At 42.1% G+C, this 144,179-nt stretch overlaps 6 protein-coding genes across 8 annotated transcripts in view; 4 read left to right on the top strand and 2 right to left on the bottom strand.

Moving 5' to 3' along the window:
• Nucleotides 1-35,334: 35,334 nt before the first annotated feature.
• On the top strand, nt 35,335-101,067 carry cgna (cingulin a). 2 transcript variants are annotated; one of them, XM_084052946.1, is made up of 23 exons: nt 35,335-35,494; nt 52,483-52,706; nt 54,645-54,845; nt 55,149-55,325; nt 56,058-56,139; nt 56,883-57,129; nt 57,538-57,623; nt 58,627-58,696; nt 60,506-60,633; nt 61,782-61,893; nt 64,992-65,204; nt 71,862-72,010; nt 74,156-74,276; nt 78,477-78,689; nt 79,373-79,594; nt 87,041-87,289; nt 90,034-90,204; nt 92,104-92,265; nt 92,831-93,004; nt 96,943-97,061; nt 97,972-98,080; nt 98,701-98,864; nt 100,416-101,067. In XM_084052946.1, exons 2-23 carry the CDS (start codon nt 52,484-52,486, stop codon nt 100,552-100,554), a joined length of 3,531 nt encoding a protein of 1,176 aa, XP_083909072.1. In that variant the 5' UTR covers nt 35,335-35,494; nt 52,483; the 3' UTR covers nt 100,555-101,067. The 2 variants fall into 2 exon arrangements, with proteins under 2 accessions (XP_083909072.1, XP_083909071.1); XM_084052945.1 differs by having other exon boundaries at nt 56,880-57,129; nt 100,416-101,066.
• Nucleotides 80,820-81,959, top strand: LOC311042300 (beta-1,3-galactosyltransferase 4-like; the record flags this gene model as incomplete). The annotated part of the gene is made up of 1 exon (XM_084052947.1): nt 80,820-81,959. The coding sequence occupies one exon, from the start codon at nt 80,820-80,822 to the stop codon at nt 81,957-81,959; it is 1,140 nt and encodes a 379-aa protein (XP_083909073.1).
• Nucleotides 101,068-108,715: 7,648 nt separating the features above from the next.
• Nucleotides 108,716-114,856, top strand: LOC311041942 (general transcription factor 3C polypeptide 1-like; the record flags this gene model as incomplete). The annotated part of the gene is made up of 1 exon (XM_084052423.1): nt 108,716-114,856. The coding sequence occupies one exon, from the start codon at nt 108,716-108,718 to the stop codon at nt 114,854-114,856; it is 6,141 nt and encodes a 2,046-aa protein (XP_083908549.1).
• A 4,210-nt stretch (nt 114,857-119,066) lies between these two features.
• LOC311041678 (uncharacterized protein) lies at nt 119,067-129,358 on the bottom strand. 2 transcript variants are annotated; one of them, XM_084052160.1, is made up of 2 exons: nt 129,237-129,358; nt 119,067-120,024 (listed from the first exon to the last, which is right to left on the bottom strand). In XM_084052160.1, exon 2 carries the CDS (start codon nt 119,964-119,966, stop codon nt 119,070-119,072), a length of 897 nt encoding a protein of 298 aa, XP_083908286.1. In that variant the 5' UTR covers nt 119,967-120,024; nt 129,237-129,358; the 3' UTR covers nt 119,067-119,069. The 2 variants fall into 2 exon arrangements, with proteins under 2 accessions (XP_083908286.1, XP_083908287.1); XM_084052161.1 differs by lacking the exon at nt 129,237-129,358 and adding an exon at nt 124,055-124,084.
• Nucleotides 127,528-129,375, bottom strand: LOC311041941 (zinc finger BED domain-containing protein 4-like; the record flags this gene model as incomplete). Its single annotated transcript, XM_084052422.1, has 2 exons — nt 127,528-128,188; nt 128,324-129,375. 2 exons carry the CDS (start codon nt 129,373-129,375, stop codon nt 127,528-127,530), a joined length of 1,713 nt encoding a protein of 570 aa, XP_083908548.1.
• A 6,412-nt stretch (nt 129,376-135,787) lies between these two features.
• hcst (hematopoietic cell signal transducer) overlaps nt 135,788-144,179 on the top strand; it is a 10,786-nt gene continuing 2,394 nt past the window's right edge. Inside the window, exons 1-3 of the mRNA XM_084053384.1 lie at nt 135,788-135,847; nt 139,270-139,287; nt 141,999-142,133. Of these exons, the coding sequence (XP_083909510.1) occupies nt 135,805-135,847; nt 139,270-139,287; nt 141,999-142,133 (196 nt within the window). The 5' untranslated portion in view covers nt 135,788-135,804. The remainder of the gene's footprint in view (nt 135,848-139,269; nt 139,288-141,998; nt 142,134-144,179) is intronic.

Here is a 144,179-nt window from a genome sequence, read left to right as displayed (position 1 = left end):
GTTGAGATGCAACAACAACATGCATCCTCAAGCCAAACATTGTTGTGCCCGTCTCAGGCTGATAACACTTGCCCATTTTAAAAAATGTAGCACTGACGATGATCCTATTCTGATAGAGTACAGTGACTACATGTCTAGACGAAGGGAAGGTCTCAGGGAACCAGTGGAAATCCCAGGAGTCGGTGTGTCTATGTCCAACCCACTACCCCCACTGCCACTCGTTACTAACCAAACCTTATACTACCTTTCTGGGTGGGCAGTATTTAAAGAGTTGCGAAAGAGCTCTTGTAAGGTGTGCAGTGAGTTCAGCCTATCAACTGTGGTTCCAACAGAACACAACTATGCCACAACACACAGTAATGACCCATCTTTGTTCACTATCATCAAGAGCAGAGGTGGCCTGAAGCATCCCAGCAAGCACATTCATGAGTACCATCTATTATTGGGGAGGCATGCGATAATCCGACAGACCTTTTCTCCGACTATGTGGCATCCGCGTGCGGTTAGGGTTAGGGTGCGGGTTTGGTTCGGGTTTAGTATTGAAACGTCGGAGCGCTGCGCTGTCGGAGGAATGCGCTGTCGGATTAACGTACTGCACCCCTATTATTGTATAACGTCATGCAGAACTGCATGCCAACATTGTTACAATCCGATGACCCCATTGGGCAAGTGATGACCAGTCTTGATAGACAGACTGAATGGCTCCCTGTCTGCCACAGAATCTCTAGGAGAGTGGTAAAAAGGTTGGCAATGTTGAGACTCCATTTGCTGGTCAAGCAGGCCTCCTCTGGTCCAGTGGAGGTACAGTACGACAGTAGATCTGCCAAAAGGGCAACATCTGTAAATTAATTTTAACCAATTATGGAAGGGAACTTTTTTTTTTTTTTTTTTGCTTGTACCCCTCAGGCCAGGAACTTTTATTTATTTTTTTCCCCATGCTATTTAAACATGTAAACACATGTTTTGTAATTATTGAAGAATATTTTTGTTTAGTTGTTCAGGAAACGTAGGTCCTCCTTTAGCAGGTGTTTTGGAAATTGCCTCAGACCTAATTGGGACAATTGTCCCAATGTTTTGTGTTTGTATATATTTCCATGTTCTTCTGAAATTTGTTTAGATGATACTTGTTCAATTTTCCTTTTGAGAAATGGCAAAGAGACATGGATAGGATACTGTTCAGTATGTTCAAGTGCTGTGAATGATATATTCTGAACTGGCCTCATTACTTTGGTTTACTTTACAGGCAGTAATGTTAAATTATTGATAATTCAGCACCTTGGTCAGTGAGTTGTTTAAATGTGCTTTATGAATATTATGTTCTAGTGCTGTGAATGATCTTAAACATTCTGAACTGTATTTTAGAACTGGCCTCATTACTTTGGTTTACTTTACAGGCAGTAATGTTAAATTGGTAATTCAGCACCATGGTAAAAAAAAATGTGCTTTTTGAATAAATAAAAAATGATCTTGATTCTATATAGCATTGTGTGCATTGTTTTTAATTCTCAAATATGTTTACTGAGTTAGCCTTACAAAAGACAGCTCTACAACAAGCATGTGGTGTTCACAATCAACAAATAAAAATATAGTCTTAATATGTGGGCTACAAATCCAATAAAGTAGCCTACACTAGTTGTCATACTCTGTATGTAGTTCCAAATGCAATTTCGGGGCACTAACATTTTCCTATTTAAAAGTATTTCTATTTATGTGTATGGTCATGGTTATTGTGTAATTAAAAACAATGCTGTTTATTACCACACTACAGCACATCTGAATCTCGAGCACTTCAATTTGCACAAAATACCTGACAGTAAAGCATCAGTAGATGAGAATTTTAATGATTTCTATAACTTTGGGCTAATATTCATTCAGTGATATGCCACACAATTGTGCCTATTATGGCACTAAATAGGCCTACTTGTTTTGGCCATATTAACATTTAATTTCAGCAAATAAAGATCTTCAGCAGGTCTCCGTGGCTACTGAAGTGACACAAAACAAACACTACCGTTTAAGGGTCACACGCTGCCATCTACTGAGCCTTTTTGTATGTTCAGGCAGGATTTTACTGCGCACGTGCAAAGCCCCCTATCATGCTGGGACACGCCCCCTGACGTAGGTAGTGATCTCTCCTTCTTTTTCCTCCTATAGCAGGGCGGAATTTTGATACCATAGTGCACTTGGTGATACAAGCGCGAAATTTGGCACAGATGACCTTCATATGACCCTAATTGATAATCAACCTCTGGCCACGCGGAATTCCTAAGATTTCAAGATGGCCACCACCAGTTTTCAAAATGGCTGCAACTGGGCCAATGTGTTGGACTATATCGCTTTGCTGGGGCTTATTTTAATATAAGAGAACATTTTCTGGAGGTATTCCTACCAAGTAAGATAAAAAATAACATTAGGTTCCAATATGGCGGCATATTTTCCAATATGGCTGCCGATAAATTGCAGAAATGTGCATCTGCTTATGGTTTATCCACATGAGCTTGTAGTACATGTATTTGTATTAATTATCATACACAGAATCCATTTATGGAACATTTGAAAGTGATTTATTAGCTTGGTAAAGCTTAGTGCTTACTTTTTGTTTTGTTATCAAGTCATTATAAACACATTTTCATTTACAATGGTGGCTGGGCAAGTGACAGGCCAGTGTACTAGCAACTGCAACCACAGAGGGGTGTGCAGATAAGTCCAAACTTAAAGCATTTGCAGTGTCCAGAACATGCTTTTTTACATCCACATCGTGTCAGCTTCTGGCATAATTTGGCAAACAGGACTGCACAAGAGTCACTGGCCCCATGTATGTCCTGCTTGCAATGCACTTCACTTGCATTCACTTCCTTGTAGGAACTACTTCTATGAAGTTCTATCGTACATGAGTACTATGAACTCCTCAATGACTTGCATATGTTTATCATTTATTGCAACAGGTGTTGAACCTAATTTAGAGAAGTTGTCTGCCATGCTGACCTTTTTCCCTTTCCATGGAAGGACGAAACTGTGTGGCATCCCCTGAATGCATGAAAGAAGCAAAGACCTGATGACTTTGATTCAATAGCTGATGCAATTTCATGAACGGGATCCATCTGAGATCCTTCCCTCCTTCCAAAGGCAATCCACAGCTAATTCAAGCCAAGTCTTTGAACAAGTGAAACTGTTATGTCAACAATGTCAGTATCTGAGGCAGAGCTGCAGAGGATAGCATCTGACACATCATGATTCGCAGCTCAGATACTGACGTTGTTGTCATAGCAGTTGCACTTGTTCAAATTAAATAAGTCTGACACTTATTGTCAGTATCAGCTGAGAACGCAGGGGTCTTATAGACCCCCTGGTATTGTTGAGGTGGAGCGCCACACTCACCGTACCTACTCATACACTGATCCTGATCGAACCCATGACCATGTGATCCGAAGGTGAAAGCTCTACCGACTGAGCAACCCAGACACAAAGACTTGGCTTGAAAAAGCTGTCGAAGGACCTCAGATGGATCCCCCTTCATGAAAATGCATCAGCTATTGGATCAAAGTCATCAGGTCTTTGCTTCTTTCATGCGTTCAGCAGATGCCATACAGTTTTGTCCTTCCACGGAAAGAGAAAAAGGTCAGCACCTGTTTGAGAAAATATCCATATATATATCTAGGTTTTTGTATTTAGTTGCCCTAGGTCATTAAAAAGCTACCAAATCACTTTAAAATGAGCTATAAATTGATTCTGTGTATGGTAAATAATACAAATACATGTGCTTCAAGCTCATGTGAATGTACATTTATGCAATTTATCGGCAGCCATATTGGAAAATATGCCGCCATATTGGAACCTAATATTATTTTTTTTATCTTACTTGGTAGAAATACCTTCAGAACATATTCTCCTATATTAAAATAAGAGGGAAATCAAAGATTTACAGCCCCAGCAAAGTGATATAGTCCAAAGTGTTGGCCCAGTTGCAGCCATTTTGAAAACTGGTGGTGGCCATCTTGAAATCTTAGGATTTTTGCGTGGCCAGAGGTTGATTATCAATTAGAGTCATATGAAGGACATCTGTGCCAAATTTCACGCTTGTATCACCAAGTGCACTATCGTGTATTGAAAACGGCAAAATTCCGCCCTGCTACTAGAGGGATTCCAGGAAATGTTTGGGAAACAATAGGTTAGGTAATGACTATACATTATTTCCTTCAATGTAGGATTTAACAACAGCTCCCAACCGCGTTCTGACCACTGTAAATCCACCTCTTACCTGAAGCTTATAGGAAACGAATGTGGGTGTCACTTCGAGAGGAGCTGGTGGACAATGTCGTTACAGTACCAGCACAGTAGAGTACAGCAGGGGTTCTCAACCTGTTAAGGCCGTGACCCCCCAAAATGATCATATTTGACACCCTGACAAGAACTTGGACTGTAAGAGTTGAGGCATTACATTTAGTTTGACTCGGTTCCACAGATACATATTGTGAAAATAACAAATCCACAAGCTCACAACGCCGCGTTGTGAGCTTGTAGATCGGCTATTTTCACAATTCACAATTCACAATTGTTTCCTCTTTCTTATATTATTTGACAATTTGGCCAATCTTTGACCAGTTTTTAAAGTATAGTTTGTTGATTACCTTTGATGCAGTATTGGTCTTATATATATATTTTAGGTATTAAAAAGGTCTTATTAAGTAATTAAATTGTCACTTCACTGTCATGTGCCCCCCCCCCCCATACAGTATACCTGCTCCAACATAGTTGATTTGTCGTTGCACCAGCCGTGACACACTGTGTCGTAACTGGGCTGCAAAAAAAATTCTGAGTGTTCATTTTATCAACCTGTAACTGTAAGAGCTGTAGACTCTCATTGTTAAATTAAGACAGAGGATTTAGCTGTACACACCAATTTAGCACCATGGTGGCTGGTGTGATCCCTTGGTCTAGTGTTTGATTATTTATTTAATTTGTATTCTCATTTTGGGTTCGGCCCTTGACTTTAGACACTTAGCTGTAGCCAAACTCCTGTCTTGTGAGCTTGCAGATCTGCTATCACAATTGTTCTGCGCATCTGAATATCACCCCTGACAACTAAAATCAGAATCAACTTTATTGTCACGTCACAGGTTTACAGGTGTAAAATAGCGTGGGTGAAATTAGTTTTTGTGCAAGCTCCATAGTTTTTGTTATTTCCATAAAAGAGAAAAGGGCAGAAGAAGAAGGGGCGGGGGGGCAAGGGGAAGAGAGAGAGAGAGAGAGAGAGAGATCAACAAAAAACAACAACAGTTTATCTACATATTTACACGTACTGTAGTATATCTATCCGGTGTGGTAAGAACCTGAGGTAAGACATAAGGCGCGTGGACATAGCAGCAGATATAGCCTATACTGTACATGAAATGCTATGGATGTTAGTTAAGGTGCGAGAATAATACAAATCAGTGCGTTGTACATGGGATTAAGGTGCAGAGTGTCAGCGTGTGTCGACCACATAGTCCACATAATAGGCTCTATTCACAGCAGCCATATTATGAAGAAATTCACAGGTGTTACCAATGATACTAATGAAGGCTCTGTTCCATGCTGGTCAAATAGAGTCAGGGTGTTGATGTTGTGCATGTTGGCTCACTGGAAACACTCTGCTACACCAGTGGGTCTAAAGTTGGGGTCCAGAGACCCTCATGGGCTTCCAAATGGCCCCTTACGGGTGTGTAACTCGGTGTGTGTGTGTGTGTGTGTGTGTGTGTGTGTGTGTGTGTGTGTGTGTGTGTGTGTGTGTGTGTGTGTGTGTGTGTGTGTGTGTGTGTGTGTGTACAAACTCGGGGTGTGTACAAATGGAACATTTGGTTCCATTTGTACACTCTCAGAGTTATGGGGTCGTGGAAACCACTGTGCTACACTAAATGGAACAGAGCCTTCATTAGTATCATTGGTAACACCTGTGAAGGAAGTGATAATATGGCTGCTGTGCATAGAGCCTATAACTGTCACTGGTATAATCCACAGGTCGGTCCACGAGGAAGAGTCCAAGTCCAACTAAAACTAATAAAAACTAAACTAAAACTAAAAACTAGAATAATAGAAACTAAACTTAACTAGAAAAAAAATAAATTATACTTATTCACATTGTTCTTTCCCGTTGGCCTTCAGCTTTAATGACAGACACCTTTCGGCCAACATCTGATTGTCTCTAACCAGTTACACATAATGTATGTTTTCCAATGATGCTGATCACCTACTGTTGTGTTCTCTGTACAAATAGGTCCTTATGTATTTCCTCACAGAAGTACCATGAGACCTTAAAGGGATAGTTCACCCAAAAAACTTTTTTTCTATTGATTAGTCACTCCATGAAGACTTCAATTCATGGATACTTTTTTTTTTTTTCGCGTTCCTAAGCCAATAATTTGATGACCGGCGGACCGGTATAGGCAGCGGTCCCGGTCAGAGACACAAAAGAGACTCTTTGCATCTCCTACTGGAACCGCTGCCGGTCATCAACTTATTGGCTTAGGAATGCCACAAACAAAAAAATATCCATGAATTCTAAGTCTCCTTGGGGTGACTAATCGATAGAAAAAAAGCCATTTTGGGTTAATCTTCCTCGGAGCGCTCCACTTAAATGTATAAGGTAAGTGATATATTTTGGTTAAAACAAAAAAAGTTTATTTTTAAAAAGTTACACCTCTTTATTCGATAGTAATCATTGCTGTAGTGTGTTTGCTCAGTAACAGGGGCCTCCATTTGCCAATTTAATCCAATCAGGAGACATTACCATTTTATCAGCTTGAATTTTACTGTTCCAATTTTGTCTGCTCATTTCTTTGTTTCATCACTTCATCACTACTTGTTTATCCTTGTTTGTAAAAGCCACCACTGATATAGCAACATAGTTTTTTTCAGAAAACTGTTCAGAAGACATTTTGTAGAATCCGCCTCAGGTCTTAATAGGCGCTATGCACAGCAGCCATAATGGAAAGACATTGGGCCGCTTCCTTTCTTCCTTCACAGGTGTTACCAATGATTCTAGTGAAGGCTCTGTTCCATTTAGTGTAGCACAGTGGTTCTCACACTTGTTGATTTCAAGGACCCCCATAACTCTGAGAGTGTACATATGAATCCAAATGGACCCGTAAGGGTCCATTTGGTTCCATTTGTACACGCTCAGAGTTACACACCTGTAAGGAGCCATTTGGAACCCCCTCGAGGAACCGTGAGGGCCCCTGGACCCGAATTTGAGACCCTCTGGTGTAGCAGAGTGTTTCCAGTGAGCCAACATGACACAATATCAGCACCCTGACTCTGTTTGACCAGACTGGAACAGAGCCTTCATTATAGTATCATTGGTAACACGGTACACCTGTGCAAGTAAAGAAAAGGCCCAATTTCTTTCCAATATGGCTGCCATGTGCATAGAGCCTGTTGGTCAATGGTGTGGCAACAGGTAGAACATTTTCTCCAGGTCGTCTATGTGAAGGTGGAGCCTCTCCAGAACCTCCCAGGCCTCGGGGCTCACATACTGTTGTTCCATGAACTGTTGGAGGCTCTGTCTCACTTGCTGGAACTTGGTGCTTATGGAGCTCATGGTCACATCCTCCGTTGGGTTAGGGTTAGGGTTGGCGCCCTTCTCCGCCTGGAGGTTGTTTATGATCATCTGATTCATCTGACTTGCCACCTGACCAGTGGGGGACAAAGTATAATATACGCAAGTAAATACTCAAGTATTCAAAAGCACAAATTACAAAGTGCATTTTATTTTTTCAATGCGTTACTGTTTTGAAATGTAAAACATTCACAATTATGTAAAAGAGTCTCCATGTCTCTCCAGCTCTTTATTAAACAGAAAATGCATTTTCAGTGCTCTCTCCTGATTGGCTTAAATGTTGTCACCTACTGTACCTGAAAATGTACATATATTGTGTTTACTAAAGAGCTGGAGAGACCCCTGTGACCGAACAAACGCTCTGTAGCAATGATTACTATCAGAATATAGTACTAATAAAATTACCAAAACATATTACTTACCCTACCTTTAAAATAAAAAATAAAAATACATCAAAAATGTACTCAAGTCTAGTAGTCAAGTACATTTACTTAGTTACTGCCCATCACTACCTCTCGAATTACAAACAGCTCCTCAGTCAGAGAGTCCTTCTGTTCCATCAGTTGCATGTTCTTCTTCTCCATGTCAATCAGGAGGTCCTCCATCTGCTCTATATCCTGGGGAGCTGCAACAGGGTCATTGGAGTTAAAGGGATATTTCACTTTCAAACATGTTTGGGGACATTTTATCGTCTACTCAGGCTTTTGTGTTTAACCTCAGACACTTTTTAAGTTGCTTGATTCAGTATTTAGTAGGGCCGGGATTTTATTGCGTTAATTTCGATCAATTAATTACAGAAAGATTATCGCGTTAAAAAAAATTAACGCATTTGCATTTGCATTCGCGCCTGTTTTTGCACTGCGGAACGTTTCTCGCTGGACGAGTTTCAGACAGACCGATATAGGCCCTATGCACAGCAGCCATATTGTAAGACATTCACAGGTGTTATCAATGATACTAATGAAGGCTCTGTTCCATTCTGGTCAGACGGAGTCAGGGTGCTGATATTGTGCATGTTGGCTCACTGGAAACACTCCCAAATGGCCCTTTACGGGTGTGTAACTCTCTGAGAGTGTACAAAAGTACAAATTTGTACACTCTCAGAGTTATGGGGGTCGTGGAAATCTGAAATTCAAAAATCTGAGAACTACTGTGCTACACTAAATGGAACAGAGCCTTCATTAGTATCACTGGTAACACCTGTGAAGGAAGTGATAAATTTGGCTGCTGTGCATAGAGCCTATAGACGGATTTCCGCGCGACGTCATCACAGAGCAGAATGCGCAATCTGTGCATGCCTGGGGGAAAGGCGCGTTCGAAAATACAGCCCTGAGCGGCAGTGAGCGCACTGGCCAATACAAACTAATAGGCGAGTGTGCTCCGGTGCGTAATTTCCAAACGCACCCATAGGCTTACCCCCTCCTCTGCGCGGTCATATCCTCTCAATGTTTACAAACATGAAACCCGTCTATTACCAGCGCACCAAACGACGTTGGTGCGCAACAACAAAGTTAACTGCAGCCAGCACAGTGCATGAAAACATGATGCCTACTTGATAATGTTGGCTGGGCAAATCAGAATCTGTAATGGATGCCCCCCCTACGCGCGCGTTTGTCCCGTTTAGGGGGGAGGGGCGGCGGTGCGCTGGGGGGGGGGGGGGGGGGGTTCCACGATGCGGTGCGGGTCACATGCGCGCAATTTTTATTAATAATTAATTAAACTACTATAAAACATCAGTAACAACAACACACTCTACCAGCCTCCAGTGGTGGAAAATAGCAGATATACAAGCTCACAATGCCTTGCGCTTGTAGATCTGCTATTTTCACATGGTTACTGTATGTTTTATAATAATAATCGAAATCTAAAAAAAAGTAACTAGTAACTAAAGTTTTCAAATAATTGTAGTGGAGTAAAAAGTACAATATTTGCCTCTGAGATATAGTGGAGTTACTGGAGTAGAAGTAAACGTATTAGAAATTGGAAATACTCGAGAGTCAAGTGCAAATACCTCAAAATTGTACTTAAGTACAGTTCTTGAGTACATGTACTTAAAGACGTATGCCAAAATCCATTTGAAAAAAAGGTCAAATATTGATATGCGATTAAAATGCGATTAATTGCGATTAATGAATTACAAAGCCTATAATTAATTAGATTAATTGTTTTAATCGAGTCCCAGCCCTAGTATTTAGATATTTGATTTTCATTTTATCAGACCCCAACCATACAAACCCATTGTAACTTCAAACACAATGTTAATCATGATGGATCCATTGAGAACACCCGTTCCTTGGTTCTGGTGACTCAAACTACCCTCCATACGTGAGGGGCGATTTATAATTATTCTTTTCATCTTTTTTTCCCCCAAAAAAATATTAAAAATACATTCAAAAAGTAATTGAAAAAACACGGCCCCCTCACTCATTAGAAGGACAATATCACCAGAACCAAGGTTTTCGATGAATCCATCATGGTTAACATGGAGTTTGAAGTTAAAATGGGTATAGGAATGTATAGGAAGGGGGCGTGTCTGATAAAATGAATATTACATATCTAAAATACCAAATAAAGCAATTGGCTATTTTCTGCGAAGATATTTAATGTAGAGTGAAAACAGAAAAGTCACTACTATAGAGCCCTGTGGGACAATGCTCAACAACGTATGGGGTTTAAGTGGCTAAACTTGAAAAAGACAGTTGCTGTAGAAACCGTGTGGATAAGATGATGATCAGTAGAACAAGTCTTTGTGCAGAATGTACCTTTAAAGTGTAAAGACATTTACAAAAGAAAAGTATGGGGTTGCTATGGTAAAATGGTGGCTGCTAGGGTAAAACCATGGCTGCTAGGGTGTAACATACAGTTATGAAGGTAAAACAGGTGGTTGATAAGATAAAACAGTGGTTGCTAGGGCAGCGAGCATGCTAGTAAAGTAATAAGCCACTAGGTCGTGGTTTTCCGTGGATTTTACAATGCTAAGATGTGCAGGAAGCACCATGTGCAGCAGAGTGCTTCCTACACTCTAAGCCATTTTAAAATCAACCAAGTGGTGCATGTGTTAGTGGTGCACTGTGCCTCCTGTTTGTGTTAAATTAGCGTAATTATTTGCAGCTTTGTGTGTCAATCAGTAGCAGCTGTTTATGCCGTGCTCATACATAAATACACAGACAGACCAGACACTCAAAGTCACTTGTAGAAGTGGTTGTTTTCAATGGAAAAAACAACAACAAACAGAAACTAATAAAAAATAAACTGAAAAAAACAACATTACCAACTAGGTAACACTTTACTTAAAGGTCATGTCTATAATGCATTATCACATTTATAACGCATTATAATGCACTTATAATGCATTAGAACACTTGTTGTAGATGTTTATAATTATGCATAACAATTTATAACAAGGGTTATGAAGTATTATAACTTATGATAATATAATGTATAATTGCTGGTCATAATGCATTATAAACTCAGTGGAACAGTACAGTATAACTACAAGATAACACTTTTCTTAAAAGTCTTGTCTATAATGCATCGCATCACATTTTTAATGCATTATAATTACTATATGCACTTATAAGGCTTCATAACACTCTTTATAAATGGTTATAATTATGCATATCAACTTCTAACAAAGACACTTTATAGTATCTAACCAAGTTAAGGTAGTTATAATGTGCTGTTCCACTGAGCTTATAATTTATGACCAGCACTTATTATACGTTATAAACGTTGTAATAAGTTGTCATACATTATTATAAACATTTATAGTGACTGTGTTATAATGTCTTATAAGTGCATTATAATGTCTTATAAGTGCATTATAATGCGTTATAAATGTGATTATAATGCATAATAGACGCGACCTTTAAGTAAAGTGTTAACAAAAAGGGTAATAACCTTGAACTGAGCTTCTCCTTCTCCCCGGAGTCATCCCCTGTTTGTACGGGTTGTCTTCTTCCACGGTGCTGTTCCTCCTGCTGTTCTGCACGGGCACGGTGCTGTTCCTTCTGCTGCTCTGCGTCTGCACGGCGCTGTTCCTCCTGCTGCCGTGCATCATCTGCGCTGCCTCCTGGTCAGCTGAGCTCAGCTCCTTGTCGGCCGCAGGCTGCTGATCTGGGGTCAGACCTTGTTTGTCTTCCTCCATAGTCAGGATATGCTGATTCAGCTGAGCTGCAGTCTGCCTCACTACTGCTAGCTCTTCTTTCAGGTCTTGTGTGTTCTCCTCTTTCACATTATTGTTCTCCAACACAAGGTGCCCGTTATCCATTTCACTGGCTTTAACGCTGTCCAGCTGTGAAAGGAACACAGGTTTGTGTTAGATTTGCATGTTCATAAAACAAAAGGTTCAGAAATGTGTGTTTGGTACAGTAGATTTGTTGCAACAATGCTTCTATAACTGTTATACAGTTTATTTCCCTTCTGCCAAGGACGACTTATGACGACTTTTTTTGGTGGGGTGGGGGAGTAGGGGGGGGGGGGGGGTTTGATTGATTGAAATTTTTATTAGGCTAAATAATGTAAAACAACACAGTTACATTTATAATGCTTTTGTCTAAAAGGTTTGGCCAAAAAAGTCCTTGCGGACTTGTTTCCGTTGGGGTCCTTGTATTAATTTCATAGACGGGGTGTGGGGCGCTGCTCTCCATCACCCGCATGACCATTTTCATTCTCTACTCCGGATCCGGAGATCACGTCATCCGAAGATTACCGCCTCCGTCAACTTCCTGCTTAGCGTTTTCCTGAAAACAGCTGTACCTTGAGTATATATTTTTTTTGCCCTGCATTTCGCAAGACATGCTATTTTCAACATGCTGTTACAAGGCATGGGGTGGTTGCGGTTGGATTGCTCTTTCTCTGGGCGACGCACACTGATACCGTTCGTGTTTACAAACGGTCGGACGATCGATAATAATGGATATACATTTTCTGTGACCAGTTGAAAGGGTAAGACAAGTGTACATTTTTGGCGAGAGATGGTATATTCAACATGCTGTTACAAGGCAAGGTGCGGTCGTGTTTGGATTGTTTTTTCTCTGGGCGACGCACACTGATACAGGTTGTGTTTGCAAACGGTCGGACGATCGATCATAATGGATATACATTTTATGTGACCAGTTGAAAAGGTAAAAAAAAACGCTGGCAGTGGGCAAACGCAGCCAGAAATAAGTCTGGCTGTGAATTAGTTAAATGGCACCCCCATTTGTAGGGAATATGCATTTGTACGAAGTGCAGTGCAGCTGAGTAGACCTATGTGGGTTGCGCCCACCTGACTTTGTTGTGAACAGTGGACATCCTGGAGGTATAAGGTGCACCTACTGTATGATGTGCCAAAGAAAAAATGTGTCCCGTCTTGGCAGACAATGGGTTTTCCCAAACACAGCCCCCTTTGAGCACAGCGGGAAAAAGTTAAAATTGTCCCATTTATATTAGGGGCCACTCTAGGGACAGCTGTGCTGTCCGCTTCGTTATTTAAATGCCCGGCCGGTGACCAAACGATAAGCTGCTTGGTGGTTGCTGGCTGTGCGTCTTGCCGGTGTTATTAATTTACTCTGGTGCCTGGGTGAGTAACGTGTTGTATGTGCTTTTAATAGTAATATTCCTTTTTGATTTCGCAACTAAACTCGTTGTGATCGTTGAGGTTGATTGACGTGGTGTTCAGTGATGTGACGAGAGTATGAGAACATACGGACAACTTAAGGTACGCAAACAACCTGTTGAGATGTGTCTAACCCTCTAGCCCACTAGCCTAGCCAGAAGGAGCGAGTGCATGTTCCGGCAGCGAGCCAGCGGCGGAGCGCCGGCGGATTGGCAGCTGCCGGGGAAGGTGCGGCGGGTTGCCGGTGGCGGAGCGGCGACGAAGCGGCGACGAAGCGGCGACGAAGCGGTGCCGAAGCAGCGACGAAGCGGCGGCGGATCGGCAGCTGCCGGCGGTGGAGCGGACAAACTCGTCTTGGTTAGGTTAGGGGTTCGGTTAAGGCATAGTTTTACTGAGGTAATTAAGGGTTAGGTTTAGGCATTGTTTCACTGAGCTTAGGGTTAGGTTTAGGGTTAGGTTTAGGCATAGTTTTACTGAGGTTAGGGTTAGGGTTAGTGTTTACATGTTTTTAATTTACCACACAAAAAATCTAAAACTAATTAAAACCTGACAAATTATATTACCTATTACTACTATAATATTATATTACAAGGATTAGAACATGGTGAGGGATAGACACCTCGTAGGACTTTTTCTTCACAAGGCCCTGGGGGGAGTAGTTTGACTGACGGATCGGTCCCTCATTTTAAATAGTCCTACTGAATCTGAATAATATACAGTATATCGTTTTTTTAAACAAGAAGTTATTAATGTTAAATGAATCAATATTGATCAACTGCAAATCAGACCAGTTTGCTCTCCGCCGGGCAGCTGCCGCTCCGCCGTCCCGCCTCTTCACAGCCGGCCCGTGCCGCTCCGTTTTTGCTCTCCGCCGGGCAGCTGCCGCTCCGCCGCCGCTGACGGCCTGCCGCTCCTTGTTTGCTGTCCACCGGCCAGCTGCCGCTCCGCCGGTGCCGGCCTGCCGCTCCGGGTTTACTCTCCGTCGGCCAGCTGCCGCTCCGCCGCTGCCGCCCCGCCTCTCCACCGCCGGCACCTGCCGCTCTGACGCTGGCGAGCCGGCGCTCCGCCGCCGCCTGTATCCCGGCGCTCCGCCGCCGGCAGCTCCGCGGAGGCTTCCGCTGCCTGGGATTGCCCTCGCTGTGCCTCCGCTGCCCTGTAACAGTGTTGTTGTTGCCCACTGGCCAGCTGACTCTGATTATACAGCACCTTTAATGTGGTCAGTGATTACCAGTTGGCTAGTCTGTATCTGGGGTTTTATGAAGAACTGAATGAATAACTTATTGTTATTATAACAGATTGCAGAACAATTTGTGATTTTAACTGGACTGCTAATAAATAGTGTTTACGCAGTGTATGTATAGTTTAACCTTTGTGTATTTAATCTGAATAAATGCATGTGCTTGGGGGAAACTCACGGAACCCAATTTTTATAAACATTACAAAATGCATCTATTAGTATTTTCCTATAACATCTTCAAGGTGGCGTTGTCGGACATTATTATATTCAAAGTAAATTCCTTGCCACACCAGGTTACATTCAGTTAATCCCACATAGTCACAATCCTGAAGTTCCTGTCTATCTCCATATTTCAACTTTTAATGTTTTTTCGTTAACTAATGCCCTCGCTCATCATACAAGAGTGTCGCACACAAGTAGTGAAAATAGCATGTCGCAATGTGCCATGTTGTGAGCTTGTAGATATGCTATTTTCACCATTATAAATGTTCTTTTAAATAATAAAAAAAGGAACGGTTTCGGACATGAGGTATACCAAAAACATGTTTCTCTACATGGTGAGTGGAGATACGAAATTATGAATTTGTTATGAAGAAGAAGAAGAAATACAAGTGGGACGCGCCACATAGTTGCTCTTGATCCTAATAATTTAACCAGCTGAACGACAACAAATATGATTGAATCAACCACAGTGGAATGTACAAGCCCCCCAAAAACAACAAATAAAATACATACAAAAACTGACTCACTTGATTAATGAGAGGGGAGAATGACCTTTCAGCCACTGGCAGCTTGTCACGTCGATCACTGTCGCTGCAACTGTCCACCTGACCGGCAGATTCTGAAGTCACTGATTCTGATGTCGCTTTCGCTTCTTCACCGTCGCTGCTTCATGCTCATATTGTAGGACACTGACTGGTCACTGCCGCCTCAATCTCCGCCGTTGTTTCTATAGCGACCACCTGAAAGTGGCACAGACCCAGCTTCAGTACGGGACACACTCCAGCTGTCGCCAAGCCAAGTCTCAATGCCCGGGGCGCCACACAAATCCCTACGGGTCACTCACACTGCGAGGCAGTGCTTTTTTTCACTCCGCTGCTGCCTCCGTGTGTCCAGTGGTGGAAAAAATACTCAGATATTTTACTTAGGTAAAAGTTACAATACTGCAATTTAGAAATACTCCGTTACAAGTACAAGTCCGGAATTCAGAATTTACTTGCGTAAAAGTACAAAAGTATTGGTATCAAAATGTACTTAAATTACCAAAAGTAAAAGTACAAAAATGTTTGAAAATAGCAGATCTACAAGCTCACAACGCTTGTGAGCTTGTAGATCGGCTATTTTCAAATAGCCTAGGTATAAAATAGGGCTGAAGTGGTTAATGTATGTTTTAATAAGTGATAATTACAAAATAACTAGTAACTCAAGTTTTCAAATAACTGTAGCGGAGTAAAAGTACATTATTTCCCTCTGAGATGGAGTGGACTAGAAGTAAAAGTACTGAAAACTGGAAATACCCCAGTAAAGTAAAAAATACCTCAACATTGTACTCAAGTACAGTGCTTGAGTAAATGTACTTACTTACTGTACACCACTGCATGTGTCACGTCTAACACTGGACGTCCTCTCCCCTGGCCTGTGGGTGTCCCCGTGGGTGTCCCTGTCCACCCTCCTACCACTGGATGTCCCTGTCCCTCGTCTCACCACCTTGCCCCTCTGTAGTGCCTTCCTGGGGTTCTGACCAAAAGCCTTCTTGGGAGTGAGACTGTGTCGCGGTGGTCTATGTCCCCTCCTCTATCTCTCTGGTCCCTCTCCTCCTGTGCTGTTGTCCCCCTTTTCCTTCCCGTTGCCCCTGTGTGTTTGCCTCGCTGTCCTTTATGATCGTGACACCCTCCTCTCTGTTTACACCATGTGACACCCTCCTCACCGGGGTCCGGTCACTGTCACTCAGGCAGTGACCGGACAGTTATCTCATCCAGGTGCAGATGATTAATAATTGATGTCAGAGTGTGCTACTGTAGCCGTCAACACACACAATGAGCTCACTACTGTAGCCGTCAACACACACAATGAGCTCACTACTGTAACCGTCAACACACACAATGAGCTCATTACTGTAGCCGTCAACACACACAATGAGCTCACTACTGTAGCAGTCGACACACACAATGATCTCACTACTGTAGCAGTCGACACACACAATGAGCTCACTACTGTAGCAGTCGACACACACAATGAGCTCACTACTGTAGCAGTCGACACACACAATGAGCTCACTACTGTAGCCGTCGACACACACAATGAGCTCACTACTGTAGCCGTCGACACACACAATGAGCTCACTACTGTAGCAGTCGACACACAATGGCCCACGTTTATCAAACTTGGCCAGACCCGAAAAACGGGCGTATGCAGCGTTTTGTCGGCGATCGTCACTTTGACTTGAGCGTACAGTGCGCTCAAATCTCACGCCAGGTCCTCAGCTTGCGTACGCAAATATTCTAGAGCTTAGACGTGTGGTGCAGCATAGTCGTACAATATGACAGGCACCTGAACACATGTATCCACTGCAAAAATCTATAGCTAACAAACTAATAAACATTCCCTGTGAAAATATAAAATGTTGTGTCCTATGCCTAAAACATATTTCCAAGTGACATAATTATAAGCAATTAAAGTCGAGCAATGAAAACGTATTTATGTATTATTTGTTGTACTCTAAGTAAGCCCCAATAAATGCACTTTCGCAGTTCTGCCTTGCTGTGCTGTTATATAGTGTGTCATGCTCCCACGTTATCTGTTTTGATAAATGCTAGATGATACTGTTTTTAATATGCTACTGAGTTTTAATTCACTGCACTTAAGGATTTTGTGCTAATCTTTTATTTATTGATAGCTATTTTATGGTACACTACTGGTCCTGAGTACGATTTTTGTTTCATGTGCAAACATGTAAATGACAAATAAAGTGAACCATGAACCTTGTTTGCGAAGTTATAATTTAGGTGCTTAATCATTCACCCATTTAAACAAATGCGTGAACAGTCATTGGGATCTAGACAACTGCAGATATGACCTATTCTAGCGCGTACATGTGAGAGGATTTTCGGGAGTTGGGGCCGCTGTAATCTTTTCATGGTCGCCAAACGTAGGTACAGTAGCTCCGTCCTCTGGAGTCCTATGCCATACCTGTGCCCAGTGCAGATCATGATCTCCACGTTGTGGGTTTTGGCCACGGGACCTCAGCAGACCTGGACCTCAGGAGATTGGAGATAGGTAACCATCCTACCAAACACCAGCCATCATCCATTTATGTTTACGCATTCATCCATCGCTCCATAAACGTTCAGGTTATGACAGCCTTGCCAGGCTATGCTTATCTCTCATAAACGCGGTGTCACCACCCGTGACTCATGGGAGACGCAGGACTGCTTTATTTAGCAAAACAGCAGTGTATGGATGTCTGCCCTCAAGCGTGCTGCTCGGTAATGGGTGAAAATAATATGCAAAGCGTATTATACCGTCACAGAATACATGGTAATCCTGTTGACAAATAGGACTGCACAGTTTCCAGTGTGCCAAAGTCTGCACACCATTGGGCCTGGTATGCAAATGTGTGTGTGTGTGTGTGTGTGTGTGTGTGTGTGTGTGTGTGTGTGTGTGTGTGTGTGTGTGTGTGTGTGTGTGTGTGTGTGTGTGTGTGTGTGTGTGTGTGTGTGTGTGTGTGTGTGTGTGTGTGTGTGAAAATAGCACATCTACAAGCTCACAACATGCCACATTGCAACGTGCTATTCTCATTACTTTTGTGCATTAGTTAACGGAAAAAAAAGAAAAGTTCCTCTTTCTTATTGGCTGTCCATACTTCTTTTATGGTCGTATTGCGGTTCATCATGTCGTAATAATCGGGGTGTTTCAAACATATTTAAGGGCGCGATATTTAAATGACGATCGGTTGGAGCCACCTGATTTATCAAAACACGTCCATTCTTACACTGTGATTGACAGGATACGAACGCTTGATAAATCACACGTGAACCCCGTCATGAGGGCCATTGAGTTCAATACTGCAGCAGTCAACAGACACAATGTCTTCAAAACAATAAAACCACATGCTACAACGCTAAAACACAAAACTATATAGCATATAGCTAGAACACTAAAACATAATTATACCAACCAGCGGTGGATTTTGTTGTATCTGTACCAGACTGGGTTTTGCATTTTTCCTACCCGGTCTAGACCGGATAACGACGCGTCATCAGGCGGGCAGAAACCATAAAGGAAAGCAAGAGAGCTGCTCCAAAACGATTGCACTTGCACTTGGTGTTACTAATAGGCTCTATGCACAGCAGCCATATTATCACTTCCTTCACAGGTGTTACCAGTGATACTAATGAAGGCTCTGTTCCATTTAGTGTAGCACAGTAGTTCTCAGATTTTTGAATTTCAGATTTCCACGACCCCCATAACTCTCAGAGTTACACACCCGTAAAGGGCCATTTTTTAGTGTTTCCAGTGAGCCAACATGCACAATATCAGCACCCTGACTCCGTCTGACCAGAATGGAACAGAGCCTTCATTAGTATCATTGATAACACCTGTGAATTGGCCTACTTGTTGTTAACTAGTTGTACAAACTCTTGTTTTATTTTTGTATTGTTTTTTTGGATCTTGTTTAGTCGATACACTTATTTGTTTTAGCTCGTGCTCATTTGATTTTGCCATTTTTGTCTCATCTGTTTAAGAAAGTAGGTAGCTGATATATTGCACTTTTACCTTAGCGCTAGGTATACTCTTGGTTGCTTGTTTTTGCAGGAAATGTACTTAAAACTTCTGGTGATTAGTAGTTTTCGTTCCCTACCTATGTTGAATACACTTATTGTAAGTCGCTTTGGATAAAAGCGTCTGCTAAATGACTGTAATGTAATGTAATGTAATGAATGTCTTACAATATGGCTGCTGTGCATAGGGCCTATTGTTTAGTTTGGTATAATCTTTTAGTTTTGTCGTGGTTGGTTAGTTTGGTGTATCCATCTTGTATTCAAACTCGTAGCTAACGCAGTACTAAAGGTCCTGATAGGAGATAAAACCAGCGGCACTAAAGGTCCTGGTAGGAGATAAAGCCAGCAGTGCCTTGGTAGGATGTAACACCAGCAGTACTAGAGGACCTGATAGGATATAAAGCCAGCAGTGTCTTGGTAGGATATAACACCAGCAGTACTAAAGGTCCTGATGGGATATAAAACCAGCAGTACTAAAGGTCCTGATAGGATATACCAGCAGCATTAGCTACTGTCTGGTGGTTTTTCATCAAGTGTGTCAAGCATGTATAATTAACTTCATTAACACTTGTTGTGAGGTAACCTATACTGTCAGGGAGAATGAAATAGTAATGTGACCCATGGGGTCACCACTGAGTCAAATGTAATTAATGAGAGACGGAAAACGTGTATTACCAATTAAGGGTGCTTGGGGTTCTCCCTCCTATAAAGACGTTTATTGATCCTGCCGGGGAAATTCAGGCGCCTTAGTTAATCATACAGTATCACACAAAACAAAACGATCTACAAGCTCACAGCATATTTTGTTGCGGCGCGTTGTCTGTGTTATAAATGTGTGGGTTTTTATACGTATTGAAACAATGAAAAAGCATTGACAAGAGCTTGTGACTAAAATACTACGGCGGATCCAGAGCCATTCAAGGAGAGTTACATCACCTCCGTCCACTTCTTCGGGCCAGGTCTTCTACATAGCCTTCTATAGTGTAAAAGCCCTAAACCGGAAGTTTACGGAATGCATTGGAGCCTATGGGAGTTTGTAACTATTTACAGTTTACATAATCTCTCAAGAACAGATTCTGCTCTGCGTTTGAATCTGTTGGGGGGGTTCGTCATATCGCGTACGCACTGGCCTACAAGTGGGCGTGCCTTCAGATCAGGAAGCAGGCCGCGCTTTACCCAATCAAATGTAGTGGCCGGGATTTACGTGTCTGCCAATCCTTCCCCTCTAGAAACAAACCGAAACTCATTTAACAATAGCGTCCTCGGAGCAGACAAAACCACGGAAAGATATTCACATTTTAACTTGCTCTTTCATCATAGAAACAAGTGGGCTTATAACCAAAACGATCCATGTTCTCTGGGAGAAGTGGTGTTTGTGTTCCGTGTAGAAATATTGTTAGTGGGAATGAAAACATAGTTGCGCCACCGGAAGTGAAAGGCTGAAGGCAGACCAAAACCCTGGTTTCCTTGGGCACGGGTGCTACGTCGACTTCCTCCCAGAGCCAACTGAGATAGTAAAAAACAGCAGAGGCTCTGTTTTTCCTTTTCATTTGGCGATGGGTTCCCAGATTGCAGTTTACGTGACTCACGTGACCGGAGCCGTTTCTGCCCCTTCAGTGGCGGAACTCCCTTAATATAAGGCTCTGGGTGGATCCATTGGAACACATGGGTCTTTATTTGATTTCCTGAAAAGTAAGAGTGTTGGATGTATATAAAGGTTTCCGCCTGGCAGTAATTAAAGGTACCAGAGGTGAAGTCCAATGAGAGCTGCTCTGCCAGCTGTTTGCAGGTCAGCAGTGGTGGAAAAAGTACTCAAATGTTTTACTTAAAAGTAAAAGTATCAATACTGCAATGTAGAAATATTCGAGTATGAGTAAAGGTCCGGAATTCAAAATGCACTTGAGTAAAAAGTACAAAAGTATTGGTATCAAAATGCATTTAAAGTACCAAAAGTACTCATTATACAGAATGTCCTATTTCAAAAAGTGTTCAAATATTGAAAATGCGTAAAAATCTTTCGAAAATAGCAGATCTACAAGCTCACAATGCATCGCGACGCATTGTGAGCTCGTAGATCGGCTTTTCCAAATGGCCAAAAAGAGCTGAAGTGGTTTTGTAATAATAATCAAAATCTACAAAGTAACTAGTAACTAAAGTTTTCAAATAATTGAAGTGGAGTAAAAGTACAACATTTGCCTCTGTCTGAGATGTAGTGGAGTAGAAGTAAAAGTACTGAAACATTGGAAATACTCCAGTAAAGTAAAAAATACCTCTAAATCTTACTTACGTAAATGTACTTTCCGCCACTCTCTTTTAATTTTTAAATGCTTTTGTCATACAGTCTGTGCAACGGAAGCGCTGAAAATGATCCGGGGTTAGAGCAGATGTCTAAGCGCCTCACCCCTCCTCCTCGGTAGTAGTCTTTGCAGTCACGTAAATCTGTCCTACTGTAAATCTAAGCATAACGCAGATCTGCTGCTTATGAAAAATGACAATATATGCATTTTAAAGACATTTTAAAATAGCGTTGCTGTCGGGTGGAAACCTTGTATGTCCAAAACCATTCCTTTTGTTGTTAATATTTTAAAAACATTTTAAAATTGTGAAAATAGCCAATCTACAAGCTTGTGAGCTTGTAGATCAGCTATTTTCGCTGCTTTTGTGTGACACTCTTGAATGAGGAAGAAGTGAGGCATTAATTTACAAACAAAACAAAAAAAAACATTAAAAAGAGAGAGAGAGATACAAGGTTTCTGTGTGTGTGTGTGTGTGTGTGTGTGTGTGTGTGTGTGTGTGTGTGTGTGTGTGTGTGTGTGTGTGTGTGTGTGTGTGTGTGTGTGTGTGTGTGTTTATTTATTTATTTATTTATTTATTTGTCTAGCTACACGACACTATACATAATTATTACATAATCACCTGATCACAACTGTCAAGATAATCACAATTATTTTGCCTAATCGTTTCCATATAAATTCATCTGTTGAAAATGCTCATGCAATTTCAAAAATAGTTCAAATATAGTGGCAATAACAGATCTAGAAGATCTACAAGTTCATAACACGTTGCATTGACACGTTGTAAGCTTGTAAATCTTCTATTTCCACTATTTTTCAACATTTTTGAAACGTTATAAAATGTATGGCCTGTTCTGGCCACAGTACATTATTTATCTTGATTATTGGTAGCGGTCATTATATCAGTCATATTCTTTATGTAAGTTATTTGTCATAACTGCCCTAGATCTGTTTGTTTTCAAAGCCTAAAAATCAAATAGAAATGTAATGTACTAGAGGGTCGGGCCGCTACGTGGCCCTCCCGTCTAGTAGCCTGGCCCGCACATGGGAGACAGAGACAGAAGAGCGTGTAGACGTTCCTTGCAACACCGGTGCTTGTTTCTCGCACATGATTTGGCAACTCGCAAAACGAAAGCGAAACCTAACTGCAGCATGCAAACCAAAAGCGAAACCTAACATGCAACTGACAAACATGACAAACATCCACTTTGCCAATTTTATTATAGATATTCTGATGTTCCAATGTCCCAGGGGCAAAAACCCAATTAAACCATTAATGGCAACTATTTTAAAGTCGTCAACCAAAGATATCATGATGCAGAATGCCCTTCCACCAGCCATTAACCCATTAAGACCGCAAAAGCATCCGTGCGGTTCTCAAAAATAGCAGATCTACAAGCTCAATAGCAGAATTCTGCAAAAATAGCAGATCTACAAGCTCAATAGCAGAAATCTGCAAAAAATAGCAGATCTACAAGCTCACATCTGCTATTTTTGAACATTTTTGAAAATTCTACAAAGTGTTTGAATTCTTTTTAATAATTGTTGATTTTTTTTTTTTTACATAAATCTCATGTCATAAAGCACAAAACATTTTCAGATGGGGGGGTCCGCGGCCAAATACATGTGATTTCGGGCGTCCTTGGCAACCGCTGATTTCGAAGGCATTTGTAGAATCGGCCACAGGTCTCCATGGGTTAAAGAGACTCCCTATGCACACTTAAAACTCTCCTAAAATCTTGGCTCAGATTACAAACTGGTCTTAGATTCCTACCCTCAGCCCTGTCCTACTTCCTGTAAACATATCTTTTTTCCTGCTACTGGAGCTGTTACCGTTATGTAATGTAATGTATGTAGGCCAGGGGTTCTCAAGCTCTTTTATACCGTGACCCCATTTTATGGGCGAAATTATGTGGCGACCCCACACTTTATGTACAGTATAGTGCAATTTCTAAGAGGAAATAAAGAATATAATAAAAGCATGCATTGTTGGCCTACAAAATGAAATTATAGCAGTGATTCCTGCTGGTTTTTAGGCCTATTTTATTAATTAAATGATTATTTTTTTTTACTTACTAATATACTAATTATTACAAATTACTTAATATTAGTATACTAATACTACAACTTTATTTAAAAAAAGAAGGTGCCCCAACGGCACCTTCCCGCGACCACCTTTGGGTGACGACCCATATTTTGAGAGGCTATTATATGTCTACTGATTAATTGAGTACAATGGATCTCAATGGAAACAATCACCCAGGGCACCCCTAGTCTATTCACTGTATAGAGTCCTGTAGCAAGTCCTTGAAAAAGGCCTTAGTGTTTGAGATACCCCTACCCGAGTTAGAACAAAACACAACCATGTTTTTTCTTAGCTTTAGGGTCTCCCATTAATGAAATGGATTGTTGTTAAAAAAATATTTGGGGGGCAAAATTGTTTTTTTTTGCTATTTAGATTCAGAACTACCCCAATCTCTGAAAAAGGCACATCCGAATAGGTCAAAGGTGACCAAAAATGCTATAACTTGAGAATGCTCACTCTTATCTTCATTGAATTTGCTGAGGTATGAACCAGGTGTCTACCCTACATCACCAAAGAGTCAGAATGTAATTTACCTAAAGTATGCCTAAAGCAATACTGAAATATAGTCCTTTAAACATACCTTTAGTTTAGGCGGAAATTGTACTTTTGTAGTGAGGACTCCTCTACTTTCCCTCATTTAGAAAAGAAACATACATTTATGTCAAATAAGCTGTTACTGCATCGCCTAAGATGCTATTAAACAATAACCAGTGGTTGCGTGGAGAGATCTGGTACAGTTTTATTGCAAATTAGACTTCTTTAGGAAATAAAAAACATTATTTTTACGTTGGAATAACACTTTACTTTTTGTACTTTATATACAGTATACCAAATAAAAGTCAAAAAAAAAATCCCTTCTCAGTTGGCATTGTTTAACCCTCCCTGAATATCTATTGTTGTGATTTTGGGGCAACATTTTGGGCAATGTTGAGGTAATTGTGTATGTGAGCAAAGTACAGCACATATTCAATCACACTCACACATGATTGCTGTGTGTGGCAGGGGCAACATGAAGCCATGTCATTAATTAATGGAAATATGAATTTATGATTTCAGTAGTAAGAACTTTTTTATATACACATCCAAACCAAAGGTGCGTAGATTAATTCATTTTGTTGGGAATTGCAGGCCTCAATACAGAGAAGCATTACACAAATGTAATACTGTGATAACTGTTTAGGCTCTACTGGATAGCGATGGCATCCTGGCTTGACAAGCAAGGCCAAAGTCTAATGACTGATGGACAACAACACCTTCTGTGAACTGTGCTTATTTGTGAGTATAACTACATCATCACTAGGTCCACAGAGACTAAACTCCGATGACTCCATCATCTTGGCAGGTGGATTTGACAAAGGCGAGGAGGGGAAGAGCATGTATGCAAAGCAGAAGTGAGCAGTTTGACATCTGATAACTTAGGAAAACCAGGTTTGTACGCTTTCAAAAAGGATTACCGTAAAAAGAAGTGACACGGAGTCAGTCTCAAATAATAATCAGGTTTACTGGATTATTTGCACAGGAGAGACAGGGTGGTACAGTGACAAAAATATTCTCTACTGGTAATACAAAATGTTCATCATTATAACAGACAGTTTATCTCTTATTAAGCCCACCCCACAATATGATATCAACATGAACAGGGGCAAAGGCTCATTTTGGTGGCAAGGTTGTCTGTTCTACGGCATCATAGATAAACTGTAGCCACAACTTTCATGGGTAAGAAAGAGTAGGCCAGGGAGCAAGGACATCTTATCTTAGCAGTTACAGAACTGTCCCTTCTGAGCAAATACATCATACTTTATGCAATTATCCAAAGTGATACAATACAATAATCATACAATAATTATAATCTAATAAACTATCGATTATAAATTATCCATCAACATCTTTGTACAGTGTTCAAGAGGAGGCGGACACAAGAATGGTGTTACATGCCATACATCTTGCACAGTCATATCCTCGCATCATTGTGCGGTGTGATGATACAGATGTGTAAGTACTGCTCATTTATTATGCAAGCAAAGGAATGTTTGGTTCATCTGCAGTTTTCGGCAAAAAGAAAAATGAAAATGGTCGAATGTGCACCAACTTGGATGAACTGAGGTTCATAATTGCATCAACAACAGATGCAGGCTATGCAAAACTTCCACCAAAAGAGGATGCATTTGAACAACATGTACGAAGAGCAATGTACCAGACAGCGATATGGCGCCACAGTCACATCCCTATCCCGTGTTGATCACATGACAGATACTGTGTACCGATTTGCATGACGTTTGGATAAAATCTGTAGGAGTAAAAGGGTTTTGCACAAATCAGCCTCCTGGTGGCGCTATAACAGGCCCATGTGAAAAGTTTGGGGCAGAGGTTCTGAATATTAGGTTACTCACATACTCAGTGTACATCCACCTGGACTTATTTTAACAAAATATGATGACCATCATAAACTTATAGGCTTACAGTCACCTATGTTTCATTCAGAGTGCTTCAATTTGACTGTTTCAGAGAAGGGGTATGTCTAAAGAAGTCTCATTTGCAATAAAACTATTAGATCTCTCCACACAACCACTGGTTATTGTTCAAAAGCATCTTAGGCTATGCAGTAACAGCTTATCTAACTATATAAATGGCGAGCGACTTCCGCACCCTAGGTGCGACACCCCACAGCTCTGTTATCGAATAAACAACGCACCGCCAGACCACATGTCGCCAACTGACTCGCCACGGCGGCCGCGCTGAATTTACGCGTCGCGTAGGGGACATCTCATTGCTCACTACACCTTTTCCACCGCGCAACATAATTAATTCTACTCACCAAATGTCGGACAAAACGGAAGGGGAGGCAGCTTCGTACCGTTTACCGTGCACACCACCGACACCGCACGGCGACGGGTTTCGCCGAAACAACACGAGCGGCCGCCATTGCACTCTGCCCATGTCCTCCACAACAGCACACACACAGCTCCTTTGCTTCAACCCCCCCCCCCTTCTTACGTACCTCCTTTGTTCCACCCAGGCCGTTACTTTCACTTCACTCATGTCTCGATCACAATATGTCCGTCCTTCACGTGCCATGTTCATCCCAAACACAAAAACAAACAGCCACAGCACAGCACGCTGCCCACGGTAATCTGGTAAACAAACCTGCCTAGGTTCATGACACCACAGGACTCGACAGTGATGTCATCATTATGCAACCCGGAAGTACAAATACCAAGGATAGGTCAGTGATGTCAGTCGGGTTGCCAAGTTTGCTGCCAGGTTTTAAAAAACAAGCGACAGAAACAAGCAAACCGTGCATGAAAAAAAAAAAAAATGCCGAAGGGGTCCGCCATGTTCCAGGGGGGTCCCCGGGGGTCCCAACACTCACAGGGGTCGGCGGACCACCAGGGGGTCCGCGGACCACCAAAGTAACAATCACTATTAACATTTTTTTTTCTTTTTTTTCTTTTTTTTTTTTTTTCCTTTTGGACACTTTTACTCCGGCGATTTGGGTACCCCAATATACACGCACCCACGCTGGGCCCCGTGCGCGGCTGGGGTTGAGGGGGGCGTAGCCCCCCGAAACTCTAGTTTGACATAAATGTATGGTTTATTTTGCAAATGAGAGAACGTAATGGAGTCCTCACTACAAAAGTACAATTTCCGCCTAAACTAAAGGTATGTTTAAAGGACTATATTTCAGTATTTCTTTTTTAGGTAAATTACATGCTGACTCTTTGGTGATGTAGGGTAGACACCTGGTTCATACCTCAGCACATTTGATGAGGATAGGAGTGAGCATTCTCAAGTTATAGCATTTTTGGTCACCTTTGCCCTATTCGGATTTGCCTTTTTCAGAGATTGGGGTAGTTCTAAAATAGCAAAAAAAACGAATTTTGCCCCAAAATAAATGTTCACAACAATCCATTTCATTAATGGGAGACCCTAAAGATAAGAAAAAAAAACATGGTTGTGTTTTGTTCTAACTCGGGTAGGGGTATCTCAAAATCTGAGAGCCTCTGCTACAGGACTAATATACTGTATGCATGCATCAATGCAGCATGGTCCATTCTATTCACTGTATACTGACTGTATACATGCATCAATGTAGCATGATCCATTCTATTCACTGTATACTGGCTGTGTACATGCATCAATGTATGGTCCATTCTATTCACTGTATACTGGCTGTGTACATGCATCAATGTATGGTCCATTCTATTCACTGTATACTGGCTGTGTACATGCATCAATGTATGGTCCATTCTATTCACTGTATACTGACTGTATGCATGCATCAATGTAGCATGATCCTAGTCTATTCACTGTATACTGACTGTATACATGCATCAATGCAGCATGGTCCATTCTATTCACTGTATACTGACTGTATACATGCATCAATGCAGTTTGATGTTTGTTTGTTTCAGTGGTGGAAAAAGTACCCTCATGTTTTACTTAAGTAAAAGTATCAACACTGCAATGTAAAAAATACTCTGTTACAAGTGAAAGTCCAGAATTCAAAATTGACTTGAGTAAAAGTACAAACGTATTGGTATCAAAATATACTTAAGGTACAAAAGTACACTGTATACTGACTGTATACATGCATCAATGCAGCATGGTCCATTCTATTCACTGTACACTGACTGTATACATGCATCAATTCAGCATGGTCCATTCTATTCACTGTATACTGACTGTATACATGCATCAATGTATGGTCCATTCTATTCACTGTATACTGACTGTATGCATGCATCAATGCAGCATGGTCCATTCTATTCACTGTATACTGACTGTATACATGCATCAATGTACAGTATGGTCCATTCTATTCACTGTATACTGACTGTATGCATGCATCAATGCAGCATGGTCCATTCTATTCACTGTATACTGGCTGTATGCATGCATCAATGTAGCATGGTCCATTCTATTCACTGTATACTGACTGTATACATGCATCAATGTATGGTCCATTCTATTCACTGTATACTGACTGTATGCATGCATCAATGCAGCATGGTCCATTCTATTCACTGCATACTGGCTGTGTACATGCATCAATGTGTGGTCCATTCTATTCACTGTATACTGACTGTATGCATGCATCAATGTAGCATGATCCTAGTCTATTCACTGTATACTGACTGTATACATGCATAATGCAGCATGGTCCATTCTATTCACTGTATACTGACTGTATACATGCATCAATGCAGCATGGTCCATTCTATTCACTGTATACTGACTGTATACATGCATCAATGCAGCATGGTCCATTCTATTCACTGTATACTGACTGTATACATGCATCAATGTAGTTTGATGTTTGTTTGTTTCAGTGGTGGAAAAAGTACCCACATGTTTTACTTAAGTAAAAGTATCAACACTGCAATGTAAAAAATACTCTGTTACAAGTGAAAGTCCAGAATTCAAAATTGACTTGAGTAAAAGTACAAACGTATTGGTATCAAAATATACTTAAGGTACAAAAGTAAAAGTACACATTGTGCATAATGTCCCATTTCACAAATTCAAAACGTATAAAAAATCATTTGAAAATAGCCGATCTACAAGCTCACAATGTGTCGCATCTCGACGCATTGTGAGTGGTTTGTTTTGTGATAACAATCAAAGTCTAAAAGGTAACTAGTAACTAAAGTAGTGGAGACGTAGTGGAGTAGAAGTAAAAGTACTGAAAACTGGAAATACTCCAATAAAGTAAAAATACCTCAAAATTGTGCTTAAGTACAGCACTTGAGTAATTGTACTTAGTTACTTTACATCACCGGTTTGTTTAATCAAACATTAGCTATGGATGTTGGGCAAGTGTCTTTTCCACTACAAGAACTTAATGAGTTGTGCCATGTCGTGAAACCTACTGCACGGGTTCCTGGTTTGTTTACAGGCTCAGTTTCAGGTACGCTTCACAGAACCTCATTTGAGAAACCCGGAACTCCAAACCCATACTTTCAATAGGCCCTATGCACAGCAGCCATATTGTAAGACATTCACAGGTGTTATCAATGATACTAATGAAGGCTCTGTTCCATTCTGGTCAGACGGAGTCAGGGTGCTGATACTGTGCATGTTGGCTCACTGGAAACACTCCCAAATGGCCCTTTACGGGTGTGTAGCTCTGAGAGTGTACACATGGAACCAAATGGACGCTTACGGGTCCATTTGGTTCCATTTGTACACTCTCAGAGTTATGGGGGTCGTGGAAATCTGAAATTCAAAAATCTGAGAACTACTGTAAATGGAACAGAGCCTTCATTAGTATCACTCAGTCTTACTGTGGGAGATGGCAAACTAAGGTTTTCATACATGGTGCAATGATGAGTCATATATGGACAGCCAACAAATCTACATAAACGGTTGTATATTGTATTAAGTGGAAGAAGGTTATTTTTAGATGCAGTCTGATAGTACATCAGCATAATCCATAATAGGAAGAATGAGTTGAAGAGCAAGTTTGTTTCTGACTGTAAGTGTAAAACATTATGAGCTTGTAGATCGGCTATTTTCACTTTTTAAATTGATTTTGTTATTTTTTTTCGGCCGTACCTCTCCCTAGTCCCTATAGGGGTGGTTGTGGTTATACTGGAAGCAAAAGAAGACAAAAAAATTCCATGGGTTCTGGAAAGTTTCAGGTTATGGAAGGTTCTGGGTTACCTTCAGTGGTGGAAAGTAACTAAGTACATGTACTCAAGTACTGTACTTAAGTACACAAAAGTATTTTTACTTTTACCATTTTCAATTGCTATACTTTACTTCTCTTCATCTCAGAGGCAAATATGGTACGTTTTACTACATTACAATTATTTGACAATTTCAATGACTAGTTACCCACTTCAGCCCTATACATTTCAGCCATTTGAAAATAGCCGATCTACATCGCGACGCATTGTGGGCTTGTAAATCTGCTATTGTCAAAAGGTTTTTTTACATTTGAAAACTTGTGAAGTGGGACATTCTGCATAATGAGCACTTTCTACTTTTGGTACTTTAAGTACATTTTGATACCAATACTTTTTTACTTTCACTCAAGTACATTTTGAGTGAACATTTGCTTGTAACAGAGTATTTCTACATTGCAGTATTGATACTTTTACTTAAGTAAACCATTTGGATACTTTTCCAACCACTTAAAAAGAGCCATTGGTCTGGTCTAGTCTTGCTTTCCGGGTTAGACGTGAATAATGGTGTTGAATGAACTCTGTGAACTGTTGAAGTTGTGGCGGACCGTGCTGTGTGACACTAAACCACAGATTAATACTTAAACAGGATTTCATTTAGCAGCTTATGTTACGTTTTCTTCCAAGTGGCATGGCCTACATGAACTGTTGTTACTATACTCACTAGTGTGAAATAACGGCATATATATATAATGAATGCAAGTTATGCAACGTCAATTGACAGAGTAAACAGTGACAATGACAGAGTACAGCAACTTGCAATGGGCCTGGTCAACAAGATACACTACACCACAAAGGCACCCATGTAGCTGTGAAACTACTTCAAAAACGTCAATGACGTCCACAATAGGCCCTATGCACAGCAGCCATAGTATCACTTCATTCACAGGTGTTACCAATGATACTAATGAAGGCTCTGTTCCATTTAGTGTAGCACAGTGGTTTCCACGACCCCCATAACTCTGAGAGTGTACAAATGGAACCTCTCAGAGTTACACACCTGTAAGGGGCCATTTGGAAGCCCATGAGGGTCCCTGGACCCCAACTGTAGACCCACTGGTGTAACAGAGTGTTTCCAGTGAGCCAACATGCACAATATCAGCACCCTGACTCTGTTTGACCAGAATGGAACAGAGCCTTCATTAGTATCATTGGTAACACCTGGGAAGGAAGTGATAATATGGCTGCTGTGCATAGAGCCTATCACAACACCAGAGGGAGCTCCGCATATCACGTTCAACCGAGATTTTGCTCTTAACAGACCTTGTATTGCACTGTACTTCCCTGTGCTCGTCTTTGCAAACTGTACCTATAAGGCTTAGTGCATAACTGCAATAGGCTCTATGCACAGCAGCCATATTATCACTTCCTTCACAGGTGTTACCAGTGATACTAATGAAGGCTCTGTTCTATTTAGTGTAACACAGTAGTTCTCAGATTTTTTAATTTCAGATTTCCACGACCCCTATAACTCTGAGAGTGTACAATTTGTACAGTCTCAGAGTTACACACCCGTGAAGGGCCATTTGGGAGTGTTTCCAGTGAGCCAACATGCACAATATCAGCACCCTGACTCCATCTGACCAGAATGGAACAGAGCCTTCATTAGTATCATTGATTACACCTGTGAATTCTTAAAATATGGCTGCTGTGTATAGAGCCTATTGGGAGGTGAAGCGGTGAACATTCAACGCCAGCGTCCTCACTTCCCACATACCAATGGGGGGGGCAAGCTAACACCGACCGACACATTGGACAATGTATTGTTCAGTGCCTTGCCCAAGGACACTTCGACATGCCCTATCTGAGTACCGGTTACATGGCGGCTTTCCGACATGTCGCCTTTCCGACGTTAACGAACCCTATACCTAACCCTCACCCTAACCCTAACCGCACGCGGAAGCCACTAGTCGGAGTGGCGAGATGTCGGCGTGGAAGACTGTTACCCTGAGTACCTGATCAGCTATTTTTTTTTTTAAATCATGAAGAAACATTGTAACACCACAAATCTGGTACCGGGGTCCCTGGCATAACACATTTTCGGATGGGGGGTAATACAAAATAATTGGAAACAAGCCCAAATAAGCAAGTACTCTTTAGAAACAAGCCCAAAAACCGCAATCCGCAACTACCAATATTTACAAGCAACTTAACAGAAAAACAAGCCCAAAGTCACTTATAATAAGCGGACATGGCAACATTGGTCACATCTCATACTGTCTGAGGACCTGACAGAAAGCACACATGGAGTCACATCTCATACGTCACTGCTAGTGACGACAGGGCCAATATTCTGCAGAATCCACGAGCTCAAATGGCCAATTTCAATACAGATACTATGTATTGATATTAAAAAGAAGATTTGCTTTTGAATACTTTGTCCAACAAAGTACTCAACTCCAGTATCAAAGTAGCCTACCAAAGTATCAAATATTACTCATCTTCAAGTGAAAATTGCCCCATCAAATTTGTACTTGAGGTAAAGTGCTGGAGTGCTTGGCTTTAAAACTATTTAGGTATTCAAAAGTAGGCCTACATGCTTTTAAATTTAGAGACAAATGACACATAATGTACTTTTTCCCCTCCTGAAAAATTCGAATATTTTTCTTTGAAATGTACTGGAGTGAAAGTCATTAAATCCAAAAATATAACTACTCTAGAACATGTATTCGAATACAGTATAGGCCTACTTGCCTTGAGTAAATGCACTTAATTACTTTCCACCACTGGTCTAGGGTTACAGCTGCTGTCAAACATATGAATGAACCATTATTGACTGACTGGACCACTGAAGCGTGTGTCAGCGGTTGCCTTGGACAACCCTCCTGTTGCTCGACAAAACCTTCCCTTCTGACTATGGGATACAGAGCCAAGATTGCTCTGCAAATATATTTTGAGTGAAATACAAAACAAATAATGAGTATATCCCAACCAATTATAGTTTTTTTCCTCTCCAATTTAGCCATTATGCCAATTAATTCCTTCCCACACACATTTGTGTAAACTCACAGTGTAATCCAAGGAGAACTGTAGTGAGAGTTGTTATGGAGTTTATCATTTCTGACATAGTTTTGCATTGTCTTCTTATTTACTTCAATTCATCAAATATTGGAAGATTGGATAAGGAATGCGACCCAAAAAAAATAAGAAAAAAAGTCCAATCCAAGGCTTCATGGGGTGATTAATTGATAGGGGAAATAAAGTCATTTTGGGGGTGAACTACCCCTTTACATTGATTGTCCGTTTCTTTATTGTCTCATAGGCTCATAATTTGTGAACTTATATAGCTTTATGCTACTACAGTATGAATCATTTGTGCATTTAAGATTAGGCCTGTCACAATTATTACATAATCATCTTAATTATTTGATTTAAACACTATTTTTTTTGGAATATCGTCTCATCGTCATAATCATTTCCATGTCCTACAAATGTTCATATTTTTTCAAAAATAGTGGAAATAGCTGATCTACAAGCTCAAGTCACATTGTGACACGTTTTGAGCTGGTAGATCAGCTATTTCCACTGCATGTTTTTGTATTGTATAAATTAAATAAAATTATGTGCGTTAATTGTCATAATATGTGCACCTTTTTCACGAAGCCTATAAGGCAAACCTTTTTTTTTAATGTATTCATAGTCTCCAGTCTTCAACGACAGAAACACAATCAAATAATTAATCGCAATTATTTGAGTGACAATTAATCATACAATTGTATAATTGTGACAGCCATATTTAAGATCAGTGGTGTAAAGTAACTAAGTACATTTACTCAAGTATTGTACTTAAGTACAATTTTGAGTTTTTTTTTTTTTTTACTTTAGTGGAGTATTTCCAGTTTTCATCTACTCCACTACATCTCAGAAGCAAATATTGTACTTTTACTCCACTACAATTATTTGAAAACTTTAGTTAGTTACTTTGTAGATTTTGATTATTATTACAAAACATACATTAACCACTTCAGCCATCTTTTGGACATTTGAAAATAGCCTACAAGCTCACAATGAGTTGCAATGCGACACATTGTGAGCTTATCTATCGGCTATTTTCAAAAGATTTTTATACATTTTATACATTTGAAAACTTGTGAAATGGGACATTCTGCATAATGAGTACGTTCTACTTTTGGTACTTTAAGTACATTTTGATACCAATACTTTTACTCAAGTAAATTTGGACTTTTCTTGTAATAGAGTATTTTAAGTTTAATTCCCTGATAAATGATTGACACCTTATGCAAAGCAGGGGGCGCTATTATTCCAGTAATCCTATCACTGTCCTACACATAGTGGGCGGATCTAGTTTCCATCCCACACTCTTACAATCCAGAGTGTTTATTTAACAACCAAGAGACCCGTGTTGCCATGTCCGCTTATTATAAGCGACTTTGGGCTTCTTTTTCCGTAAAGTCGCTTGGGTTAGTTGCGGGTTGTGGTTTTTTGGACTTCTTCTAAAGTGTAGTTAATTATTTGTACTTGTTTCTAAAGTGTAGTCATTTATTTGGACTTGTTTCTAAAGTGTTGTCATTTATTTGTACTTCTTTATAAGTGTTGTCGTTTATTTGGACTTCTTTATAAGTGTTGTCGTTTATTTGGACTTCTTCATAATTGTTATCGTTTATTTGGACTTCTTTCTAAAGTGTAGTTGTTTACCCTTTATTAAAAATGTATGTCTATAGCAGGTCTAGAAGCACACAACGAGTCGCTTCGCGCCACGCTGTGATTGTGGATCTGCTATTTTCACTACTTAATTTTGTATTTATTTATGGGAATTGTATGATTTTTTAATTTTATTTCTGAAATACAAAAAAAAAAGGAATAATTTTGAATTTATGAAAAGTTGTGACTTTTTTTTGTTTAAATGTTTTAAATATTTTCTTAATGTACGAAACAAAAACAATATATAAAAGATATTTACTCGCGACCCATGCAAATTGGGCTTTTGGGCTTGTTTTCCTTGACCTGTTTGCTTGTTTCTCTCGCAACATCTGGCAACACTGGTTAAATCAACACCCTGGAGTCCAAAGTGTGTGACAAAGGTAACAGGTTGCATCTCATAGTGTCTCATCATAAATGAACCATGGATTTTACAGTATGTTCGGCGTGTCTGTTGATCATGGATTTATCCTAAAGATCCGTTTGGATCACGTTTAGAAAGGGATCGAGTCTCAGAGACAACAAGAGGAATTTGCAGTTTGATCAAAAAGAAAAGAGGTATGTTTGTTTGTTTCGGACCTTTTGAGGAAATGGATCGCGAGACCGTGGTCTGTCACGACCGTCCTGGATTGAACTTCAACCTGGTGTTTGCACTTTCTCCCTTTTTGGTCCGTACATCTACATAAACGTTCAGATTTCAGATATAAAGTGCTTACCTCATGGCCACGGATGTTACAATTATGTCCGGGCCCTCAGAAGTACCCGTACCTTCCATATTAGTCCATAAAAAAAACATTTTAATCCGATTGATGGCCATTTTTTCCGTTTTTTTCTCTGTATGCTGTCAACTACGCGACCCTATCGGTTGGGAGATGAATTGCACTCTGATACGCTATAACTCTATGAAAAAATGGCCACGAATTGGATTACAATGCTTTTTATTGAACAATACGGAATACACGGGTACTTCTGAGAGCCCGTACGTAATTGTAACGTCCGTGGCCATGGTGTAAGCACTTAATATTTGGAATCTGAACGTTTAAGTAGATGTTCTGGCCAAAAAGGGAGAAAGTGCAAACACCAGGTTGAAGTTCATCCATGACTGTAGGAAATCCAAACTATTAATCATCCTTAACCTGCGTGATCGGATATGATTTGCTGCTACCTGTTTGTATAAACATCGTATTTATGTTGCCTTATAGATAAGATGTTACACCCTGGGTGTGGGTCTGATTATTACTGTGTTTATTATCAGTTTTCTCATGCTTTTGCAACTAGGCGAGAGTTTGAGATGTTGCGCCGGAACTGGTGACCTGTCGAATTCTGTGACCGTCCTTGGTTTGTTACTTTGTTTCAGGCGAAAAAAGGCGAATCGTTTCCCCACATTACTGTCACCAGATCGTCTCATGTTTACAGCCGATTTGCCTGCCCGTCCTCTCACGCGCGTGTGACAGTATGCACGGCTCTGGGTGATGGGTCACACACTCCGATGGGTCACCAAGTAGGCTGTGACAGTCTTAGGTTGGGTTAGCCCGCAGGAGCTAACGATAGGAGTTATAAAGTTGTTGTACAGTGCGATCAGATATCAGATGTGCATCTTTATGGACTGTGGATGGAATGAATGGATATAGACGCATCTCGGCTTTTATTCTCTTCTAGAATCAAACTAAAAGTCTCTCCAAACTGTAGCTCTGCAAACTGCTGCTGCTTTGCAAGTTGATTTATTGATTTATTGATTTATTGACTTCCCCACATCCATCTGACAGACAGACAGTGCATCCATTACAGGTAGTTTAGTAATATATCTATCTTACACCCTGTGCTTTGATACTCACGGGTTATGTTCCTTTTTTAACAGTTATTATACGTTTCACTTAATATCACTGTTAAATAGAAACCATTTCTTTAATAACTTGTAATACTGCAAGTTAGTATAGCTTAACAGCTTGAGAAATCAAAGACGCAATGCAATCCACAAGTGTCTGCAGTTCTCAATTGAAGAGTATATATACACACACACGCACGCACACACACACACACACACACACACACACACACACACACACACACACACACACACACACACACACACACACACACACACACACACATACATATGCTTTTTATTTTGACTTGCCTACAAAACCTTTGAAAAGCACTTTATTAAATTATGAGATGTCTACAAAGTTGGCATTTCAGCCTATTGGTGGCACTAGAGCGGGGGTCTTCAATGTTTTTTCAGGTCAATGACCCCTTAGCAGATAGAGACTAGCCAATCTACAAGTTCACAACCCTAGAATAGGGATGCTGGTTAAAAATAAAATAAAAATGTGATCACAAAGATTTGGCAGCCCCTCTGTAGTAACTCTGAGGACATTACTACAGAGGAAAAGTCATGGGGTTGCTCAAATAGTTGGATTTTGCCTCCAGGGAAGTATGGCATTATGCCCATTACATTTTGACTGGCTTTGTACCATTGAACATTTTTGGGATAAAGGATGCGCTATGGAGAAAAAAAAGGCCATGGGGAGCACCAAAATATTTGAGTGATGCTGATTTTTCGCAATTATGTCTTTCCTTGTTGAAAAACGTTCATACACTCTCAAACATTTTCCAAAAATAGCAGAAATAACCAATATACAAGATTACACGTTGTAAGCTTGTACATCAGCTATTTCCACTATTTATTATTATATATTTTTTTTAAAGTATAATGATTAAATATGTCAGTCATTCCTTCTTATACTTAAGTTATTTGTCATATCTGACCCGTGCAACTTTGGTTTACGAAGCCTAAAAGGCAAACAGAAATAATATTTTTATTCATTATGTTCCAATGTTCAATGCCAAAAAAAAAAACACACAATTAAATCACTACTCACAATTATTTGTATGACAATTAATCGTCAAGTTAAACGTTTTAATCGTGACAGCCCAACATGTGTGTGCATGACGGGTTCAAAGCAACATAGCATTTATATTCTGGGGGGGACATTCGCCAAAAATAGCTGCTGTATACAGTAACTGAGGTTGTAGATCTGCTATTTTTGGTAAATGGAAAAGGAGTACAGAGCCAACTCGGGTTCAGTTTACTAAGTATAGGCTAGAGAGGGTTTTAAGTGTGTGAATGTGAGATAGGGCAGGGCAGCTTTTATGTACTGTAGGTATGGTGCTAGTTGTGTGGTATTTGGTGACACTGACGTCCCTCTTTGTTATGCCAATGTGCTGCCAAGAAGAAGAAGAAGCCGTGTGTGTGTGTGTGTGTGTGTGTGTGTGTGTGTGTGTGTGTGTGTGTGTGTGTGTGTGTGTGTGTGTGTGTGTGTGTGTGTGTGTGTGTGTGTGTGTGTGTGTGTGTGTGTGTGTGTGTGTGTGTGTGTGTGTGTGTGTGTGTGTGTGTGTGTGTGTGTGTGTGTGAGAGCAGCAGTAGTATCTAGTTCACTCATGGAGTGGTGGGGGAGATAGGCAGTGTCTCATTTAAGTGAATGGGCTCTATTGGGCCTCTCTTCCTTACTTCCTTCACAGGTGTTACCAATGATACTAATGAAGGCTCTGTTCCATTCTGGTCAAACAGAGTCGGGGTGCTGATAGTGTGCATGTTGGCTCACTGGAAACACTCTGCTACACCAGTGGGTCTCAAAGTGTGGTCCAGGGACCCTCAGTATGTATTAATACGGGGCTCTGATCTTTGTTATCGCAGACTCAAACGGCCCACAGACTTCTGACTCCATTTCAGTGGCATGCGAGGCTGTATCTATTGCTCCATTTAATTACCACCTGGTACTACATCTCTTCCACTGCTCTTTTAACCTTTTAAGACCGGGAAAGCATTATTTGTGTCATTTTAAGATTTCTTTGGCTATTCAAAAATAGCAGATATTGAAGCTCATGAGCTTCACGTAGATTTGCTATTTTTGAAAAATCGTGAAAATGTGGGGGATTCTACTCTTCTAAATCCTAACAGCTTTTAGAAAAAACATTATTTTTTCATGTCAAGGACCCCCAAAATTATATGTATTTGGCCACGGACCCCCATGTCAAAGGGACCCCCAGAAGCAAAGATGTATATTCAAATATTTGCACAAACGTTCAAGATCTTTCAAAAATAGCAGATCTACAAGCTCATAGTGCGGCACCCGGTGCCGTGCTATGAGCTTGTATATCTGCTATTTTTGAATAGCCAAATAAATCAAAAAAATGACAGAGATGCGTTCCCGGATAGAATGGGTTAAAATCAATAACATTGGACATAAACCACATAGACAAACCGCTCAGAGGGGAATGAAACCCCAGGCTGATTTTGTAGTGTGTTTTCCACTTCAGGTTAAAGACATGGCAGACTAGCAAGCAACACGGCTACAACAAACAAATTAATAATGAGTGTGTGTGTTGGATGTTTGTGTCTAGAGCCAAGGGCCAATGTCGTACTGACACACCTAAAATCTAACACACCCATTTGTAATTTGTGTCTCTGTGTTGCTTACGTCTCCGTGTACTATAAGGTCAGTGTTATGTTTTTTACCCAGGTCTATAACACCAATTAAAATGTTTTTAATTGGAACTGTCTTAAAAAGGAATCCTGTAGATCTCAGGATCCACATAGTAGCAGCTGAGTGGGTCTGTTAAATCACTGGTTGTCAAACGTTTTCTTTTTTTTTTAAAGTACCCCCATGAGTGTACACACCTGTAAGGGTCCATAGAGTCCACAGAGTTATAGACCTGCAAGTGTCCATTTAAATATAATATTATAATTAGACCTATTTGATCCCGTGTCGGGAAAATGTAGTTTTCAGCTTCACCCAGCTGATTGCTGGCCAAGCGGTCAGACTCGAGTGCGGGGGGGGGGGGCAGAACCCAGAGGTTGCATTGAAGCGCATTAGACATGCTGGCCATTCAATAGGTACTGCAGCTTAAAACGGCCTGGGGCCACTGTTACGAACGAGCGAAAGCGGTTTCGACCAATGGGCTCGACTTGTGGGGTTGCGCATGGAGGTGACGCAAAACGTGTCGCAGAAGCCCCAAATAGGCCCCGTCGGTCACATTTCCCAACCCGGAAGAAGGGGTGATTTCGGCCCATGCCCTGGGTGAGCAACTCAATGCAAGCTGGATGGGTGGGGATATCCGGTGCCCTCTCTATTATTTTGAACTCTATGTTTCAGTGTCTTGCTCAGCGACACGTCGATACATTGCTGGGGCCAGGAATGTGGAACCCCCTCAAGAAGCCCATATGGTCCCTGGACCCCAGTTTGAGAGCCTAAATTATCATTATAAACTGTCATTTATTATTATTATTTTTTGATTTTTTTAACCACTTTTTAACCTGGCCTGCCTATGTTGGGCATGTCATTAGGCTCTATGCACAGCAGCCATATTATCACTTCCTTCACAGGTGTTACCAGTGATACTAATGAAGGCTCTGTTCCATTTAGTGTAGCCCAGTAGTTCTCAGATTTTTGAATTTCAGATTTCCACGACCCCCATAACTCTGAGAGTGTACAAATGGAACCAAGTGGACCCGTAAGGGTCCATTTGGTTCCATTTGTACACTCTCAGAGTTACACACCCGTAAAGGGCCATTTGGGAGTGTTTCCAGTGAGCCAACATGCACAATATCAGCACTCTGACTCCGTCTGACCAGAATGGAACAGAGCCTTCATTAGTATCATTGATAACACCTGTGAATGTCTTACAATATGGCTGCTGTGCATAGGGCCTATTATAGGCAACATTATTCCACAATGTCCAAACTTTTTCAAAATGTTTACCAAAAAAAAACAACTAATAGCAGATCTGAAAGCTTAACACATCACGTCATCGCACAGCTTCGTTCTAGACATAAATCTAGAACCTTTGCTCTATATGGACATGGCTGGTTGATATAATATTTGCCTCGCCGCTGGCCAGGAATCGCTGTTTGTGTGCATTGCTGTGCAGTGTAGCGGTGCTGCACTGTACTGTATGTCATTTGTTAAAGGTATGCTTCAAGGACAAACATTGCGAAAGGTGAAGGCAGTTCTGTGTTTACAATGTGCCCATTAATCAGAGTACAAAGCAAACTGAAAAAGGAACCACTCTCACTCCACGTCACGTAGATCTGTAAATGGTAAACGATGACTTTTTTTTTTTTTTTTAAGATTTGTTTTTGGTATTTTCTTTTTATTGTTTTTATTGGAGAGGGACAGGGAAAGTATGTCGACAGGAAGAATGGGGAGAGAGATGGGGGAAGACATGCAGGAAAGGCCGACGGGAACGGGACGCGAACCCGCGGCACACTGCTATTAAGGGTTTGCAACCAGGGTGCCTAGACCGCGACGCCACGGTCTAGGCCATAAACGATGACTTTTATAGCACCTTTTATCCAAAGTGCTTTAACCCTTTAAGAACCTGAAGCCGATTCTACTTGTCTCCTAAATCCCTCAAACTTTTTCATGTCAAGGACCCCCAAAATTATATGTATTTGGCCGAGGACCCCCAGCTCAAAATATTTTGTTTCAGGGACCCCCCAGAAGCAAAGATTTTTGAGTTAACAATATTCGCTTTAAAAATATATATATTCAAAGATTTGCACACATTTTCACGATTTAAAAAAAATAGCAGATCTACAAGCTCGTAGCGCGGCACTCGGTGCCGCGCTATGAGCTTGTATATCTGATATTTTTGAATAGCCAAAGTGTAAAATAAAGCTTTTTAGCTCAAATCTAAAAATGACACAGTTCCAGGTCTTAATGGGTTAAACCGGTGGTTCTCAAACATTTTCGCGCCAAATTAATTATTCATTATTAGTATTTGTCCATGGACCCCCATCTAAACATATTTTTTTGCCAGGGCCCCCCGTACCAGGTTTGTGTTAAAATATTTCAAAAAAATATTTTCAAGATGTTTGAAAATAGCAGATCTACAAGCTCACAGTTGTGAGCTTGTACATCGGCTATCTTCAAATAGCCAATGCATATACAGTAGGTTTTAAGTGCTCTTAATGTGGCCTATAGTCGCATCTTTTGGGCTTGTTTTCATAGACCTGGTTGCTTATTTCTCTCGCAGAATCTGGTAACACCGGGCAGCATCCTGCTCATCTGCAGCAGTTATGGGTTCAGTGTCTTGCTCAAGAACACTTAAGACACTGAACACAGTTGGAGCTGGGGATCGAACCGGGGAACCCAAGCGGTTCCCATGCGGCCGCTGAGCCGCAGTAGAACGAACAATGCCAATGATGGAAGTACTAAGATATTTTACTAAAAGACCCTGTAAAGTAGTAAGATATCTTCTCAGTTTGTAACGCCACCAAATAACCGCAATAGGCTCTATGCACAGCGGCCATATTGGGAATGAATTGGGCCCCTTCCTTACTTCCTTCACAGGTGTCCAATAATACTAATTAAGGCTCTGTTCCATTTAGTGTGGCATAGTGGTTGTCTTATTTTCAAAGGACCCCCATAACTCTGAGAGTGTACAAATGGAACCAAATGGACCCTTACGGGTCCATTTGGTTCCATTTGTACACTCTCAGAGTTACACACCCACCATAAGGGACCATTTGAGAACCAAAATGGAGTGTTTCTAGTGAGCAAGCATGCACAAGATCAGCACCCTGACCAGAATGGAACAGAGCCTTCATTAGTATCATTGGTAACACCTGTGAAGGAAGTAAGAAGAAGCCCAATTTTTTTCCAATATGGCTGCTGTGCATAGAGCCTATTACATGTTACAATTTAGGTATTTAGCAGACACTCCAGAACGACTAGGGCTGTCACGATTACACATTTAAGTTGACAATTAATTGTTACTCAAATTGCAATTAACGATCTAATAGTGTGTTTGGTATTGAACATTGGGACATATGAATACAAATACAATTTCTGTTTGCCTTTTAGGCTTCGTAATCGAAAATTGCACAGGGCAGATATGACAAATAACTTAAATCTGCAAAAAAAATATTGACATTTAATAATAATTTATTTAAATAGTATTCGCAATGCATTGCATGCTTGTACATCTGCTATTTCTGCTTTTTTTTAAATATTTGAAACTGAACATTTTTCAACATGGAGACAATTATGACTTATACAAAAATATAATTATATATATAATATAATTGCAATTATCTCAAATAATTGCGATTTAGATGATTTATTATGTAATAATTGTGATAGGCCTAAGAACGACTTACAATAAACAAGGTTAACACATGCATATAATTCAGAGAGACAATGTTGTTAAACCTAGCATGATCTATCTAAACGATATATACTATCGAAATAGCAATCTGTAGTTGAAACTATAGGACAGCAGTTAAACGATGAACCCAGCATCAGTCTAAACTCTAAAGTAAACAATATACTATCAAAATAATAATCTGTACATTGAAACGATAGGATACCAAGTGAACAATGCATCTATAGTATCTGTTTAAGTAACATCCTATCTAAATTACATTCTCAACATTACTCAATTGTTTGTCTCTTTTTCTACGTGTTATAAACTACCCATCCACATTTCTTTGAAAAAAAATAATATATATATAACAAATAAAATACTGGCGTACATGAATAATGATAACTTAATGAATTGAATGGCGCGAGGTTCTTGTGTATTCTGCTTAAGGTCAAGCACTAGTGTGCGTGATCTCGTAAAACGTGCACAGGGTTGCTGTGTGTGCATGCATGTGCGCACACACACACACACACGTATATGGGCATGCATAGGTGTGTCTCTGTGTGTTCATGTGCACATGCACAGTAACCTCCTGGTGTTAATTTGACTGAGAGTGTACAAAGAGAGTGAAACGTACTGTGTGTGTGTGTGTGTGTGTGTGTGTGTGTGTGTGAGAGAGAGAGGGGGGTGTGTGTGTGTGTGCGCATGAGAGAGAGGGGTGTGTGTGCAGTTTCACAACAGTTGAGTGTGTCATGTTATATTGGTTTTGTGGAGGAACTGACTCAGTTTTATCACCAAACACTCACTGATACGAGAGAAGCGATGTCATTCCTCTCTTTCTTTCTCTGTGTCTGTCTCTCTGCCCCCCCTGTCTGTCTGTTTCTCTCTGTCTCTGTCTCTGTCTCAGGGTCAGGGGGGTGACATATTGTTGTCCTGAGACAGACTGACTAGATAGAGTCTATCTAGTCATGTAACAATACAGTGTTGTGCTCCAGTGCTGTTGACCCATTTTAGACCGGGTCAACAGTTCAGTTCACATTCCACAGCCAGGCAGATCATCATTCTGCTACCGCACCATTATAAATAATGTAGATGGAACTAAATCATGTCTAATAATCTACACTGACAAGCTGAACAGAATGATCAGAGAGCCCTGTCTAACACATGATTCAAACGTTTGTGAGGAACCAGTATTTCTGGTAGATGTGGTGTTGCAAGGCGGGATATAATTATGGATGATCTGACTGATTACTAATTATAAACAGGTGAGCCTACCTGAGGTATTGCCAGCTAGCCTACCAGCTATTCATAATCACAATCTCCTCCTCTTTGTTAATAACGAAACGTTCCTAGGGTGGGTGAGGCGGCTGGCAGTGCTTCTATCGTTCATAAAACCGTACTGAAAGTGATCCAAATGATATCGCTTGCAACTCTTGTTGTCCTTATACGTAGTTGTGGTGTGGACGCTGCCATCCATTTCAGTTAGAACGAGTCCTTGAGAATTTAGAGATTTCTTTATTGTTTTGTTTATTGTTTATGGATCCCCATTAGTCCTCACCACAGTGAAGACTACTCTTCCTGGGGTCCAAACATTCACACTTCACAATACAATTAAAACATAATACAATGTAATTCTACCATTGCATAGTCTTCACAAATTCTATAAATGATTAATAATACCGTATTACTTTTTAGTTTGCAAATCAAGAAATTACAAAAAAATAATAAAAATAGTATATACAATTAATCATAGTTCAAACATTAAACAACTGTTTGACTAATCACGGCTTCCTTCAATAGGCTCTATGCACAGCAGCCATATTATCACTTCCTTCACAGGTGTTACCAGTGATACTAATGAAGGCTCTGTTCCATTTAGTGTAGCACAGTAGTAATCAAATTTTTGAATTTCAGATTTCCACGACCCCCATAACTCTGAGAGTGTACAAATGGAACCATTTGGTTCCATTTGTGCACTCTCAGAGTTACACACCCGTAAAGGGCCGTTTGGGAGTGTTTCCAGTGAGCCAACATGCACAATATCAGCACCCTGACTCCGTCTGACCAGAATGGAACAGAGCCTTCATTAGTATCATTGATAACACCTGTGAATGTCTTACACTATGGCTGCTGTGCATAGGGCTTATTTATTTTTGAAGCTTGATCCAATGTGTTCCTGCTCTATACATTGCCGTTCTCTTAAGTGCATTAGTTCTTGGTATTAAAGCCGGAGTAAAGTGACCACCCATGGCCTGTCTTGTGGCATAGCCATGTCTAGTAATAGTGGGTTGTGCCTGTAACGACAAATATGAAGGTCTACCAGTATGAGAGATGTTAAATAAAAATGTCACAAGGCTACAAGCCAACCTTTTGATCCACTCTCATCCAAGACAGTGCAGCATGCACTGAAGTTTGTCCAAATCCTTTATTTGAAGCACTGGACCAAACCGTTGGGCAATAGGCTCTATTGCCATATTATGAAGACATTCACAGGTGTTACCAATGATACTAATGAAGGCTCTGTTCCATTCTGGTCAAACAGAGTCAGGGTGCTGATATTGTGCATGTTGGCTCACTGGAAACACTCTGTTACACCAGTGGGTCTACAGTTGGGGTCTAGGGACCCTCATGGGCTTCCAAATGGCCCCTTACAGGTGTGTAACTCTGAGTGTTATGGGGCTCATGGAAACCACTGTGCTACACTAAATGGAACAGAGCCTTCATTAGTATCATTGGTAACACCTGTGAAGGAAGTGATAATATGGCTGCTGTGCATAGAGCCTATAATCAAGACTGGACAAAACTAGTGATTGTAATACAAGTTTAACTGTTGAACCAGTCAACAGATGTACTCCTCTTCTTATCATTGAAATGTTACTGTCCTTCAGGGGGCTCCAGGGGGTCCCCAGAAAATAATTGTAAATACAGTATTATCAAAATCAGTTCAAGCGCTTTAACCCTATAGCCTTTACACCGGCTATTTGGAAATAGTGGATGTACAAGCTCACAGCGTGTCCCGATGCCATGCGTTCTGAGCTTGTAGATCGGCAAAAAACATTCACACCATGATGAGTTGAACACAAGGATAATTTTCGTTTTTGTAACGTCCCTTTTACGGTGAATGAAGAATCCAAAGACGCTCCGTATTGTCGTCGTCTTTTTTATTTATTTTTATCCCACGATTTGTGTAACCAATTTTTTCTCCCTGTGCCGATTGTCTAAGTAATCCTGAGCGCTACACTAACTCTGCCAGCCTAGGGAGAGCCCAGAGCCGAGCTCATGCCTCCTTCAATGCATGAGAGCTAGCAAGCCGCTTCTTATCACCTGACAGTGGGCAGTTCCCCCGGTAGGACGTAGCGCGTGGAAGGAACACGTTATTCCCACCAGTTCCTTTCCCCTCCATCAGGCGCCCCAGCTGACCAGGGGGGGAGGCCAGGATTACTGCATGTTTTTGTGAGGGTATCGATGAACGTGCCTGGGGCGTGTCCGCGAGTGCCAAGGTGCGTGCGTAATTCGCCATATGGCCCCTTACGGGTGTGTAACTCTGAGAGTGTGCAAACGGAACCATTTGTACACTCTGAGTTATGGGGGTCCGTTGCATAAAAATGAATACAAAAGTTTGGTAACACTTTACTTAAAGGTCGGGTCTATAATGTGTTATAACCACATTTATAATGCATTATAATGCACTTATAAGGCATTATAACACTTGTTATAAATGTTTATAATTTTGCGTGACAACTTATAACAAGGTTTATGGAGTATTATAACTTATAATATAATTTATAAGTAAATTATGTATAATACATTATAAACTCAGTGGAACAGCACATTATAACTACCAGGTAGCACTTTACTTAAAGGTTGGTCTATAATGCATTATAATGCACTTTTAATGCTTCATAACACTCGTTATAAATGTTTAAGTATGCATAACAACTTATAAAAAAGACACTTTATAAATAACTAAGTTATGGTAGTTATACTGTGCTCCATTGAGCATAACAATGCATTATGACCAGCACTTAAAATAAGTTATAAACATTGTTATAAGTTGTTATGCATAATTATAAGCATGTATAATGAGTGCTATAAAGCCTTATTTCTAAGCACATTATAATGCATTATAAACCCGACCTTTTAAGTAAAGTGTTACCAAAAGGGTGAGAACCACTGTGCTACACTAAATGAAACAGAGCCTTCATTAGTATCATTGTCATTGGCAACACCTGTGAAGGACGTAAGAAAGAGGCCCGATTTCTTTCCAATAAGGCTGCTTTGCATAGAGCCTATTAAATTCATCAAGCGTTTTCTTATTCTTTTTGGATTATTCATTCACCATAAAGGAATGTTGGACAAACAACCATTGTCCTCGTATTCAAGACATCACGGGGAGAGTAAACACTATAAATAAAGTGTTTGAACGAATGTGTAGAGTGTGTGTGTGTTGGGTGTCATGGTGTAATGAGAGCTCAGCATGGGACAGCTTTAGTTTGTTGAGCTCTGACACTGTGTGTGTGTGTGTGTGTGTGTGTGTGTGTGTGTGTGTGTGTGTGTGTGTGTGTTTGTGTGTGTGTGCGCGCGCGCCAGTCATTGGGGGTGGGGAGGCAGGCTGTGTAATATGGGTCAGTTTTGTTTCTGTTTAGTGTGAGTTCAATGATGCTTTTGTTCAGCAGTGGAGCTCAAATGTTCTCATGTCTAGGACCCTCACATTGATGCGTATTGGGTCGTGGACCCCCCTCCTGAAATGATTTGGTGTCAGGGTCCCACATAGAAGAAGATTTTAGTTGTAACTTGTTACACTCAAACCTATGATGTGAATAGTCATTCTTATCCATTCTGTTATTGGACTGACTGCTGAAAGTATAGTCAAATTAAACACTTAGTTTCAACCTGGCGTTAGGGCTGTCAAGATTATTAACGTTTAGTTGACAAATTGTGTGTTTTAACATTGAGCAATGGAACATAAGTCATAATATATAAAGAAAATACGTTTCTGTTTGGTATTTAGGCTTTGTTAAAAAACAGTTGCACAGGGATATGACGGATAACTTAAATATACAAAGAAATGATTGATATAATTACAAATGTTATACTTATTTTTTGTAATTGAAATAGCCGATCTTCAAGCTCACAACACATCACAGGGCTTCAACTTCAGCTACAGAGATACAAAGCTACTTTTGTATCTGCCAGTGTGAACGCCAGCATTAAGGGGTTAAACTATTCCTCATTTAGCTGGGGACCCCGTGGAACCATAGACTGTAAAAAAGAATGGACAAAGCCACTCCCCTGCTTTCTACAGAACGAAAATGAAGCCGATAGTTCAGGAACATGCATTCATCCATCGTTAATATATACAGTTGGCCACGTCCGGAACTCAAACGCTATTGGTTGAGACCAGACACGTGACCAGCGAACCGGAAAACACCCCCAAAAATGCTATTGGTTGGGTAGCTTGTCAATCAAGAGCGGGGGCGGGGAATGAATGCTATTGGTTGTGTAGGTTGTCAATCAAATCATCCCGCCCCTCCTGGAGCATAGCCTACTTTATCGTCAATTTTAGAATAAATGGGACCATAATTTAGCAAAACGCATATCATGATGATTGAAAGGAGACTTTAAACTAGCAACTGGAAGCATATAGAATTTATGACAATTTTTATTACGGTAAGAAAATCTAGTCTAAAGTTTGTCAAAAACCCATTCACTTGCGCTAAAATAAATTATTTCTGACACTTCAGGTCGGCGCAGGGTAAAACAGCGCCACTCTGGCCATTCATAAGCTTCCGTGTTGGCCTCATCGTAAATATCCAAGCCTTGCCCCTTGCGTGGAACCCGCTCCAGGACCCCCTGGGTCCCCGGACCCCACTTTGAGAACCAGTGTTGTAGAGCAGTTGTTCTCAAAAGTATAAACTAGTTAATATACAGCTGAGCATAAACATCTGCGTATAGCTACTTTAACCTTACATACATCGGCTATTTCAAAATATAAGATCTACAAGCTTACGAGCTGCCTGAGACCAGAAATGTTAGTGTCTCCCAGGGACCCAAATGTACAAAAATCCATAATGAATGAAGCGCTTAAGCCCTATTTAATAGTGGAAATTGCCGATGTGAGCCTGTAGATCGTCAATTGTCACTATTTCTTAAATGTTTTGTACATTTATGAAGTTCTTTGGAAAAAATGATTGACTCTTTTATTTATTCAAATTATTTATTTATTACATTTAAGTATTTACTTTTAGAATTTGTTCAGAAAAGTGTGTGTGTGTGTGTGTGTGTGTGTGTGTGTGTGTGTGTGTGTGTGCGTGTGCGCGTTGTGACCCATCAAAATGTGTCCTTGACCCAAGAATGGGTCCCGACCCAGTGTTTGGGTATACCATGTTGTAGATGATGCAGAGGGTGCGGACAACATGGAAGTAGAGATGCCAGGTGTTTGTTTATGGAGGTCAGGGTTGTGTTTATAGTCCAAACTCACAGTGAAACTCCACTATCTATCATTCTGTACACAGTAATCATTGATGGAGGCTCAGCACTGAGGCGGAGGGCTGGCTGGTGTATATATAGCTATAGCTGTCACCATCATGGCGTTTCCTTGATAATTCATTGTCTCACAAATACTTAATTGTGTTTATGCAATAGGCCCTATGCACAGCAGCCATATTGTAAGACATTCACAGGTGTTATCAATGATACTAATGAAGGCTCTGTTCCATTCTGGTCAGACGGAGTCAGGGTGCTGATATTGTGCATGTTGGCTCACTGGAAACACTCCCAAATGGCCCTTTACGGGTGTGTAACTCTGAGTTATGGGGGTCGTGGAAATCTGAAATTACAAAATCTGAGAACTACTGTGCTACACTAAATGGAACAGAGCCTTCATTAGTATCACTGGTAACACCTGTGAAGGAAGTGATAATATGGCTGCTGTGCATAGAGCCAATTGAACATTGGAACATATAAATAAAATACAAACTATTGTCTGTTCTGTGTTAGCCTACAAGCATACTATGTATGTAAGCTAGTAGATATGCTGTTTCTGCTATTCTTTTTTTGTTGTTGTAGAAAGTTAGTTAATATATCAGTAATTTATTTGTATATTAAAGTTATTTGTCATATCTGCCCTTTGATATCATCTTACGAAGGCTAAAAGCCAAACAGAAAGGTATTTTTTATTTTTAATGTATGTGTTCCAATGTCCAATGCCAAAAAACACAATCAAATCGTTAATCATAATAATTTGTGTGACTATAGACCCCTTAATAGACAACGTCATACTGGTTGCAAGCGTCATACTGCGCAAGCGTCAAACCCATTCTGTCAGGTCTCGCTAGGGCGCGCAGCACTAGCCAACACAGAAGAGGGGGTTGGGGTGTGCTGAAACCAACGCACCCCGAAACAGGTTGAGAATTGATTGTATGAAACAATCACCTGTGCATCTAGTCTCAGTGTTGGTAAACAAATAATTGGTCTATTAATCCTCAAGTAAAATTCCATGATCGTGACATCCCTATCAATTCAATTCAATTCAAAGGAGCTTTATTCGCATGAGAAAACAAATGTTTGCATCGGCAAAGCAAGTGTCAAAACATAATAAAAACAATGTAAGAAAGAAATGGGGAAGTATATACAGTTGGAGGGGGTACAGCATTGTGTTAAACAGTGCTATGTCACGTTGCAACTGTATGCATGTATGTATGTAGGTAGGTAGGTAGCAATCTTTTGCAGTCATATCACTATGGGACAATAGGCTGTATTCACAGCAGCCATATAGACGGATTTCTGCGCGACGTCATCACAGAGCAGAATGCGCAATCTGCGCATGCTCGGGGGAAACGAATTGTTGCGCCGTTCACTCTGTTGTTATGTTCGGGAGTTAGATAGCCATAATTCTGCTATTATAGGCATAATAGGCATAATGCTGCTATCATATACAAACAGATCCAACTTCCAACAAATCATTTTTATTGAGTAAACAAGGTATTACAAACTGCATAATTTAATCTACTTTCATTAAACCCGGTGAAGATCATTTCTTTTATGAATGGACATTTGACCAGAGCTGCTGCGGGTAATGGCGCCCTCTATAGGCTTACCCCTCCTCTGCGCGGTCATATCCTCTCAATGTTTACAAACATGAAACCCGTCTATTATGAAGACATTCACAGGTGTTACCAATGATACTAATGAAGGCTCTGTTCCATTCTGGTCAAACAGTCAGGGTGCTGATATTGTGCATGTTGGCTCACTGGAAACCTTCCAAATGGCCCCTTACGGGTGTGTAACTCTGAGAGTGTACAAATGGAACCAAATGGACCTTACGGGTCCATTTGGTTCCATTTGTACACTCAGAGTTATGGGGGTCGTGGAAACCACTGTGCTACAATAAATGGAACAGAGCCTTCATTAGTATCATTGGTAACATCTGGGAAGGAAGTGATAATATGGCTGCTGTGAATAGAGCCTATTAGCAGCATTTTGTAAACTATTAACTATTTAAATAGTATACAAAAAAGCCTCAGATTTAAAATGTATTTTAAAGGTAAGCAGCTCCGTTTATATGTACAGTAGGTCTATGTCAGAGGTCCACTCGGTACAGATAGTGCAGGAAAACACAATGGTTGTATTCCATTGGCTAACCTTTTTTTTTTTTTCAACAGTTCACAGATCTTGCTGCTGTGTTCGCATATTGTTGTAGTTCTCCCAGTAGGTGGGAGTTTTTTGTCTGACATTTTCAAACATTTTAATACTTTAATTAACTTTTGCTACTTTAAGCACATTTTGATGCCATTTACTTTTGTACTTTTACTCAAGCACATTTTGAATTCCGGACTTTTACTTGTAACGGAGTATTTCTACATTGCAGTATTGATACGTTCACTTAAGTAAAACATTTGAGTGCTTTTTCCCACCACTGCTCTTTGGGTCCAATGCGAACGCAAAGAAGTCCCATCAATCATCAATAGGCTCTATGCATAGCCATATTGGAAAGAAATTGGGCCTCTTCTTATTTCCTTCACAGGTGTTACCAATGATACTAATGAAGGCTCTGTTCCATTCTGGTCAGGGTGCTGATATTGTGCATGTTGGCTCACTAGAAACACTCCATTTTGGTTCCCAAATGGCCCCTTATGGTGGGTGTGTAACTCTGAGAGTGTACAAATGGAACCAAATGGACCCGTATTTGTACACTCAGAGTTATGGTTGTCCTTGAAAATAAGACAACCACCAATGCCACACTAAATGGAACAGAGCCTTAATTAGTATTATTGGTAACACCTGTAAAGGAAGTAAGGCAGGGGCCCAATTAATTCCCAATATGGCTGCTGTGCATAGAGCCTATCCACAAGTCATTGTCTGTTCTCTCACTGCTCCGCTCTCTCTCCTCTTTTCAGCATGACGGCCGTACCGGCGTCCATGCAGAGGGGCCAGGTGGACCACGGCGTTCAGATCCGCTTCATCGATGACCTGCGCGACTCCGGCGGGGGTCTGCCGGCTCCCCCCGCCAAGAAGACCAAACCCAAAGCCCAGACGCTGGGCAGCTCGGCCGCCCGCTACGGAGTGGCCATCCGGGTCCAAGGCATCCACGGCCAGCCCTACGTGGTGCTGAAAGACGGCGGTGAGAAGTCTCTATGCACAGCAGCCATATTGTGAAGACATTCACAGGTGTTATCAATGATACTAATGAAGGCTCTGTTCCATTCTGGTCAGACGGAGTCAGGGTGCTGATATTGTGCACTCCCAAATGGCCCTTTACGGGTGTGTAACTCTGAGAGTGTACAAATGGAACCAAATGGACCCTTACGGGTCCATTTGGTACCATTTGTACACTCAGAGTTATGGGGGTCGTGGAAATCTGAAATTCAAAAATCTGAGAACTACTGTGCTACACTAAATGGAACAGAGCCTTCATTAGTATCACTGGTAACACCTGTGAAGGAAGTGATAATATGGCTGCTGTGCATAGAGCCTATTGGGATGGGACTGTAAAAAAACGGTTTTACTATTAACCACCATTTAATACATCGCGATGAATTAACCACTTAAACCATACATGGGCAACTGGCAGCCCGGGGGGCCACATGCAGCCCCCACCCTCACTTAATGTGGCCCGCAGGTTCATATCGGAATAGTGATATATTATTGATTTCAGCTGTTACGATTCCAAACATGCAAACATGACCCGCTTTAATTACTTCAGTCTATAAGTAGCTTAAATGAGTATTAAAAGTATTTTTTATGTCCTATGTATTTGTATTTAAATTCATAAAGTTAACATAATTATAATTAAATGCATTTGAAATTAAATAAAAATGTTACTTTTCAGGATTCCAATTCAAAAATGGCAAAAGTAGAAGATCTACAAGCTCAAAACGCGTCGCACTGCGACGCGTTTTGAGCTTGTAGATCGGCTACTTTTGCTACTGTTGTGTGACATAGAATGGCGAAGTGCGGCATTAATTTACGAAAATAGTTAAAATAAATAGATACGAGGTGTCTGCCCCGACAGTATATGCAATGTGGCCCTCTGGAGTGAGTGGGGAAATATAGTGGCCCTCTCCATCATCAAAGTTGCATCACCCCTGACTTAAACCCTCTATACTAGTAAAACAGACCTGAAATGCAACTGTGCTTGGCGCACACTCTTTTTTCACTCTACAACCAATGTCTTTGTCAAAAATGGCCGATCTACAAGCTTGTAGATCTTCTATTTTTGGCAAACGTCCCCCCCAAAGGTCCTACAGTCTACATGGATCTTCAAACATGTAGCTTTTATTTAGTTGAGATGTACTATTTGTTTATTATTATTTATTGTTTTGTGTGCATTATTTGGCTACTGCATTATTTGAGTTGTGAAAAGCAGCGATTTAAAAAAGACAAAGAAAAAAACAGAGACAGTTTGTGAGGAAAATATAATAAAACCTTGCATTTACAAATACTCATGTGATTTTATACATCAATATTGTTGCGTATACTTGATCATTGTATTTCTTTCACTATAATCGTACCATTAAAATCCCTGTGTTTCCCTAAATATATATTTTTTTAACTCTCTCAGTGCCAAGCCACGAGTTATCCCGAGTTTTTTCTGAATGCCCTAAGTGCCAGAATGAAAAATCCCGAGTTTAAAAATAAATAAATATAAAAAACGTTTTTTTTTTTTTTTTTTTTTTTAAGAATGTTCAGAACCCAAGATATCGTGATCCGAAGATTTTCTGCTCCATTCACTCCTTGTTTAACTTATAACTGAAAAAGGCTGTATCTCGCTTCCTAAGCACTTTTTTTTTTACTTAAAAAAAAAATAAAAGGCTCTGATAAAAACATATGTTTTTATTTCATTGGCACTGAGAGAGTTAATATATGTTTTTATTCGTAAACATTTTTGTTATTGAAACTTTTGGAAATCTCTTTATTTATTATTATTTGTAGGAAATAACGATAACAAAAATATACTTGTGACCCATAAAAATGGGTCCGTGACCCACCAATGGGTCCCCGAGCCAGTGTTTGGAAAACACGTGATCATTCCTAATCCATCATGGTCCACACCTCCTAGGTGAGAATGGAGACTCGTACGGCGTGCAGCTCAGGACCCAATACCCCCCCGGCTACGGCAGCCTGCCCGGCAGGGGGAGGGAGGGGGCGGAGCCTGGAGGAGGACAGCCACGCCCAGCGGGAGAAGGGGAGGGGCTTAGGAGTGGCGTGCTGCGGAGGGCCCTCTCCCACGGGTCACTGCTGGACACGGAGGCGGAAGGAGGTAGGCCCTGCCCTGTACCTATCAAATATTTAAGACCGGGAACGCATCTGTGTAACCACTTTAACCGTTATCTTATAATTGGGGCTATTCAAAAATAGCAGATCTACAAGCTCATAGCACGGCACCGAGTGCCGCGATATGAGCTTGTATATCTGCTATTTTTGAAAATATTATAATGTGTACGTTGAAGTCTAAAAGGCAAAATACATTTTTGTTCATACCGTATGTTCAATGCCAAAACCACAATGAAATCATCAATGACAGTTATTTGTATGACTAAAGTTTGATGACGGTGACATGCAGTTCCAGGTGGCGGAGGGACCGGGGAGGAGGGTCCGCCCACACAGCACCCACTGGGAGACGGGCGGTCCGGCAGCCACGGCAACCTGGACCGGGTGGGGGTGGTCCAGAGCCGGAGCAGGTGGGATGAGGGGGGGTCCTACCAGAAGCAGCTCAACGGCTCACTGGGTCCAACTCGAGGTACGGAACCTCGATATCTCAATAGGCTCTATGCACAGCAGCCATATTGGAAAGAAATTGGGCCTCTTCCTTACTTCCTTCGCAGGTTTTACCAATGATACTAATTAAGGCTCTGTTCCATTTAGTGTAGCACAGTGGACCCCCATTACTCTGAGAGTGTACAAATGTGTACCATGTGTACACTCTCAGAGTTACACACCCATAAAGGGCCATTTGAGACCCCCTCAAGGAACCATGAGGGTCCCTGGACCACACGTTGAGACCGGGTGCATTTCGCCTTTCCGACATGTCGCCTTTCCGACGTTAACGAACCCTATACCTAACCCGAACCGCACGCGGAAGCCACTAGTCGGAGTGGCGAGATGTCGGAATGGAAGGAGCACCCCGTTGAGACCCACTGGTGTAGCAGAGTGTTTCCAGTGAGCCAACATGACACAATATCAGCACCCTGACTCTGTTTGACCAGAATGGAACAGAGCCTTCATTAGCATCATTGGTAAAAACCTGTGCAGGAAGTATGGCAGAGGCCCAATTTCTTTCCAATATGGCTGTCGTGCAAAGAGCCTATACTTCCAACTTTTCATCTTTCGTTCGTAAATGAATCATGCCCTACTTCGTCATACTACAGTGGCACGCAAAAATAGCAAACGTAGCCGATCTGCAAGCTCACTATAAAACATTTATCGCAATTGTTTGTATGACAATGAATTATCTTTTTTTTTATGGTGACAGGTGGTACCCCAGGCAGCCAGTCCCTCACTGACCTGCCTCCCGCTCCGACACAACCCTGTCCGGCCCCCACACGCACCAACAGGTCAGTGCTGGACCAAGCACGCCCTGTTTGTTTTGTTGGTTGTTTTTTACTTCACCAAAATGGATCAAAATGGTCTGAAGTGCAGTACTTAAAGATGCAGTGCAGTGACATTTTCGGACATTTTATTTTGAAGGTTCAGTCTGAAACGTCGTCTCAACCGACTCTAAACCAATCAGAAGGTCCCATCCCTTCAGGCTATGGGACGTTGGAATCTCAATCACTTCAGCCGTGCGCAACACGGCTAGTGTTTGTTTACAAGTGAGAGAGAGACGGCCAGTGAAGCACGTTTGCTACTACCTGGCTTATTTCTAACCTACAATGTTTTAAGATAAAAATTTAGTGTGCAGATTAAGTTTAAAATGAGTAATACACCGTCTGGATGTCATCTTCAATGAGATTCAAAACAGAGTAGCTCTGTAATTAAAATCAGCTGTGTTTGAAGAACGTGCAGCTATGGGAATCAGGTAAACAGGTGCATGTAATCAAGAATCATTTATATTCATGAAGGCTGCGTTATGTCATCACGCAGCACGTTTTCGTTTACAGGAAGTAATTAAGATTGGCTTTTTAGGGACTTTAGATATAAAAATACACAAATGTTTTTTCCCCAATTTTTTTGGCATCTATCGTTAGGTATGCCCATATGATGACCACGGTTATGGTCTAAACGTGTGAAAAACATATTTTTCATTTCACTACACCTTTAAGTAAATGTACTTGGTTACTTTCCACCCGTGCAGCAGGTGGGAGCGTGGAGGTGTGACAGGCCAACAGAGACACCAGTCACCCTGTCCAGAGGACATCAGAGTCACGTCCCCGGTCCTCACCCCCAACCCCTACTCCTCGCCCCCGTCATCCACACACAGCAGCCTGGGCAGGGGCCAGCAGGGAGCCGTCATCACGGCTACCGTGCCCTCGGCCAACCAGACGGCTCCGCCGGGGCGATACGTTGCCGTGGAGACGCCCTCGGCCAATCAAACTGAGACATGGGTAAGGACGTCTCTTCCAGTCGGCCAATGGAAATTCTGACTGATACCAATAATATATCCTTAATCATTTTATGCTGAAAAAATCTTCAATCTTCTTCTTACTTGCTGTAAAATGTAAACAAAACTTATAGATTCATGATCGTATCACCAACATGTGTTACAGTGTGTTACTGTCTCTCCGAGTAGGCCTAGCCTACAGCCTTTAACTCATGTCATCTATGCCACCTATTGTACGATTCAAAAAGATCTACAAAAGCTTGTAGCTTGTAGATCGGCTGTGTTTCTTTGAAGAAAGAATAATAATAATTATTATATATTTTTTTTTAATCTAAAATACCAGGTTGAAAGTGTTTTAAATGGATGGATGTATCATTGATGAGAGGTGATCACTATTATCTCCCATGTGCAGGTGACCCCTGACCTGCTGCTGGACCAGGGTCAGAGTTCAGAAGAGGAGGAGGTGATGAACACCATATACAACCTAGTGCGAGGAGGGTACGCACCTTTCTTTTTTTTAATCATTTTTTTATCCCACAATTTTGTAACCCTTTTTCGCCCGGTGCCAATTATCTAAGTGATCCTGGGCGCTACACTCCCCCTGCCAGCCTAGGGAACCCAGGGCCGAGCTCATGCCTCCTTCAATGCATGAGAGCCAACTGAGCTTCTTGTCACCTGACAGGGCGGAGGTTCCCTGGTTAGACGTAGCGCGTGGAAGGAACTCGTTATTCCAACCAGTTCCCTTCCCCTCCATCAGGCGCCCCGGCTGTCATGGGGGAGGCGGTATAGCAACCAGGATTACTACATGTTTTTGTGAGGGTATTAACTACCCTGGGAGACACGGGGAGAACATGCAAGAACATGGGGAGAACATGCAAATGGAACCAAATGGAACCAAATGGACCCGTAAGGGTCCATTTGGTTCCATTTGTACACTCTCAGAGTTATGGGGGTCCTTGTAAATAAGCCAACCACTATACCACACTAAATGGAACAGATCCTTAATTAGTATTATTGGTAACACCTGTGAAGGAAGCAAAGAAGGGGCCCAATTCATTCCCAATATGGCTGCTGTGCATAGAGCCGATTGGGGAAGAAAAGGGGATACAAATAATTGGCTACTCTAAATTGAGGGGAAAAAAGAGAAAAAACAAACAAATAAAGGCTTGACAACCTCCTAGTACTACTGTGCTATTGGCTGTGATTGTGTCAGGAGAGAAAAACAAAGCAGCTCTCAAAGTCACTTTTTTATCACATAAACAAAGGCAAACCAAGCTTTGTTTGTACTATATATAAATATGACGACACTAAATATGACAATTTATAATATCACAGAACCTGACTCTGTATATTGTTTGAATTAAAATGTCTCTGATAACTACACAAGCCAAACCTCTAGCGTGGCGTCAATATGCTTTAAGTTCTTGATTTCTTAATGTGTTTAACGTTTCTATAAACTGATCACTGATTGGTTGTGTTGACCTGTACTGTATACCTCTAGGACCAATGAGAGTGAGGATGTGGTCAAGCACAGAGTCCAGGTCATCTTCCAGAGGATTCAGAGACTCCTGGTTGGTCCTTTTTAAACAACTTTCATTGTTTCATTGGTTTGTTTTTACTAGATTGAAGGCTTTTCACAAAAGCAGGGTTTGATTTGTAACAAAAAATGAATAAAATAAAATAAATCAAGCCGAGGGAGAGACATATTGTAACCCCAGATATTACAAAGAACAGAACTAGCCAATCTACAAGCTCACAATGATGCGTTGGGAGCTTGTAGATCGACTATTTTCTACGTGCGACACCGGCACACAACTAAGTGTAAATCAGGCTTAGTTAATGATTGCATGACTGTGTCACGTGTCACAAAATAGCTGTTGAAAATCACTTCTTTCCCAGCGAACAACACCGTTATGTAATGGAGTATAAATGAAGGTTTTACAGTATAATAAATCAAATGAACAGTCACATCAGCTGATTGGGAGAGAGGTGGGAACTGGTGTTGGCTCATACTTTTATCACTTGTATGAGTCATAACGGATTGTGTGAGGAATTTCAAATGATTTGAGTCACAGCTGAAAGGATTGCAGACAAAGTTCATCAGTTTATCAGACCCCTGCCAGCAAAAGTACTGATTTCATGTGTGAACTGTACAGATGAGGGAACGAATGTCATCACTCAGTTAACCCATTAAAGGAGACATCCGGTCATTTTAAGTGTTATGTTTGATGTGTGTCAAATCACTTACCAACGTAGAAATGAAAATCGCGTGACTCCACAGATCCCCCTATCGACCCCCACCGTTGGCATTATAGGAGTATATAGGATAGCAGCAATTCGCCTATTTTAACAAATGTAAAGTCTGTTTTGTTCTCCTAGTACTCATTGTGGAGTCCCATGATAACGTAACAGGCGCTAAAACTCCCGACAAGCTAACGGCTAATAACAGAACGAGCTAATGCTGGTTGCTGGTTTCTCTCCCGACCTGGCAACCTGGGGCTGCCATGCAGAGAGATAAGCAGCCCCAGCATTAGCTCGTTCTGTTATTAGCCGTTAGCTTCTCGGAGTTTTAGCGCCTGTTACGTTATCATGGGACTCCACAATGAGTACTAGGAGAAAAAAACAGACTTTACATTTGTTAAAATAGGCGAATTGCTGCTATCCTATATACTCCTATAATGCCAACGGTGGGGGTCGATAGGGGGATCTGTGGAGTCACGCGATTTTCATTTCTACGTTGGTAAGTGATTTGACACACATCAAACATAACACTTAAAATGACCGGATGTCTCCTTTAAGGGAACGCATCAGTGTCATTTTAGATTTCTTTGGCCATTAAAAAAAAAGCAGATATACATGGGCTTGTAGATCTGCTATTTTTTTGAAAAATATTTGTGCAAATCTTTGAATACATCTTTTTTTTTAAAGCAAACCTTTGTAACTGGGGGATTTTGGGGGATTCTACACATTTCTTCTAAATCCTAACAGTTTTTTGAAAAAAACTCATGTTGCTACAATCAGTGGTTCTCAAACTTTTCTCATGTCAAGGACCCCCAAAATGATATGTATTTGGCCATGGAGGCCCCCATCGCAAAATATTTTTGTTCCAGGGACCCCCAGAAGCAAAGATTTAAGTTAAAAGTGTTTGCAATAAGATATATATATATATATTCAATGATTTGCACAAATTTTCACGATGAAAACAAAATAGCAGATCTACAAGCTCATAGCGCGGCACTCGGTGCCGCGCTATGAGCTTGTCGATCTGCTATTTTTGAATAGCCAAAGAAATCTAAAAATGACGTGATGCGTTCCTGATCTTAATGGATTAAAGGTGTTGCCAAGTAAATTTGTGTGTGTGTGTGTTTGTGCGTGTGCAGGGTTGCAGTGGTCAGAGTCAGTCAGAAGTATCATTGAAAGCTCAGCTGGACTCCAGTGTGGACGAAAACCTGGAGCTGTTGGAGAGACTGGACCACAGCAGAGCTGAGCTGCACCAGACACACTCTGAGTTAATACACACACACACACACACACACACACACACACACACACACACACACACACACACACACACACACTTAACCCATTAAGACCTAAATTAGGAGTTCTCACACTTTCAAGATTTTTCAAAACTAGCAGATGTACAAGCTCGCATTCGTGACACGCTGTGAGCTTGTATATCTGCTATATGAATAGCCAACGCATACATCTAACATAATAAACTTTATTTGTATAGCACCTTTCATGACATGAAATGCAGCGCAAAGTGCTTTACAGAGCAAGAATACAGTTACAGTTACAACCAATTTAACAATAAAGCAAACATAAAATAAAATAAAATAAAAGCAAAAGCATAAAACATTAAAATAGGCAATACAGTGAGGACTTAAAAATCAACCAAAGAGTCAGCTAAAAGCAAGAGTGAAGAAATAGGTCTTGAGCTGTGCTTTAAAGCTATCGACAGAGGCTGCCTGTTTTAGGTGTAATGGGAGTTTATTCCACACTGTTGGTCCGTAAAAGCAGAATGCTGCTTCACCGTATTTTTTATGTCATTTTAGGCACCTCGAGTAGGTCAGCACTTGAAGACATGGTCTTAACGGGATAAACCCTATATACTCTGTTGTATATCAATAGTGAACATAGCAGATCTAGCTACAGTAGGCTCAAAACGAGTCACGTTGCGACACGCTGTGAGCTTGTAGATCTGCTATTTTCACCAGATTATCCCCAAATTGTCACTAATGTTCAACCAAATACCACTGAACGTTTATAGATTTTTGCCCAAAGTAGTTGTTTTTTTTGCAGAATATTGGCCTATTATGCCATGCCCAGAATATGGACACTAGGGTTCATGCAATCTGGGAACCCATTCAGAAAAAGAAAAATAATTCCTTATATTTTTGCCTCTGGGAGCACCACCTCCTTTTTTGTGTAAAATGGGAAACTTGATATGGCTCCTCCCCTTCCTTGGTCCACTTCCTCCCCGGGTGCTTCTGTGTTTATTCCTACTAACAACAACACTACATGCAGTGGTGCTGACAGATTCTGCTGTTAGCAGAATCCCTTGTGTTTACTCTCTGTGTGTGTGTGTGTGTGTGTGTGTGTGTGTGTGTGTGTGTGTGTGTGTGTGTGTGTGTGTGTGTGTCTGTCTCTCAGACTAAGTCAGTTGCGTATGGACAGAGAGACTGCAGAGAGTAAGGTCAGACAGATGGAAGACCGTCTGGCGGAGCTCCAGGAAGACGCCAGGAGAGACAATGACAACAAGCAGGTACAGTAACAGCCATAATGTCACTTTGGTAGAGGGTTTGGCTCGTGTAGTTACATCGTCACGATGCAACTCTAAATATTGGCGAGATATCGTCAATAGGCTCTATGCACGGCAGCCATATTATCACTTCCTTCACAGGTGTTACCAATGCTTGAAGGCTCTGTTACATTTTAGTGTAGCACAGTGGTTCTCAGATTTTTCAATTTCCACGACCCCCATAACTCTGAGAGTGTACAAATGGAACCAAATGGACCCGTAAAGGTCCATTTGGTTCCATTTTTACACTCTCAGAGTTACACACCCGTACATTTGGGAGTGTTTCCAGTGAGCCAACATGCACAATATCAGCACCCTGACTCTTGTTTGACCAGAATGGAACAGAGCCTTCATTAGTATCATTGGTAACACCTGTGAATGTCTTACAATACGGCTGGTGGGCATAGAGCCTATTGTTGCTGTGTTTATTATGCAAAATATTGCAGTCGTTGACTTGACATTGTTGGCTGTGAAATAGATCTCAAAGACTTACCTTTAGGACACAACATATAAACATATAAAAAGTGGGGTCTGACGATGTCCGTCCATCCATGTCATACTTTTTTATTTCATACATTGTCAGAATCAGCTTTGTTTGTGTGCATTTATGTGCTAAAATAGTGACTTTGAGAGCTGTTTCACTGTCTAAACCTCTACCAAAGTGTCATGGTGCTTTAACACCAACTTAATACAGTAGATCACTGGTTCCAAAACTGGGGGTGCCCAAATTATTTTGGGGGGGGGGTCCCCAGATAATTAGCTTAATGAGCAACACTGTTTTCTCACTAAGGTTGGGCGATATGCCAAAATATTTCTATCGGCCATCGCCGGCCCAAAAATCGCAGATTGACGATATATCCGCGCTAGAAAAGCAATAACGTGAGAACAGCTCCCCAGTCGTTTAAGCTCGAGTTATACTTTGCCGTACAGCGGGTCGCGTGTCAAAAATAGCAGATCTACAAGCTCACAACCAAGGGGCAAGGCTGAGATATTTACTATGAGGCCAACCCGGATGTTTAGTAAATGTCCAGCGAGAGGCGCTGTTTCACCCGTGCCGACCTGTGAGTTCAGAAAGAATTTATTTTAACGCAAGCCGATGGGTTTTTACCAACTTTCAGACTCGATTTTCTTACTGTAATAAAAATTGTCATAAATTCTATATGCTTCCAGTCGCTAGTTTAAAGTCTCCTTTCAATCATCAGGATATGCGTTTTGCTAAATTATGGTTCTATTTATTATAAAATTGACGATAAAGTAGGCTATTCTCTAGGAGGGGCGGGATGATTTGATTGACACGCTACACAACCAATAGCATTCATTCCCCGCCCCCCGCTCTTGATTGACAAGTTACCCAACCAATAATGGTCTGAACTCATTCTGACGCGTAGTGAAAGATGGCGGAGCCACAGTCTGCAGCAAAGGATTCATTTTCGGTCTGTAGAAAGCAGCGGAGGGGGTTTGTCCATCTCATTTATACAGTCTATGCTCACAACGTGTCGCGGACATGAGGCATTGTGAGCTTGTAGATCTGCTATTTTCGACGCACGACCCCGTCGTACGACGGAGTATACATTGGGCTGTAACACGTGCTGTGTCGGGTCAATGAACAAAAAAACGAGATGAGACGGCATGACTGTATTTCTGCTGCCATGCACCAATCTCACTCTCACACTGACCAAACTTGTAAAAAAGAGTTGTAAATCAATTGTAAATCACTTCCATAGGATATTCTTTTAGGACTTTAAGCTAAGATCACAGGCTGGGCCGCTGTGAGATGAAGTGTCAGTTGAAGCAGAGAAACCTACCTCAGTCAGTTTGCAGCAACGATGTGGCGAAACACACCCATCCAGGTTAACTTTTTTTATATTCGGACAAATAATAAATGGTGGTGCTGCGGGATAAATCGGGATAAGTCCGTGCCGCCCTCCCCTGTAACTAAAGGGACTTGCAGTGCGCGTCGGGTCGCGAGTGAACTCACATTTCAAGTCGCATTGATTGACTGCCTGGTGATATAAACATAAGCTGACTTAAGTTTTCACATCCAGACTTGACAGCAAAAGTGAAGAATCAAGTGCTGGGATCTTGTGATACCGGGGGGACACGCTTACTGCGTCATCAAGCTTGCAAATGCACAGCGAGGATTTGCAGAAACTGGAGCTTTAGTTTCAATTTCGTTTTTATATAAAACTATATATACAGTACAGCTATCATCAAACGTACAGTAGCAGTTAAACAGACTAGGAAAGCAAAAGCTATTCACTCTCTTTGGCTATATTTGAAGAATGTAATTCTCGAGGAGGCAGACCATTAGGATGCATTTATTTTGCTAAATAAAATGTCAAATATCATCCGAAAAATCACCTACTGTAATAAAAACATTCGACGATTGGACTCATCCAATCGCCCAACCTTATTTCTCACCCAACAGTAAACAAACCAACATACAGTATACGTGTATACAGAGTATCTGCCCATTTAGCTTGTAGATCGGCTATTTTCACAATATGTATCTGCGTAACCGAGTCAAACTAAATGTAATGCCTCAACTCCCAAGTGCTTGCCAGGGGGTGGGGGGTCCCCAGTTCAAATATGATTATTTGAATAGGCTCTATGCACAGCAGCCATATTATCACTTCCTTCACAGGTGTTACAAATGATACTAATGAAGGCTCTGTTCCATTTAGTATAGCACAGTGGTTTCCACGACCCCCATAACTCTGAGAGTGTACAAATGGAACCAAATGGACCCGTAAGGGTCCATTTGGTTCCATTTGTACACTCTCAGAGTTACACACCCGTAAGGGGCCATTTGGAAGCCCATGAGGGTCCCTGGACCCCAACTGTAGACCCACTGGTGCAACAGAGTGTTTCCAGTGATCCAACATGCACAATGTCAGCACCCTGACTCTGTTTGACCAGAATGGAACAGAGCCTTCATTAGTATTATTATTTATTCGTAACACCTGTGAATGTCTTCATAATATGGCTGCTGTGAATAGAGCCTATTGGGGAAAAGTTTGGGAACCCTTGCAGTAGATTACAAAATGTGTGTGTGTGCGTAGGAGTTAGTGTCGTGCCAGGCAGAGCTGTGTGCGGCCGGTCAGCAGAGACAGCGGGTGGAGGAGGTGCTGAGACAGAGGGAGAGGGAGCTGACGGCTCTGAAAGGAGCCCTGAAGGAGGAGGTGGCCTCTCACGACAAGGAGATCGAGACGCTCCGGGAGCAGTACAGTACCGACATGGAGAGACTGAGGAGCAGCATGGAGACTCTGTCACAGGTACACACACACACACACACACACACACACACACACACACACACACACACACACACACACACACACACACACACACACACACACACACACACACACACACACACACACACACACACACACACACACACACACACACACACACACAATATTATTGGACTTAGATGAATAGGCTCTATGCACAGCAGCCATGCTTGAAAGCAATTGGGCCCCTTCCTTATTTTAGTGTAGCACAGTGGTTCTCAAACTTTGACTTAATGTCAAGACCCCCATCTCAAATATTTTGTTCCAGGGACCCCCCAGAAGCAAAGATTTGAGTTACAAATATTCGCTTTGAAAATATACATATTTTAAGATTTGCACCAAAAAAAAAGAAAAGAAGAAAAAAGCTCATAGCACAGAGTGCCTTGTCTATCTTCCTTTTTTTAATAGCCAAAGTATAAAAGGTTAAAGTGGTTGAAATTATTGTGATGCTATTATTAACACATTTAGCTGGGGACCCCCTGGAGTCCCTGGGGGTCCCCGGACCCCACTTCTAGAACCAATGACTTACAGTAAGCGAGGTAAACGCATACATAGAATGCAGAGAGACAGTGTAGTGTCTAAAGATAGGATACCAGGTATCAGGTAGAACCTAGCATCGGTCTTAACAATACACTATCTAAATAACAACCTGTACATTGAAACTATACAATACCAGGTAAATAATGAACTTGGCATCTGTCTAAACCATTGGTTCTCAAAGTGGGGTCTGGGGGCCCCCAGGGGTCCTTGGGGGAGTTCCAGGGGGCTAAATGATGGATAGTTAGGAACCAAATGGACCCTTATGGGTCTGTAACTCCCAGAGTCCCAGAGACAGAAATGCCATTAAATGGGGGTCCGTAGCCTAGTGCATGTCAAACTGGGGGTCCTTAATATTAAAATGGTTGAGAATCACTGCTAGAGCCATGAAAATCTTCTCTTATGAGGGGGGCCTGGCATATCTTTTGAAATGGGGGACGGCGGGCTAATAAGTGTCAAGTTGGGGGTCCTTGACATGAAAAAGTTTGAGAACCACGTGGTCTAAACAACATGCTAACATTTAAATTACATTCTTAACATTGCGGTCAAGAAAACAAACCTAAGTGATAGGGGTGTGCTGATACTGTACACTCATTTCACGACATCGATACGATATATGGCACTTTTTTATTATGAAAATACTAGAGGTCCCGGGCGGCCGGCCCACTAGCCGCGCACGGGGCCCCGCGCACGGGGTACCAAAATCGTGGGATAAAAATGTCCAAAAGAAAAGTAAAAAAAATAATAATAATATCCGAAAGGCATGGCGAGAGAGTATGTTTTCCCCCCTGTCCGTCCGCCCGTCCTTCCGTCCGTGTGTGTGTGTCCGTCCTGTCTGTGTGTTAGCAGCTAATCTCCGGCACCGTTGGCCCAGTCGCTCCGAAACTGTGCACACACACTCCCTGGATGCCAATTCAGAACCTCTGCCACAATTTTTTCACATGGGCCTGTTATAGCGCCACCAGAAGGCCGATTTGTGCAAAACCCATGTTTTTACATTACTCCTACAGATTTTATCGAACGTCATGCAAATCGGTACACAGTATCTCTATAGTCATGTGATCAACACGGGTCTGTCCCATTTCCCATATTCCATCCTCATTGCCTATGGTTGGCTTCCAAAGTTTGCAGGATTGGTCCGTTTTGAACAAAAAGCCTCAAACTATGCACGCAGCGTGCGATTTCTGTGAAATTTCACACGCACATTCCCACTAGGCCGAGGAAGAAATGCCACCCTTTTCACATTGGCCTGTTATAGCGCCACCAGCAGGTCTAATTTAGCAAAACACATTTTTGGAACAAAATGCCTCAATCATGAATGCAGTGTCTGATTGCTGTGAAAGACCTAAGAAGAAATGGCACCCTTTTCACATTGTCCTATTATAGCGCCACCAGGAGGCCAGAATAACCTACCTGACCTGGCGGAGACCTGTGCTCCGAGGAGCACTTTTTCTATTTTTTTCTTTTTTTCAAAACGATTTTTTTTCCACCCCAAAACGAAACATATCGTCACGAAAACATATCGCGATATATCGTGGGACGATATATCGTCACACCCCTACTAAGTGACAAAAAGACAGAATGACCCAGGATGCGTCTGCATGGTAGCCATGTCTTGGTACAGGGAGCGAGAAGTGCTAGGGGGGTGAGGTGCAGTCTGAGGTGAGTGCTAGGGCATTGGTTCTCAAAGTGGGGTCTGGGGACCCCCAGGGGTCCTTGGGGGGCGGTTCCAGGGCGTCCCCAGCAGAATGTGTTACTATCACAATCATTTTAACCACTTTGACCTTTTCTACTTTGGCCATTCAAAAATAGTAGATCTACAAGCTCATAGCACGGCACTCGGTGCCGCGCTATGAGCTTGTAGATCTGCTATTTTTGAAGTGGACATGTGTAATTCAAATATTTGCTTCTGGGGGGGGTCCCTGGAACAAAATATTTTGAGATTGCGGTCCGCGGGCCAAATGTGTATCATTTTGGGGGTCCTTGACATGAACAAGTTTGAGAACCACTGTGCTATAGGGGGTGAGGTGGAGTCTGAAGAGATCAGTCTTCAGATCACGGCGGAAGATTTGAGAGTGAGTCTAAAGTTCTGACTGCACTGGAGAGTTCCACAGATGGGTGATTGTTCTGTGATGCGTTAGTTTGTTGTTAGGCGTGATTCACCACTGATCTTGAGTACACTAGTTCCTAGGCCTGTCACAATTATTACGTAATCGTCTAATCACAATTATTTGAGATAATCGCAATTCGTCTTTAATAATCGTCATAATCGTTTCCATGTTGAAATGTTGTCACCCGTCTTCAAATATTAAAATAGCAGAAATGGCAGATATGGAAGCTTACAACGTTTAGATCAGCTATTTCTGCTATTTTTACATGCATAAAATGATTCAATGTCAATAATGTCTTTTCATATTTCAGATATTTGTCATATCTGCCCTGTGCAATTTTTGATTATGAAGCCTACAGTAAAAGACTTGATAATGTTCCAATGTTCAACAATGCCAAACACACAATGAAGTCGTTAATGGCAATTATTTGAGTGACAATTAATCGTCAACTTAAATTTGTAATCGTGACAGTCCTACTAGTTCCAGTACATCACCATATATGTGAGTAGGAGGAGGAGGAGATTTAAGCTGAAGAGTAGTGCCATCTGCTGGCAAGGAACTGATACACATCTGGACCTTTTAGGGGATGATAGAACACAATGATATAGGCTCTATGCACAGCAGCCATATTATCACTTCCTTCACAGGTGTTACCAGTGATACTAATGAAGGCTCTGTTCCATTTAGTGTAGCACAGTAGTTCTCAGATTTTTGAATTTCAGATTTCTACGACCCCCATAACTCTGAGAGTGTACAAATGGAACCAAATGCCATTTGGTTCCATTTGTACACGCTCAGAGTTACACACCCGTAAAGGGCCATTTGGGAGTGTTTCCAGTGAGCCAACATGCACAATATCAGCACCCTGACTCTGTTTGACCAGAATGGAACAGAGCCTTCATTAGTATCATTGATAACACCTGTGAATGTCTTACAATATGGCTGCTGTGTATACTGTAGGGCCTATTGTGAAGATATTTTGTTAATTTCTTAATCTCTTGGCACAGAAAACCAACTGCAGGTCAATATGTACATTGAAACTATAGGATACCAGATGAACAATGAACCTAAAATCCTTTTAAATGACATATCTAATTTGCATTCTTAACATTGTGGTCAAGAAAGCAAACCTACTGTACCTACCTGTGTTCAAAATGTTACTTGAGTAAAAGTGCAAAAGTATTGGCATCAAAATATGCTTAAAGCACCTAATCTAAAAGTACTAAAACGGGCTGCAGGAGAAGGACTCCGACTCGATCGGAATGTTTGTTGTCTGAGCGTAGAGCCATATGAAATCCGTGTTAACGGAATCGCGGACGGAATCGCGGAAATGACCAATAAAAATGGAATTGGAATAAAACACGGAATATTGCAGAATTTGGAAAATAAAAAAAAATCGCGGTAAAATATTTTTTTTTACCGCAAATTTTTACAAATCCACGGGACACCACCATTTTGCATGGCCACATCCTACTTTATAAACAGTAAAATCCACGTAGAAATAGTCTTAGAAAGACGATAGAAACAATAATACATGGGCGACGCCATTTTGCGCATGCTCAGACCGAATTAGACCGAATTATTTTGGGAACATTTTTGCGTATAACACAACAAGGGCCATGTATGGACTGTTATATCTTGAACATTTATTCATTTCCACTTACCAGACACTTTTTTTATGGTAAAAATGAGCATAAAAAGCAAAATACAGAATTCAGAAATATTAAAATGGAAAAAACAGAATTTTGGAAAAAATAAAACGGAATTGGGAAAAAAATAAAACGGATTTCATATGGCTCTATCTGAGCGGTGTGCGCGTATAGCCGGTGTGTTTACAAACGATTGGACTTGCGACCGTAATGAATAAAAAGAAATAGGCTCTATGCACAGCAGCCAGAGCCATATTATCACTTCCTTCACATGTGTTACCAATGATACTAATGAAGGCTCTGTTACATTTACAGTAGTGTAGCACAGTGGTTTCCACGACCCCCATAACTCTGAGTGTACAAATGGAACCAAATGGACCCGTAAGGGTCCATTTGGTTCCATTTGTACACTCTCAGAGTTACACACATGTAAGGGACCATTTGGAAGCCCATGAGGGTCCCTGGACCCCAACTGTAGACCCACTGGTGTAACAGAGTGTTTCCAGTGAGCCAACATGCACAATATCAGCACCCTGACTCTGTTTGACCAGAATGGAACAGAGCCTTCATTAGTATCATTGGTAACACCTGTGAATGTCTTCACAATATGGCTGCTGTGAATAGAGCCTATTGTGACCTGTTGAAAGTTAAAACTAGAAAATGTGCTCCTCAGAGCACAGGTCTCCGCCAGTACTGTTCCTGATTAATCCTGTCTTACCTCATTTCAAAAGATATAAATGATCTTTTGAAGTGACACACCTACTTATAGGTTTCTATTTTATCATGCGTCTCGCTAGCCAATCAAAGCACACCCTTTCAACATATTGTCACGTGTCACGTGAAGCTTGACCAATGTTAGCTTGGTGGACACACGGAAGGACGAGAACGAAAACATAGTCTCCTGGCGGAGACAAAAAGTGTGGTGTTTAGATTCATGGTATATTTCATCAGTTACAGTAGGTTAGTTACAGTAGGTTAGGTATCTATACTTTAGTTTAGTTATCCTCCTCTGTGTTTGCCTAGTTAACTATACTAACATGGTTCCATCATGTCAGTTAGGTTTACTTATCTATACTAACATGGTTCCATCATGTCAGTTAGGTTTACTTATCTATACTAACGTGGTTCCATCATGTCAGTTAGGTTTACTTATCTATACCAACGTGGTTCCATCATGTCAGTTAGGTTTACTTATCTATACTAACATGGTTCCATCATGTCAGTTAGGTTTACTTATCTATACTAACATGGTTCCATCATGTCAGTTAGGTTTACTTATCTATACTAACGTGGTTCCATCATGTCAGTTAGGTTTACTTATCTATACCAACGTGGCTCCATCATGTCAGTTAGGTTTACTTATCTATACTAACATGGTTCCATCATGTCAGTTAGGTTTACTTATCTATACTAACATGGTTCCATCATGTCAGTTAGGTTTACTTATCTATACTAACATGGTTCCATCATGTCAGTTAGGTTTACTTATCTATACTAACATGGTTCCTCATCATGTCAGTTAGGTTTACTTATCTATACTAACATGGTTCCATCATGTCAGTTAGGTTTACTTATCTATACTAACATGGTTCCTCATCATGTCAGTTAGGTTTACTTATCTATACTAACGTGGTTCCTCATCATGTCAGTTAGGTTTACTTATCTATACTAACGTGGTTCCTCATCATGTCAGTTAGGTTTACTTATCTATACTAACATGGTTCCTCATCATGTCAGTTAGGTTTACTTATCTATACTAACATGGTTCCTCATCATGTCAGTTAGGTTTACTTATCTATACTAACATGGTTCCTCGTGTCAGTTAGGTTTACTTATCTATACTAACATGGTTCCTCATCATGTCAGTTAGGTTTACTTATCTATACTAACATGGTTCCATCATGTCAGTTAGGTTTACTTATCTATACTAACATGGCTCCTCATCATGTCAGTTAGGTTTACTTATCTATACTAACATGGTTCCTCATCATGTCAGTTAGGTTTACTTATCTATACTAACATGGTTCCATCATGGCAGTCAGGTTTACTTATCTATACTAACATGGTTCCTCATCATGTCAGTTAGGTTTACTTATCTATACTAACATGGTTCCATCATGTCAGTTAGGTTTACTTATCTATACTAACATGGTTCCTCATCATGTCAGTTAGGTTTACTTATCTATACTAACATGGTTCCTCATCATGTCAGTTAGGTTTACTTATCTATACTAACATGGTTCCTCATGTCAGTTAGGTTTACTTATCTATACTAACATGGTTCCATCATGTCAGTTAGGTTTACTTATCTATACTAACATGGTTCCTCATCATGTCAGTCTCAGGCGGGCATCGAGGCGGAGCGGCAGCGCGTCAACACGTCCGTCCGATCGCTGCACCAGCAGCTCGACGACTGCAGAGACGAGAGCAGCCACTGGATGGAGCAGTTTCACGCAACCAGAGACGAGCTGAGATCCAACAAGCAGGAGTGAGTACAGGGACTACGCACGCATGCACAAGAACACAGGAAGTTCCCATATTCTCAGAACGTCACCAAATACAATAAATAGATAAAAGTGTGCCATCCAGAGTTTCCGCTAGGCAATCTTTTGGCCGACCACCGTGACCTGCAATGTTATATTTCTCCGGCCAGATTATATATTAATCGGCCATAATGTAATTGACCTCACACAGTGGCGTGAAGTAACTAAGTGCATGTACTCAACTAAAATTTTGAGGTACTTTTACTTTACTGGAGTATTTCCAATTGTCTATACTTTTACTTCTACTCCACTACATCTCAGATGCAAATATTGTGCTTTTACTCCACTACAATTATTTGAAAACTTACTAGTTACTTTGCAGATATACATTATTACATTATAAAACATACATTAACCACTTTAGCCCTATTTAATACCTCGCATCTCAACGTGTTGTGAGCTTATAGATCTACTATTGTTAAACTTTAAGTACATTTGGAGACCAATACTTTTGTACTTTTACTCAAGTATTTTTTTAATTCCGGACGTTTGCTTGTAACAGAGTACTTCTACATTGCAGTATCGATACTTTTACTTAAGTAAAACATTTGAGTACTTTTTCCACCGCTGACGTCACATGCATGTATGCATATACGTGCGTGTGCAGTGAACCACCCACCTGACCTTTACACCTCGTTACGTTCGCAGCACTTCTTTCCACTTTATCACAGCTGTGCAATGTGCTGTTCCTGCGATTATAGTTTCCTATAGCAGTGGTTCTCAATGTATTTGTATGTATTTGGCCGCGGACCCCCATCTGAAAATATTTTGTGCAGCGCGGCACGAAGCATATCTACTCCTTCATGCAGAGGTGTAGCTTGATGCAAACTGCAATGATGACTTAAAGGGATACTTCACTTTTAAAACAAATTTGGGTCATTTTATCGTCTACTCAGGCTTTTGGGAGCACCCCGGATAGTTTTTAAGTTGCTTGATTCAGTATTTAGACATTTGATATTCATTTTATCAGACACGCCCCCTTCCTATACAAACCCATTGTAACTTCAAACTCCATTTTAACCATGTTAGATTCATCGAAACCACCCGTCGTTGGTTCTGGTGACTCATCCTGCCCTCCTAATACGTGAGGGGGCTTCGATTACTTTTTTCTAGGGCTGGGACTCGATTAAAAAAATTAATCTAATTAATTAGAGGCTTTGTAATTAATTAATCTAAATTAATCGCATGTTTAATCGCATATCAATATTTGACCTGAGAAGCAATTTATTTTCAGTTAAAACAGATTTTGGTATATGAGTGAATACATAAGTTTAAGCAACAAAAAATAGTCCTGCACACAACCGTGTTTTTATCCACGCTTCCATCAGAGAGTTTTTTAAATCTAAATTTCCCATCCCCTGGGCCAAGCAAAGCAGTCTGATCGGCTTCTTGTCCCATTGCGTGCACTGGGGTGTGTTGGCTGTTGGTTGGTGCACTGGTATGATCGGTACACCTGAAACTCGTCCAGTGAGGTTCCGTGGTGCATAAACTAAGCGCGATTAAAATGCGATTAATTTTTTTAATCGCGTAAATTTTCTGTAATTAATTAATCTAAATTAATCAGTTAAAGTCCCAGCCCTACTTTTTTCATAAATTGTATACATTTTTTTATTTTATTTTTTTCATTTTCCCCCCCAAAAAAAAAAAATGAAAACAAGTAATGAAAAAAGTATTTGAAAAAGCACGGCCCTTCACGTATTAGGAGGGCAGGGTGAGTCACCAGAACCAAGGAGAGGTGTTTCTGAAGAATCTAACATAAAAATGGAGTTTGAAGTTACAATGGGTTTGTATAGGAAGGGGGCGTGTCTGATAAAATGAATATCTAAATACTGAATCAAGCTACTTAAAAACTGTCCGGGGTGCTCACAAAAGCCTGAGTAGACGATAAAATGACCAACATTTTGTTTTAAAGTGAAATATCCCTTTAATGATGGCTAGATGTAAGTGTGTTTTACCAAGGTGGGAGTCACTGTAGACCAGCATGGTTTGACTCTATATGGTTTCGGGCTGTGTCGATATCCAGCCTGTTTAACGTGTGTGTGTGTGTGTATGTGTGTGTGTGTGTGTGTGTGCGCGTGCGCGCGGGTCAGGCTGCTCCAGGCTCGACTGGAGAAAGAGGAGTTCGAGGAGGAGCTGAACGAACTGCAGGAGAAACTGAACGCGATGAAACTAAACATACCTGACCACACACACACTGACGGCCTGAACAAGGTAACACACGCCCGTGCAGAGCCTTAGTTTGGAGGAAAGCTTTTCAGCCTTTCCACCAAACATGCCAAGGCTGTACAATTAACAATGTAGCAGTGTTGACTAAGACTAAGATGACGACTAAAACTAAATGCCGTGTTATTCAAAAGACTAAGACTAAATCATAATTAAAGTAATAATAGGCTCTATGCACAGCAGCCATATTGGAAAGAAATTGGGCCTCATCTTACTTCCTTCACAGGTGTTACCAATGATACTAATGAAGGCTCTGAGTCTGTTCCATTCTGGTCAGGGTGCTGATATTGTGCATGTTGGCTCACTAGAAACACTCCATTTTGGTTCCCAAATGGCCCCTTACGGTGGGTGTGTAACTCTGAGAGTGTAGAAATGGAACCAAATGGACCCGTGAGGGTCCATTTGCTTCCATTTGTACAGTCTCAGAGTTATGGGGGTCCTTGAAAATAAGACAACCACTATGGCACACTAAATGGAACAGAGCCTTAATTAGTATTATTGGTAACACCTGTGAAGGAAGTAAGCAAGGGGCCCAATTCATTCCCAATATGGCTGCTGTGCATAGAGCCTATTGTGTTGACTAAGACTAAGATGACGACTAAAACTAAATGGCGTGTTATTCAAAAGACTAAGACTAAATCAGAATTAAAAGTAGTCATTTAAGTACGGTAAACATGAACTCTAGTCAATAAACAACAAGGAACATAGTCACATAAGTAGAGTGCAGAGAGAACAGTGTAGTGCCACAAAGAAACTATAGGATACCAGGTAAACAATGAGCCTAGCATCTGTCTAAACATCATGCTATCTAAATAACATTCTGTACTTTATGGTTAAGAAAAACTAATCTATGAACCAAACCAAAAAAAAACATGAGAACAAGTGACCAAGATATGTCTGCATAGTCAACTAGCATCACATGGAGGCAGAAGGTGGCAGGAAGGGAGAGTGAAGTGCTAGTCAGTGCATACATGGGCACATGCGGCCCCCACCTTCACTTAATGCGGCCCGCAGGTTAATATCAGAATACTGATATATTATTGCTGTTACAAATCCAAACATGCAAACATGACCCGCTTTAATTACTTCTATAGCCCTATCTTATCTATATTATAGTAGCTTAATGGCAAACATGACCCGCTTTAATTACTTCTATAGCCCTATCTTATCTATATTATAGATAACTATATTATAGTAGCTTAATGGCTAGTATTAACACATCCACCGCCAGAGGTTAATCTCATAATGTACTCACCAGTGCCAAGGTTTTATTGTTGTTTTTTGTTTTTTTCACGTCGCCATAGACCCCGTTAAAATCCTTAACAATGCGCGATGCACTGTTTGTAAACATCGTGCACATGTCCCTGTGTCTAGCAGTGCAGACCACGTGTCAAACGGGGCATCCATATTGTAGTTGGAACGGTTTATGTTAAACAGTGATGACCGGGGAGAAAAAACTACAAGGGAGAAAATGGCGTTTTTGTGTGCGCTTTAGAATGGAGGCCGACGGGAACGGCAAAACCGGATCGCAAATAGTTCCGTTCCGGTGGTGTTACACTGAAAATGGTCCGTGTAGAAAATAGATTTTTTTCGAAAAAAAGGAAAAAGCACCCGGACCGTAGCACGCTTAACAGTTGGATTTAATGGACCGTAGGACTACGTTCTTGCCGTTTAATGTGTTAAAATGTTATTGTCTTTTTGTATGTCCAATGTATTTGTATTTAAAGGAATATTTCACTTTAAAATAAAAAATGCATAATTTTATCGTATACCCAGGCTTTTGTGAGCCCCCCAGACAGTTTTTATGTTGCTTGATTCAGTATTTATATATTTGATATTTATTTTATCAGACGCCCCCTTCCTATACAAACCCGTTGTAACTCCTTTTTAACCATGTTAGATTTATCAAAAACACCCGTCCTTGGTTCCTACTAATACGTGAGGGGGCGTGTTTTTTCCATTTATTTTTTCATTTATTTTATTTAATTTTTGGGCGGTGCAACCGCCCCTATATGTGAGGTTTTAACCCCCACCCATTGCACCCCCCCAACCCTACGCTGTGATTGGCCACCATTGTACCCCCCTAACCCTGCACCGTGATTGGCCACCATTGTACACTGGTTGACTCTATTCAGGACTGTGATTGGCTAGTGAAACACATGACACATGTGCAGTCTTAGGACTGTGCACTTTAAAAAAAAACACATTTATGTTTTTGAGTGGTGCCAACCCTATATCTGACTTTGTCCGTGTGTCCGTATGTATGTATGTCCAATAAACAAACATTGATGACAACATCAATACGGGGCTCATCAAAGGCACCACTCTCTTCACACAGGGTGTGATTTTTTTTTTTAAGTGAATCACCCTCTGTGATGACCACTGTGACCACACCGCCCACTTCACACTGGGTGTGATTTATGTATTGTATTTAGTTTTTTTAATTTTCCAAAAACATGATTAATAATAAATGACAAAAGTAATTGAAAAAATCACACCTGTGTGAAGGTAGCGGCGCCTTTGATATATTTTGTCATAGATATGTGTTTCTACTAGAGAAACAATATTAAATCTCTGTAAATTTATTTCAAGGCCAAATGCATTGCAATGTGGTACCAGAAAGATATGTATGTGTTATGAAATAATCTATACAATTTATAAGCTGTACCCAGAGTGTTTATGTTCCGGACTTTTACAGTTTATATAAACCATCTAATTTTGTATTCATGATATAATATTGATGTCATGAATAGTTCCCTTGCCTGACCAATCAGAACGTTGACGGGCCTGACCAATCAGAACGTTGACGGAAAAGCCAGGTATAGAGCAGGACCATCGCCGTTAAAAATACATACAAAAAAAGAAGGGGGAAAAGCATGAGAAAATAAAAATATATACAAAAAAAAACATGAGGAAATAAAAAATAAACCTTGACATCATAGTGATGTCATGAATAGTCCCCTTGCCTGACAAATCAGAACCTTGACGGGCCTGACCAATCAGAATGTTGACGGACCTGACCAATCAGAACGTTGGCGAGCCTGACCAATCAGAACGTTGACGGACCTGACCAATCAGAACGTTGGCGAGCCTGACCAATCAGAACGTTGACGGACCTGACCAATCAGAACGTTGGCGAGCCTGACCAATCAGAACGTTGACGGACCTGACCAATCAGAACGTTGGCGAGCCTGACCAATCAGAACGTTGGCGAGCCTGACCAATCAGAACGTTGACGCAAAAGCCAGGTATAGAGGGCTAATATCCGCTCTATACCTAAAGGTATAGAGCGGCTAGCGCCGCTAAAAACACAGTCTCCTCACGTATTAGGGGGGCAATATGAGTCACCAGAACCAAGGACGGGTGTTTTCGATGAATCTAACAATCTATCTAGTAAGTATAACTAAATGCATTTGAAATTAAATAAAAATGTTGCTTTTCAGGATTCCAATAAAAAAATAGCCCAAAAAAAATATCAGGATTCCAATTCAAAAATAGCAACAATAGCAGATCTACGTGTCGCACAGCGACGCGTTTTGAGCTTGTAGATCTGCTATTTTTGCTACTTTTGTGTGACGTAGGATTTCGAAGTACGCCATTCATTTGGGAAAAAGTGAAAATACGGAGATAAGAGGCGTCTGCCCGACAGTATTATGCAATGTGGCCCTCTGGAGTGAGAGTGGAAATATAGTGGCCCTCTCTATCATCAAAGTTGCATCACCCCTGCATCAATAGGCCCTATGCACAGCAGCCATATTGTAAGACATTCACAGGTGTTATCAATGATACTAAGGAAGGCTCTGTTCCATTGTGGTCAGACGGAGTCAGGGTGCTGATATTGTGCATGTTGGCTCACTGGAAACACTCCCAAATGGCCCTTTACGGGTGTGTAACTCTGAGAGTGTCCACATGGAACCAAATGGTTCCTTACAGGTCCATTTGGTTCCATTTGTACACTCTCAGAGTTATGGGTGTCGTGGAAATCTGAAATTCAAAAATCTGAGAACCACTGTGCTACACTAAATGGAACAGAGCCTTCATCAGTATCACTGGTAACACCTGTGAAGGAAGTGATAATATGGCTGCTGTGCATAGAGCCTATTGGAAGCAGAAGGTGGCGGGAAGGGAGGGTAAAGTGCCAGTGAGTGAGTTGGTCGGGCTCTAAAATGCGTGTGTGCGTGTTTTCAGGAAGTGGAGCGTTGTCGTGCCGAGCTGAAGGGCTCCAAGGCCGAGGTGGAGAAACACAAGTCCGAGATGGACAAGAAGGTTCTGGAACTGATCCACACCAAGAAGGCCCATCAGGAGCAGGAGGCGGAGCTAAAGTATGAGATTGACAGGCTAATCAACCAATTGCAGAAAGCCAAAGAGGACTGCGGCAAGGCACAGGAGAAAAATAAAAAGGTTGGTTCATCCTGGCGTCGTTTCCGTCTCAAACGTTTAAGCATCAGTGGTTCTCAAACTTTTGACCACCCAAAATGATATGTATGTGATTGCGGACCCCCCATCTCAAAATATGTTGTTCCAGGGACCCCTCCCCCCAAAAGCAAGGATTTGAGTTAGAAATGTTCACTTTAAAAATATGTATATTCCAAGGTTTGCATCTGAAATCTGAAATGAGCTTCTAGCTCTAGCCTCTTCCAGAGCCATGCTGTTAACCCATTAAGACCTGGAACTGTGTCATTTTTAGATTTGAGCTAAACACACTTTGGGCTACTCAAAAATAGCAGATATACAAGCTCATAGCACGGCACCGAGTGCCGCGCTATGAGCTTGTAGATCTGCTATTTTTGAAAAATCGTGACAATGTGTGCAAATCTTTGAATATATATATTTTTAAAGCGAACATTTGTAACTCAAATCTTTGCTTCTGGGGGGGTCCCTGGAACAAAATATTTTGATGGGGGTCCGCGGCCAAATACATATAATTTTGGGGGTCCTTGACATGAAAAAGATTGAGCACCACTGATATAGAAACATACGTTTTTCAGAATACTGTCGAGATTTAGGAGACATGTAGAATCGGCTTCAGGTCTCAATGTGTTAAACACCCTGCACTAATAGTCGTGTTGCTTGTACACACGCAGCTCCTCGATCCGGTAGTCGTGTCGGAGCTGGAGGCGAAGCTCGCCGAGTCCAGAGGAGAGGTGAGTCTGCTCAGAGACAGGCTGTCCTCCGCCGAGGCGGAGCTGGACACCAGCAAGACGCTCTGCAGCACCGCCCACATGGAGCTGAAGGACGGGAGAGACATGCAGCAGGAGCAGGAGAAGACCAACGCTCGCCTCCGAGACAAGATCTCATCCCTGGAGGTAAACGTCTCACCGTTTTGTCGACTAAAAGGCCAAGGACCCCCTAGCTGAGAGAGAGATGAAGCGAGGACCCCCTCTATATTATATAAAATTGTGTTTCAGATACATGTTTTCTGCTTTTTTTCCCTCTACACCTATAACTCTTTGCCAAAAATAGCCGATCTACAAGCTCGTAGATCGGCTAGATCGATGAGCTTGTAGATCTGCTATTTTTTGACTAAAGTTCTCCCCAGAAAAGGGATGCTAGGGTTCAAGTGGTTAATGTAAAACAAATAATAATCATATCACAAAGATTTGGCGGACCCCCTGTAGTAACTCTGAGGACCCCCTAGGGGTCCCGGACCCCCTGTTGAAGACCCCTGTTTTAGTCGATTAAGTGTCCTTTCAGGTGGCAAGCGGCCAACGCGCCTATTTTCGTGTCATGCCACCATTTTGGCCCATCCCATTATATGGGATTCTATGCAGGGGTGCATATAACTTCTTTGGTCTAGTACTCAGAAGAGCACCTGGAGATGTTACTTGGTAACATCTTTGGTAGCAATTTACTTCCTGTGGCTTCAGGAAGTAAATTCCTGTCCCAGCGGTCCCAGCTGTTGGTACGCACATGCGCTTCCCTTCGTCTGACGTGCCGCACAGCAATGCATTTTGACGACGCATGCGCACCTGCGCACCAGTTATGTTCACCCCTGCATATAACTCAAGATAACCTCTTAAATGTCCAAGAAGGAAGCACCTGTTAGGCTTTTTTGCTGGACCCAGGGGGTCTGGCTTACATGAGGCTTTGTACCTGTTTTCTCCATACATGGGCATGGTCACTTTGTCCTTAGGCCCCAGCCATAAAAGTCTGTCCCCCTTTCATCCATACATGGGCATGTTTTGTACCTGTTTTCTCCATACATGGGCAAAAAACAGGTTTTGGTCACTTTGTCCTTAGGCCCCAGCCATAAAGGTCTGTCCCCCTTTCGTCCATACATGGGCATAGACACAGGCTGACACGTCCTGTGAAGTCTGGGTCTGGCAGAATCAGGTCTCCTGGTCTTGTTCTATGGTCTCTATGCATCGCGCACAACAACATACTGGGCATTTGATATACGTCACGTGTGACGTCACTGTAGTCAGCAGAATAGCCCATGTATTGAATATAAATCAGGCCTTACGAGTCGTGACACACAATTAAAGGAACTGTCGACTAGCTGAGGAGACTACGGCGAAATAAACTAATATCATGTTGGGGCGGGTGCTTTCGGTGCGTAAGCCCCGGTTTGGACAGAAAGGGAGCAGGTTTGGGATTTTTCCTTTTGTCGTTGCTGCGATAGCGGTTTCCGCCTTGCTAGCGCTGCTGTTTGTGGACTCAATTGAATTATGGGTCACTGCTATGTACATGAACACAGCGGTGGAGCCACACGCGGGTAGTACTAGCATTCCTCCCCAGGGTGTCGTCCCTCCGACGAGACCGGAGGAGTTCTCGCTCACGCCCGGTCCTCTGGTCTGTCAGCGCGCAGAGCCTTATCTCCTCGTTATGGTCGTGTCCGCACCCGCCAATCAGAGAGCCCGCCGGGCTATCCGGGAGAGCTGGGGAGGGGAGGTCGAGGCGACGGGTCTCCGGGTCACGACTCTGTTCGTGGTCGGCGAGGTGTCCGACCACGACCCCGGCCTGGCCGAGCTGTTGACCGAGGAGGCGCGGGAGCGCGGAGACCTGATCCAGGGCCGTTTTCTGGACAGCTACTCCAACCTCACCCTCAAGACTCTGGGCATAATGGGCTGGGCCCGTCGCTTCTGTCCCCAGGCCCACTTCGTGGCCAAAGTGGACGACGACGTGTTCTTTAACCCCGCCGCTCTGCTGCGCTTCCTGAACAGGGGGGGCCGCGACCCCTACCGCGAACAAGGAGACCTCTACCTCGGCCGGGTGCACGCTAGGGTCGCTCCGACCCGCAACCCGGACAGCAAGCACTACCTCCCTTCCGAGGCGTACCCCGCCGACGTCTTCCCGGATTACTGCAGCGGCACGGCCTACGTCCTCTCTCGCTCCACCTTGCTCAAAATGTCCGCCGCTGCGGCCGCCGCCACACCCCTGTCCGCCCCTCTGCCCCCCGAGGACGTGTTCGTCGGGCTGTGCGCCCGCGCGGCCGGAGTGCTGCCCACGCACAGCCCGCTGTTCTCCGGAGGACCGGCCGTGCCCTACGGGCGTTGTTGCTACCAGGCCATGGTGTCCGTCCACCACGTCGCACCCGGGGAAATGCGGCGGTACTGGGCGGATAGCCGCTCTTCGCCCCCTTGCTCTTGGTTGGAAATGCGCGCGTCTCTGGCCGTTTGCAAAGTCAGGGCCATGCTGGGGGCAACTCTGGGCCTGGAGCAGGGCTTGTAAAGATGTTCTGCCCTGACTTACGTACACTTTTGTTAGGGGCAGTGCCTTGCTTTAACTCAGGGGTCTTCAACGTTTTCAGGCCAAGGACCCCCTAGCTGAGAGAGAGATGAAGCAGGGACCCCCTACTCTATATTGTATAACCCTGTTTCAGATTATAGTTTTCTTTTTACTTAGTCTGCTATTTTTTCCCTGTACACCTATAGCCTCTTTGCCAAAAATAGCCGATCTACAAGCTCTCAACGCCTCGCAGCGCGAGGCGTTGAGACCCTAGGGGTCCCGGACCCCCTGTTGAAGACCCCTGCTTTAAGACCTGGAACGCATCTGTGTCACTTTAGATTTCTTTGGCTATTCAACATCGTGTTTTTTTTTTTTTTTTTTCCCGAAAAATTGTTAGGATTTAGATTTTTTTAGACGCGGCCTCAGGTCTTAATGGGTTAACTCTAGCAGTTAATGAATAGTACAAGCACTCTGGCTCTGAAGGCACACTGAGGAAATAATATAGTGCCGGAACAAACCCTCAAAAAGAGCCTTAGTTTTTGAGATACCCCTACCCGCAGTAGAACAAGATGTGACAGTTTTTTTCAGATCTTTGGGATGTCCCCTTCATGAAATGGATCGTCACAAGTTTATTTTTACAGCAAAAGTAAGAAATGTATACAGGCAAAAAAAGAACGCCTACCCTGAAAGAGGGAGTTCCAAGTAAATCCTTTGTCATTTTCTACCTGCTGGTTGTTTTTACGTCATACTTGCACAGATGGTCTACAGGTAGTGTCCCTGTTCCGATCCAAGATCTCAGCTGCGTGAGAAAAAAGGACGCTCTGCTTCCAAATTCCTCCTTTTTTCGCCGTTTTTTGGGGCGGTGTAGCCGCCCCCTATAAGTGAGTTTTGGACACCGACCAAAACATTTGTGTACCCCCTAACCCTTCCATTGTTGATGCAAATCGATACTTTTTTCATATCAGCCAATCACATTACAGCTAGTGTCATCACCACTAACTGTAATGTGATTGGCTGACTTTGCAAATTCAGGACTGTGATTGGCTAGCGAAACACATGACACATGTGCAGCCCTATGAATAGCAGTATGGACTTTAAAAAAAGTAATTTATCCTTTTTTTAAAGTGAGTCATGTTGTGATGACCACACACCGCCCACTTCACACTGGGTGTGATATTTTTTTTTCTCACGCCGTTTGGTGAACCCCCCAAGGTTGGTGTGCTGCGCTGCTTTTATCCGCCAGATTGGGACGTTCGCGGCATATTTTGCACCATTACGGTGCGTTCATCATCGGTGACGAGTGCCTCTAACAGCCGCTGCTGGCTGCGTGCAGCGAGCTGCGAGTCGCAGCGTGTCTGTGTGTCATATGCGAGGCAACACTCACACAATCACGTGCAGCATGCGTCCCCTCCCCCTGCGCCTAATGGCTGTACATGGGGCCGACGCGTGCTTTAGCGTGATTGTGTGAGTGTGGCTTCAGGAAGTAAATTTCTAGCCTCGATCTCCAGGCCTTTACTTTTTAGTTTTGCTAAAAAATAAAAGCTTGGAAATTCCTGTCCCAGCTGTTGGTACGCAAAAGCGCCTCGCGTCGTCTGATGTGCCGCGCATTATTTATTTTGGGTGCGCACCTGCGCACCAGTTACAGTATGTGCACCCCTGTATATGACTAAAACTAAATCAAAATTTGCCATCAAAATCAACACTGCATCTCACTGACACACACCGCCTCCAAAATCATTGATTGCCTGATTCACTAAGCTGTTCGTAAATGGAGCCTAAAGGGGTGCGTATTTTCGATGAGCACAATCTCGCGTGCTCACCAAACGGCGTGTGGTGTACACAGCCTTTTGTTTGTGCGTATCGCAGGCGTAACTCATTTTTGCCTGACGGTCACGAGCGAGCTTCCGTGTAAGATCATGTGGTTCTCAACCAGTGGTCCGGGAACCACCAGTGGTCCCTGCCCCTCAGGGAGGGCAACCCCCTGTTCCAGGTGGTCCCCAGCTAAAGGATGGAGAGTTGGTAACCAAATGGACCATTATACCGTCGATCTTTAACCCTTGGGAGCGTAAAATGAAACCAAATGGACCCGTAAGGGTCCATTAAAAATCCATTTTACGCTCTCAAGGGTTAAATTATTATTGTTACACATCGGCATTACTTAATTAAAGAATTGTTATTTTGATCAACGTTTGCCTGTTATCTCTCCTATGGAACCAACATCAGTACAGCATGGAATTGTGGACAAAATCGTATCCAACGATAACAAAATATTCCAAGTCTTGGGTCTGACAGTTTTTAAATCTCATTAACCGGTGGTTCTGTCGGCTCAAATGCCGAATAAATAATGGACCTTGATATGAAAAGTGTTGAAAACCCCTGGTGTAGATCATTCACGCCCCATTTAACACCATAACAGGAAACCAGAAACTCTTATCTGACGTCAGACCATAAATGTCATCACGCTTCAAAATGGACCGATCTACAAGCTTGCAATGTGGCGGTACGCACCCACCTGACAACTTGTAGATCAGCACAAGCGAGTCCCTCACGCTGAACGTTAATAAAGTAAAATATAGCCTACTCTCACGTGTAATGAGAATATAAGAAGTGAATTTACTAAGTTTAACCTAACCAAAAGGGGTCTTCAACGTTTTCAGGCCAAGGACCCCCTAGCTGAGAGAGAGGGATGAATCAGGGACCCCCTCTATATTGTATAAAATTGTGTTTCAGATAAACATTTGCTGCTCTTTTTTCCCTCTACACCTATAACTCTTTGCCAAAAAATAGCCGATCTAGAAGCTCACAACGCCTCGCAGCGCGAGGCGTTGTGAGCTTGTAGATCAGCTGTTTTTGGCTAAAGTTCTCCTCAGAAAAGGGATGCTAGGGTTCAAGTGGTTAATGTAAAAAAAAAGATGCTGGAATCAGCCACTATCTGTTATTTTTATCAGAGCTTTATTGATTACTGAGGGGAATCTGTCCTTTGGACGAACCCTCCACTGTCCGACTCCTACATCTGAAATGGAGTAATGGACACAGCTAGATTTCATCTAGCTCTGGTCCATAGCGTTAGAAGGAGTTCTCCTTAAAGCTATGGGACCTTCGATCCTTTCCCCTCACACTCCACTACTCCACTACATCTCAGAGTCAAATATTATGCTTTTACTGCTCTACATGTATTTGAAAACTTTAGTTACTTTGTAGATTGTAGATTTTGATTGTCATTACAAAACATACGTTAACCACTTCAGCCCTATATACACTGCTCAAAAAAATAAAGGGAACACTTTGATCCCTTAATTCTTTTGAGTTTTTTCGTTAGCAGTATGTACACAGTTCATGAAAAAACTCAAAAGAATTAAGGGATCAAAGTGTTCCCTTTATTTTTTTGAGCAGTATACATTTCAGCCATTTGAAAATAGCCGATCTGCAAGCTCACAATGTGTCGCATTGCAGGCTGCGCAGCCTCGCGTCTGTAGTAAAAATAAAACATACACTTTCGCTACTCACCAAAACAAAGACGATTTTAAGGACTTGAAAGCCTACTCTACTTAGTGGGAACACTCTGAGCCCCCACCTCACGTCTAAAATACACTTTTTGGCCAGAAAAGAAAATATTTCACCTGAAGGAAAACATGTTTTGGTTACTCCACTGTGTCCTCTACAGATTTTTCCTTCCCGTGAAATATTTTCTTTTCTGGCCAAAAAGTGTATTTTAGACGTGAGGTGGGGGGTTCAGAGTGTTCCCACAAAGTAAAGTAGGCCTGTGGTGTGTGCGCAAAGGCTCGAAAGTCCCATTGCGTTAAAGGAGAATCTTTCAATAGCAGATCTACAAGCTTGTACTGTAGATCTAGCTATTTTCAACTACGCGATTTGATGTAAAGGGGAAAGGGGGATGGGGCCTAGTATAGACCCCTGGGGGACTCCTGTTAACAAAGTATAGGGTTGCAGGGGTTAAACAAAATGGCTGGCAGACATGTTGTTTTTCTGGTAAGACGTATGGATGTACTTTGGAGATTCTAAGTATTGTCTTTACTGTGACTGTTCTATGTTGAGTTGTTCCTTGTGTGTTTCTATGTTGAACAGGCAGTGAAAACTAATATCCCTCTGAGACTATTAAAGTCTAAACTAATCTGAGCTAATCTAAACTAAACTAAACTAATCTCGGCTAATCTAAGATAATGCCACAAAGCCCACTAAGTTTTCCTCTCTTTCTGGAACCATTATGTTAGAAATACGTGCCAGAACAAGATATAATTGACCGAAGCTAAGATGTATTTCCTTTTGTATGCTTTAATTCAGAAGGTTAGGTTAGAGCTCGAATGCACTACAGCTTGATGTGAAGAGTGCACACTGCAGTTACAAGAAGAGTCACTAGAGGGCAGAAGAGTACTTTGCAACAGCTTGAGTTTCCTCACCTGCAAACATTGCAATTGGAAATATATTTTCTTGTGTGATTTTTAAAAGGTTAAATCGAACCGTGACCTAGAAATGTAAAGTCTAATTGAATCATAGATTTGGAGAACCTATGTGTAACTCATCTTTGCTTCTGGGGGTCCCTGGAACAAAATATTTTTAGATGGGGGTCCTCGGCCAAATACATATTTGTATGAGCACCACTGATATTATAGCAACATAGGATAGGATTTAGAAGACATTTGTAGAATCCCCAGAAGCAAAGATTTGAGTTACAAATGTTCGCTTTAAAACATTATATATATTCAAAGGAATATTCTTTGGCTATTCAAAAATAGCAGATCTACAAGCTCATAGCGCGGCACTCGTGCTATGATCAGATATCAAATGTGTGGGCCCCTCCTCTGTATTTACAGCAGTTATTCTCGCTGGGTTTGAGGCCCTTCAAGGGGCTCCTGGGCTCCAAGGGAATGATGGAATATGATTAAGGATTTCATATCATAAACACCATACCTGTAAAAAAAAAAAAATTCAAAACATTTTTTTTTCGAAACATATTTTTTTTGTTCAAAACATTTTTTTTTTAGGGGGGGCCAGGGGCCCGTGCAGGGGTTAATCCGTCCCTGCCTGAACGTAGTATATAATGAAGCCCTTTTACGTCTTGTGTGCAGACCCAGCTTCAGGCCAACGCCACGGAGAACTCCGAGTCGGAGCTGACCCTCCACACGGAGGTGCGAGGACTGCGGGCCGAGCTGGACGACACCAAGAGGCTCTCCTCTCGCCTGGGCCAGGAGCACTACGAGCTGGGCCTGCGCCTGGAGGAGACGGAGAAGGAGAGGGAGACGCTCCGACACGACGTCGGCCAACTGGAGGAGAGCAAGCGGCAGCAGGACAGAGCTCTGGAGAAACTCAAGCACGAGGTGAGAGAGAGGGTAGAGCCCGAAATAATGTGAGTGTGTGTGTGTGTGTGTCTGTGTATATATATTTTTTTAACTCTTTGACTGCCAGAGTATTTTCATAAAGTACTCCCCCAGTGCCAGAGATTTTCGTGTTCTTTTTTTGTTGTTATTTTGTTATTCAATTTTCAAATAGTTTGTCTGGCTGCGGTTTTAAACACATACGACGACCAGCAGAGAGCAGCAGATAGACACCCCGATCACTCGCTCACTCGCTCGACCTCCCCCAAACAGGCTCAAACAGTCCATACGTCATAAACCGGATGTGACGTTTTCGCAGATTGCCGATCGGGCTTCAGTACGATGTGATACACGACGACGATAACTGTTCGTCACCCAGACTAAAGAAAATAGAAGTGGAGCTCTCCGTTTGTTTTTTTATACCGTATGAAAAACCGTGTTTTTCCCTATTCTGGCCTAAAATGACCGGGGGGAAAAAAATTAGAACCGGAAACGGAATCTGCGTCATGAATCCGGAACCCGGTGAGTCTGAAGGAATCAGAGAGCGAAACTGATGATGAAAAATAAACAGAACAGCGCGATCACAGATTAAACAATGAAAAAGCTAAACACGCGTCTAACGCGTCGACGGCCAACTGGACAAACTAGCAATTGACTCGATAACGCGTCGACGGCAGTCATAGAGTTAAATATCGTTGCCGTTGGGCAGAAACCAGCTAACTCCATTTTGACGCTTTTGCATTTTTTTCCCCCATAAATCGGTGATATTGAACACCCTTTACGTCTGTGTGGTGATTAAACAAATATTGAACCAATGAAAAGTATTAAAAAACGCTTACACCAAAACCAGCTAACTCCATTGGATCCTCAAACTTTCTGCTAAACCAGCTAACTCCACCAAAGGGGGGTGGAGTTAGCTGGTTTTGCTGACTCCAGGCTCCACCCCCTTTTGACCTCCAACCTCATTGTGAGCTTGGAGGTCCTTTCAGCTGTTCTTATCAATGATGAACAAAACCTCCTAACTCCACTTTTTGTTTTGTTTTTGCCATTTCCTGAAAAATGAACTTTTTGGAGTTAGCTGGTTTCTGCCCGACAGCAGAGGTATACGCTATTGCTATTTGACTTATTTGACAACATCGGAATGCCAATGTGTACACATTCTTTTTACCTTTTTAAAAGGTTTCCAAATAGTGTCGATCTACAAGTTCATAACGCATTGCATCGCAAAGCATTTGCAGAATGTCGTATCTATCAATTAATTATTTGTCTTTATTTCGATTTATTTGTTTGCTTTTAAGTGAAATGTTGATCAAACTTTAATCAAATTATAGTTTTTCAAATGTTGCACTTTTTGACAAACATCAGTGGTGTAGGACTCTACCGATATCGTTATTGTAACTGACTGGAACAGTGTGCATGTTGTGAATGTTATGTAAGTGCGCCTTGGTGTCGCACAGCTTGAAGATCACCTGTTGTTTGCTACTTTTGTGTGACACTGTCTATAGCATAGACATATAAAGGTAGACGCCTCCTCCGGCTCTGAGGCATCTGCATCTCGGGCGCGCACCAGCTTCCGCCCTCAGTCGCGTGCGTCACAGAAGGGGGCGTTCAGTAGGCCTCTGATTGGCCTACTGAACAATACAAGGGTATTGCGATACAGGTTGCTCCAATGAACTGCAGAGGCCAATGAGGTATCTAGGTTTCTATATCTATGGTCTATAGGCTCTATGCACAGCAGCCATAGTGTCACTTCCTTCACAGGTGTTACCAATGATACCAATGAAGGCTCTGTTCCATTTAGTGTAGCACAGTGGTTTCCACGATCCCCTTATGTACCCCCTAGTGTACCCCCTAGTGTACCCCCTAGTGTACAAATGGAACCAAATGGACCCGGGGTCCATTTGGTTCCATTTGTACACTCTCAGAGTTACACACCCGTAAGGGGACATTTGGAAGCCCATGAGGGTCCCTGGACCCCAACTGTAGACCCACTGGATTTTGGGGTGGTCCCCAGATGACAGTAAAGTGACAATTGAATATCAAAAATAAATTAAATGAAAAAAGACAGACAAACTATACTATAAAACCTGGTCAAACATTGGCCAAATTGACAAATAGTATAAGAAAGAGGCAGACATTGTGAAAATAACTGCTATTTTCCAAATGTTTATCTGTTGAGCCGAGTCAAACTAAATGTAATGCCTCAACTCCTACAATTCCAGGTGCTTGTCAGGGTGCGGAATCCCCAGTTCAAATATGATTATTTTGGAATATGATTATTTTGGGGGGTTCCCAGTTGAAATATGATTATTTTGGGGGGTCCCCAGTTGAAATATGATTATTTTGGGGGGTCCCCAGTTCAAATATGATTATTTTGGGGGGGTCCCCAGTTCAAATATGATTATTTTGGGGGGTTCCCGGTTGAAATATGATTATTTTGGGGGGTCCCCAATTCAAATATAATCATTTTGTGTTCAAATTCTTTTGGGGGATGAAAAGGTTGAAAACTACTGGATTAGACACAGATATGTATATGACACATGTTTGATCGTGTGTGTGTGTGTGTGTGTGTGTGTGTGTGTGTGTGTGTGTGTGTGTGTGTGTGTGTGTGTGTGTGTGTGTGTGTGTGTGTGTGTGTGTGTGTGTGTGTGTGTGTGTGTGTGTGTGTGTGTGTGTGTGTGTGTGTGTGTGTGTGTGTGTGTGTGTGCGTGCTCGTGCGTGCGCGCGCGCGCGCGTGCGTGTGTCAGTATGGGTCTCTGAGCGTCTCCTCCGGGGAGGAGGCGCAGGCTCTCCGGGCTCAGCTGGAGGAGCAGAGAGACCGAGCGCGTAAGGAGATGCAGGAGACCCAGAGACATGGCACCGAGGTCCAGACTTCACTGGAGAGAAACACGCAGAGTCTGAAGAGACTGGAAGAGGAGGTGAGTTAGCCCTGGTTCCGGACGAATCTGCCATAGCAACAAAAAAAAGAAATTGCCCTTGGCAGATTAGGTCTGGCCCCTCTCTATAGGCTCTATGCACAGCAGCCATTTTGGAGAGAAAGTGGGCCTCTTCTTACTTCCTTCACAGGTGTTACCAATGATACTAATGAAGGCTCTGTTCCATTCTGGTCAAACAGAGTCAGGGTGCTGATATTGTGCATTTTAAAAGGTGTGTAACTCTGAGAGTGTACAAATGGAACCAAATGGACCCGTAAGGGTCCATTTGGTTCCATTTGTACACTCAGAGTTATGGGGGTCCTTTAAATCAAAAGTTTGAGAACCACCGTAAAAGCCTTCATTAGTATCATTGGCAAAACCTGTGAAGGAAGTAAGAAGAGGCCCAATTTCTCTCCAAAATGGCTGCTGTGCATAGAGCCTATAGAAATTGGATTTCTCTCCCTCCGAAGTTGTGAGGGACCTATCAGGGCCCGGTATGCAAATATGGGGCGGGTATATCACCAGAGGCATTTTTTTTTATTTGCCCCTTGGAAATGCAGGTTCCACACAGAGATTCCAGACTTAGAGATTCACCATTCTAGTGAATGCAGCAGCCTAGAGGGCGGAACAAAAGAGTACACCTGGCCGTATGTCACTGATCACATGACCCCAACAATCAATTCTCCAGTTCCAGGCAACATAGAAGGGGGGGCTTTGTTCTTATTTCCACACAACAGACTAAGGTGTATTAATGACATAATTCAATGTTGAAAATGAGTGGTATTCCCCTTTTAAGACCGCAGTTAGATTCTACAAATGCCTTCTAAATCAGTAGTTCTCAAACGTTTTTTTGTGCTAAGGACCCCCCAAAAGGGGGGACTAGTGGAGAAGAGATCCAGTAGAACTAAAAGACATGTCATTTTATGTTTCGTTGCGCTCTGGTGTCTGAAAATAGCAGATCTACAAGCTCCCAACGTGTCACAAGCTTGTAGATCGGCTATTTTCAGCATGCAACCAAGTGTAAAATCATCCATTAAGACGCCATCACGGCACCGCCAAAATACATTTTAGTCGACTAAATCAACTGTAGATTCAACTGTAGATCTTAAGCGTCATATTTAGTCGACTAAAACTAAAACATTTCAGATGACTAAAATATGACTAAAGCTAAAATGGAATTGTATTCAAAAGACTATGACTAAAACAAAATTAAGATTTGCTGTCAAAATCAACACGGTTTGGACGCGCTGTGAGCTTGTATATCTTCTTTCCCGGTTTTAATGGGTTAGCATAGCATAACGTAACATAGCATGACATGACATATTGTAACATAGGGATGTGACGACATATACGATACGATAATACCACGATAAGTGGGAAAAAAAATACTAATACAAATAATTACTTGCGAGAAAGTCTGTTTTAAAAAACAAATAATACATTTGCTGACAAGGAGAAGTCACTTGGCACATCACCACCGTGAACATCCTATTTATCCCATTGAAACCGGGAAAGCATTTTAGATTTTTGCGTTGGCTATTCAAAAATAGCAGATCTACAAGCGAGCACAAAATGGCGAGCTTGTACATCTGCTATTTTTGAGCATTTTTGAGAAATCTTGAAAGTTTGAGAACTATTGATTTAGAATACTTGTAGAATAGTTAGACTTTGTTATACAGGTTATGTGCAAGAAATCTGAGGTGTGTGTGTGTGTGTGTGTGTCACTTTAGATTTCTTTGGCTATTCAAAAATAGCAGATATACAAGCTCATAGCGCGGCACCGAGTGCCGTGGTATGAGCTTGTTGATCTGCTATTTTTGAAAAATCTTGTTTTTTTTTTTCTTTTTCTTTTTTCCAAAAAGCTGTCAGGATTCAAAAAACTGTCTGTGTGTGTGTGACTAGGCCTCCCGTCAGAAGAAGGAGCTCTCGCTGGTGTGTGAGGAGAGAGACAACCACCAGCTGGACAAGGAGCTGCTCACCAACAGACTGCGCCACCTAGAGACCGAGCTGGAGAACAGCAGGAACAGCCACAACGACAAGGCCAGAGAGATCCGCAGCCTGGAGGTAAAGATCTACCAAACCACCGCATGGCAGAGATAAATAATGCATTCTGAATACATTAGTTTGCCTATGTTTTGTAGTAATAAAAGGACATAGGGGGTTATAAGCGTGTGCTGACCAGTGTTGACAGATGTTGGGCCTCTTCCTTACTTCCTTGAACAGGTCCTGCCAATTATTACTAATTAACTCATTCACTGCCATTCACTAAAAAGCCCAAAAAGCCCAGACTTCCAGGATTTTGCGATGTTCTTACCTCTTCAAGTAGTCACAGAATATTGTTCTCTAGTATGATGGATCCCCTGATGGTTGCTAATCACAGAGGGTTCCACTGTGCTTCAGTGAAGGAAAAAAAAATGTCATCGCGATTCCTGTTTGCTTGTTTATACCCAGTTGAAAATAGCATGTTTTGCTCAAAAATACATAGTAAAACACAGGAACCGATATTCAGAATATTTCCCTAATACTTTAACCAGGAAGTGAATGGAGCAGTACATCTTTGGATCGCGTTATCTCCTGGTTCTTTGTGATAAACGAAAAAAATAAATAAATGCATGTTTTCTTTTGTCAGGACAAGGTGAAGCGTGTGGAGGTGGAGTTGGAGGAGGAGAGGGCCAGTGTGGAGATGCTGACAGACAGAATGACGCGCAGCCGAGACCAGGTGGACCAGCTCCGCTCTGAACTGATGCAGGAGAGATCCTCCAAACAAGACCTGGAGCTGGACAAGAACGCCATGGAGAGACACGTATGTGTATACTCACACCGTATGCCAGGGTTCCCCAATAGGCGGCCTGTGGGCCATTTATGATAATGGAAGTAAGAGCAGCAACGACACTAGTATCTGCACTGTCACTGGAGTAGCGGGAACACCGCTACCCCCAAGCCCCAATCTGTTCGCAGGTTGTGTGGCCCTCGGCCTGGTTACTAGACATAATTTGGCCCTTGGGGAAAACGAATTGGGGAACCCTGCTGTATGCACACATTTAATAATTGATTTATGATTTATGTCCACATAAGAAATACATTTGTGTCCAATAAAAGGACACACATATTTGCAAGGTGCTGTAAAACAGGGGCTCCCAACCACCGGTCCGCGAGAAGGCGGCCGGGAATGTGCAGGCAACGTTGAGTCTATATGAAAAAGGTAGCGCACGTACATCCGTTAGGTCCAGGTGCTTAGACAAACAAAGTATAATGAATCAGGACATATATGTCCTGATGAAGGCCTGAACAGGCCGAAACGTTGACGAGCAATACATTCTGGATCTTTTTTGCAACTACCAGTGTGCAGACTTTATTCTTTTTCAACGTTGAGTCCATAACCTTGCGTCACCAGGATTTTAGAAACAACGGAGAAAAGCTGAGTCGGTCCAAGGATTCGTCAGCGATGTGACATCCTTGGTATCTTTAATGCCGTGCTACTTCCGTGTTGCATAGCAGTGACATCACCGTCGAATCCTTGGTATCTTTATCCTAGCCTTTCAACGCGTTTCAGCGCCTCACTACGAGCTGTATTTTTTTTCACGCTCGCGGTTGTGAAACACTAAACAGGATTATTATTTCTTGTCAACATTCAAGAACTCAGATCAGAAGATACAACTCCAGTAAACGTAAACACAAGTAGATGGAGGAGTGGCTGCAGTGGTGTGTTCTACCATGTTACGCTAATATACGTAGTGTCACCTGAGAACATTTTCGTAGGCAAGCGTAGCCGTCCAAAAACAATGTCAGAGAAAGCGTATCTGATACGCAGGAGGAGGGGCTGGGGGCAGCAAGAATGTAGACATCAGTTCAAATGGCCTTTTTCATGTGATAATGTGGCGTCTGAGGTGAAGGCTTATGTGTGACTATTGTCTTGAGCTGTGACCGTTGGAGTTTTGAAGTAATTCACACATTAACTCCTGAACAATAGAGCAGTGATTTCATATGGCGACCGCACGTGCACACGCGCGAATGTGCGAGTGCACGTGCTGTGCGTGTGGGAGGGAATAATTATAGTATGCCCTTTCGAAAAAAACCTAGAACTTACCACTGAGCGCCTGGTATTTAATGACTTAAGTGATAAAAGCTGTCAAAGGTGCAGGCCACTTCAAGAATGGAAAGATGTGGAGCCTTCATTGACAACAACAACATCTGGTGCATTAGCAGAGAGATGTGCAAAGATTTCAGGATTATTACAGTACACAGTTGAACATGGAAGGTTTGACACAGGATTGTTATGAGAACTTGTGAGCAATTGATCTGCATTTGCGCACAGTCGTTGACCATTACCATGTGCACGGAACACCAAAGACTTTTGGGGACTTGGCTTTCCCCAAATGCCAGCTGTTTATTAGCGTTTTTGTGTTCGCTGGGTTGCCAAAGCATGCCGGTGTTGCCACATCCGTGCTCATATCCCACGGCGGGTATGGTCTAGTATAGTATAATTTGAGAAACAGACATTGTGATTACCATTTTCCCGGTTCTCGCAAGATAAATGTATGCACTTAATTTAGGAGAGAATATCTCAACTGTTCTTGGCTAATATGACCCCAAGGAACAACTTAGGAACTGTGACTAATTCTCTATCCGGGACGAAATACTCGAAAATGACCACGCCCTATTTAAAATGACCATAACCGGTGCACTGCTTCCAACATGGCTCTATCTGCTAAACCGTTGGAGCTACAGATTTACTGAGGTGTTTAAAATGTTCAGAATACTATGTTTAGGGAAACATAGTAAAGTGTAATATTTCAAATTTGATATTTTAAGACAGAACAGCTAAAAAACGCAAAAGAAACTGCCAACACATTACAGTCCAGGGCTATAGGAATAATTTTGTGTGAATCAGTCTAAAAGCACCTAAATTGATGTAACCCAGGGCATGCTCTAATGATTTAGCAAGGGTGCCTGAGCCAGCAACGCTCTGGGTCATCATTGTGGCCAAATCCAGTATGGCCACCACCTGAAAAAGGTTTTGGCTAAAACTTTTGAACCACATGAGCTATAAATGAGCAAACTTGGTGTCTAAATCCTGTTTTTTGACAATTAGAAACATGTTGTAATGCTTATATTCATGACTGGGTGTGGCTGGACCTATATTTTGCATATTTCAAAGAAATATTAGTTTTGCGAATTTGTTTCACTTACCTTAATCTTTGTCATTTTTTGGCAAACTTGGTGTCTACGTTATGCTTTTTGAGCATTAGAAACACATTGGAATGCTTATATTTATGATTGAATCCATCTAGAGCACTCTGACTTGCTTATTACAAATATGGCCACTATACCAAACTGTAACATAGGTAACATGTGCTGTAACATAAAGTTTCATCCAGATTGAGTGTATACAGTAGTTGTAGGAATGAGTTAAGATCAAACTGGAGATAACAATGTCATTTTATCGAAACAATATAATATGACTATAGAATCCAAATGATACAGCAACAGCCAGTACAGTACTGTATGCACATCAAGGCTCAGCATAAAGTGAATACTATCATAATAGTCAAAGGTGTATGGAATTTGAACAATATGTTCAAATTAGAATCAGAAAAGTGAATTGCTAAACAACAAATCGTTGCTAGGAATGTGCCTTGGCGTTACTACAACAACAGAACAGCAGAATCAGCAATAACTGATACATACTGTACCCACACACACACACACACACACACACACACACACACACACACACACACACACACACACACACACACACACACACACACACACACACACACACACACACACACACACACACACACACACACCTTTTGATTCCAGACCAGCTCCTACTGGAATCAGACAACTTCCGTCCAACAAAATATCCCAGATTTCAAATTGGGCTGGTACTGGGACTCCATGACTAGTGTGAACCTTACTGGACCTATCTTGCCAGTAAAGCTGTTGCTGGTGTAAACAACAATTCTATACACCTTTGACTAGTACTGTATGATATCATACTAGTCAATGGTGTATAGAACAGTAATACTATATAGTATTACATTTTATGCTGAGCATTGTTGAACATACTGTATTGGCTGTAGCTGTAGGCCTATCATCATAGGAATTAGTTGTACTGTTAAATCATTCTTGTTTCAATACAATTACATAGCAGATAGAGCCATGTTGGAAGTAGTGCACCGGTTATGGTCATTGTAAAAAGGGCGTGGTCATTTTCGGGTATTTCGTCCCGGATAGAGAATTAGTCACAGTTCCTAAGTTGTTCCCTGGGGTCATACTAGCCAAGAACAGTTGCGATATTCTCTCCTAAATTAAGTGCATACATATCTTAGCCAGGTCCTAGACTAGTTACAAAATATATTTGTTCAGGCTTACAATTATGAAAAGAGATAGAGGCCGGGGTTAGGATTAGACAATAAGAGGTTAGGTTTGAGTTATGACTGATCTATACATAGTTGTGTGACACGGTGCACAAATATGTATAAGGCTTTGGGGTTTGGGGTAAAAATGGCCAAAAGTATATTCAAACGCATGTATAGTAATGTGTGTGTGTGTGTGTGTGTGTGTGTGTGTGTGTGTGTGTGTGTGTGTGTGTGTGTGTGTGTGTGTGTGTGTGTGTGTGTGTGTGTGTGTGTGTGTGTGTGTGTGTGTGTGTGTGTGTGTGTGTGTGTGTGTGTGTGTGTGTGTGTGTGTGTGTGTGTGTGTGTGTGTGCGTGCGTGCATGCTTGTGTGTAGTTGAAGGAGTTGAGGGTCCGACTAGCTGACATGGAGGGTCAGTCTCGACCCTCGGCAGGAGTCACCCAGCTGGAGAACAAGAACCAAGAGCTACTGGAACGCCTGAGCACAGAGGAGAGGTAGATGTTACACCACACTATACTTACTGCCCCATAGAGAGGTAGATGTTACACCACACTATACTTACTGCCCCCTAGAGGAGAGGTAGATGTTACACCACACTATACTTACTGCCCCCTAGAGGAGAGGTAGATGTTACACCACACTATACTGTACTTACTGCCCCCTAAAGGAGAGGTGCACCTCACAGTACTATCCCATTCAATACTGTTTCTCAACATGGGGTCCTTGAGGGGGTTCCAGGGGTCCTTAATGATTGATAGTAAACAAGGGAACCAGGAGACCTGGTTCTGCCAGACCCAGAATAAGTACTTTATAAGATCACTACGTCACGGCTAAGCCGGACTTCACATGACGTGTCAGCCTGTGTCTATGCCCATGTATGGACGAAAGGGGGACAGACTTTTATAAGCCTTCACATGACGTGTCAGGCTGTGTATGCCCATTTGCCCATGTATGGACGAAAGGGGGACAGACTTTTATGGCTGGGGCCTAAGGGCAAAGGGGGCATGCCCATGTATGGAGAAAACAGGTACAAAACATGCCCATGTATGGAGAAAACAGGTACAAAACATGCCCATGTATGGAGAAAACGGGTACAAAACATGCCCATGTATGGAGAAAACAGGTACAAAACATGCCCATGTATGGAGAAAACGGGTACAAAACATGCCCATGTATGGACGGAAGGGGGACCGACTTTTATGGCTGGGGCCTAAGGGCAAAGGTGGCATGCCCATGTATGGAGAAAACAGGTATAAAGCCTCATGTAGGCCCGACCCCCTGGGTCTGGCAAAAAAACAAATGGACCCTTTCTCCATCCCTGACAGAAATGTGCGCGTGCAGACCCCTCATAGCTTTACTGTGTGTGTGTGTGTGTGTGTGTGTGTGTTCGTGTGTGTGAACCAGAGAGAAGAACTCGGTGCTGGCCTCCCAGCGGCGTTTGGAGAGGAAGTTAAAGGACGTCAACATGGCTCTGGATGAAGAACGTCAACAGCACACGGAACAGAGAGACCAGGTCCGTATCTATACCTGTGGTTCCCAAATTATGTTGGGGGGGGGGGGGGGGTCTCCAGAGGATTAGCTTAATGTGCAACATTGTTTTCTCACTCAACAGTAAACAAACCAACATAGAGTATAAATGTATACAGGGTATCTGCACATTTCTAAAGTGACAATAGGCTCTATGCACAGCAGCCATATTGTAAGACATTTGCAGGTGTTATCAATGATACTAATGAAGGCTCTGTTCCATTCTGGTCAGACGGAGTCAGGGTGCTGATATTGTGCATGTTGGCTCACTGGTAACACTCCCAAATGGCCCTTTACGGGGTGTGTAACTCTGAGAGTTATGGGGGTCGTGGAAACCTGAAATTCAAAAATCTGAGAACCACTGTGCTACACTAAATGGAACAGAGCCTTCATTAGTATCACTGGTAACACCTGTGAAGGAAGTGATAATATGGCTGCTGTGCATAGAGCCTATTGAATGACTTTTAAGACCTTTATAATACCAAATTGTCAAATATGATGTAATAAATAGGCAAACATTGTGAAAATAGCAGATCTACAAGCTCACAGCGCCTCACAACATTTTCACAACGTGTGTGTGTGTGTGTGTGCCTGTGTGTGCTGCAGCTGTCCCTGCGGGTGAAGGCGTTGAAGAGGCAGGTGGATGAGGGGGAGTCGGAGGTGGAGAGGATGGACGGACTGAGGAGGAAGTCTCAGAGGGAGATGGAGGAGCAGGTGGAGCAGAAGGAGGCCCTGCAGACCAGAGTCGCGGCGCTGGAGAACGAGCTCAAGTAAAGACAATCAACCCTGGCGTCAACCAGGCTTTCCACACGGAGGAATACAGCCTGGTTTTCATTCCCAACTGACCGGTGTGATCCGGTCTAGGCCTACTGCAGATTTTTTTAAAGTGGTTTCCGGTTGCCGTCGCTTTATTTTGGTATTCATTTGTTCCCCCACATGAATATGATACGATTATCATACCAAATGAAATGAAACTAGAAAATGTGCTCCTCGGAGCACAGGTCTCCGCCAGTCGAGGTGGTAAAAGAAAGTACTGTTCCTGATGAATTCTGTCTTACCTATTTATATTACATATTGTGATGTCGCGTGAAGCTTGACCAATGTTAGGTGACGGACACACACACACACACACACACACACACACACACACACGGACACACGGACACACACACACGGACACGGACGGACGGACACGGACGGACGGACAAAGTGAAAACATACTCTCCACCATGCCTTCGGCCTGGCGGAGACAATTATCACACACAAACACACACACGGCCGGACCCGCACACGCGTGCGTCCCGTCACCACGTCCTGGACCCACAGTGCGCACACACACACACCCGTACCCGTAATAATGCATGAGGCTTTGTCGGTCTGTCCCTCTTTTCCTCTTTTCTGTCCCTCTTTTCCTCTGCACACACGTCATGCGAAGTCCGGCCATTCAGATTTCAACCACTATGGGTCTGGCAGTACCAGGTCTCCTGGTTCCCTTGTTTCTTAGTCTACACGGCCCTTAAATGAAAGCCCGTTGTCTGTGTGTGCTTGTGCCAGACGGCCACAGTCTTAACAGAGTGGTTGTATGGATTCAACGCATGTGCAGTTTGATCATTCATCCCATAGCTCGGGGGCCGTAACCATGGCGACTTTCGCTAATAAACAGCTGACATTTGGGGAAAAGTGAAAAACGGGCGTCGCTGGTCCGTGCACATGCTAATGGTCAATGGCTGTGTGCAAATGCAAATCAATAGGCTCTATGCACAGCAGCCATATTGGACAGAAATTGGGCCTCTTCCTTACTTCCTTCACAGGTGTTACCAATGATACTAATGAAGGCTCTGTTCCATTTAGTGTTGCACAGTGGTTCTCAAACTTTTAATTTCCACGACCCCCATAACTCTGAGAGTGTACAAATGGAACCAAATGGACCCGGGAGGGTCCATTTGGTTCCATTTGTCAGAGTTACACCCCCTCAAGGAACCATGAGGGTCCCTGGACCACACTTTGAGACCCACTAGTGTTTCTAGTGGGCCAACATGCACAATATCAGCACCCTGACTCTGTTTGACAAGAATGGAACAGAGCCTTCATTAGTATCATTGGTAACACCTTTGAAGGAAGTAAGAAGAGGCCCAATTTCTCTCCAAAATGGCTGCTGTGCATACAGCCTATTGCTCCAGCCACTGAGGAGAACCGGGCAGAAGGACATGTTGGGGACAAACAAACAGACCCATTCTTGGGGATAGACAGAGCTTTGTTTAATTATTGGAGGATTATTGGAGGATTGGAGGATGATGATTGTGGGCGTGTGTGTATTCCAGGAGGAAGGCGCAGACGATGAGACGCGCCGCCCTGGACTCGTCAGCGCTGAGCTCGGAGGACGACGACGACGACCCGTACGACACCTCGGCCATCACCTCCATCCTCACCGAGAGCAACCTGCAGACCAGCTCCTGTTAGGAGATCCACCAACCTTCAGAACCAGCTCCTGTTAGGAGATCCACCAACCTTCAGAACCAGCTCCTGTTAGAAGATCCCACCTGGACCCCTGACCTGCAGGGTTGCCAGATCTGCTTATTATAATTTCCCTGCAAGACTTTATTTGAAAATAGCCGATCTACAAGCTCACAACGCGTCGCATCGCTATTTTCAAATAGCTGATGTATACGTTAAAGTGCTCATGTGGCCCATAGTCGCTTCTTTTGGGCTGTTTTCCCTAGACCTGGTTGCTTGTTTCTCTCGCAGAATCTGGCAACACTGGTTCCAGGGGGTCCCCAGCTAAATGATTGATAGTCAGGAACCAAATGGATCCTTACGGGTCTGTAACTCTGAGAGTGTACAAATGGAACCACTCTCAGAGTTAAAGGGCAAGACCACTTTGGTAGAGGTTTGGGTTGTGTAGTTACCTTGCCATGATGTAACTCCAAAGGTGGGCAAGAAATAATAAATAATTGCTCCACTGATTAGAAATTGATTATTCAAAATATGCTCCTCATTGACTTACATTGTACGGTAAAACTGCTCTCAAAGTCACTCTTTTAGCACAGAAACGAACGCAAACAAAGTTGATTTAGACAATATAGAACATCACCAAACCCAGTACTGTTTTTTATTTAAATAAAAATGTCAACTTCCTGTTGATTTTGCCATTTTTAACAAGTAGAAAACCTGGACTGGATCAGCGGATCCGGATCCAGATCTTCAAATAGCAAAATCAACAGGAAGTTGACATTTTTATTAAAAAAACAAACAGTACTGGGTTTGGTGATGCTCTATATTGTCTGAATCAGCTTTGTTTGGGTTCATTTATGTGCTAAAAGAGTGACTTTGAGAGCTGTTTTACCTTACAATGTAAGTCAATGAGGAGCATATTTTGAATTATCAATTTCTAATCGATAGAGCAATTATTTTTGATTTCTTGCCCACCTTTGGAGTTACATTATGGCAAGGTAACTACACAACCCTAACCTCTACCAAATTGGTCTTACCCTTTAAGATAACACTGAGGATTTTACAGAGTAGATTAGGGATCCCGGAGATTAAAAAAAAATAATCATACCAAAAGGGGGTCCGTGAGGTAATGCATGTCAAACTGGGTCCAGGAGTCACTCATGTAGAGTCTTAACAGGGAGGACTTGGTTTCAATTGAATAGTTTGCACAGGGTTTTGGATAAATGAAGACAAAATCATCCCTGTAGCAAACAAAGGTTTATGATGATCTGTTCAATTGCATAATCTCCACAAATCAACACACTTTCTATGATTTTTGAATCACATACGCAATTAATGGTGAAAGAAAAAGCACACGAAAGCTTTAAAATGTGCCGTTGCGATATTATCGGGTGTATAATTGATGTCATAGAACAACAAATGAAAATCGGGCTATCACATTGATAACTCACTTCCCAGCTGTAACACTATTACTGTAACACAGTTGACTGTGGGAAACGGAGTCCGTAGTATTAGAGGGTCATTTCACTGTATATAAAAGTAGTTTAGTCAACACACTGAGGTAGAGCAGAAGGTTCCTGGTTTGTTCCCCAGCACAGGGGTAAAGTGGGGCCCATCCATCCTCCATGTTGGCTCTGGGAAAAGAAATATCCTATCACTGTGCATAGCAATGAATTGGCTCTATGCACAACAGCCATATTGGGAATGAATTGGGCCCCTTCCTTACTTCCTTCACAGGTGTTACCAATAATACTAATTAAGGCTCTGTTCCATTTAGTCTGGCACAGTTGTCTCTTATTTTCAAGGACCCCCATAACTGAGAGTGTACAAATGGAACCAAATGGACCCTCACAGGTCCTTTTGGTTCCATTTGTACACTCTCAGAGTTACACACACACCATAAGGGGCCATTTGGGAACCAAAATGGAGTGTTTCCAGTGAGCCAACATGCACAATATCAGCACCCTGACCAGAATGGAACAGAGCCTTCATTTGTGTCATTGGTAACACCTGTGAAGGAAGTAAGAAGAGGCCCAATATCTTTCCAATATGGCTGCTGTGCATAGAGCCTATTGAGTACATAATGCTAAGTAATAAAGTGGAATCTTAGAAAGAATTGACACTGATGACCAGTATCTTACACTACATAACCAGAACTATGAGAACTTTTGACCGATGTCATCCAGACTATGGTATGCTGTAGTTCTTAAAGCACTTACTTGATATATGTAAATGTCCATTTCACCAGTTGTATGTACTGTATATAGTGCCAAGTTGTCTCAAGACACTTTACATATACTCTACAGAGACCCCATGTTACCCCATGAGTACTTAGGGACGGTGACAAGGACAAAACTGTCCTTTAATGGTTAGAAACCTGGAACAGAGCCAGACTCTGGCTGGGAAAGATATCGATGTTATATCGATAATTTATCAGACTAGATATTGCCTGATTTTTGGATATCATTGTCGTGATATGACAAGTTTTTTTTTTCCTGAATTGAATCACTTACACCCTATTTTAACGTTTATAAAAATGTATTTTTCAAAAATTGCCTATCTAAGCTAACGACGTGTCGCGATGTGACACGACACGTTGATGTGAAATATACTCATGCTGATTTTGTATATTGATTGTGTTTTCAATCTACAGGTGCGTCCAGGTCGGACAGTGCACTGGGACCACATGACCTGGTACATAATGTCCCATTCAAAACAATGGCACAGTATTCAACAGCCAGGATACGCTGCAATGTGCGTTTCAGTTCTGCTGTCAAGTACCATCCCATTCTTTAGAATAGATTCTATTTTTTACGTTTCTACTTCATGCTTTTTAGAGAGTTTGCTTTGAAGGGAAATACTACTTAATTTTTCACTTATTGAAATCAGTCATTATAATTTGTTGTCTTACTTTGTATGATCTTTTGTATTATTCCTGTAGATTTGGCAAGTTTATTCTTTGATACGTGTAGGGGACCTTAATGCAATATTTCCCCTGCTGTCTTTGTAAAGTTTACAAGTTGATTTGTAGAGACTGCACAACTTCTATGCATTCCATTAGCATTGCATTTCCCTAGACGAACAGCATGCATTCCTTCAGTGGTTCTCAAACTTTTACTTTAACTTTCACTACTACATATTGCTTAGAAAACTGCAATAGAAAAGCATAGCTAGCATATGATGCTATGAAGGAATGCTAACCCACATTTTGAACAATATAACATTACAAATAAGAAATGGAGTGAAAGAGCAATTAGTATCTTGTGAGCAGATAGATTAAGTCCAGTTTTGATCTAAATATTTTCAAAATAAAATGGCATTAACGGCAAATAATATTGCTTTGTATTGAATAACAGGAGCAGATTCACACAAAGTGTGTCAATGTTTTATAATTAAACTTGACAGTAAACACATTTCACCATTCTCTCACGTGCACCCTGTAGTACCTCTGCATACCCCTAGGGGTGCACCATTTGAACAGAGAAACACTGCCTCAAGACTTATGCATAGTCCTAGTCTAGAATTTACAGTAAGCATTCCTTAGACTTATGCATAGTCCTGGTCTAGATTTACAGTAAGCATTCCTTAGACTTAAGCATTCTACTGGATTTGAGGCAATTTGGCAGCAGTCTCATCACAAACAAAAATGCAATTCAGAGGTGAAATTGTTGCTGTTCTATAAAATCTGTTATATTTTATTTATGAATAATTCCAATTGGACAAAAGAAAGCAGATGGTTTAACATAATCCAGTGATGCTGACGTTGTGCTACTCCTTAACCACTTTTCAACGTGCATCCCTATTTTGAGCTTGTTTTCGAAGAGTCTCCAATACATTTCAAAAATAATGAAAAGGTTATTTTCTCTATTTGCTGATGAGAAGTTGTATGTAAGGTCTGAGTGGTTAAGGTCTTTGTATCCTTATGTGTATACCAACATTACTATAACAGACTAAAGAAAGGATAACTAAGGGTTTGCACATCTGGTACACTACCGACACCTGCTGCTGGGAGATGAAAATAATTTGTTGGGTAGCTGTGATTGGTTGAACCCATTTTTTGTTCTCCGGGAAGATGGTAGAAAAACAGATCATTAAATGTCACAGTTTCACAGGGTGAAATGTGTATTTCTCCCTGCTGCTGGGAGATGAAAATAATTTGTTGGGTAGCTGTGATTGGTTGAACCCATTTTTTGTTCTCCGGGAAGATGGTAGAAAAACAGATCATTAAATGTCACAGTTTCACAGGGTGAAATGTGTGTGCTAAAATTCAGTAATGTAAGTTTTTACAACGTGTGAATGAATTGAACAGAACAATCACGTTTGATGTGAAATTAACCCTGCCATTACATGGTTGTATTCAGATGTCTTGAGATTGTTCAAAATGTAATTGTACTTGACTCCGTATACAATGAAATGGCTTAGTCCTTGTAGTGCTTCTGTAGTTTGGGGGTTAAACTTGAACCTTACGTCTCTTTTCTGGGCAAGTAATAATAGGCTAACTTTTGGGGAAATGTCGTTAGAAGGTCAAGTAGTACATCTCCCTGGGGGACCACACAGCATCCATATTATGAAAATGGCCCCTTAAACACCTGTAAGGGGCCATTTGGAAGCCCATGAGGGTCCCTGGACCCCAACTGTAGACCCACTGGTGTTTCCAGTGAGCCAACATGCACAATATCAGCACCCTGACTCTGTTTGACCAGAATGGAACAGAGCCTTCATTGGTATCATTGGTAACACCTGTGAATGTCTTCATAATATGGCTGCTGTGAATAGAGCCTATTCAAGTTTAAGGGTTTAAATGCATTCACTGTACCGGATGTCCCAGGTCCCAGGATGTGTACAGGTCTTAATTAGTCCATCTTGAACAGTGGTTCTCAAAGTGGGGGACCCCCAGGGGTCCTTGAGTGAGTTCCACCCCCAGCTGAATGATTGATAGAAATGGATCTTTACGGGTCTGTAGCTCTGCTGAGAGTGTACAAACGGACCCGGGTCCATTTGGATCCATGGCCTAATGCAGAGGTTATGTGATCCATGGCCTAATGCATACCAAACCTTGACATTAAAACGGTTGAGGACCACTGAACACCAGTTGAAAACTATTGGCATGAAGTAATTGTTTGTTTTAGTTGATTGTGTAAAATTTGAACAATCCGTAGTATTTTCACTGCAGGACTGAAATAGCTCCAGTAATGGTGAAAGCACTTGCCAGCGTTTCTCAATAGTTCGGGTCCTGGCCCAAACAGAACAACTTAAAAGCACATTATTGAATGCGTATGACTTTGTATTGTGGTTCCTGAATTTGTGGTCAATGCAACATTTTGTTTGCAGTGTGAGACCAGTTGACCACTGCTTTAAATGATTGTTTTGGACTGTAGAGTAGAGATAATGGTACGTAATCATGACTATAATAGTTTCACACTGAATTTGTATCAGATTTGTATTTCTATTGCAATTTTGGCAACAATAAATAAGAGATAAAATAAAAACTACAGTTGATCTGTCTTTGTTGATATTGTCATCTTGATACGGGGAAGAAAGCCATCAGTTGCTGAAGTTGCAGCTATATGTCTCTTTACATAATATGATGATTTAGGTCTTAGGTTTTAAAGTAATGTTGACTTTGACTTTGGTAGAGCATTGGGATCTTCTTCATGATTAAGTATATTTACTGTATGTCCAAATATTGTCTATTATCTTTATCAATTGATTCTGCTATGATCAAGGGACTGCATAATGGGGATTAATTCATTGTATTACAAAACGAATGTCAAAATTATACTTTTAGCACAAACAAAGCAGATTATTTTAATTAAATTATGGTGAATAGAATCACTACTGTTTCTTCCACTCTCACAATACACAATACTTAGCATGCCCAGGTATCCATAACCCATCAACCAACCAGGACCCAGTTTTTTGGGGGGAGAACAGATGAGCCGGTGTTAAAATGACATGGTGTGTGGTGGGACAGATGTTGGTATTTTTCGTGAAGCCATGAAGTCATCAAACCAAACATGGAAGAAGCAGGAAAAGGGGAGTACAGTATGCACTGGGTGAAATGGTTGGATTATTTCATAATAACTATGGCCGTAATGCGGATCTCCAAAACATAAATCACCATATATGGAGCCCCCTGATGTCATCAATATGATACTGGCCTAGACTGCATATTTGGGCATGCCTGACACAGAGCTCCATATGTGGGCATACAAGGGACACAGACAGACAGATACAGAAATCTCCATATATGGGCATAAAAGGGACATAGGCAGACGTGTACTCTGACAATGGGTACAATGGGTATTGTATAACTGGGTGGGGCATGCATTTCCAACTTTCATCGCTCCAGTAAACCATCCGACCGACTTCAAACCGACTGTGCCTGTGCCAGGCACAGTCGGTTTGAAGTCGGTCGGATAGGCGGTTGTCCAGAACAGCCATTGCCGACCGATACGCCCATATATGGGAATGCCCATATCGGAGCATATACTGATGACTTCAGGGATCTCCATATATGGGCATAAAAGGGACCAAGACAGACAGATACAGAGATCTCCATATATGGGCATAAAAGGGACACAGACCAAGCCCCCAGAACCCAGTGGTTGCATTGAAGCGCATTGGACATGCTGGCCACTTGAGCGAAAACGGTTTCGACCAATGGGCTCGACTCACGAGCTTGCGCACGGGGCAGCGCACCGAGGTGACGCAAACCGCATCACAGAAGCCCCAAATAGGCCTCACCCATCACATTTCACAACCCGGAAGAAGGGGTGATTTCGCCTCATGCGCTGGGTGAGCAACTCAATGCAAGTGGATGGGAGAGGATTTCCGGTGCCCTCTCTATTATGTTTTATTAATTAACTCTATGACACAGACAGACACAGGCCACATATATGTCTGTCTGACTGTGTCCCCTTTATGCCCATTATGGCGATATCTGTCTGTCCTTGTCCATTTTATGCATATATGGAGATCCCTGTTGTCATCAGTATATGTCCATATATACTGTATTCTCATTAATATTAATATTAATGTTAATGATAATATTTGACCTCCTCCCACGCCACACCCCCTCCCGAGCTCCCTCAGGTCTGGTGATGCCAATCTCCTGGAAATGCCCCAAAGAACTAACAAACACACCTGGGGTGACAGGGCTTTTTGAGTTGCAGCCCCCTCCCTTTGGAACCCGCCTCGCATCAAAGCCACCCCCACCCTTGCCGTGTTCAAAGCCTCCCTCAAAACCCACCTTCTCAGACTTGCTTTACCCGCCTAACTCAAATCAAATCTCCCTTTCTTCCTTTTAGTCTTATAGCTTATGTTTTTCTCCTATGTTTAGCCTTTTAAATACTTCTCTCTTAATAAAGTTGTATATTTTTGTTTCGATTTGTTTTGTAAAGTGACTTTGGTTACCATGAAAAGCGCTATGTAAGTGTGATGTATTATTACGATTTAATATCTTATACTATATAATTGACAAAAGCTCCGAAAGTTCGTCCGGGGTAAGCAAGCACAGGATCACTCCATTTGCCCCGAAACTTGCCACAGACTGTTGATCAGAGCTATGGCTATGTTTTAGGCATCTTACCCCACCTCGATCTGTGATCAGACTCTCGGCTTGATTGCTCCTCTGATTTGCCTATCAGACCCTCAGCCTGATCTGGCAGGTTGCCATAGCAACCAGATACAGGAAGTCTGACCTCTTTATCACATGACCGAGATTGGGAGGTTGGGACTAGAGGTTAGGGCCGCAAAGCGTCCCTGACATCTAGTTAATATTATTAATATTAACCCTATATTGCAGACCAGAGAGGCTACTTGAAAGCCAGTCTGACATGATGGACCTCCATATTTGGGCAAGACTGACATGGACATCCATATTTGGGCATGTCTGACATCATAGTGACATCATTCCCCCTAGTCCCTCCATGTACTTTCCAAATATGGACATCCTCCACTGCTGTGCCCAAATATGGTTATATCTATATCACAGCAACATCACGTCTACATCACGGCAAATTGTATAAAAGGAATGGGGAAGGTTGAAGTAACTTCCTCATCCTTCTAAGAATGAATATGATATGATGTAACTTTTGCGAAGAAGGTTCTGACCATGTTGATTTTTCCTTTGTTTTGAAATCCGTTAGTGCACATGCAATACAATGATATGGATGCACTGAGCATAGTGGAGAATGAGGTAGCATTGGACGGTCTGGATGGAATCACCATTTCCTCTCTGTGGATACGTCTGGAGGGTAGAAAGCCAGAGTTTCCTCTCAAACTAGACCTGCACACCAAGGAATTCATTTGGAAGGCGTTGATCTGCAATTGTGACTTGAGCTTTTATGAACTTCCAAAGGAGAGGGATGACGTTCTACTCTCTGACAGGTTTGCAGACATTGACCCAGAAACAGGGATTGAGACAAGGGAGGCGCTTGTTAACCAACAACAAAGGACAGAGATCTACCCGACCCATGTCATAGTAGAAGACAAGAATGGCGTACAGGGCTCCTGTGCATTGTATAAGGAGAGGAAAGATGTCACCAATATTGTCCGCTCCAACGTCAGCACTGCATTGCTCAGCTTAGAAGAGGCTTTCAAAAGGTTTGGCCGGAGGCTTGTTGTCGTGGCATCGCAGGAAGTCAGATTCCGTGCTTTGATCGGTCCTGAGGGTGACCCTGACCTGAACCTCGCTGACCACACCTACTGCATACTGGAACGCGTAGGCCGAGCTCGTTGGCAAGGGGAGGTACAAAGGGACCTGGAAATCTCTCTCAGGTTTGATGCCAAAAAGTTGTATTACTTACGGAAGTCTCTTGTCAAGAATGGCCTCATCAGCATGCAAACGTATGTGATTCGAATGCACAATGGACAGCAGCAATACTCCATACTGTTGCTGCTCAACCGCTTCCATGTAAACAGGAGGACTAAATATGACATTTTGATGGAGTCCATGTCCAACATTCTAGCGGAGACACCTGGTCAGTTTGCCACTGTAGTCTCTCTCAGAGAACAACTTAAAGTGACACAAAGGACATTCAGGTTGGTGCAGCAGTATATGCAATCTGCCAAGCTGGTCAGGATAATCAATGCTCCCGTGGAGGACTCGGAACCCAACGCTGGCACTTGTGCCACCAAGAGAGCGACTAAAGTAACAATGCGCTGTTTTCAACTGATAAAGCCATTTGTTAGGAAGGAACTGATTGCGGAAGATGATGATGATGATGATGAAGATGGAGCTGGGACAAGTGCAGTGGGTTTGTCTTCCAAAGGGCGGATCATGGAGCGGGATGTCCTCATGCAGGCCTATCACCTTGTGCTCTCTGTTGGTACAAGAGGCATTTCGTTGAAGGCCATAGGCTCAAGGATGCATATTGGCAAACTGGAGACTCGTATGATATGCCGAATGCTGGACAGGTGTGGCATGATTAAGGCATTCATGGAAGATGAAGGCAAGCAGAGGGTCACCAAATATATCAGCCACAAGTGCGAGAGCATGAGTAACCATTTGCAACAGTTCGCAAAGGAGCGAAACAAGTTGCTCTGTTCATCTGCAATCCCAAAAAACAAGCTTCAAATCCCCAATACACCATCCTCACCTTCCAGGTCAAAATCCAAAGGAAAACACAAAACCACAGTGGAGAAAGAAGAGGTATCCATCATGAGCCCCGAGGTCTCCCTGGGAAAGAATGGATCTCTGAATGTAGCCAGCCATGCAAGCAGTGACAGCATTACAGTCGAGGAGATTCCAAAACAGGTCCAGTGTGCTGGGCGATCCAAAAAGGCTCAGGCCAGTAAGATACCGCAGCCTCATGAGACATACCGTCTCCTGAAGAGGAAGAACATGATTGTGGAGTCTGTCCACAGCCTCAAGATCATAGAAGGAATTGGCATGCTTCAAAAAATGATCAACGATGAAGAGAAGACGCATGGCATGACTACAAAGGTTTGTAAGAAGACTATTCTACGTATAATACATAGTCTGTCCAGAGAGGGCTTAGTTAAGATATTCACTACCACAGTTACACGGGATGGTATCAACAAAAAGGTTGATTTTGTGGTTCACCCCTCCATTCAGCCTGACGATGATATAGTGAAGAGCGCCATTTGTTTCCAGACCTCCAGATCCTTCTCCATTGCACATCTGCTGCAGGCTCAAGAGATGGCCAAAGAACAAGGGCATGAGTTGCGAATGAATGCTGACAAACCTTTTGACTTCAAACCCACAACAGTCATAGGCATGGGCAGGGCTTGGGGATATCAACCCAAGATGCAACGTCTGCGTGTAATCCATACCTTCCTTTGGTACCTCTTGCATGGGCACCCGCTCCAGCAGAGCACCAGGGGTACACACCCATCCGGCCAGTCTCCCACCGACAGAACTGCCTCTAATGCTGGTGCTACACACACATTATCATGTGAACACCCTGAGCCCTCAAATCCATCATTCTCAGGCAACAATCCCAATATCGGCAACGCACATAATTCACCAGATGCAGCCAGACAAACCACCTCCTCTGAAGATCTCTCCTCCCATACGGGGGACCGGTGGAATGCAGGGTCTCCTCACCTGGATGGGATGTTGGCTCTGCCGGATGGAACGTCGGCTAAGCCAGATGAAACCCTGCCTCCCCAAAATCTGAGAGTTTATGTGGATGAGATCTCTTGGAAGAGATTCATTCCTCCGGTTCCCATACACAAGGAGTTTGGCAGCGGCTGGGGCCTCATTGAAGATGTGCTGCTCTGCTTGCCTCTCTCCATCTTTATACAGGTCACACAGATAAACTACATGGTAGATGGGCTGGCAACGTACCTGAAGGATCCTGTGAAGCAACACTGTCTTATCAGATACTTACCCGGTACTTTGAAATCGCAGCTTCTTTACAAACAGAAGTATGTCTTCTTTTTCCATGAGCACTTGCAGAGACTGGCCTATATGGGTCTGCTCCAATTTGGTCCAGTGGAGATGTTCCAGGAAAAACAGAAGGTATCTGTTTACTTGAAGAAAACTTCCACGATTGTTGACACAACCAGCTCTGAGCCTCACTACTGGCTGGTCAAAGATCCACCCGACAAACCATTTGAAAGGTGGCACTACATGTTCACCACTGTCAAAGATGTGGAAAACTACTGGTTTGACCTTAGGTGTGTCTCCCTCAATACACATCTGGGAGTGAACCGTACTAAGAGAGGGATCGTAGGACTTCCTTTGACACATGACCGCGACAATTTCCAGAGATTGGCATACTTGCTCAAAGGCTCCCATGAGCTGTGTGATGACGGTTCGATTCCAGGGGATGGTAGAGGTGCTGGAGGGTTGGATTCATGCTTCTTTGCACACCTCAAACGCAACTGGGACTGGATCACACCGGAAAGTGTTGAGGTGGCAGAGGAGCCTGCTAGCATGGACCAGCAGCTGGCTGGAGGTAGGAAACGGAAGAGTAAAACACCAAAGAAGGTTGTCGTCCAACCCCCATGCAAGAAAACAAAAGAGCTAAAGATATGTAGCCCCACCCATGATGAAATAGAACATCTGGCTTTGAAGAAAATGACAAGACAGCGTTTCATATGGTCCATACAGGAAGACTCACTGATGATGCTCTGTAGTGTGGCCTCACATCTGCTCAACAGCATGATGACAAGGCAGTTTGTTCCCTCCTGTGTTGTGAGGGCCTTGCTGTACACAGAGTGTAAGATATCTGAAGATAAAACGTCTGTCATTATCAGGCGACACATGCGTACCATCCTCAAGAATCCTCAGACACTGCTGAACTACAGGGTGTGTTTAGCTGAGGCGTACCAGGACAAGCTTCTGATGGAACTTCTGGAAGAAAAGAAACCCACTAACCCAGATGACCCCAACTTCCCCAATCACTGCGCTGCAGCATTCTCCGAGTTCACCAGGCTCCTAAGGCAGAAGTTCAGCTCTGACATGAGCTCCTGCAACAACATGGCTGTCCCCAATACCAAGGAAGAGCTTTTCTCACGGTTTAAGGTTTACACCATAGATGAGGGTAAAGGAATATGCTTGGAAGACTCACTCAGTTGTAAAGACGACATTCACGCCATCGTGTTAAATAACTTGATGCAGAGCACTCTGTTGTCTAACTCTCAGATGAAGCTAACCAGGTCCTTCCAGACCTTCAACATCAATAGTAAATATAGTCAGGAAGCGTTGCGTCAAGTGTTCATCCAGTGCAAGAAGACAGGTGTGGTCAGCCGCCGTCGTGTCAGTGACACGTGTGGGCCCAAGAAGAACCGAGCCCTGTCCATCCTGCCCATGTCCTACCAGATGTCTCAGATATACTTCAGGTCTTTTCTGTGGCGTTTCCCTGCCACATTGTGCACAGATGCCTTCAAGTTCATAAAGACAGTGAATGACATTGGGTCAGTAGATGACATGCCTTTCATTGCCTTCTACGATGAAACAGAATGGAGAGATGGGTTAGGGGGCAGAGGAAAGGAGTTGGGGGAAGTAAGTCCGGAAGAGAAAGAAGAGAAGGGTGGGAAGAGTTGCAGGGAGAAAGAAAACAAGTGTGACAAGGAGACAAACATCAGACCATTGACAGTTAACTCATCCACTGAGGACCATGTGGGGGACCCTACTTACCTGGACGAGCAGACTCAATGGGTACCATCGTCAAGCCCTGCAGCCCAAGCTTCAGAGGAACCCCAGGACTTTTCTAGCATGGTTCAGTTCTCTCTAGAATCCCCAGGCGGAGCTTGCGCAGCATTCCTCAGCCTAATGACTCTGGGATTAGTGTCTGTGCACGTGTCCATACCCAAGCAGGTGGTGCTGGTGGACAGTAACTTGGTGGACAATGAAGTTGCCAAGAGTATGGCAACACTGGAGGAAGATGACGATGAAGATAACAACAATGAAGCTGATGAGTGTGAGGTGTCGAAAAGGTTGCATCTGAAGAGTCATCGGGCATCACACACAAAGTACCTGATGATGCGAGGATACTGCAGTCCAGGCATAGCTCAATTACATAACCTCAGTGTCAATGACAGCATCGTAGTGGAGTCCTGTTTAATAAGTGTGCAGATGCGCAACACTCCTGCTCACCAGATATTTAACCCGGAGCTCTCATCCCCTTTGGACTTCTTCAAATGTGGTCCATCTCAGCTGCCTTCCATACTCACTCATTCTTTCCAACCCCGACCCTCTCTGGATTCTCCATCCACTGTGGAATGTGATGTGCGTTTGATTCAGACATACGGCTACACCGCTCAGGACGTGCAAGCCTGTGCTGAGATACAGAGGAGCTTAGATGGGGCGGGTGAGAACGGCTTGAGTGAACAGGACTTGTACCAGGCACTCAAACACCTGACAGAAAAACAACCTGCTAGCACCAGGAACCTAGAGCAGTATGTGCAGGAGCTGCAGGAACAGGGTCACGTGTTGCAAGTTGGCGGTTTTGGGCCACGTTGGGTGCTGATGCGCCATGCCGGCCCATGGATTCTGACCTCAAAATCCGGGCCCAGGCCCCAGTTCCACACAACCCAGGAAGGAAAACAGCCCTTCTGGAGAAGCCAGCACAACTTCTTGACCCGCAAGAGATGCAGAGAAGGCTGTGACAAGCAACAGCAGCCACCAGGGAAAAGAGTCGCTGTGGATGCCGAGAGAAGAGATGGGGCAGGTGGAATATCAGGAGGGGGGACTGACGGGGAGAAAAACAGCATAGAAGAGTCAGAGGAGCAAGAGAGACAGGGAGAGGGCAAGAAAAGCACAGACATTGCATCGACAGAGATGGAGCCAGTAGAGGGGACAGAGAATGTGAGAGAAACGGGGAAGAAGGACATCTGGGAAAACTATGTCACATGGGAGCAGGAGGGTGGAAGGATTGGGACCAAAGAGACTACTAACGCAGGTTCACCATCAGCACCACCCGCAACATCACCAGCTGATAACGATGATGGAGATGACGTGAGTTTCATCAGTCGACCGTGGCGTTTGGTGGACGGCGGTCTGAACGGGCCGGCGTGTAAAGGCATGCTGGAGGCCGTTCTGCTCCACATCATGTCCCGGCCTGGACTCACACGACAGGCACTGGTGGAACACTATAAGGATGTCCTGCAGCCAATGGCCATATCTGAACTTCTACAGGCACTTATCGAGTTGGGTTGCGTGAGGAAGAAAGTCCTCGTCAAAACTCCAAAAGCGTCACTCTTCTCCCGCCCAGGACGTCAGACAGACACAAGGTCTGAAGAGGCACATGTTGTCTTTTATGAGCCCACCATTAGCTGCTGTCTACGGCTCGCTCAGGTGTTACCCAATGAAGCTAACTGGAACTATTTCACCTAAGTTTGACAAAGAGCAGGCATGTCACATGGCTTTTCCTCATATTACTTTGGTCACACATGCATAGTTTTAAAGTCCCTGTTAAAGAAAGTCTAAACACATGATACATGTCTAAAAGTCATGGTTTTAAAAATGGTTAAAAAAATAAAACAATTGAACAATGTTGTAATGAATGGCGGTTGGGGCAGTCATTTTAGGGGGTAATGTCTGTATTCCGACATCTCACTACTCCGACTAGTGGCTTCCGCGTGCGGTTAGGGTTAGGTATAGGGTTAGTTAACGTCGGAAAGGCGACATGTAACCTCATTTTAGACACTGCAAAGCAACCTTTGCTATAGACACTTGAGATATAATTGTCCATAAACACAATCTTGATTAAAATCTATCAATGTCATGTTTGACTAATAGTGTGAAAAATCACATGAGCAGGTCAGTTTAGTTCCAGCTTGCACCTGAAAATGTCTTTCTCACATACAAATAAATACATGTGATAAAACACCTTATTAGCGCAGAACTATCACAAGATTCTGCTACTGATATATTTTGAGATATTGCAATATAATATGCCTGCAGTGATATATTTTAAGAGATATAGAATAATATGCCTGCATTATTGTGTTCATAAAGATGCAACTTTGAGAATCATTGGTTGTTTTCACAGGAGCAAGCCGCGATTATTATTGACGTCAGAGTAGGGAGGTTGATAGAATGAGTGTCAAATAGGCTCCAAATAGAAAAAAAATGCATGACAGCCCGTCCCATTGTGAGCTTGTAGATTATCTATGCCATACATGGGCAACTGGCGGCCCGGGGGCCTCATGCCCGGGGGCCACATTCACTTAATGTGGCCCGCAGGTTAATATCGGAATAGGCCTACTGATATATTATTGATTTCAGCAATTACAATTCCAAACATGCAAACATGACCCGCTTTAATTACTTCAGTCTATATTAGTAGCTTAATGACTAGAATTCAAATTCGATTGTCTTTTTTATGTCCAATGTATTTTTATTTAAGCTCATAACGTTAACATAAGTATAACTAAGTGCCTTTGAAATTAAATTAAAATATTACTTTTCAGGATTCCAATTCAAAAATAGCAACAAAAAAATCAGGATTCCATCAAAAATAGCAAGATCTACAAGCTACAAGCTCAAAACGCATCGCTCTGCGACGCGTTTTGAGCTTGCAGATCAGCTATTTTTGATACTTTTGTGTGACATAGAATGGCGAAGTATGGCATTAATTTTCAAAAAATATAGAGATAAGAGGAGTCTGCCGGACAGTATATGCAATGAGGCCCTCTGGAGTGAGTGTGGAAATATAGTGGCCCTCTACATCATCAAAGTTGCCCAGCCCTGGTCTCTATGTTGTTGGACAAGAAAAAAAATATATAAGGCTTAAGTGATCTTTCTTTCGGGGTCTCATCTTTTGTTAGATGTAAGAACCGGGGCTCTAGGGAATAAACGGTTAGTAATCACTCAGTGGTGGAAAGTAACTAAGTACATGTACTCAAGTACTGTGCTTAAGTAAAATGTTGAGGTCATTTACTTTATTTGAATATTTCTAATTTCAAATACTTTTACTTCTACTCCATTACATCTCAAAGGCAAATATTGTGTGTTTTACTCCACTGAGAGTATTTGAAAACTTAGGGTAACTTAGGCCCCCCGCACCTACTGTGCGTCTGATCGGCTACAGCCCACACAATGGGCCAGGAGTTCGGGAAATAGGAGGTGTAAATAAAAGATAGATATTACACAAACCTGTGTCTTATGACGTTTTTTTTAATTTACTAACACAAATACAAACATACATTAATACTCCCAGTAGTCAACCAAACTGCTAGAAGGTCAGTCAAACTACTAACCAAGCCAGTAATCACACATATTACTTACAAGGTCAGTCTAACTTGTCTAACTTTAACCTCGCCGGTAGACACACATTCTACTAACAAGGTCTTGACCTGCAGGTCAGGTTATAAACCTAGGAAAGATAAAACACTGAAACAGCCATGGCAGTATTACTGACACGAATCTTCACACAAACTATAAACATATCAGCATATATAATAGTAATGTAGGTGTACGTTTTCTAATCTCTACTCACTGCCGGTTTATGCCGATCTCCAACGAAACTAGACTTCCCCCACAAAACACAATAGGTAGGCCGCACTCTTAGTGATGGCACAGCCTGGCATCGTAAGCCATGCACTTCACACATGTCTATACTCAGTGGTGTAAAGTAACTAAGTACATTTACTCAAGTACTGTAGTTAAGTACAATGTTGAGGTACTTTTACTTTACTGGAGTATTTCCAATTGTCTATACTTTTACTTCTACATTACATCTCAGATGCAAATACTGTACTTTTACTCCACTACAATTGTTTGAAAACGTTAGTTACTAGTGACTTTTCAGATATAAATTATGATATTATGAAACACACATTAACCACTTTAGCCCTATTTTATACCTGGGCTATTTGAAAATAGCCGATCTACAAGCGACGCGTTGTGAGATTGTAGATCTGCTATTTTCAAACATTTTAGTACTTTTACTTTTGGTGCTTTAAGTATATTTTGATGGCAATACTTTTGTACTTTTACTCAAGTAACATTTTGAATTCCGGACTTTTACTTGTAACAGAGAACTTCTGCATTGCAGTATTGATACTTTTACTTAAATAAAACATTTGAGTACTTTTTCCACCACTGTCTATACTAGGAACATCTTACATTGTCTGCTAACAGCTCCAACCCCATACTCGGAACAGCTTACATGTTGCTCAACTTAAAAGTTACGCACTTCACACATAACATTATATTTATGCACACCAAACATGTTCAACATAAATCCCCAATATGTCATTTTAATCCTTTTAAGAATCCAAATTGCTTCTATTTCGAAAATTGTAACCACCATTGGAATCTAAATTAACTTTACATCAAAAGCAAATTACTACCAATTGAATTAGAAACAATTATTCGCCACCTGTTAACCCAGAACACAAATGAATCTTGACATATAGTTGCCTGTCTACATTTAAAATGAACACTACAAGTCCATCTTCTTTGGAACACTCATATGTTCTTGTCATCCCACTTAAACCCCTTTCAATTTGACGTTCCTAATTTGTGCATGTCGTTCATGGGCAAATTTTTAAACTCTTCTAAATAGTAAAACAGCAGATCTACAAGCCCAGGTGCTCACAACCTGGCAGGTCAGCCATTTTAGCCGGTTTTGCGCGACATCATCGTTCAACTAAGTATATAAAATAGAGCTTTAAGTGGCTAACACAAATCCTGATAGACAAATATTTCGCTCCTATTGTCATCAATGCACCCTACTTAACGCCTTTCATCACAACTTAGAGGTTAGCCTGGTAAACCCTCCATCCAGAAATCTCAATTGTATTTTATTTCAGGAGTGAGTCTGGCCTGTAGACCTACATGGGCAATTTGGCTGTGGGCTGGAGATGGGCGGGAGTAATGTAGCTTTGATGTCCAATTAAGCCACTTTAGGCTGCAGTGATTATCACCAGGAGTAATTGATTTGTCTTTGATGTTAATGAGCAGCTTGTATGAAAGGTGTTGATTAATCATTGATTAATGACGTGTGAACCACTCTGGTTCCACCTGATTGGCCTACCCCCGCTGTCAATCACAAAACAATGGGCGAGGACGCTGATTGGCTCGGTTAGTTGGTAATTCCGCTAGAAACTCCCACAATGGGCAATCAGGCCAGACTCACTCCTGGAATCAAATGGAAATGAGATTTCCGGAGGGAGGGTTTACCAGGCTACTTAGAGGTAGGCAGTAAATTAATACATTCATCATCATCATCATGCAAGTTATTCAAATTCTTCAGTCATAACTGCACACATTTGGAAATGGCTTCATCCATTTCCCTGTTACAGGCACATGCTGCTAGCATCTTTTAAGCCCAGTCCACCCGAGTGCAACTAACCACAACTGCCAACTGAACATAAACGGACACAAAGGCCCACATCTGGGTGGGCCTTTACATCAGTCATGCCCAACCGCGGCTGCCCACGTCACATCGGTATGGCACTGGCCTTGTCCAAAACACTGCCAACCTCCGCGGAGGGTGGCAGTGGAGATGTCAGTTCGTCTGGCAGTGTTCTTTTGCCGCCACGAAACGCACCACCAGCCCCCGCAGAGGACGGTGGTGGGACAATCATCTCTCTTTTCCTCACCTTTTTACCTTTTTCTTTCGAAACCTGCTCATGACCCACCGAACAGGCGTGAGTAGGTCGGGTGGATTAGCCCACTCAGATATCTCTCTGAGCAGCCGTTCCAGCTCCACTTCCGCTGGGCTGCGCACTCCTGCACACTGCACGCTGGGAAGAGACCTCCTGGCAGACCAAGGACCAGATGTGGGGATTGCATCTCCACACTGGCCTAGGAACGCCTCTGGATCCCCCGGGAGGAAGTGGCCAATGTTGCTCAGGACACGGAAGGCCGGAGCTCTCTGCTGGAACTGTTGCCCCTGCGACCCTACTCCAGATAAGCGGTTGAAGCTGGATGGATCGATGCGCACTCCTGGCCCCTTACCTTGACCAGACCCGACTGGTCTGATCCCCATGGCGCCTGGCCTCGCACTTTTGTTAGACAGGGCCCCGGGCTTGAGGCAAAGGCCACCTTTCTTTGGTGGTGCCACGACTCCCCTCTCGATCGCCTCCAGTCTGCGTGGGTAGTTGAGGACAGGGTTCCGCGCGTCCGGACCTCTCAGCGGGCTGCTGCTCGGGCTCACTTCCCTGCGTACCTTGCTGCTCCGCCCTGGTGTGGTGACGGAGTGTGGATTGGTGTTGGTCTCCTCGCCGGCCTTCCCCGCATGAGTCTTTACCTCGACCGCCCCCTCCCCCGCGGCCTCGTCCGCAGGAGCAGCTCCCTCGACCTTCTCCTCTGCAGCCTCTGTCGCGACCTCCAACGGCACCTCCCCCACGGCCTCGTCCGCAGGAGCAGCTACCTCTGCGCCCTCTGTCACCACCTCCGAAGGCTCCTCCTCCTCCTCGGCCGCCAACGGCCCCTCTGCGCCCTCTGTCACAGCCTCCACGGTGCTTTCAGCAGTCGACTGGTGGCGTGTCATTACCTCCCCTTCCTCAAAGCGGTCTGGACACCCACGTGTGGCGATGAGTAGTTCTTAGCTTTTGAGACAGATGAAGTGTGCACAATATATTACAATTATTGTATCATGCTTATATCATACAATGCAATAAAGCCAGCGGCTTGCTTGTTGCGGTCCTTTCACGTGTAGTTTTACTTTATCAATTGAAGCTCTATAATTCAGCATTATGAAAATGTGTCTCTTCAACAAACCGATACAATAATGCTTTTTAGTTAAGCGTGTGTGTGTGTGTGTGTGTGTGTGTGTGTGTGTGTGTGTGTGTCTCGGGGCAGCCAGCGGGCGGGGTGTTTACGGCATGGTTTCGGGTTTCAAGCAGTGTTTGTGTGGCCACATGTGGAGGAGGACCATGTATGTACGTCACGGGAGAAGGGAAAAAAACGTGTACATGTGATGCGGAAGTCTTCCGCGAGGAGATGTGAAGAGTGGTCGAAGCCCACACTTCATGTACACTCGCTCCCTGCGCACTCGGAGAGTCCACTCGGCTCCTCCACACTCGACTCCACTCGGCTCCTCCAAAAAGCAAATGACCAATTGGGTCAAGCTGGAGCGATCGAGCGGGAGTGAGCGAGTGGTCGAGATTTTGGATATTGGAATTCAGCTAAAGGGACTTTGCTTCCCACCGGATGACACGTGATTTTCTCCTTAAAAAGGAGAAAATGTAAGCGTCCACTGGATGGCACAGAAACCCCATCTGCAGTGTCCTTATAATGCCCTTCAGAAACCAGGCCTCTTGGAGGGGGTGTAAAGTAACTAAGTACATGTACTCAAGTACTGTACTTATGTAAGAGGTATGTTTACTTTACTGGAGTATTTCCAATTGTGAGTACTTTTACTTCTATTTCTGCAGATATAAATCACTATTATTATAAAACATACATTAACCACTTTAACCCTATTTTATAGCTAAGCTATTTGATAATAGACGATCTACAAGCTCACAGCGCGTCGCATCGCGACTTGTTGTGAGCTTGTAGATCTGCTATTTTCAAACATTTTTGTACTTTTACTTTTGGTACTTTAAGTACATTTTGATACCAATACTTTTGTGCTTTTACTCAAGTATATTTTGAATTCCGGACTTTTACTTGTAAGGGCGCGCTCCCACCGCACCTTTATTTTACCCCTGGGGCAAAATCTGCCAATGCTTTGTCAATGCAAATGCGTGGAGTCCTGGTCTTGCGGATTTTTCCCAAGAATCCACGCATTTGCATTGACAAAGCATTGGCAGATTCTGCCCCAGAGGTAAAATAAAAGTGCGGTGGGAGCGCGCCCTAACAGAGTATTTTTATATTGCAGTATTGATACTTTTACTTAAGTAAAACATTTGAGTACTCTTTTCACCAGTGCCTCTTGGTTGACTTTCATAGAGCATGTCACAGTTAATGTGACAAACAGGCAGTGTTAACCTTCATATATGTATGTACTTATCCCTGCCTTTATATGTCGGCCTACCACGCCGGTATAATCCTAAATAAGCAGGAAATACGCACATGATAATAATCTTAATAATTTCACATGCGTTGGAGGCGTGGAATAACCCTACAATCATAGTATGTTGGATTCATGTTAAAGGGATAGTTCACCCTTTTTTTCTATCGATTAGTCACCCCATGGAGACTTGAATTCATGGATATTTTTTTTGTTTTTGTCGCATAGGTCAATCATTTGAAGATGAGGTAGGCAGAGGTTCCGGTAAGAGACACAAAGGAGGCTATTTGTGTCTCCTACCGGAACCTCTGCTGGTCATCAAATTATTGGCTTAGGAATTCATACTGCTCAGCACACATCTGCCCCCTCGCAGCATAATTAACTGCGGCCAACACAAACTCACAACATTACAGTCGGCCATGTTGTTCCTTAGCGTCATCGCCGACCACCGCCCAACGAGACCCAAGTGAGGTCAGACAACACACTCCATATTTGGGCATAGCTCCATTGGGAACATCTCCTATTATGGCTTTATATAACCGCCCAACGAGACCCAAGTGAGGTCAGACAACACACTCCATATTTGGGCATAGCTCCATTGGGAACATCTCCTATTATGGCTTTATATATTATAGAGACCAACAAACACAAAGCACCGCGCAGCGGCTAGGGGGGAGGGGCGCGCAGCGCCCCGACCCTCTATATCATACAATGCAATAAAGCCAGCGGCTTGCTTGTTGCGGTCCTTTCACGTGTAGTTTTACTTTATCAGTTGAAGCTCTATAATTCAGCATTATGAAAATGTGTCTCTTCAACAAACCGATACAATAATGCTTTTTAGTTAAGCGTGTGTGTGTGTGTGTGTGTGTGTGTGTGTGTGTGTGTGTCTCGGGGCAGCCAGCGGGCGGGGTGTTTACGGCATGGTTTCGGGTTTCAAGCAGTGTTTGTGTGGCCACATGTGGAGGAGGACCATGTATGTACGTCACGGGAGAAGGGAAAAAAACGTGTACATGTGATGCGGAAGTCTTCCGCGAGGAGATGTGAAGAGTGGTCGAAGCCCACACTTCATGTACACTCGCTCCATGCGCACTCGGAGAGTCCACTCGGCTCCTCCACACTCGACTCCACTCGGCTCCTCCAAAAAGCAAATGACCAATTGGGTCAAGCTGGAGCGATCGAGCGGGAGTGAGCGAGTGGTCGAGATTTTGGATATTGGAATTCAGCTAAAGGGACGTTGCTTCCCACCGGATGACACGTGATTTTCTCCTTAAAAAGGAGAAAATGTAAGCGTCCACTGGATGGCACAGAAACCCCATCTGCAGTGACCTTATAATGCCCTTCAGAAACCAGGCCTCTTGGAGGTGGTGTAAAGTAACTAAGTACATGTACTCAAGTACTGTACTTAAGTAAGAGGTATGTTTACTTTACTGGAGTATTTCCAATTGTCAGTACTTTTACTTCTATTTCTGCAGATATAAATCACTATTATTATAAAACATACATTAACCACTTTAACCCTATTTTATAGCTAAGCTATTTGATAATAGACGATCTACAAGCTCACAGCGCGTCGCATCGCGACTTGTTGTGAGCTTGTAGATCTGCTATTTTCAAACATTTTTGTACTTTTACTTTTGGTACTTTAAGTACATTTTGATACCAATACTTTTGTGCTTTTACTCAAGTATATTTTGAATTCCGGACTTTTACTTGTAACAGAGTATTTTTATATTGCAGTATTGATACTTTTACTTAAGTAAAACATTTGAGTACTCTTTTCACCAGTGCCTCTTGGTTGACTTTCATAGAGCATGTCACAGTTAATGTGACAAACAGGCAGTGTTAACCTTCATATATGTATGTACTTATCCCTGCCTTTATATGTCGGCCTACCACGCCGGTATAATCCTAAATAAGCAGGAAATACGCACATGATAATAATCTTAATAATTTCACATGCGTTGGAGGCGTGGAATAACCCTACAATCATAGTATGTTGGATTCATGTTAAAGGGATAGTTCACCCTTTTTTTCTATCGATTAGTCACCCCATGGAGACTTGAATTCATGGATATTTTTTTTGTTTTTGTCGCATAGGTCAATCATTTGAAGATGAGGTAGGCAGAGGTTCCGGTAAGAGACACAAAGGAGGCTATTTGTGTCTCCTACCGGAACCTCTGCTGGTCATCAAATTATTGGCTTAGGAATTCGACAAAAACAAACAAAAAAATCCATGAATTCGAGTCTCCATGGGGTGACTGATAAAAAAAATAGGAAAAAAGTCATTTTGGGGGTGAACTATCCCTTTAATGTGTATTTTCAGACATTAAAGACCCCCCCCCCCCCCTCTACACCAAATATTTTTGCCGGAAATAGCCGAGCTTGTGAGCTTGTAGATCTGCTATTTCCGACTAATGTTCCCATCAGAATAGGGATGCTATAGGGTTCAAGTGGTTAATGTAAAAAAAAGTTCCGATCACACGATCACACACACACACACACACACACACACACACACACACACACACACACACACACACACACACACACACACACACACACACACACACACACACACACACACACACACACACACACACAGATCTGATCAGCAGTCTTACCTTTGTTTGAACGACTCAGAAAGGTTTTCCCAGATCTCACTGACACCCTTCTACCTGTTCACTTTTATATAGTGCTCTGGGAGGGACCAGGGATGTGTCACTCCTCCTGGCATACATACTGTGTTTCCAATGTTCAATACTTTTACTTCTACTCCACTACATCGCTGAGGCACATATTGTACTTTTACTCCACTACGATACTTTAGTTACAAGTTGCTAGGTAGATTTAGATTATTATTACAAAACATACATTAGCCACTTCAGCCCTATGTGTACTTAGGCTATTTGAAAATAGCCAATCTACAAGCTCGCATTGTGAGCTTGTAGATCTGCTATTTTCAAAATATGTTTTATAACTTTTAGACATAATTATGATAACGTGTGAAACGGGACGTTCTGCATAATGAGTACTTGTACTTTTGGTACCTTTGAGTACATGTTGATGCCAATACATTTACTCAAGTATTGGAGTACTTTTTTCCACCATTGAGTATGTAGAGTGTTTGTATTAGTATTATGTCCAATCCACCTTTTGTCTTTTTTTCTTGTCTGCCTGTCTGTCTGTCTGTCTGTCTGTCTGTCTTTCGTTGTATGTCAGGACACTTCAGGACAATTCAGGACAATTCAGGACACTCCGTTGTATGTCAGGACACTGATATACAACCATCACAACCATACTGTTGGACAATGTTAGACAACAAACAGTCAAGGGCGAAAATATGGGTTGAGGCTATAGGGGGGGTCAGCCGCACGTGAAGCGCACGGGCGTGGAAACTTTTGAGTTTCTTTTTTTTTTCTCTCTCTAATATATATATCTCTACATATTAAGACGGGTGTCTTTGACAGGTGTCGCAAAGTGGTTAATGTATGTTTTGTAATAATAATCAAAATCTACAAAGTGACTATAGTAGTGGTGGAAAAAATACTCAAATGTCTTACTTAAGTAAAAAGTAAATAATTCAAATAATTGTAGTGGAGTAAAAGTACAATATTTGCCTCTGAGCTGTAGTGGAGTAGAAGTAAATTTGTCCTGAAAACTAGAAATACTCCAGTAAAGTAAAAATACTTCAAAATTGTACTTTAGTACAGTACTTGAGTAAATGTACCAAGTTACTTTACACCATTGTTTGTTTGTTTGCTCGTGCATCGGGCTGATGGGAGGACTTACCCATGTTATTTGGCATGGACCGGATGTAACTAGATATTCCTTGTTCAGTGTTCTTTCCTTTTAGGCTACTGTACATTCATTGACAAATCTGAAGGGGGGATCACATCCCCCCTAACCCCCGGGATTTCCGCGCCTGCAAACACTTAAACAAAATAGTAAACAGAAAACTAAATAGTAAATACACATAAAACTCCATTTACAATACAAAATCGAACAGACTCTCACAAAATAGTGATATGGGGTGACCTATTACATAAAACAGATTATTTTAATGATTTTTACAACACATGTAACTTACACAAAACTTTACACCAGTCACACTTACCTGCACTTGAATGTGTACACGCACACACGCACACACACACACGCACACGCACACGCACACGCACACACACACACACACACACACACACACACACACACACACACACACACACACACACATACACACACACACACACACACACACACACACACACACAGAGAACTGTTAGCAGCTAAATGCATTTTACCTTTTGTAACTACGTATCTATGTGACAATATTATTTTCATATCCGCATACTTGAAGAATATGTACAGGGAAAGGTTTGAGACAGAAAATGACATCAGACATGAGACCAGAACATAGACTGTATAAAAGAGATGGACAAAGTGATGCCCCCAGACTCTACAAGCCTATTTTTCAACAATTTCAAAGCCGCCATCTTTAATATAGGCCTATACCAAAAAGCAACCGAAAATCAATCGCTAAATGAATGCTATTGGTTGGGTAACTTGTCAATCAATAGCGGGGGCGGGGAATGAATGCTATTGGTTGTGTAGCTTGTCAATCAAATCATCCCGCGCCTCCTAGGGCATTTATCGTCAATTTTAAAATAAATGGGACCATAATTTACCAAAACGCATACCATGGTGATTGAAAGAACTTTAAACTAGCGACTGTAAGCATATAGTATTTATGAAAATGTTTATTAAGGTAATAAAATCAAGTCTAAAGTTTGTCAAAAACCCACCCACTTGAATTTTGAACCCACTCAATTTCAAAGCAGGAAGCTGGGCCCTTGGACCAGAAGCGTGGCGTAATTTGTGGGGGGCAATGGCCCAGACAATAATGTTTTTTCCCAGTCTAGCTGCTCAAAGTCGTGGGCCAGAAAAAAAGGAAAAATCTACATGACAACAACATTAGCAGCCCCTCACCCCTGTCCATACTGTGGACATACAGTTTGCCTTTGTTTTCAAATTGCCCACATTTGCAAGTCGCAAAACCGGTTTCACTGAAATAGTGTGGAAGCGGGGAGCGAGAGAGAGAGAGAGAGAGAGAGAGAGAGCGCTGATCTACAAGCTCACAGCGACACATTGTGAGCTTGTAGATCTACTTTTACTTTTGGTACTTTAAGTACATTTTGATGCAAATGCCTTTATACTTTTACTCAAGTAAATTTTGAATAGCTACCGGACTTCTAATTGTAACAGAGTATTTTTTTCTACATTACAGTATTGATACTTTTACATAAGAAAAACATTTGAGAAGGCCTACTTTTTCCACCACTGAAGGCTAGTAGAGTGTTGTTACTATAATATATGTAATATAATAATATAGTAGCAATACAAAATAAACAAAAAACTAATTATGTCAAGTTAATTGTTTTTATTGTGGTGAACTGAAAACAAGAAATAATCAAAGTACAACATTTCAATTACAGTCCAAGTACCAGGAAAAAAATAAGAAAATATTATGGCAGAGCTGCAGACACAGCGACCAGACCTCAGTCAAACGTCATTTGCATGTCTATTAAACATAAATAAACAATGTGATTTAACTGGAACGGGTGCATTTCTCCTTTCCGACATGTCGCCTTTCCGACGTTGACGAACCCTATACCTAACCCTAACCGCACGCGGAAGCCACTAGTCGGAGTGGTGAGATGTCGGAATGGAGAGTGAACACCAACTGGAACATGTATGTTTAGTACCTCTGCTTCATCACAAGATCACAAGAGGCACTTCCTAACATTCTGTGGTGTCAATACTATGTCCAGAAGGACATGTTTATACACTCAAAACTTTGTTGAAAATAGCATTCTGATTACTATGTAGCATGTATGATTGTGACTTCAAAAAGCAAAAAAAATAAGCATGCGAAAAAAGCAACAACAAAAATGCATCTTATAGTAGCCTCAATAAAGACAAATATCCACAAGTAAAAATGTAATGTGCAAGTCAGGCACTGAATTATCTTTGTATGTATGCAAAATGAGAAAATGTGCATTCCAAAATAAAGAACACAGCCTAAATAAATGTCACTTCACTGCATGTTTGCATTTAGGAACACCAGATGACAGACTTTTGTTGGGTTCATCCGATTCAATCTCTCCGAAGTCAGCTGCCCTGATTTGCTAAAGAGTCTCTCTGATGGAACCGATGTGGCCACAATGCAGAGTTTCTTCTTCATGACCTTACACAGTCTGGGATAGACCCGGCATCGAGTCTTCCACCATGCGAGTGGGTCTGACTGTCTGTCCAAATAAGTCTCCTCCACAAATGCACTGACCTCCGACATGGCATCAGTTGTTGGGTTCTGAGTGCTTCTCAAACGCCTAACACCCTCAAACATCTCTGTCCAGAGAGAGTTGTGCGGTCTGGAGTTCTCTTCTTGTGCTTCGCCCTCTTCTTCAGCCTGCTGGTGGAGGAATGTGACCTCAGCTGCAGCATGGCTGAGGTGTTGATAGGTTCTATCAGCCTCCCCATTGTGCTGCTGGAAGAACTTATTGAACCTGGGGTCCAATGCTGCTGCCTCAGAGAGCAAAGGATTGTGTTCCATGTTGTGGAACCTGGTAGCCATCTCCTGGCCCATGGTGTCCACCATCTTCCTCACAGGACCTCTGAGGTCCCCAGCTCCTTGTTTGTCCGCAGTTAGTTTCTGCAGACGTCTTCCCAGAAAGTACATCTTTGAGCCACTAGCATGACTGAGAGAAAGAGAAGAAAGTTAGGCATCTTAATAATAATCAGGTTTGTGACTGTTTTGGGTGCAACTGAAAATTAGGCCTTCAAAATCACAGTATTAGTACATGACAATGCAATAATACTATTTAAAAACATACCGTTGATCACTCATCTCAACTCTGACTTGGTCAAAGGGCTCTAAGATGTCACAGGCCAGTTGCATGTCCTCCCACTCCTCTGCAGATGGGACGGGCAGTCTTGGATTCATGAAGTCCAAGGTGGAGATGACAGCTTCTCTGTTTGCCACCATCCATGACAACATGCGATACGTGGAATTCCACCCAGTTGGACAATCCTGCTTGAGACGTAGTTCTGGCAAGCCCAGCTGTTTCTGTGTGGCCTTCAGTTTCCCAGCTGCAATGGTGTTTTTGTGCATATACTCAACGATGGCTTTCACCATGTCCACTGTAGGTTGAATGGCAGCAATGCCATTGTTTACGACGAGGTTCAAGGTGTGAGCAAAGCAGGATAAGTGGGGCCACCCTGTCATCCCGATGGCTTTCACAATGTTATCAGCATTGTCTGAAACACAGGCAACTACTTTATCTGCAATGTCCCAGTCCTTAGCAACACTTAAAAGTTGACCTGCCAGTTCATCATGGATGTGTCTCTCGCTCATCACAAAACAGTCCAACAGGCAGGAGACCATTTGAAAGTCCTCATCAATGAAGTGACAAGTCACGGACATGAAGTCAGTCGTGGTTCTGGATAGAGTTAGGCACACTGCTTCAGCTTTATCCACACTTTCTTTTACTTTCTCACGCGTTCTCCTGTACAAATCTGGAATGATTTCTGATGACAGTGTTTTCCGGCATGGCAAAGCGTAGTCAGGGTTCATTTCCTTTATAAAATCCTGGAATCCCCTGCCTTCTACAATTGAAAATGGATGGAAACCCTTTGCAACAAATGTTGCCAGCAAATCATCCAGTCTCTTTTGCTCCAGTGGGTCAATAGGCATTGACACAACATCTGGGAGGGTTGACTGAGCTCCTGTTGCCCTGGGCCTCGTACCTGTTGCTCCTGGTGTAGCACCGTCTGGAGTGGCAGTGTCTTCACAGGGAGTTGGAGCAGTAATGCGGCTGGTTGCTGGAGCAGTTCTGATGGTGTCTTCCTCCATAGGCTCTGGTCTTACCTGTGATTGTTTCCTCATATTGACTTGTCTTCTTACCACAGCTCACACAGATGGTAGAGTAAGTAATGAAGAACTTGACTGACCTCCCGGTATTTAAACACACCAGTCTAGCTACTCAAGAAAGGCCATTATCATAGGGAGTGGCCCACACAATGGCTTGTTAGCATCGTATTTGTGTTGATGGGGGCATTTACACCTCTGATGTAGATTTAGCACCTTTATGATTTGGCACCTGAGGTGGTAGACACAATGGCAGCTTGACAGGGCAATAAGGACAGTCATAACAGTGTACTGTAGTGATGCCACTCTAAAAAAATATGTCTATTTTATGACCAATTGAACTACTTAAACTTTAATAGTTCAATTGGTCATAAATATATATATATATATATATATATATATATATATATATATATATATATATATATATATATATATATATATATATGTGTGTGTGTGTGTGTGTGTGTGTGTGTGTGTGTGTGTGTGTGTGTGTGTGTGTGTGTGTGTGTGTGTGTGTGTGTCATTGTAAAATGCTTTAAAGTTATGATTATTGTTATAAAGCATTATGATTCTGTATCAGTTATTATAACTATTATTGTGATGTGTAAGTAGATTAGAGTGCATTATAAGTATGGGTTAGGGTTAGGTGTGTGTGTGTGTGTGTGTGTGTGTGTGTGTGTGTGTGTGTGTGTGTGTGTGTGTGTGTGTGTGTGTGTGTGTGTGTGTGTGTGTGTGTGTGTGTGTGTGTGTGTGTGTGTGTGTGTGTGTGTGCGTGTGTGCGCGCGCGTGCGCATGTGTGTTCTTGCTGCACCTAATGTATAGGCCTATGGTATAATATGGTATATCTACCGCTATTTCAATTGCCTAATTCAGTTGTTATTGCTTATGCATGTATTGTGTATTTATACTATCTTCTCTATTCTTCTCAATAATATCTGACCTCCTTGTACATGTATATGTATATGTATCCTATATGTATACATACAGACAGACAGACAGACAGACAGACATTTTTGTGTTGATGGGGGCATTTACACCTCTGATGTAGATTTAGCACCTTTATGATTTGGCACCTGAGGTGGTAGACACAATGGCAGCTTGACAGGGCAATAAGGACAGTCATAACAGTGTACTGTAGTGATGCCACTCTAAAAAAATATGTCTATTTTATGACCAATTGAACTACTTAAACTTTAATAGTTCAATTGGTCATAAATATATATATATATATATATATATATATATATATATATATATATATATATATATATATATATATATATATATATGTGTGTGTGTGTGTGTGTGTGTGTGTGTGTGTGTGTGTGTGTGTGTGTGTGTGTGTGTGTGTGTGTGTGTGTGTGTCATTGTAAAATGCTTTAAAGTTATGATTATTGTTATAAAGCATTATGATTCTGTATCAGTTATTATAACTATTATTGTGATGTGTAAGTAGATTAGAGTGCATTATAAGTATGGGTTAGGGTTAGGTGTGTGTGTGTGTGTGTGTGTGTGTGTGTGTGTGTGTGTGTGTGTGTGTGTGTGTGTGTGTGTGTGTGTGTGTGTGTGTGTGTGTGTGTGTGTGTGTGTGTGTGTGTGTGTGTGTGTGTGTGTGCGTGTGTGCGCGCGCGTGCGCATGTGTGTTCTTGCTGCACCTAATGTATAGGCCTATGGTATAATATGGTATATCTACCGCTATTTCAATTGCCTAATTCAGTTGTTATTGCTTATGCATGTATTGTGTATTTATACTATCTTCTCTATTCTTCTCAATAATATCTGACCTCCTTGTACATGTATATGTATATGTATCCTATATGTATACATACAGACAGACAGACAGACAGACAGACAGACAGACAGACAGACAGACAGACAGACTCAGGTGTGTGAAATGTCTTTCAACAGGGTTTTGCATGTTAAGCAGCTGAAAGAATGTGTTTCACCATTTACATTCAAAATGCTTTGAAATGAAGCACAATCACAACCCTATTGAAAGTAATTGCACACACCTGAGTGCTGCTCATTCCTTCAGTACAATAGAAGCTCACACCTACCATACCTAATGGCTGCATTGTCCCTAACATACACTGGAAAGAAACATATTCAACTTTAAGTTAAACTTTTATTCTTCTCACATAAATGTACACAATTATACTGTACATTTCAAATGCATTTCTATTCACCCATGAACAATGAGGTTAGCATTTAGTGGCAACATTTCACAGCAGATGAATTTCGCCTGGCCAGACAAAAAATAAATAAATCCATATTCCAACTATAATAACCTTGACCAAACATGATCTGCTTGTGTGTGGTCACAGATAGTTTATAGTTAAAGGTAGGGTAGGTGATTTTCTTTGGTTAAAATAGCATTATAGTGTTAAATAGCTCTATATATATTCTGATAGTACTCATTGCTATATAGTTTTTGTTCAGTAACAGGAGTCTTCATGTCTCTCCACCTCTTTATTCAACAGAAAATGCATTTTCAGGTCGGGATACCAATGATAACCAATCAGGATGTGACAAGTGACACAAAGAAATTAGCAGAATTGATATTGGAACACACAAAAAAAATGAAGCTGATAAATGGGTACTCTCTCCTGATTGGCTGAGATTGTGTCACCTACCTGAAAATGTATTTTCTGTTTATTAAAGAGCTGGAGAGACGGACATACTCCTGTTACCAAACAAACACTCTATAGCAATGATTACTATTAACATAATAGTGCTTTAACCTTTTATTGTCATACTTTCCTTTGAGCATCCTTAGAGCAGACATACTGGTGTGGTTCAAAAAACCTGACAGAAAAAGACTTAGAGACAACTTAAGAAGACAAAGAAGATAAAACTACTGATTTGTTGTTCAAATTGCCACTGCACAGAAATTGAGCATTTGATTTTGAAAGTGTTATTTTACTTTCACAGCCAGCTATACTAAGGTACTAGACAAGGTCTCTACTCTACTGTACGATCATGTTTATTTTTTTGCATCATGTATATTTCATACTTCATATTTTTGACCATCACATCAAATAAACATATGCAAACTATATAATGCAAGTTCAGGTAAATAAACTGAATAATGGAAAATGAGAAATCTCTGTATACTTGATGAACACAGAACATCACATACAACCATGTTGAAGTCTATTCAATGTGGTGTTGTTGCAGCAGCTTTCTTTTAACATGGGCATGTGGTGCAGGTACAGTTCTGGACCAGTGGGTGCCAGTACGCTACCACAGAGGCTGTCTCACAGGTTAGGTTTAGGCATAGTGTTTGTGAGGTTAAAGTTATGGTTTAGGATAGGTTTAGGCATAGTGGAAATGTGGAAATGTGAGTACTTTGTCCTCCATTGATTTGACATTTTTGGTGGATTTTTTCTTTTGATATGTATACTGGGTTTTGGGTCTAGCACGCCATGAGAACCTACTGTTGATGCACAACCTCTTTTTCTTGTTTAGGCATAGTGTTTGTGAGGTTAGGGATATGTTAAGGTTAAGGTTAGGTTTAGGCAGTGGTGTGTTCTAGGTTTTTTCGGAGGGATACGATAATCATTCCTTGCACGACATGCACATGGTCGTGGAGATACGCTAGCGTTTTCAATGGATGAAATGGTTAGTAGAGGGCTACGCTTGGCAACGAACATTTTCTGCAGGTCACGTATATAGTGTAACACGGTAGAACACACCACTGGTTTTCGGCATAGTGTTTGTGAGGTTAGGGTTAAGGCTATAGGGTTAGTGTTTGTGAGGTTAAAGGTTAGGGTCTAGGCCCCACACAAGGTCGACACACCAAAGGAAGAGGGAGTCCCGTTGATAACATCCACCTGCAGTAAAACAACCATATTTACAGTATGAGACTCAAAACTAGAAAAAGTGCTCCTCGGAGCACAGGTCTCCGTCAGGTCAGGTAGGTTATTGTGGGCCAGCAATGTTCGGAATTCGCCAATCAGGATGGAATATGAAACATCGGACAGATTTGTCTTTAATCACATTACTAGAGACAATGTGTACTGATTTGCGTGATGTTTGGACAACATCTGTAGGAGTAATATATGTCTAGCAAAAAAACAGCCTTCTGGTGGCACTATAACAGGACAATGTGAAAAGGGTGGCACTTCATCCTCAGCCTAGTGGGAATGTACGTGCAAAGTTTCACCGCAATCGCAACCATTTTCATTTTAATACAGACTAATATGGAACAACGTAAAATCTAAGCTGATAAATACCTGCTATCTCCTGATTGGATGAAACTGGTGTCCCTGTCTGTCACTCACTGTGGAGGGAGGGGCCAGGCGGGGTGAGGAAGTCAGTGTCAGTGTAGCATGTCAGTAGTCTGTAGAGACAGAGCCAATCCACACACACGCACATACACATACGGTAAGATGATACAAATCCTCACTGTTACATTTAACTCTGAGAGTGTACACATGTAACCAAATGGACCCGTACGGGTCCATTTGGTTAAATGTGTACACTCTCTTACTGTGTTGCTACCATGCTCATCCTAGAACAATAATAATGTGTGTTGAATCTAATGTTAAACAATATGACTGCGTATCAACTTGTTTAATTCACTTGGTTTATAAGCATCCTGACTGCTTTTATCTTCTATTAGCGTATATGAACTTTTTCTAGTGTTCAGCGTTGATTATGGATTACAATTATTTGGAGGTCATGTGTTCATCTGAGAGATTGTTAACCCATTAAGACCTGAGGCTGATTCTACACATTTTTGATACAGGATAGGTGGGCACTATAGGACATCTGGGCACCTCCATGTAAAATTGGCTATTTTGTCCAAAATGTTAAAAGTTAAGTAATGTAAATTATACATGATGTGAACATGCATGGTACATCATTATCAGACTTGTTATCCTTCAAATACTTGCACAGTACACAGTACATCTTTATAATAATAATAATGTTAAGTATACATGATGCGAACATGCACGGTACATCTTTATAATAATAATAATAATAATAATGTAAAGTATACATGGTGTGAACATGCACGGTACATCATTATCAGACTTAATGTTATCGTTCAAATACTTGTTTAAGCCCCAACATGACTGGATATACAGCTTTTGTAGCAATTTGTAGAAATTGTAGAAATATTAGACCTTAATTGTTGAATGTTTAAGCATGTCCTAATCATGTATACTTTACTTAAAAATATATATTTGTTTTAACATTTTAGAAAGAAACGCCAATTTAACACAGAGCCCAGTCCTCCTTGGTGCCAACTAAGATGACAGAGATGTCGGTTTTAATTTTCAAGTAATTTAACTGTCATAATATAACTGCTATGACACTGAGTGACATTGATCTCTGATATAATACAGGGTCATTGTTTAGTTAATCAAAAGAACAACCCACACTCACAAAATACCTTTAAGAGGTTTAAATATGCAGCAGCAGTCACTCCCTGCTGGTCATCATGATTCTAATCTAGTTATTGGTTCTGGTGACTCATACTGCCCTCCTAAAACGTGAGGGGGGTCGTGTTTTTTTAATTGCCCCTCACATATTAGGAGGGCAGTATGAGTCACCAGAACCAAGGACGGGTGTAACTTCAAATGGAGTTTGAAGTTACAATGGGTTTGTATAGGAAGGGGTCGTGTCTGATAAAATGAATATCAATTATCTAAATACTTAATCAAAGCAACTTAAACAGAATGCTCTGCAAGCTACTGTTTTTTTAAATGCGCTGGCTGCAAAAAACGGTCGGCCGCCACACAAACCTGAGTTTATCAGCCGGCAGCCATAGTTTGGTGTGACCGCACCCTTAGGGCACACATTTTAAGTAGGCCTATACTATTTCATGAGCATGAAACTGCTGTTTGTTACACTGAGTGGATTCTTCAACATTTAAAATTGTGTAATTGTGAAAGAAAGAAAAGCCCATAAAAAAGTCAACCTATTTGGTGTTTGTCTACTTGTCTCCTCGCAGTCTCTGCCACATATTGTTACTTGGTAAAAAAATGTTTTTTAACCCTTTTATTTGTGTGTTCGTCGGTAATCTTGTTGGGAGAAACCTTTCATTGTGTAGTTCTCTTTTTCCTTTTACACCTCCAAAACCCCAGGATGAGTCATAGTGAGAGAGTTGACCTTTATGTGAAACTGTGGGCGTGTTGCTGCATTTGGGTGAAACTCCGTCTAAAACCAGTGGTTCTCAATCTTTTTCATGTCAAGGACGAGCATGTTAATTTGTATTTGGTCGCGGACCCCGCCACATGAAAATACTTTGCGCCAGGGACCGCCTCAGACAAGATGGAGTGGAATATCAGCGTACACATAAACACAGCCATTGTGTAAAGTGTGTTATATGTGTGAATGTGTGATATGGTGAAATTAGACAATCAGAAAACTACTGAACAATAAACAATAAAAGGTGAACTTTCCTTTTCCAGGTTTGAAGAAAACGGAGACAACATGACAGCAAACCTTCTGAGCACACTGCTGCTGTCTGTCTGCTGTGAGTTATATGACCTGTCTGTCTGTCTGTCTGTCTGTCTGTCTGATCACACTGTTACTGCTGTCTGTCTGCTGTGAGTTATATGACCTGTCTGTCTGTCTGTCTGATCACACTGTTAATGCTGTCTGTCTGCTGTGAGTTATATGACCTGTCTGTCTGTCTGTCTGATCACACTGTTACTGCTGTCTGTCTGCTGTGAGTTATATGACCTGTCTGTCTGTCTGTCTGTCTGTCTGTCTGTCTGTCTGTCTGTCTGTCTGTCTGTCTGTCTGTCTTTCTGATCACACTGTTACTGCTGTCTGTCTGCTGTTAGTTATATGACGTGTCTGTCTGTCTGTCTGTCTGTCTGTCTGTCTGTCTGATCACACTGCTGCTGCTGCTGCTGTCTGTCTGCTGTGAGTTATATGACCTCTCTGTCTGTCTGTCTGTCTGTCTGTCTGTCTGTCTGTCTGTCTGTCATGGGCGTAAATCCCGGGGGGGACGGGGGGGTTTCGTCTCCCCCTAGCTTCAGATTGGACCCCCCCCAAGTCAGATTGGACCCCCCCAGACCCCCCCAAGTAATTTAGAATAATAGATACTTATTTAATAGAATCTGAACCCACTTTTGAAATCATGCACTCATAAACACGATGTATTTTAAAGGATTTATTTATATTTTTTTATGGACTGCAGTCTGCACAGAACCCTATCCATCAGATCCAAAGTAGATATATATATATATATATATATCTAACTATATAAATGGCGACCGACTTCCGCACCCTCGGTGTCGACACCCCACAGCTCTGTTATCGAATAAACAACGCACCGCCAGACCACATGTCGCCAACTGACTCGCCACGGCGGCCGCGCTGAATTTACGCGTCGCGTAGGGGACATCTCATTGCTCACTACACCTTCTCCACCGCGCAACATAATTAATTCTACTCACCAAATGTCGGACAAAACGGAAGGGGAGGCAGCTTCGTACCGTTTACCGTGCGCACGACCTAATCACCACAACAGCAGGCAGCCGGTGCGGGAGTTTTTTCCTTTTTTTCCAAAAAAAATTTTTGGTCACCATTTTCTCCAGGCACCATTTCTGGTGTAACGCCACCGCCAGCATGCGCTGGGTTGCGCCGCCATTGCACTCTGCCCATCTCCTCCACACCAACACACACGCAGCTCCTTTGCTTCAACCCCCCCCCCCCCCTTCTTAGTACCTCCTTTGTTCCACCCAGGCCGTTACTTTCACTTCACTCATGTCTCGATCACACTATGTCCGTCCTTCACGTGCCATGTTCATCCCAAACACAAAAACAAACAAGTCGGGTTGCCAAGTCGTTGGCATGCCAGGTTCTCTAAAAACAAGCGCCAGAAACAAGCAACCACCTTCATGAAAAAAATAAAAACACCGAAGGGGTCCGCCATGTTCCAGGGGGGTCCCCGCGCGTCCCAACACTCCACAGGGGGTCCGTCGACCAGCAGGGGGTCCGCGGGGGTCCCCCTCAAACATCAAAAATATATTTTTTTCAATTTTTTTTTAATTTTTTTTTTAACTTTTCCACAGTTTTACTCCAGCAATTTCAGTACCCCACAATACACGCGGCCACGCTGGGCCCCGTGCGCGGCTGGGGTTGAGGGGGGCGTAGCCCCCCGAAACTCTAGTGCATTATATTTGTTATTAGTGTCTGTCTATCCTCTGAAACAAACCAACTCCAAGTGCGGCTGCCTGGTAAAGCAAAGCAAAGTTTGTTGTTTACCCAGGGTGTCGGACTAAGCACGAAGCTTGTTTCCAGCCGGACCCTGCATGGAAGCCTTGCTCAAGGGCTATTCAGCGGTGATTCATGATTGATGTGATGAATTGGGGAATCGAACTAGGGACCTTCCGGTATCAAGGCCGCCCCTCTAACCACTAGGCCACCGCTGCCACTATTGGTGATGAGTAAGTTTACTAAGTTAATATAAAGCAAACTTCATGTTCTGAACAAAACTCACAAGTCTCTGTGCCAAACCTTCTATTCGTTATACTTTACAGTAGCTATTGATAGTCGTAGATGGTTGATGCTCAATTCCTCTGCTCTGCTCATTATTTGAAACAGCCAGTGCTGGGTAAAATAAAGTTTTACTCCTACTTGGCTGTGCCTCGGCCTGTGTTTTGCCTTGAGGAGATCAGGGCTACTCATCCCCAAGTTATTTAGAATAATAAATAATAAATGTTAAAATATATATTTGTTTAATATTAAATCAGTAAAATCAGGCAAAAATAACATAAACCTAACCTAACCCTAACCCTAAAACCGAAATAAAGTAACCAAAATCCGAGAAAGAAACTTAAAAAATCCGCCAGAAATCCAAGTAATTTAGAATAATAAAAATAAATGTTAAAATAATTATATTTTTTTATATTAAATCAGTAAAATCAGGCAAAAATACAAACTAAATAACATAAAACTAACCTAACCCTAACCCTAAAACCAAAATAAAGTAACCAAAATCCGAGAAAGAAACTTACAAAATTCGCCAGAAACCCAAGTCATTTAGGTTAATAAAAATAAATGTTAAAATAATTATTTTTTTGATATTAAATCAGTAAAATCAGGCAAAAATACAAATTAAATAACATAAACCTAACCTAACCCTAAAACCAAAATAAAGTAACCAAAATCCGACAAAGAAATTTACAAAATCCACCAGAAACCCTAATTTCGCGCGCGGCCGACAACCCCCAGCCTCATCTCAGATTTACGCGCCTGCTGTCTGTCTGTCTGTCTGTGTGTCTGCCTGTCTGTCTGTCTGTCTGTCTGATCACACTGCTGTATGAGGCCAAATGTATAAATCACTAAAAGCTCAGTAGCTTGTTTCCATTGAGATCCATAAACACATTCAAACAACTCTACAAATATACATAATACAACAATATGCAGTTTTCACATGATGTTTGATCCTCTATGAACTCTCATAGAGTACAGTTAGTAAACTGGGCTTTGGTGGAGATGAAACCTGGTTAAGTTTCAGTTGCTGTGCCACATAAATTACTCACACACACACACACACACACACACACACACACACACACACACACACACACACACACACACACACACACACACACACACACACACACACACACACACACACACACACAGTGTGTTGGTTAGGGTGGTCTCGATACAGGAACAGAAAACCACAACAGCATTCAGGCGGAAACGTTGTGCAGCGTTGCAGAACTGCTGAAAACACACACGCACACACACACTCTCACATATGCACACATATGCACACATATGCGCACACACACACACACACACACACACACACACACACGCACGCACGAACGCACGCATGCACGCACACACACACACACACACACACAGGTGGGGTTTCTTCCTGAAAAACACTCTTAACAGTTGTTTTTTGTGTGTTTTTGTCTTGTCCTTTAGGTATTGTAGCTGCAGCAGGTACAGTAGAGAGTTATGAATTCATATTTATTCTGTACTGTAGATTTAAAAGACGATAGTAAGTGATTGATGACAGGATGAACACTATATGAGCAACATTTAACTGACATTACAATGAACCACATGACCCACTAAAACCAGGAAAAAATCTGTTTCAATTTAGATTTTAGCGTTGGCTATTCAAAAATAGCAGATCTACAAGCTCTCAGCGCGTCACTTCGTGCCGCGCTGCGAGCTTGTAGATCTGTTATTTTTGAACATTTTTGTGAAATGTTGAATCATTTTGAATAATGTTGAATTTATTAACACAAATCCTCTTTTCTGGGGGTCCCTGGCACAAAACATGTTCAGACGGGGGTCCACGGCCAAATACTTATCATTCTGGGGGTCCTTGGCACAGAAGGCATGTGTAGAATGAGCCTCAGGTGTTAATGTGTTAATCAGGTCTTAAAGGGATAGTTCACCAAAGAAAATCGATCTATCGATTAGTCACCCCATGGAGACTTGAATTCATGGATACATTTTAGTTTTTGTCGCATTCCTAAGCCAATAATTTGATGAGGCAGCGGTTCCAGTAGGAGATACAAAGGAGACTCTTTGGCCCCGTTTACACTGTCAGCCAAATCCAGCCTGAATCTAGCCTGAACCAGATCTGTGCCATATCCAGATTGGATTGGTTTAGATTTGTTTTATGTACAGAGACAGGTCACATGGAATCTGATTTTTACAAATCCGACCTGAGCCAGATTCAGAGGTGGTTTCAAATCTGATTCAAATCTGATTTCTAAAGGTGCGTCTCAGTCTGAACGCAGTAGCCTACTCTAACCACCCCAGTCACATATCTCTGCTGTCCGGCAAAAAACAGCTAACTCCAAAATGTACATTTTTCAGGAAATGAAAAAAAGTGGAGTTAGGAGGTTTTGTTCATCATTGATAAGAACAGCTAAATGGACCTCCAAGCTCAATGAGGTTGGAGGTCAACAGGGGGTGGAGCCTGGAGTCAGCAAAACCAGCTAACTTACCAGAAAGTTTGAGGATCCAATGGAGTTAGCTGGTTTTGTCAGAAGCGGATTGTAATGATTTTCATTGGTTCAGTATTTTTTTTACCAACACACGGACGTAAAGGGTGTTCAATAGCACTGATTTATGGGGAAAAAAAATGCAAAAGCGTCAAAATGGAGTTAGCTGGTTTCTGCCGGACAGCAACGATATCAAACTGTCCAAAACGTCACTTGCAGCGCGACCCGAGCTCCACTGACATCATTACAGAGTGTGAGAATTGATTTTGATTTACGAGAGCGCAAGGGGTGTAATGAAAACAAAACAATAGTGCAGCATAAGTTTTACAGAAGACATGGCGAGCTATTCAATGTCTCCCAGCACTTTGGGGCGATGCCTCAGTACAAGCAAAATTTGTAGGAAGGTATAGGAAAAAGGCAATATATGAAGACATGGCAGAAAATGGGTTCACCAGGTCCTATCTGCAGAGTAAAATAAAGAATTTTAAGAACACATATACTGTACAAAGATGAAAGTCATGACGCCTACGTCGTTACCGCCACGGTAACCAAAGCAGATATATTGGCTTAGGAATGCCACAAAAACTAAAATGTATCCATGAATTCAAGTCTCCATGGGGTGATTAATACATAGGTGGAAAAAAAGTCATTTTGGGGGAGAACTATGCCTTTAATGGGTTAATCAGGTCTTAACGGGTTAATATCAGGTCTTAATGGGTTAAAGCCCTATTTTATACAAACATTTTGACATGACATGCTCGGAATAGGGATGCCAGGTTGGAGGTGGCTAATACAAGCATACAGTCAGTCTATCATACCCATGGTGCCTGGGGGTACATGGGGTACGTAGAGAGCTCCGTGTCTCCCCACATAGGATCCCTCTCTAACAGACCTCCAGGCCATTAAGGGGCCGTTCCACTAATCTTATCCCAGGGACAGGCCTTCATTTCCCCACACACCTGCTGGTTTGGAGGTTTTCCCCAGAGAGGGGAGAGGGGAAGACACTCTACCAGGGAGAAAATAATAATAAATCTTTTTTTATGACAATAACAGATCTACAAGCGCTGCGACACGTACGTTGTGAGCTTGCAAAGGCTGGCAAAGTATTGTAAATGGTAAATGGTGCTTTATATAGCGCTTCTATCCGAAGCGCTTTACATTGATTGTGCCATTAACCCATTCACACACACATTCATACACCGATGGCGGAGGAATCCATGCAAGGCACCAACCTGCTCATCGGGAGCAATTAGGGGTTCAGCGTCTTGCTCAAGGACACTTCGACACTAACTCTAGGGGAGCGCCCCAGCCCGGGATCAAACTGGGAACCTTGCGGTATTCCAGTTCACTCTACCCGGCCACTCTACCCCTGAGCCACTGCTGCCCGTATTGTGCTGTCTCTGCTATAATTGGCAGCCGCCATAAATGGCGGAGATGCTGTTACTTATACCCTAGAGTACAGAGTGATATACTGTTACTTATACCCATAGAGTACTGAGTGATATACTGTTACGTATACCCATAGAGTACAGAGGGATATACTTATTGTATCATGAAGACATATACCATGATGTTGTGAATGTAACCTTACTGGACCTATAATATCTGTGTCCCTGTATGTTTGTCCTTTTATGTGGACATAAATAAAAGGTTAAAATGTGTGTGTGTGTGTGTGTGTGTGTGTGTGTGTAGCAGACAGTGGGAGGTGCTACAGGATAGAACCAGGCACCATCGCTGGCATCATCTGTGCAGACGTCCTGCTGACCATTGTCATCGTCATCGTCACCTACCAGTGGGCCAGCAGGAGGCGCCAGAGGAACGACAGTGGTAAGGCTGGTTTCTCTTGACCACAGCGTTAAAATGTCATTTTGTTTTGACCGATGCTAGGTTCATTGTTTACCTGGTATCCTATGGCAACCAAATGTGTACAGATTATTATGTTGATGGTATATTGTTTAGACTGATGCTAAGTTCATTGTTTACCTGGTATCCTATAGCAACCAAATGTGTACAGATTATTATGTTGATGGTATGTTTTTAGACTGATGCTAAATTCATTGTTTACCTGGTATCCTGTAGCAACCAAATGTGTAGATTATTATTTTGATGGTATATTGTTTAGACCGATGCTAGGTTCATTGTTTACCCGTGATCCTATAGTTTCAATGTGTACAGATTATTATTTTGATGGTATATTGTTTAGACTGATGCTAAGTTCATTGTTTACCTGGTATCCTGTAGCAACCAAATGTGTACAGATTATTATTTTGATGGTATATTGTTTAAACTGATGCTAGGTTCATTGTTTACCTGTGATTAGGCCTGGAATTTCATCATTTTAGGGGCAAGGACACTTGGCCTTTGGTGTTGTACATTTTTTGAGGGCACAAAGGCCAAATGCCAGAGCAGGAAGGCCATCAAATAAAACAATGATTTTTAAGTTCACGTAAATAATGAATTTAACTTGAAGGTTAGGGATGATTTGATTTTAATATAGTACAAGAATAGTATAACTATCTGTGAAATATAACCCATTTTAAATGACCAATATTTGTACAAAGTCATGTAGGTCTCAATATTTGTCACATTAAGCCCTGGACTTCACTGACTGTAGGTAGGGGTCACATTAATCACATTAGATTCACAGATTAGAGATTGTATGTATTTTCCTCACAAGTTATTTTCATTCAAAAGAAATGTGATTCAACTTGCAATAATAATGAATAAGTAGATTTTCCACTATTTTTAAAATATAGTATTTCTTAATTATTAATAATTATAGCTTGTGAGGTTAACTTCCTTTTTAAACGTTTGGCTTAACATGCACTCTACATTCATAATGCATTCTCATGTTGAACTATTAATAAGGATTTATATTTTGGCACAAACCACGTGAGAGATCAGTCAACCGTGTACAAGATAGTGTCTTCACAACGCTGCCATCTTGTGGCGAAAACAATCCTAGTTTACTGAGACACTACACTATGGCTAAAACTACAGAATTGTATTCAGTAGACTATAGGGCCCTATCTTGCGCGCCGCCTTCTCCAACAGAACCACTTCACTCCCACATGACCTGAACAGCTTCTATGAGCGTTCTGATGTGATTCAGGACCACCAGATCCTATAGTTTACTGAGACACTGCACTGTCTCTCTGTATTCTATGATCCTATAGTTTACTGAGACACTGCACTGTCTCTCTGTATTCTATGATCCTATAGTTTACTGAGACACTGCACTGTCTCTCTGTATTTTATGATCCTATAGTTTACTGAGACACTGCACTGTCTCTCTGTATTCTATGATCCTATAGTTTAATGAGACACTGCACTGTCTCTCTGTATTCTATGATCCTATAGTTTACTGAGACACTAAACTGTCTCTCTGTATTCTATGATCCTATAATTTACTGAGCCACTACACTGTCTCTCTGTATTCTATGATCCTATAGTTTACTGAGACACTACACTGTCTCTCTGTATTCTATGATCCTATAGTTTACTGAGACACTAAACTGTCTCTCTGTATTCTATGATCCTATAGTTTACTGAGACACTACACTGTCTCTCTGTATTCTATGATCCTGTAGTTTACTGAGACACTGCACTGTCTCTCTGTATTCTATGATCCTGTAGTTTACTGAGACACTACATTGTCTCTCTGTATTCTATGTATGTGTTTACCTTGTTTACTGTAAGTTATATTATATTGTTATATTATTATTATTATATATTGGTATATTGTATATATATATATATATATATATATATATATATATATATATATATATATATATATATATATATATATATATATATATATATATATATATATATATATATATATATACATACATACATATACATTATATG

Source organism: Gymnoscopelus microlampas (genome assembly GCF_963454915.1).
Source record: "Gymnoscopelus microlampas genome assembly, chromosome: 3".
Classification (NCBI taxonomy): Eukaryota; Metazoa; Chordata; class Actinopteri; order Myctophiformes; family Myctophidae; genus Gymnoscopelus; species Gymnoscopelus microlampas.
This window is presented reverse-complemented; position numbering and strand designations above follow the sequence as displayed.

What these genes read in the sequence shown, in the direction of transcription:
- cgna (XM_084052945.1), top strand. Translation starts at nt 52,484, where the DNA reads ATGACGGCCGTACCGGCGTCCATGCAGAGGGGCCAGGTGGACCACGGC. An exon ending in CTCACTGGGTCCAACTCGAG is followed by an intron (nt 55,326 to 56,057) that starts GTACGGAACCTC and finishes TTATGGTGACAG; the next exon opens with GTGGTACCCCAGGCAGCCAG. An exon ending in TGAAGAGACTGGAAGAGGAG is followed by an intron (nt 90,205 to 92,103) that starts GTGAGTTAGCCC and finishes GTGTGTGACTAG; the next exon opens with GCCTCCCGTCAGAAGAAGGA.
- LOC311041678 (XM_084052160.1), bottom strand. Translation starts at nt 119,966, where the DNA reads ATGACACGCCACCAGTCGACTGCTGAAAGCACCGTGGAGGCTGTGACA.